General features: G+C 42.5%; 2 protein-coding genes across 2 annotated transcripts; both read right to left on the bottom strand.

The window, feature by feature from the left end:
- Positions 1-34,525: 34,525 nt before the first annotated feature.
- LOC140481752 (uncharacterized) lies at positions 34,526-61,035 on the bottom strand. The gene is made up of 6 exons (XM_072578288.1): positions 60,984-61,035; positions 60,574-60,704; positions 49,856-49,978; positions 46,297-46,767; positions 44,158-44,331; positions 34,526-34,586 (listed from the first exon to the last, which is right to left on the bottom strand). The coding sequence occupies exons 1-5, from the start codon at positions 61,033-61,035 to the stop codon at positions 44,197-44,199; spliced, it is 912 nt and encodes a 303-aa protein (XP_072434389.1). The 3' UTR covers positions 34,526-34,586; positions 44,158-44,196.
- A 17,618-nt stretch (positions 61,036-78,653) lies between these two features.
- Positions 78,654-100,305, bottom strand: LOC140481753 (uncharacterized). Its single transcript, XM_072578290.1, has 4 exons — positions 99,978-100,305; positions 85,785-85,915; positions 83,543-83,665; positions 78,654-78,961 (listed from the first exon to the last, which is right to left on the bottom strand). Exons 1-4 carry the CDS (start codon positions 100,303-100,305, stop codon positions 78,656-78,658), a joined length of 888 nt encoding a protein of 295 aa, XP_072434391.1. The 3' UTR covers positions 78,654-78,655.
- Between the last annotated feature and the right edge of the window lie 43,874 nt (positions 100,306-144,179).

The raw sequence follows: 144,179 nt of genomic DNA on the forward strand, positions 1-144,179 counted from the left end.
CTTATCTCCCATCACTAGGCTTCCTGCATCAGTTTGAAGTGGCCCAATGTCTACTTTTGCCTGTCGTTTGTTTCTTATGTACTGAAAGAAACTTTTACTATTATTTCTAATATTACTGGCTAGCCTACCTTCATATTTGATCCTCTCATTTCTTATTACACTCTTTGTTATCTTCTGTTTGCTTTTGTATCCTTCCCAATCTTCTGATTTCCCACTGTTCTTAGCCACTTTATAGGATCTCTCTTTTTCTTTAATACATTTCCTGACTTCCTTTGTCAGCCATGGCTGTCTAATCCCTCCCCGGTTAATCTTTCTTTTCTTGGGAATGAACCTCTGTACAGTGTCCTCAATTATACCTACAAACTCCTGCCATTTTTGCTCTACTGTCTTCCCGGTTAGCCTCTGCTTCCAGTCTATTTTAGTCAGTTCCTCTCTCATGCCCTCATAATTACCTTTATTCAACTGTAACACCATTACATCCGATTTTGCCTTTTCCCTTTCAAACTCCAGACTGAACTCTACCATATTATGGTCGCTACTTCCTAAGGGTTCCCTTACTTTAAGATCTTTTATAGAGTCTGATTCATTGCAAAGCACTAGGTCCAGAATAGCCTGCTCTCTTGTGGGCTCCATGACAAGCTGTTCCAAAAAGCCATCCTGTAAGCATTCCATGAATTCCCTTTCTTTAGATCCACTAGCAACATTATTTACCTAGTCCACCTGCATATTGAAGTCTCCCATGATCAATGTAACCTTGCCTTTCTGACATGCTTTCTCTATTTCCCGGTACATGTTGCGTCCCTGGTCCTGACCACTGTTAGGAGGTCTATACACAACTCCAATTATGTTTTTTTTGCCTTTGTGGTTCCTCAATTCCACCCACACAGACTTCACATCATCCGACGCTATGTCATTCAATACCATAGATTTAATTTTGCTCTTAACTAACAAGGCAACCCCACCCCCTCTGCCCACCTCTCTGTCTTTTCGATAAGTTGAAAAACCATGGAGGTTTAACTGCCAGTCCTGACCCCCCTGTAACCAAGTCTCTGTGATGCCTACTACATCATAATCATTCACTATTATCTGTGCCATTAGTTCATCGGCTTTGTTATGAATGCTACGAGCATTCAGGTAAAGTGCCTTAATGCTAAATTCCTTATCATTAGAGATGTTGGAAGTCATATGTCCTAAGTTATCCTTGCTTTTTTCTGCATTCTCAGTCTGCCTCAATTTTAAATCCGCCTGGAAACATGCTATCCTGCTGCTTATCTTTCCATTTACCTCCATACTCCCTGTCGCTTTCACTTTCCCTTCCCCCCAACTCAGAAGTTTAAAGTCCTACCGACCACCCTATTTATCCTCTTCGCTAGAACATTGGTACCTGATCGGTTCAGGTGGAGACCGTCCCAACGGTACAGACCCCCCCGTTCCAAAACTGATGCCAATGCCCCATGAAGCGGAATCCCTCTTTCCCACACCAATCCCTTAGCCACGTGTTTACTTGCCTAATTTTCTTGTCCCTATGCCAATTGGCACGTGGCTCGAGCAGTAATCCGGAGATTATGACCCTTGAGGACCTGTGCTTCAATTTCCTGCCTAGTGCTTCGTAATGCCCAAACAGGTCCTCCACCCTAGTCTTGCCTATGTTGTTGGTACCAACGTGGACCACAACAACTGGATCCTCCCCCTCCCGCTCCAATATCCTTTCAAGCCGGTCAGAGATGTCTCGCACCCTGGCACCGGGCAGGCAACACACCATGCGAGACTCCCGATCCGGCTTGCAAAGGATACTATCTGTCCCCCTAGTTATAGAATCCCCTATAACCACTACTTGTCTATTAGCTCCCCCCTCTTGAATGGCCTTCTGCACCATGGTGCCTTGGTCAGTTGGCTCATCCTGTCCAGAGCCCTTTTCCTCATCCGAACAGGGAGCAAGAATCTCGTACCTGTTGGACAAGGTCAAGGGCTGAGGCTCCTCCACTCCTGAACTCTGGTTCCCCCTACCTGCCTCACTTACAGTCACACTCTTTTGTGCCTGATCACTAGCTGAATGTGAATTACTTAATCTCCCAGGTGTGACTGCCTCCTGAAACAAAGCATCCAGGTAACTCTCCCCCTCCCGGATGTGCCGCAGCATTTGAAGCTCAGATTCCAGATCATCAACTCTGATCCGGAGTTCTTCCAGCAACCAACACTTGCTGCAGATGTGGTCACTGCCATTCACAATGGGATCAGCCAGCTCCCACATCATACAGCAACAGCACATCACCTGCCCAGCCATCTCTGCTTAGTTAGTTAATTACTTACTTTGTACAAGTATGAGTTAGAATACCTTCTGATACCTCTCTGCTATAGTTTTTTTTAACCTCAATAAGGACTTGATGTATACACACACAAAAAAAACGAAGTAAATTTTTAACTAGTCCCTGGTAAAGAAATAAAAATCCTTACCTTAAAAGAAAAAGCAGAGTAGTTAAGAAGGTTAGAGGAGGAGGGTGGGTGGGAGATACTACAGGTGTAGAATCTCGGGTTTAGCCGCCTTCCTGACTTATATACTCACTTTTCCTTCCCGGCTGCCCCTCTGCTTGCCGTCACTTCCTCTGCTGCTCCCGCTCTTTCTGTGGAGAGAGAGAGAAAAAAAAACACACCGCTGCCCGCTACAGGTAAGCAATTTTAAAACAAACTGTCTTACCTTTGCTGTAGTCTCCCGGGTTCGCTTTTACTTCGACGCTGCTCCCACTCAAATGACCGTTGGTGTCAAGGGGTGAGTATTTATACTCACTTTTCACATGGTATCCAAGGGCAGCTAGCCAATTGGGTATAAACTGGTATGAAATAGGAGACAAAGATTAGTGAAGGGTTTCTTTTTGGACTTGAGGCCTGTGACCAGTGGTATGCCACAAGGATCGGTGCTGGGTCCACTGCGTTTTGCTATTTATATAAATGATTTGGATAGGAGCCATGGTTAGTAAATTTGCAGATGACGCCAAAATAGATGACGTAATGGACTGTGAAGAAAGTATGGCTCAGAGGACAATGAGGCCTTGATCAGATGGGCTAATGGGCTAAGGAGTGGTAGGTGGAGTTCAATTTAGAGAAATGTAGATAATTGCATTTTGAGGCTAAGGCAAATCAGGGCAAGACTTATACAGTTAATGGTAGGGCTCTGGGACTATTGCCAAACAAAGAGACCTAGTGGTGCAGGTACATAGTTCCTTGAAAGTGGAGTCGCAGGTAGATAAGGTGGTTAAGAAGGCATTTGACACACTTGCCTTCATTAGTCAGATCATTGAGGAGAGGAGTTGTGACATCATGTTGCAGGACATTGGGGTCACTTTTGGAACACTGCACACAATTCTAGTCGCGCTTCTATAGGAAGGATGTTGTTAAGCTTGTGTAGAATAGATTTACAAAGGTGTTGCCAGGACTGGGGGATTTGAGTTATGTGGAGAGGTTGAATAGGCTGGGCTTTTCTGTCTGGAGTGTCAAAGGCTGATGGACAACCTTACAGAGGTTTATAAAATTATGCTGGACATGGATAAGGGAGTTTAAAAATGTGTTGCTGGAAAAGCGCAGCAGGTCAGGCAGCATCAAAAGAGAAGGAGAATCGACATTTTGGGCATAAGCCCTTCTTCAGGAATGAGGAGGGTGTGCCAAGCAGGCTAAGATAAAAGGTAGGGAGGAGGGACTTGGGGGAGGGGTGTTGGGAATGCGATTGGTGGAAGGAGGTTAAGGTGAGGGTGATAGGCCGGAGAGGGGGTGGGGGCGGAGAGGTCAGGAAGAAGATTGCAGGTCAAGAAGGCAGTGCTGAGTCTGAGGGCTGGGACTGAGAAAAGGTGGGGGGAGGGGAAATGAGGAAGCTGGAGAAATCCGCATTCATCCCCTGTGGCTGGAGGGTTCCTAGGCGGAAGATGAGTCACTTTTCATCCAGGCGTCGTGTTGCCATGGTCTGGCGATGGAGGAGGTCAAGGACCTGCATGTCCTTGGCGGAGTGGGAGGGGGAGTTAAAGTGTTCAGCCATGGGGCGGTTGGGTTGGTTGGTGCGGGTGTCCCAGAGGTGTTCTCTGAAATGTTCTGCAAGTAGGCGGCCTGTCTCCCCAATGTATAGGAGGTCACATCGGGTGCAGCGGATGCAGTAAATGATGTGTGTGGAGGTGCAGGTGAATTTGTGACTGATATGGAAGGATCCCTTGGGGCCTTGGAGGCGATTGCGGTGGAGAGCATCATCAACCACGTCTGAGGGGAAATTGCGGTCTTTGAAGACGTGGTTGACGATGCTCTCCACCGCAATCACCTCCAAGGCCCCAAGGAATCCTTCCATATCCTTCAAAAATTCACCTTCACCTCCACACACATCATTTACTGCATCTGCTGCATCCGATGTGACCTCCTATACATTGGGGAGACAGGCCGCCTACTTGCAGAACATTTCAGAGAACACCTCTGGGACACCCGCACCAACCAACCCAACCGCCCCGTGACTGAACACTTTAACTCCCCCTCCCACTCCGCCAAGGACATGCAGGTCCTTGGCCTCCTCCATCGCTAGACCACGGCAACACGACGCCTGGAGGAAGAGCAACTCATCTTCCGCCTAGGAACCCTCCAGCCACAGGGGATGAATGCGGATTTCTCCAGCTTCCTCATTTCCCCTCCCCCCACCTTTTCTCAGTCCCAGCCCTCAGACTCAGCACCGCCTTCTTGACCTGCAATCTTCTTCCTGACCTCTCCGCCCACACCCCCTCTCCGGCCTATCACCTTAAACTCCTTCCACTTATCGTATTCCCAACACCCCTTCCCCAAGTCCCTCCTCCCTACCTTTTATCTTAGCCTGCTTGGCACACCCTCCTCATTCCTGAAGAAGGGCTTATGCCCGAAACGTCAATTCTCCTTCTCTCCTTTGATGCTGCCTGACCTGCTGCGCTTTTCCAGCAACACATTTTTAGGCTCTGATCTCCAGCATCTGCAGTCCTCACTTTCTCCTAATGGATAAGGGAGTCCAAAACTAGGGGGTACAGGTTTACGGTGAGAGGGAAAAGATTTAAAAGGGACCTGAGGGGTAATGTTTTCACACAGAGGGTGGTATAGGGAAGTAGTAACTCCAAAGATGGCAGATAGATGGGTGACAGTGAGGGGGACTGGGAGGAAGCAGCCAGTGCAGGGACCCCCTGCGGTCGTTCCCCTCAAGAACAAGTATACCGTTTTGGATACTTGTGGGGGGGACGACTTACCAGGGGTAAGTGACGGGGCTCAGACCTCTGGCACAGAGCCTGTCCCCGTTACTCAGAAGGGAAGGGTGGAGAAGAGCAGAGCAATAATAATTGGGGACTCGATAGTTCGGGGCACAGATAGGCGGTTTTGTGGGAACGAGAGAGACTCACGTTTGGTATGTTGCCTCCCAGGTGCAAGGGTACGTGATGTCTCTGATCGTGTTTTCCGGGTCCTTAAGGGGGAAGGGGAGCAGCCTGAAGTCGTGGTCCATATTGGCACCAATGACATAGGTAGGAGGAGTGCTGAGGATGTTAGACAGGCTTTTAGGGAGCTAGGTTGGAAGCTCAGAGTTAGAACGAACAGAGTTGTTGTCTCTGGTTTGTTACCCGTGCCACGTGATAGAGAGTCGAGGAATAGGGAGAGAGAAGAGTTAAATACGTGGCTACAGGGATGGTGCAGGAGGGAGGGATTTCGGTACTTGGATAACTGGGGTTCTTTCTGGGGAAGGTGGGACCTCTATAAACAGGATGGTCTGCACCTGAACCTGAGGGGCACCAGTATCCTTGGGGGGAGGTTTGCTAGTGCTCTTGGGGGGGGTTTAAACTAACTCTGCAGGGGCATGGGAACCCAGACTGTAGCTTTAGGGTGCAGGACCTGGAGTGTAGGGAGGTTAGGAATATGGCATCAATCTTAAAGGAGGGTGCCTGTAAACAGAAGAGTGGCTTGAAGTGTGTATACTTTAATGCCAGAAGTATACGAAATAAGGTAGGTGAACTTGCAGCGTGGGTTGGTACCTGGGACTTCGATGTTGTGGCTATTACGGAGACATGGCTAGATCAGGGACAGGATTGGCTGTTGCAGGTTCCAGGGTTTAAATGTTTTAGTAGGGTCAGAGGTTGGGGTAAAAGAGGGGGGGGTGTGGCTTTGCTTGTCAAAGATAGTATTACAGCGGTGGAAAGGAAGGTGGACGAAGATGTGCCATCTGAGGTAGTTTGGGTTGAGGTTAGAAATAGGAGAGGTGAGGTCACCCTGTTAGGAGTCTTTTACAGGCCTCCTAATAGTCCTAGAATTGTTGAAGAAAGGATTGTGAAGATGATTCAGGAGAAGAGTGACAGTAATAGGGTGATTGTTATGGGAGACTTTAACTTTCCTGATATTGATTGGGAAAGCTATAGCTCAAGTTCGTTAGATGGGTCAGTGTTTGTGCAATGTGTGCAGGAGAGTTTCCTGACACAATATGTAGATAAGCCAACAAGAGGTGAGGCCATACTGGATTTGGTTCTGGGTAACGAACCAGGCCAGGTATTAGAACTAGAGGTAAGTGAGCACTTTGGGGACAGTGACCACAATTCGGTGATTTTTACACTCGTGATGGAGAGGGATAAGTGTGTACTACAGGGCAAGAGTTATAGCTGGGGGCAGGGAAAGTATGATGCGTTGAGGCATGACTTAGGATGTGTGGATTGGAAAAGTAGATTCCAAGGCAAGAGCGTAATTGATATGTGGAACTTGTTCAAGGAGCAACTATTGAGTGTCCTTGATAAGTACGTACCTATCAGGCAGGGAGGAAAGGGTCGTGTGAGGGAGCCGTGGTTTAATAAGGAATTGGAATCCCTTGTTAAATGGAAGAGGGCGGCCTTTGTAAAGATGAGGCGTGAAGATTCGATAGGGGCGATTGAGAGTTATAAGGTAGCCCGGAAGGACCTGAAGAGAGAGCTAAGAGCAGCAAGGAGGGGACATGAAAGGTCCTTAGTTGGTAGGATTAGGGAAAACCCTAAGGCTTTCTATAGGTATGTTAGGAATAAAAGAATGACAAGGGTAGGAATAGGTCCAATCAAGGATAGTAATGGGAAGTTGTGTGTGGAGGCTGAAGAGATTGGGGAGGCACTGAATGAATACTTTTCGTCAGTATTCACTCAGGAACAGGACATTGTTGTCGATATGAATACTGAGGCACGAATAAGTAGAATGGATGGCTTTGAGATATGTAGAGAAGAGGTGTTGGAAATTCTGGCAAGGGTGAAAATAGATAAGTCCCCTGGGCCTGATGGCATTTATCCTAGGATTCTCTGGGAAGCAAGGGAGGAGATTGCAGAGCCATTGGCCTTGATTTTTGTGTCCTCTTTGTCTACAGGAGTAGTGCCAGAGGACTGGAGGCTAGCAAACGTGGTTCCCTTGTTCAAGAAGGGGAGTAGGGATAATCCTAGTAACTATAGGCCAGTGAGTCTCACTTCTGTTGTGGGCAAAGTCTTAGAGAGAATTGTAAGGGATAGGATTTATGCACATCTGGATAAGAATAATGTGATCAAGGATAGTCAGCATGGTTTTGTGAAGGGCAGGTCGTGCCTCACAAACCTTATTGAATTCTTTGAGAAGGTGACTAAGGAGGTAGATGAGAGGAAAGCGGTAGATGTGGTATATATGGATTTTAGTAAGGCGTTTGATAAGGTCCCCCATGGTAGGCTACTGCAGAAAATACAGAGATATGGCATTGAGGGTGAGTTGGAGGTTTGGATTAGGAATTGGCTGGCTGGAAGAAGACAGAGGGTAGTAGTTGATGGCAAAGGTTCATCTTGGAGTGCCGTCACTAGCGGTGTTCCGCAAGGGTCTGTTTTGGGACCATTGCTGTTTGTCATTTTTATAAATGACCTGGAGGAAGGGTTAGAAGGTTGGGTGAGCAAGTTTGCGGATGATACGAAAGTCGGAGGAGTTGTAGACAGTGAGGAAGGATGTGGCATGTTACAGCGGGATATAGAGAAGCTGCAGAGCTGGGCAGAAAGGTGGCAAATGGAGTTCAATGTAGCTAAGTGTGAGGTGATTCACTTTGGTAAGAGTAATAAAAAGATGGGGTACTGGGCTAATGGTCGGATACTTGGTAGTGTGGAAGAGCAGAGGGATCTTGGTGTCCATGTACACAGATCTCTGAAAGTTGCCACCCAGGTAAATAGTGCAGTGAAGAAGGCATATGGCGTACTGGCTTTTATTGGTAGAGGAATTGAGTTCCGGAGTCCTGAGGTCATGCTGCAGTTGTATAAGACTCTGGTGCGGCCGCATCTGGAATATTGTGTGCAGTTTTGGTCGCCATACTATAGGAAGGATGTGGAGGCACTGGAACGGGTGCAGAGGAAGTTTACCAGGATGTTGCCTGGTATGGTAGGAAGATCCTATGAGGAAAGGCTGAGGCACTTGGGGTTGTTTTCATTGGAGAAAAGAAGGTTTAGGGGTGACTTGATAGAGGTGTACAAGATGATTAGGGGGTTAGATAGGGTTGACAGTGAGAACCTTTTTCCACATTTGGAGTCAGCTATTACAAGGGGGCATAGCTTTAAATTAAGGGGGGGTAGATATAGGACTGATGTTAGGGGTAGGTTCTTCACTCAGCGAGTCGTAAGTTCATGGAATGCCCTGCCAGTAGCAGTAGTGGACTCTCCCTCTTTATGGGTGTTTAAGCGGGCATTGGATAGGTATATGGAGGATAGTGGGTTAGTGTAGGTTATGTGGGCTTTGATCGGCGCAACATCGAGGGCCGAAGGGCCTGTACTGCGCTGTAATGTTCTATGTTCTATGTTCTATGTATGTGCACGGAGTGAGCTGCCAGAGGAAGTGATGGAGGCTGATACAATATAACATTTAAAAGGCATCTGGATGGGTATATGAATAGAAGGGATTACAGGGATATGGGCAAAAAGCTGGCAAATTAAACTAGGTCAGATTGGGATATTTGGTCAGTATGGATGAGTTGGATTGAAGGGTCTTATTTCCATGCTGTATGACTATGAATTAATCTTTGGACAGTGGGAGGAAACCAGAGTGCTCAGAGGAAACCCATGCAGACATGGGAAGAAAGTGCAATGCTCACATCCATGAATTAACTTTAAACAAATTCCAATGGATCATTTTGATTTGGGGACTGGAACCATTGATGAGCTACATACACTCAGCTGCATGACTTTTAAAATAATATTCTTCAGAGCACAACCTCAATCTTCTCATCTATCCTGAACTTTAGTCAACGTATGACCTTCCTGGTTCTGAAAAAGCCTGATGTGTTTGGCATCTACTTTAAGATTAGATTAGATTCCCTACAGTGTGGGAACAGGCCCTTCAGTCCAACCAGTCCACACCGACCCTCCGAAGAGCAACCCATCCATAGCCATTTCGCTCTGAATGATGCACCTAACACTATGGGCAATTTAGCATGGCCAATTCACCTGACCTGCACATCTTTAGATGGTGGGAGGAAACCAGAGCACCCAGAAGAAACCCACGCAGACAGGAGAAGAATGTGCAAACTCCACAGAGACAGTTGCCCAAGGCTGGAATCAAGCCTGGGACCCTGGTGCTGTGAGGCAGCAGTGCTAACCACTGAGCCACTGTGCCACCCAATATGTTGTATTGAAGTTCATTAGGGTTGTAAAGAGGCAGAGGAACTGATACCTAAACTCAATTGGCGGTCTTCCAGCTGATAATTTGATAAAATTTAATGATGAGTGTCACAGCTTACCTGGGAGTGTATGCTGATATCGAACCCCACTGTTCCCGGAGTCACTGTAAAAGTGAAAAGTTAATTAAACTACTAAAGTTCAGTTCAGAAGAAATACACTCCAAGTTTTGGCCATTAACAAGGAAATAACTACTTACTGTGATTTTCTTGACCAATAGGAAATAATAGGGAAAATGAATTTCTAATTTATGACTGTACAACTTAAATTTTACCTCTTTTAAATTCACACATATAAATAGATACACAAAGAGTAAGACACAATTACTATGAGTGGAGATAAACAAAAGGTCAGGGAACATTCTCTTGTATCACCAGTTCAAATCACAATGAACTGCATGGGTTGATTTTGCAATGGTGCCACTATTTTCACAGTGATGGCCAATCTTTAGTTCACTTGTATATTAATTTGACATGGAAGATTTCTTTTCAACTTGGGTTTTTGAATTATTTCTTTCAGCATCCCTGAATGTGGTTATCTTGCTTTTCTGACAGAAAATTAGAACAACTTTAGTGCGACAGAGGACAGAGAGATATTGATCCAAACAACTTTGGAGGTTTGCTTGCTTTTCTGTGTGCATTTCTGTCATAGACTGTGTGTGGTAGATTCAGCCTGAGGAACCAGGGGGTTGTTACTATGCTGAACCTTCTTGATCCCACAATAAATGTTGAAATTTCATCTGGCTCAATGTTCCCAAAAGAACAGGATTGTTCCATATGCATCAGCTAGCTTCATCCATTTCTTCCCGATGCCCATGACTCCCCTTTTAAAAAACAGTGCCTGTTTTTCTCATTTTTAGTCCACAGTCCAAAAGTAAAAATGATGCTTTCTCTTACATGAGGTTGAGGGCTGTACAGGCTTCCTGTTGTGTAGCAAGTACAGTTAATCATACAGTATTAGATCAATTCGTCAGTCTGGTGTTGTGACACTCATCACACCATTTCTTTCCAATATGTAGAAGTACTGAATTGAAGCAGAAAACAGGCAAAGAGAAAAGTGGAATTGAAGTGTCTTTCAACCTATTTACACAGACAAAATGAAAACCATTCTCTTCCTGTTTGCAGGAGCCCAGGTCGTTTTGTATTCTGACAAGTATTGAAATATGCTAAGGAAAAGTTTTTTTGCATTATTTATTGTTGAGATGATTAGATGTTAACCCAAAGGACTAATTATCCGAAATATTTTCATCTTTAAAACTCTGTGTTTTGATTTAGGGGAAATTTGTGGAAATGCAGCCTTCGCAGCCAGTGGTATGATTGAGGATGCTATAATTACAAAGTTGAATGAAGACTTTGCGATGAATACCCTCTTTGTGGGGTGTGCAGTAACAAATGTAAGTCACACCAAACAAAACTGACTCCATTTTCCTCATAATGAACATTGCCATTATGAATTTCTTCTGCTGACTGTGCAAATATTTTATTGTTGAGAGATTAAAAGAAGCCTCTGGCATTTTACATTATTGTTGTTTATGTTGGAAGATTTTGTTATATTCTATCAAAAACTAATATTGAATTGTATTTTCTGTGCATCTAAGTTACTTTCTGTTGTCATAATATTTCACAAATTGCTTTAATTGCCTTGCTCAAATGGCCGAGCAGTTTCAATGAAACAATTGGCTGAATTCTGTTCTTTCCCAATATTGACTGGAACCTCCTAAGTGCAGATGGTTATGATGGAGCCGTTTTTGTCAGGTGTGTTCAGGAGGGTTTCCTTACTCAGTATGTAGTCAGACAGATAAGGAGAGAGGCCATTTTGGATTTGGTGTTCTGCAACGAGCCAGGACAGGTGTCAGATCTCATGGTGGGAGAGCACTTCGGTGAAAGTGATCACAACTGCCTCACATTTAGCATAGCTTTGGAGAGTGAAAGGAACAGTTACTGAGGGAAGATATTTAATTGGGGAAAAGGAAATTATGACGCTATCAGACAGGAGTTGGGAAGTACAGACTGGGAATAATTGTTCAACAGAAAGGGCACAGCAGACATGTGGAGACTTTTTAAGGGGCAGTTGTTGCAAGTGATGCACAAATTTGTTCCTCTGAGACTAGTAAGAAGGAGTAAGATTAAGGAACCTTGGATGACGAGAACAGAGGAACGTTGCGGCAAAAGGAAGAAGGCAACTTATGTAAGGCGGAGGAAGCAAGGATCTAGCACAGCTTTAGAGGATTACAGGCTTGATAGAAAGGAGCTCAGAATTGGACTGAGGAGAGCCAGAAGGGGGCACGAAAAAGGCTGGGCAAGAGGATTAGGGAGAACACAAAGGCATTTTACTCGTATGTGAAGAATAAAAGAATGATCAGGGAGAAGGTAGGGCTGGTCAGGGATAGCGTAGGGAACATGTGCGTGGAGTCTGAGCAGATAGGGGAAGACCTAAATCAGTTTTTTACTTTGGTTTTCACCAAGGAAAGGGAACTTGTTGTAAATGAAAGCATAGAGGAGCTGGGATACAGTCTTAACCAGATCAAGATTGATGAAGTTGATGTGCTAGAAATATTGGAAAACATTAAGATTGATAAGTCTCCAGGGCCAGACCAGATTTATCCTAGGCTGCTCCAGGAAGTGAGAAAGGAGATTGCTAAGCCGCTGGTGAGGATATTTGCCTCCTCACTCTCTACAGGAGTCGTACCAGAGGATTGGAAGGAGGTGAATGTTGTTCCTCTTTTCAAGAAGGGTAATAGGGAAATCCCTGTCAATTACAGACCAGTCAGTCTTATGTCTGTCGTCAGCAAAGTTTTGGAAAGAATTCTGAGGGATTGGATTTATGACTATTTGGCAAAGCATAGTGTAATTAAAGGCAGTCAGCATGGCTTTGCGAGGGGCAGGCCATGCCTCACAAATCTTATTGAATTCTTTGAGGAGATGTCAAGACAGGTCAACGACAGTCGAGCAGTAGATATGATATATATGGACTTTAGCAAGGCATTTGATAGGGTTCCCCATGGTAGGCTCATTCATAAAGTCAGGAAGTATGGGACACAGGGAGATTTGGCTATCCGGATTCAGAACTGGCTGGCTGACAGAAGGCAGAGAGTGGTTGTAGATGGAAAGTATTCTGCCTGGACGTCAGTGTTGAGTTGGGTCCCGCAGAGGTCTGTTCTTGGGCCTCTGCTCTTTGTAGTTTTTATAAATGACTTGGATGAGGAGGTTGAGGCGTGGGTTAGTAAATTTGCAGATGATACAAAAGTTGGAGGGTTACTACAGGCTGCAGCGCAACATAGACAGGATGCAGAGCTGGGCTGAGAAATGGCAGATGGTGTTCAACCTGGATAAGTGCGAAGTGATGTATTTTGGAAGGTTGAACTCGAATGCTGAATATAGGATTAAAGACAGGATTCTTGGCAGTGTGGAGGAACAGAGGGATCTAGGTGTGCAAGTACATAGATCCCTCAAAGTTGCCACCCAAGTGGATAGGGTTGTTCAGAAAGCATATAGTACTTTGGCTTTCATTAATATGGGTATTGAGTTTAAGAGCTCAAGGTTTTGCTGCAGCTCTACAAGTCCCTGTTGAGACCACACTTGGAATGTTGTGTCCAGTTCTGGTTACACTACTATAGGAAAGATGCAGAGGCTTTGGAGACGGTGCAAAGAAGATTTACCAGGATGCTGCCTGGATTGGAGGGCTTGCCTAATGAAGAAAGGTTGAATAACTCAGACTTTTCTCTCTGGAGAGAAGGAGGAAGTGAGGAGACCTGATCAAGGTGTACAAAACATTGAGAGGAATAGGTAGAGTCAACAACCAGAGACTTTTCTCCAGGGCAGGATTGACTAGTACGAGAAGTCACAGTTTGAAGACGTTAGGAGGAAGGTATAAAGGAGACGTCAGAGGTAGGTTCTTTACGCAGAGAGTTGTGAATGCATGGAATGCGTTGCCAGCTGTGGTGGTGAAAGCAGAGATATTGGGGACATTTAAGTGACTGCTGGACATGCACAAGGATAGCAGTGAGTTGAGGGGTGCTTCGGTTAAGTTATTATACTTTACATTAGGACTAAATCTCGGCACAACATCATGGGCCAAAGGGCCTGTTCCGTGCTGTAATTTTCTATATTCTATGTTTTATGATATCTTCTGGTTTTAATGTAACAATTAGCCTTAATTGTGTTTTGTTAATATTGTAATGGGATATTCCTATGCAAACATCTGCTTAAATTAGTTGTGAATTTGCACTTTGACTCCAGAAAGCAGTAACAATAGGCTCTGGTCACAAGACAATACCGAACAGCAAATCCCAGTTTGTTCACATTGAATTCTTTCTGCCAGCACAACATTGGCAAAATACTGCAGATGTTGAAAATCTTGCATAAAGAGCAAAAGTGCTGGAGAAGTTGAGCAGGTCAGGTAGCATTTGGGGAGAAAGAAAAAGAAAGTTAATATTTTAGATCATGGACTGTTCTCTCCATTGTCCTCACCTTCTGACCCGCTTAATTATTTTTCAAACTTTCTTTTTGTTAATGTTATTTTAAAATTGAATTGTTTCTAATGAGGCAATTATCACATCCTCTCCTTTCAGCCTCCACTCAGAGACTGTACAGTTCTTATAATTAACAGCTGTAGCTTTCATTTCCTTTATGCATGTTTTCAATCCTTTTATCTCATAAACATACCTCATCGAAGTCCTGTTCAGTAAAAATCTGAGCATTTTGTTTAATTAATCTGTACTTGGGAATTATATTTTAGTTCTTAATTTTAATCAAATTATTATTTGAATCAAACAAAGGGTCAATTTAGTCTATCTGGTGCACAGCTAAAGAACATCATCATTATTAAATGAGCGTTGTTTTTATTGAATAAAGATATTCCTTGGGGAATAACCCTGTTGCCTATATTCCCTGATGACAACTCAACAAGACAACGACAAATATGTCATCATGACACTTATGTTAGCCAACCATGGTTTGTTCAGAAACCTAATATCTTCTTGTGCCATTAGGTTTAAAACATGCTTTTTATGTTGATGTTGAACAATGAAACTGCCCCAGTTAATACTTAAAAAGGGAATGGATCTGTAATCATTTCTGTCTAATCAGAAGCTCTCTATCATGGACCATGGATGTTACTGATGTTGTCTCCATTGTGTGTGTCTTTGCTTTCTTCTTTAAGAAAAGAGGCTAAAGACAAAACTTGCACTCTGTGATTGCACTCTGATTGCTTAACAGTTTCCTAAAAGCAAATGAAATCTTAAAGAACAATTCCTGTTGGGAAATTACGATGTTGTCCTACTTACAGCAGCTGTACAGCAAGTACATCTGCCACAAGGAGGCAAACTTTACTCTGGTAGCACACCCACGTTTTGATGCCCTGAATGGTGTTAAACAAGATTGCATTCAGGTATTACCAAGCTCTCAGCACTGATGATGTCAGGCGAAAGTGAGGACTGCAGATGCTGGAGATCAGAGTCAAGATTAGAGTGGTGCTGGAAAAGCACAGGAGGTCAGGCAGCATCCGAGGAGCAGGAAAATCAACGTTTCAGGCAGGAGCCCTTGTCACACTAATATTCCACATATAGTGAGAATTGAATTGTCTCACACCTGTAAACAGTTTGGTTTGACTATCAGTATCAGGAAGACAAATGTCATGGTTCAGGATGTTACCATACCACCATCTTTGTGCATTATCTGCCACTTGAATCTGAAACCAATGTCCAAATTGCAAAAGCTGTGGATGCTATGTCCAAGTTGGATAGGAGAATGTAGAAAAACAGTGACCTGAGAACATCAAACTGCCTGCATCCTCAGTGCATTCTTCTCCTGGATAACATAGGCTAAGCTGGAGAAAAAGTTGAACAGTTTTCACCTTTGCTGTCTCAGACAAATGCTGAGCATCTCTTAGCAGGACTAAATCACCTGCTCAAAGGTCACAAAAGGTATAATTCCATCAACTTCCAATTATTGCTAAGCCAAAGGTACCCGTGTTAGTTAAATGACATTCAACATATTGATAACGAGCATATACACAAAGACATTCTGTAAAGTGAACTGGCCACTGGATTGCAACTTCCTGGGCATTCATACCCCTGCTACAGGGTCACCTGCAAGCTAGATATACAACTAGAACACAATCACTGACAGCTTTATCTAGAGGTTAACTATTAGGAAAGGCACTGGAAGAAGTGACTAGAAATGGAAAGCTCAGTCGGCTGAGATTGGGGTTGGGGAAGGAAATAGAGGCCAGTGAGTATGCTTTATTATTTACTGATTAGCGTGTTGCAGGCAGAGCTAGTGTTTATTGCTTATCCTTCATTGCCGCTGAGAGGTTGATGGTGATCTGCCTTCTTGAACCACTTCAGTCCCATTTGATGTAGCTATATCCACAAAGCCAATAGAGAATAGAGAAGAAGTTCCAGGATTTCAGGCAACGACAGTGAAGGAACAGTGATATAATTCCAAGTCAGAATGGTGTGCAACTTGGATGGGAATTCTCAGGTAGAGATATTCCCATGTATCTGCTGCCCTCGCACTTCTAATGGTAGTAATTGTGAATTTGGAAAGTGGTGTCTAAGGAGCCTTCAGCAGTGCATCTTGGAGGGGCCGCACATAGCTGTTACTGGACACTGGTGGTGGAGGGACTCAGGGCTTACGAATGTGGTGCCACTCAAATGGCTGCTTTGTCTTGAACGGTGTCAGGATTCTTAATGTTTTTGGAGCTGCATTCATTTAGTGAAGTGAAGTCTGGAATTGTGTCTTGTCAATGGTTTTTGGTAATTGTGGGAGGTTATTGGAAATCTCCAGCATCACATTGATAATGCACAACGATGGTGGTATGGTAACATCGTGAACATGATATTTGTCTTCTTGATACTGATTGTCAAACCAAACTCTTTACAGGTGTGAGACAATCTGTTTCTCAGTATATGTGGAATGTTAGTGCAACACCATCAGTGCTTTGGGGAATTGGAAGGTGGGTTATTTGCTGCAGGATACCTAGCCTCTGCTGTTTTAAGAACAGTACTTTGTGATGAGCCCACTTTAGTTTCCAGTCACTGGTAACTCCCCAGGATGTTGCTAGTAGGACTGAGTGATGTTAATGTCATTGAACATCAAGGGGCAAAGCTTAGATTCTCTCTTGTTGGAGATGGTCATTGTGTGGTGGATGCATTACTTGCTACTTGTCAGTCTGAACCTGGATATCACCCGTGTTGTGTTGGGTTTGGGCATGGACAGTTCTGGTATCTGAGGAGTCACAAATGTTGCTGGATGTTTTGCAATCAACATCGAACATCCCTGCTTCTGAATTCATGAAAGAAGCAGCAGGAGATGGTTGTGCCAAGGAACATATACTTATCAGTTTTCCTCTGCAGTCAATGTAGCATTTATTGCCATGCCAGAGTAAGGTTCTTAAAATGGAGGGTTGCCAAAGGCTTACAAAGACTAAAATCTCTGTTAAAGATATTGATCTCATCAACATCTCTTGAGTGTGATGATATCGAATTTTGACAGATACCACAGCAACCAGTGATTCTTACTGTGCTCTTGGTGTTAGTTTATTTATATTGCCCTCAGATGCTACAACATTGACAACCATTCTCTGATTCCTGTGGTTTATGCTGGTTTCAGTGGGTGCCATTCTCATAGTGCAATGTTATGGTTTAGAAAACAAGGTGTACCACATTTTGTTCTGACTGAAGGTATCAATTTTATTGTGGTATTTTTAAATCTGTGATTTGTAGTGATCATATCATCTGACAACTTTTTTTTATGTTACATTTTCACCTTAGTCTTTGGGAAGAGCAACGTAAAGATTGCAACGCTATGTATGCCTTGAATACATGTTTTCCAAATGCATTCCTGTGGTGTTGTCATCAGAGGAAATCTAGCACTCATTATTCATCTCTAATTATCATTGTGAGTCACTTTCTTCATCAGTGCAGCCTGTGTGGCCGATGTACTCCCACAGCACTGTCAGAAGGAATTTGAGGATTTTAAACTAGCTAAGCGATCCCAAATTAAGCAGTCAGTCACATTTTTGAGGATCTGGTCTGGTAAGTGGGTAAGATTGGGCAAGTTAAATAAAATTGCCTATCCAAATCTCATTTATCCTTCAGATCGGTTTTGCAATAACCCAATTGTTTCACTGATTACTGATCCGAGATTTAGCCTTCCAGATTTACTTAATTCACTGAGTTTTAAATTCTTCCAGATGCTGCAGTGGGATTTGATCTCACATCCTCAGATCATAGAATTTATGTTCTGTTAGAGCAATTCCATGAGTTCCACTTCCCTGCCGTCTTACCGTAGACTTACAATGTTTGGAAAGTTATTGTTGTGGGGAAAATCACCAGCCTTGGAGTCAGAGTTGGGGTTCAATGGCAGAGTTTATTGTACAAGGAAATAGATTAGATTAGATTACTTACAGTGTGGAAACAGGCCCTTCGGCCCAACAAGTCCACACCGCCCTGCCGAAGCGTAACCCACCCCTACCCCTACCCCTACCCCTACCCCTACCCCCTACCCCTTACCTAACACTACGGGCAATTTAGCAATGGCCAATTCACCTGACCTGCACATCTTTTGGACTGTGGGAGGAAACCGGAGCACCCGAAGGAAACCCACGCAGACACGGGGAGAACGTGCAAACTCCACACAGTCAGTCACCTGAGGCGGGAATTGAACCCAGGTCTCTGGCGCTGTGAGGCAGCAGTGCTAACCACTGTGCCACCGTGCCGCCCACAATACCGGAGCTCCGGGGAGTGAAAGACACCAACAGCACAGTGGTCAGCTGCGAGTCTGCTCTCAACCTGGAGCACATGTCAAGATACTTTTATATGTTTTGTAATATAATAGGATGGGTTATTTTCTGTGTAACATATTTATTTATTGTAAATATTGCAGAATCACTAATAGTTTGGGTGCAGTCATTGTTAGTTCCAGCGTAGTCTTTGTTAATTTCAGCACGGTCATTGTCAGTTTCAGCACAGACAGTGTCAATTTCAGCGTCGGCGCAGAAGTCCATTGCTATGGTAATGGGCACTAATCGCTCTTCCTGAGAAGGATGATTACTGCAGCTATTATCACTCTGTATTGGGTCCATATCAAGCTGTTAGCATTTCTATCAAAGATGTTGGCTGGACCCAGACACCTCGGCGGAAGTGTACGTTACTCACGTGTATACTCTCCCCCACCCACCTTAAACTATTCAACTGATTGTGAGTGCATTGTGCTGACATTCTGGTGGTCCCAGGCAGTTTCTGTGTTTGCTCTGCTATCTGTCTCTATAGTCTGGTCCGGTGGCCATCTTATGTATCAAGTGGCCAACAGATGGCTCAGCGGCCATCTTGTGTCAGTGCGCCTAGTGTCACCCTGCCCCGTGCCATCTCCCACTTCACTCACCCTGTTTGTGGTCAAGGAGGCGATTTCGAAGATCTCCCGCAGACCACCCAATTTACATGTACAGATAGGTCACCTCTAGGAGCTCCTCCTCCTGAAGGGTATCATGGAGTGCCAATTTCGTTGGGGTTCTTCCATGGTGACACTCGCTGCTGGCACAGTTCTCGCCAGTAGCGCCTTACAGCAGAGTTTTAAACACCCGAGGCGCACACAGATTACCAGCATGAGTGCACTGAGGAGAAACATCCCGTGTGTCAAATATGGTCCCCAAGATTTACCTATCAACCAATTTAGCCAGCTGTCTGTAATTGTGGCTCCCTGTCAAAAATTATCGAGCTGAACTCGGGTATCCTTGATGGCTTCTGTAATGTTATAAGAGTCATCAATTACATGGATAATACAATTTTCACCTTTAATTGCACAAACTCCCCCTTTCTGTGCTAATTGATAATCCACCACGTAACGTATCTGCTGTGTGTAGACTCTGAGTTTAGCCAACCCTGTATTAATTGCTTCCGCAGCTTTTGAGGTATTATTGCCTAAGATTGCCAGGCCACATCCAAGGTAATTTCAATTTTTAGTGCTGATGACCTCTCCTGCGCCCCCTCAAAGATAGACATCCCAAGAATCCATATCCCAATGATGACCCCAGAGTGGTGGGGATTTGCCAGTCAGCCCAGAACACCTGGCTGATGGAGCAGGTCACTATCCTTCTCCAGACATGTCCCCCACTGGGGTATGGTACAGTAAGGGGTGCTGTGAACTGGTTTGCGAGGTCTGGAGTGTCTGTTGCGTAAGTCCCCAGAAATAGAAATCCCTTCACCGCTCGGTAACATACATTGTCTTGTCCTTCCGTCTGTCTGTCCACCCAGATCCCCTGGGTGTTCCCCTCAGCTGGTAAGTATCGAACAGGTATGTCCATGTGGCAGAGCTGACGTAAGTGCCATTGCACTGACCACATATGAATTGCCTGTCCACGGTCACATTCAAGCATGCCTGCTCGCTGCAGGTGCAGATAAACTGTCCCCTGGTGACCGTACATTGCTGATAAGTGCACAATGCCTGAATGCATGAGTCATTTTTTGGGAACCAGAGTATAAATGCATCCCCATTCCTGCCCTGTGAAACAGAGTGGGTAATTACTGGGTTAAAATGGGTCTTCCCTTCACTGGGCTGGGGGACCCAGCCACATGGGCCAGTGGTCCTGCCCAGCTGCACACATCTACCCTGGAAGTCCCCGTTTGTACTTCTCTATCTGCCCCTTACACGGCGCTCATGAGGTGTTTACTGTATACAGGTCACGAGTGGTCCACGCTGGGGTGGGCACTAATAGAGATTCTACTCATTGTGTCATTGGGTAGCAGACAGTTCAGTTCCCATGCAAGCTTAGGTGGGTTTTATAGAAGAGCTTATCTTCAAATCCTGACATGTTTCCAACAGTCATAACACTTAAATACAGTGAAATACATACAGGTATATACATTTTTACGTTAAGTAAGGTTATCAGTCAAAGTTTTTGTCAGGAGGTGCAGTCGTGCTTCTGTGTGGTTTGTTCTGTTGTGTTGTCAGTGCTCTCCCCAGGATGACCATCTTGTCCGCCGTTCCTGTCTGCACCTGGAGAATGGTCAATGACATTCGTTTGGCCACAGGAGTCTTTAAACAGTTTTAGTTGGGTCCAGTACTTCCATGTGCCTTTTTCTTTACTATCTATGTAGGCACAGGTGTCCCCACTTATTACCATGTCGTATGGCCCATTCCATTTTGGGGCAAAGCCTGGTTTGACAGGCAATGCTCACACCAGGACACGGCTTCCTGCTGCTCACACCTCAGGGAAGGTGGAGCCCTTTCTGCCTTGCCCTTTTTGTTCTGTTTATCAATTACAGATTTCCGCATCCCTTTCAATTGGATGTTTAATTCTATGACATATCGCTGAATTTTGTCTTTTATTGGACCCACATCGGTGCCATCTGTGATCATTGTCTCTGGCAATTGCATTGCTCGCCTGGTCATTAATTCATATGGTGTTAGCCCAGTTGCCTGATCCGCGGTGGCTTGTAATCTCGTTAGTGTGGCTGGCAGCACCTCAGCCCACGTTCTGCCTGAGGTTTGCATAGCCTTAGCTGAAGTATTTTTGAGTGTTCTATTAATTCATTCTACCATTCCTGAGCTCTGGGGGTGTTAGGGAATGTGAAATTTTGTCTAATGCCAAGTAATTAGCGGACAGTCTTCATGACCTTGCCTGAAAAATGCGTCCCTTGGTCGGAGTCGATCTGGAGGGGTATTCTCCCCACCTCGGGATTACCTGCTCAGCTAATATTCTGGCTATAGTGGTCACAGTGCAGCTTTTGGTTGGGAATGCCTCTACCCACCGGGTGAATCGGTCTATGATGACCAGGCAGTACGTTTTCCCACAGGAAGGTGGTAGTGACCCTGTAAAGTCTAACTGAAGGTGTTCCTAGGGTCCCCTAGGTCTGGGCTGGTGTCCCATCTTAATGTTTATGGGTCTCCCTGGGTTATGTTGTGCACAATCCATGCATCTGCAGCAGTACATGGTCACATCTTTTCCCATTTCCTTTCCACCACCACTCGCTCCCTAGGCTTGCTATCGTGGCCTCTCTACCTGTATGGGAGAGCCCATGGTGCAGTTCAAGCAATGTGTTCTGTATACAGGCTGGTGCTACCACCTTGTCTGCTCACCTCCAGACACCATCCTCCCCTTTGAATACCCCCTGGAGTTCCCTTTGCTCTCTTTCTTCCTGCGAGGTAACCTCCTATAGCTGCTGAATTTGGATAGCGGCTTTTGCTAAGTCAATAGTGGCTATTGCAGCTTCATCAATGGCTTCTCATTTTAGGGCTTTTGGAGCTGCTTGGTCTCCTTCCTGGTTTCCTTTGAATTTTAGCCAACCTGGGCTCTCTTTTTGTTGGCTCCTTTTGCTGGGCTTTTATTTTTATTACTGTGGCCTCTTTTGGCTGTCCACTGGCTCACAGTAGTGCCTGAATTCTTAATTAGTGTCTGATAGGGGTTCCCCCTATAGAACATAGAACATAGAACATAGAACAATACAGCACAGAACAGGCCCTTCGGCCCACGATGTTGTGCCGAACTTCTATCCTAGATTAAGCACCCATCCATGTACCTATCCAAATGCCGCTTAAAGGTCGCCAATGATTCTGACTCTACCACTCCCACGGGCAGCGCATTCCATGCCCCCACCACTCTCTGGGTAAAGAACCCACCCCTGACATCTCCCCTATACCTTCCACCCTTCACCTTAAATTTATGTCCCCTTGTAACATTCTGTTGTACCCGGGGAAAAAGTTTCTGACTGTCTACTCTATCTATTCCCCTGATTATCTTATAAACCTCTATCAAGTCACCCCTTATCCTTCGCCGTTCCAACGAGAAAAGGCCGAGAACTCTCAACCTATCCTCGTACGACCTACTCTCCATTCCAGGCAACATCCTGGTAAATCTTCTCTGCACCCTCTCCAAAGCTTCCACATCTTTCTTAAAGTGAGGCGACCAGAACTGCACACAGTACTCCAAATGTGGCCTAACCAAAGTCCTGTACAGCTGCAACATCACTTCACGACTCTTGAATTCAATCCCTCTGCTCATGAACGATAATACACCATAGGCCCTAAGGTGGTGAACCCTCATCTACCCATGCCACCATGGACTACACCAAAGGCATATTGACTGTCTGTATATATGTTCACCATTTTTCCATTTGCTAGTTCCAGTGCTTTGGTGAGTGCTACCAGTTCTGCTTCCTGTGTGGACTGACTTCCATCAATTCTCCCAGACATAACTGTTTCTAACTTATTATTTACCAGAGCCCATCCTGTTCGGGGCGATCCTGCTGCATATTTTCGTGATCTGTCTGCGAAGAGTGTCCCCTCAGCTGTGTCTAGGGGGGTATCCTTTACTCTCCCCCTATCTGTATCCCCATCTATATCCCCACAGTTGTGTGGTTCCCCGTGTATAGAATTCCCTCAGCTGGGTTCCTCCCGTATCCCTAACTATTACCACAGACCGACTTGGGGGTAAAACAACAGCCTCCCACTTTGCCCTACTCATATTGGAGATGGCCCTCAGTTTCCCTGTGTTTACCATCTCTCCTTGAGTGTGTTTAGTGTGGGGGATGACATTCCCTGTCATTACTATGGGCTTGCTGACCCTAAGCAGCACAGTCGAAGGCTGCTATGCACCTGGGCAACCCAGTGACTACTGGCCCTTCTGTATTTGAATAGTACCCTACAGGTCTTCTCCTGCTGTTGTGGTCTTGGGTGACCACTGCAGAGTAAAATCCTCCCTTGTTATTACAGTGGATGTGGAAATCCTTGTTGCAATCTGGCAGCCCTAGCCCAGGAGCTGATATGAGCCGAGCTTTAAGCTGACTGTATGCCTCCTCTGGTTCTGGCCCCCAGGTTACTGGTTCCAAGGTGGGCTTGCCTCCTTTAATTAATCTCTGAATCGGTTCAACCAATTTTGTGAACTCGGATATAAAGCTCCAACTGTAGTTGAATAGCCCCATGACGTTTCTGATTCCCCTGACAGTGGCAGGTCGTGGCATCTGTTGGATTGCCTTCCTATGATCGTTGGACATTTCTTTGAGTCCCTGGGATATGAAGTGTCCCAGGTATAAGACTTGTGTTTTGCCAATTTGTGCCTTTTTGGGACAAACTTTTAACCCTGCGGTTGCCAATTCCTGTAGTACTAGACATAAAGCTTCCTGGTGTCCTGACTCGGACTCTGTTGCAATTAGGATATCATCTACATTTTGGAGGGCAGTGCTACCCTCTGGCAAATCTATTCTCTTCAGAATGTCGCTCATCGCAATGTGAAAAATAATGGGGCTGTTGTGAAACCCTTGTAGCAGATGAATCCACATGTACTGCCTGTTCTTTACTGTAAAAGTGAATTTATTCTGAGACTCGGTGTGTAACGGGATAGACCAGAACCTGTTGGCTGTGCCTAAAACAGTAAAAATCTTGTGTTCGGTGGCCAAGCCATTTAAGATGGTGGAGGGGTCTGCCACAATAGGCTGCAATTTGGGTGTGACCTTGTTTAATCCTGTATAATCAATGCAGAGCCTGTACTCCCATCAGGCTTTATTACTGACCACATTGGGGAATAAATTGTACTTGTGGTTTCTTTCAGGATTCCCTGTCTCACTAGTCCTTTCCATGTTAACTAAACCTGTATCTAACTTTGTTTCTGCCCATGCTCCAGGGACAAAGGTGCAGATGGCTCCGAATCTCCTCTTTTCAAGGTTCCAGTCTCTATTGGTGACTGCAGCCACTTTAATCGTTTCAAGGTACCGTGTAAGTTTCCCAATCTCAGTCTTTTGACCACCCTGTCTGGGCCAAATCAATTTCCCTTTCGCACAATCAATTAGAACATTATATTCTCTCATGAGGTCATTGCCCATTATGGTGCCCTCATTATTTTGGCAAACGTAGAACTTCATGGGGATATTTATATTGTTTATTTCTATGAGGGTAATTTCGCTTAGGTAAGCTGGTGTTTTATCCCCTCCTACCCCGGTGAAGTGAATCATTTTATTTGTGTGGGGTAAGGGTAAGTTTGTGATGGATTCAGCTGCTCTTGTGTCTACTAGCATTTCACATTTCCTCCCTCCTATTACTGTGGGTACAAAACTTCTCCCTTCTCTCTTACCCTCATGAATGGGGGCAGCTGGTTGTCAGCTTTGCTGATCTCGGGACTCCCGTGGTTCCGTGGTGTTCCGGGTGGTGTTTGGGGGTGTCCCATGCTTTTCTCAGCACACCGCTTCTGTGTGTCCTATTCTGTTGCAATGGCTACAGTATTTTACATTATTCCCTGCTCATGGGGCCCTACATTCCCTAGCAAAGTGTCCCTGTCAGCCACAGTTATGGCAGAATGGTTTTATTCTATTCTTGCCTCCATTCCAGTAGGCTGCTTTGTCAGGTTTTGCCTTTATTGCAGGAGCTTCTACCTCCTGGACCCTGTTAACCCACTCAACTAGATCATCATAATCCTGGGACATTATTACTCCCATTTTCAGGATGGCTTGGTGGGCGCTCGAGAGCCCATCTCTAAAGGTTTGGATGAATGCCCAGATTTGCTTGATCTGAGCATTCCTGATAGACCCTAAATAATTGTTCCCCATATCAGAAGCTCCTTCCCATTTAAGCTGTTTAGTGGTCATGATTTTGCTCCAGTTCATGGGAGCGTTTTCCAACACACTCTGGATATTTTCTTTAAAATTGGCGAAGGGGACCTGCTGGGCATCTATCTTGGCTGTCAGGGCAATGGCACGTGTCCACCATCCTCTCCTAAAGTCTCAGGCTGCTGTGGCATTGGGTCTGCCAGCGACCTGCCTCCACTTGTCTGCTGGGCAAACTGCCTGGACCAGCTGGTGTATATCTATCACGTGTAGTTGGTGCCTTACCCATATACTATCCAACTCTTCTCAGAACCTGGTCTTTGTGGTCTGAGGCTGTAGTTTGCTCAGGGACGCCATAATTTGCTGCTTCTCCCCGAGGTGAAGGGTTTATAATTCGCTTTGAATTGTAAGTCTGTTCCTCCTCTAGTAACTGGCACTAAGTTATACTCTTGCACAGTTCGTTCAACAGAGGGAGCAGTTGGTTGCGGCTGGATAGTCTCGTAAGGACGAAGCGAATCCACGTCTGAATTTTTGTGCACCCTTCCCAGCTCCTTCTCCAACTCTTGTATACTCTCCTTCAGCTCTTTAACTTGTTCCTGATCCTTTCTCCACCTATTCGTAGAGGCAGTCACTTGTTCAATTCAGCCTGCTAATTGGTGCACTAACATTCCCACTATCTTTTTAGTTTTATTCCATTTCTGTTTATCTATCCACTCTTTCTGTTATGCTAATGTCTGGGATGGATCCCAACCACTTTTCTTCATTTGCTCTGTCAGCCCTTGTCTGTCTGCCTTGTGTTTCTCAACAAGGGAATCTGCAGTATCTCCCTGAAACCTTGATCTGCATTTAGCAGGTTGTGTACTCCCAGATACCACCAGCAGTAAAATGTTCCTAACCAGTGGGGACTCCTCTCTCCCCTGGCCAATAATCGTGTCCCAGCACCGTCCGTACAGCCATAGCATACTCCTAGCAAGGTGTGCTCTCTACTGATGGGTCTCCTCTATCCTGCCGGCCACCACTACTGACCCAACACCTCCTGATAGGTCCAGAAACCTACCTCCAACCTGGCGCGCTCTCTACCGAGGAGACTCTTTACCCTCCTGGCCACCACCACTGTTCAAGTTCTGTCATTCTGCTACAGACTGACAGGGTATCACGGTTACTCACAGGGTCCATGCTTCCCACCTTGGCAATGTGCGCTTCACTGAGGTTTGGCTCTTGGTCAGAGTGATCAGCTCCTCTTCCTTACCACATTGGAAATTACAAGTACAAACAGCACCCAGCTTTTAACTTAAACTCTAACTGGACTCTGCGTTGTTCGCCCCTACAGAGTCCAATGTTACCTGACTTTGCCACTTGTGCTTCACAGCTCCTAGTGCCCTTGGCGCCTCAATTCCCACTTCAAATCCCAACCATTGCATTGGTGGGGGTGGGGTCTGCCAGGTTAGGGCAGGGTTTTTGAGACAGGCACTACCTTGTCCTCTGGCCATTTCAGCACCAGCAGCAGGTTCTTACAACAGCTAATACAATTAACACTTATTCTCCACGGACATGCACTTAAATATTTTTATCTCAGTACTGTAGCAAGTTAGACATTACAATCGGTATAACTTTTAAACTGCGTCTTTGGCCTGGTCTGACTCTTCCTGTTTGCAGGTACAAATTGGTTCTTACCCTGCCCCCCCTCGCCCCTCTGCCCTGATCGTGGCCTTTGACCAGGGCACCAGTAATAAGAATCCTGCCGACTATGCCAATTGTTGTGGGGACAATCACCAGCCTCGGAGTCAGAGTCAGGGCTCAATGACAGAATTTATTGTACAAGGAAATACCGGAAAGACACCAACAGCACAGTGATCAGCTGCGAGTCCTCTCTCAACCTGGAGCACATATCAAGATACTTTTAACATTTTGTAATAGAATAGGATGGGTTATTGTCTTTGTAACATAATCTGTTTATTGTAAACACTGCAGAATCATTGATAGTTTGGGTGCAGTCATTCTTGTAGAGAGAGGAGGAAAACTTCTTCAAGGTAGGCTTTGTCAGTTCCAGCACAGACATTGTCAATTTCAGCCTCTGTGCAGAAGTCCATTACTGTGGTAATGGGTGCTAATCGCTCTTCCTGAGAAGGATGAGTACTACAGCCGTGGCTCTTATCACTCTGTATTGAGTCCGTATCAAGCTGTTAGCATTTCTATCAAAGGTGTTGGCTGGCCCCAGGCACTTCAGTGGGCTGTATACACTACTCATGTGTATTCTCTCCCCCACCCACCTTAAACTAACCAACAAGGTTGTGAGTGCATTGTGCTGGCACTCTGGTGGCCCCAGGAAGTATCTGTGTTTGCTCTGCTGTCTCTCTCTCCATAGTCTGGTCCGGTGGCCATTTTGTGTGTCAAGTGGCCAACGTATGGCTCAGCCGCCATCTTGTGTGTCTGTGTGCCGAGTGTCACTCTGCTCCATGCCATCTCCCTCTTCATTATCTACAGAGGAACCTCGATTATCCAAACAAGATGGACAGGCATTATTTCATTCAGATAATTGATGATTCAGATAATAGAGAAAGCCATAATGATCTAACGCTGTGCTCCAACGGAGAATTTGTTTCAATCTATAATTTTAATGAGTCTGCCATTGAAACAAACTAATATTTGTAGTCTGAAAATTACAGGTTAAAATGAGAAGAACAAACCCCTTTCTGTGAAATCCCAGCATTAAGCAAGGTCCCAAACAACTTCTAGGATCGCAAGACCATTTACACTGTCAGTTTCTGGGAAATCAGTCTCGTGATAGAAAGACGGAGGCCCCGCTATTTGGAATTGTATCCTTTATTTCATACTGCCCTTCTATTTCCTTCCTACCTAATTGTATCACTGCACCCCCATTTGGAATCTCAGTGACAATCAGTGCATGGAGGACCTTTACTCACGTTAGTGTCAGTGTACTTGAGACCTTTGCCCCAGTTAGAATCAACACTCATGTAACCTTCACTCCAATTACAATCAGTGCATGTGGGACTTTTAGCCCAGTTAGAATCAGTACATCTGGGACATTTAAACCAATTAGATAACTGGTGAAGCAAGCACTGATCCCTGCAACATCCCACTAGTTGCTGCCTTCCACTCATAAAGTGACTATTATTCCTATTCTTTGTTTATCTGCCAACCAGTTCTCTATCCATGTCAGGACACTACCCTCAGTCCCTGGTGCTCTAATTTCATATGCTAATCTCTTATGTGGAACCTTAACAAAAGTCTTTGGCAGTCCAATTAAACCATGTTCACAAGAGCCCCCTTATTAGCACTATTATTTACATCTGCGGGAAATTTGTCAAGCTTGATTTCCCTATCAGAAGCCCAGGCACAGTCAGCCCAATCTTGTCAGTGTTTTCCCTCTGGCCTTGGAGATCGGCATTTGAACCTCTCTTGATCAATGATCGCTTGCAATCCTGGCTTCTTGGAAAAACTTGCTGTGACATGCTATGGGATGGGACACCTGTGATAGGGTTAAGGTTAGAGTTAGGTTTGCATTCAATCTACACCAATTTGTGGAGCTAAAAGCATACTCCCCAGACATACTTCTTATGCTCTTATGATTTTACATTTTTGTATTTATTTTCTGATTTGTAGGTAATGATGATTCACCTTCACTCAAGAAAACCTTGAATTAGTTCTCCTTCAATTTTATCTTGGCATGAAGTGTGATAGCTGCATACTGAAAGAGAAATGATGTTATTTGTTATGACCGACCATGATGTGTTTAAAAAGAGGGGAGCTGATGCCTCCTCTTCACTTACCTGAAATATTTTTTAACTAGTCCAGCTCCTAATGGAATTCCTTTGAAGCAACCTTTATTAAGCACAACTCTATTCCTTTGTTTAGATTACAGATTTGGGAGAAGGTATAACCTTTATCAGTTTAGTCTTTGATGCCCAGCAAACTCTGTGTCTTAAAGATTCTGGTTTGGATCCAGCAAACTCTACACTGATCCCTATCCCAGATGCTGTGAGTATTACAACGTTAGCATTAATTACTCTGTTGTACTTAAACCTTATTAAACTGGAAACTTCAGTATGACAACACAATGACCCACCATGGAGCAGTTGAAATTTAGTGCTATGTTGATAGATGTTTCTCATTAGCCCACATACAGCATTTTCCTATGTCTAAGTCTTTGGAAAGCCATCCTGTCAACATGGAGTGATGTCTCCTCCAATATCTTCTCATTCAGTACAAGACGTTGGCTAACCAGTCTCATAATTTAACAGCAGTGGAGACAAGGGAGGTTGTGGTTTGGTAGATCTGGGTGCCAACTACATTTTTGAATGATGTTGCCTAAAAGGCAGCATACAGATGAGAGATAGGAGGGGACAAAGAATAGATACTTTGGGAATAATAGAGGTAATAGTGCAGGAGCTGGAAGAGAAATCATTGCAAGTGATTCTCTGATTATTATTAAACAATCAGATGAGAGCAGTCCCATCGAAATGAATGATGGTGCAGAGGCATTGGAAGTTGGATGGTCTGGTCAACTATGTCAAAGACAGCTGGCAGTTTGAGAAGGATGAGAAGAGTCAGTAACTGCCACATAGGAATGCATTCTTCATTCCCAAGTATACATCGTCTACCTGTCGTCCTTCAGTAACATTATGCATTCCTCAGTGATAAATTCAAACATGTTTGCTGATCACACCCAGTTCTAGATCACTATCATGTCTCACAACCTATAATTACCTCTGCTGTCAACCTACTAGACCAGCAGTTGAGCTCGGATGAGCTATCATTTCATTCAGTATCATTATAAGAGTAAGTAACAGAGACGAGCAGAATTCAGGCACGTGGTAATTTATTCAAGCATTACCATTTCAATGCAGGGAGAGGTTAAAGACCACATTGAATCTGGCCTCAAAGTGAGGGTTCAATTATCCCTTTAATCTTCAGCTCAGATTGGAAGAAAAGTCGATTGATGCTCTGATTTTAAAACAAATAAGCTTTCTTTTATACATTTTCTTGTTATTTTAACATGGCAGCATATACTCCCTCCCTCTCTATACTATTAGTAAATTAGTGCTGGATTGTCCAAATATGATTGGGTTTTTAGTACATTACTCTATATTATTAATTGCTTGTTGCTGTGATCTGATTGGGCTATTTTAGCATGTGAGAAGTTGAACTCTCTATGGTCACTTGTGAGCCTTATCCCTCAATTATGACATCTGTGTCTGTTATCTTGTACAAGGCTGTAACAAGGCCTTTTTGTGATTTCCTTTCATTCCCACTCTCTTAACCACTGTCCTTAATAAGAGATAGGGAGGATCCCTCCATTACTCATAATTAGTTTTTACACCTTTGTTTTGAATGTTTTGTTTACTGATTGATGTGTGTGTTAAATCTATAATTTATGGTGAAACTATATCAATGATTATCTTGAAGAATCTTAATTAATTAAATATTATAACTGATTGATTAGAAAAAAAACTTAAGTGAAGTGGTATTTAATGTTCTTATCTTCAGGAGAGCAAAGAAAGTTGCACATCCAAGATCACAGAAAGCTATTGTTTTCTGTGCTGAGCATGCAAATGTTTCCCACACTCTTTAATTTCTGTTAATCGTGTACTGCAAAACCTGTTGGGGCTTTTGTCGGCCATTTTATGCTGTTCTGTCATGAGTATCCCTAACAATCCCACCTAGTTTGGTGTCATCCAAAACTTACGATCCATGCCTCTGCAATTCATATCCAAATCACTTCTATAATTTACAAAAACCACTTGATCCAGTACTGATCCATGCGGCATATTGTTGGTTGCAGGCTTCCAGTCCAAACAATAACCCTCCATCACCACCCTCTGTCTCGTACCTTGCAGTCAATTTGTTTCCAAATGGCCAGCTCTCCCTGAATATCATGTGATCTAACCTTACTAACCAGTCTACCAATACTTGTCGAATGTTTTACTTACGTCCAGATAGAAATGTCTACTGCTATGCCTTCATCAATCTTCTTTGTCACCTCTTCAAAAAACTCAATCAAGTTAATGAGACACAATTTCCCAGCCACAAAACCATGTTGAATATCTTTAATAAATTCTTTCCCTTCCAAATGCATGTAAATCTTACAGTATCCCTCCAACAACTTACCCATCACTGACATAAGGCTCACTTGTCAACAGTTCCCTACAGTCTTTCTTAAATAATGTCACAATAGCCAATCTCCAATCTTCTGGCATCTTATCCCTGGTGTAGATGATACAAATACCACAGTAAGGAGTCCAGTAATCTCTTCCCTAGCTTCCCATAAAGTTCTGTGAAACAGCTGATTAGGTGTGAAGGTTAGTGTCCTCATAGTGTCCAGGGATGTGCAGGCTAAATGGGGTTAGCTTTGGTAGATGCAGGGTTACTGGAATAGGGTCTGGGTGGCATGCTCTTTGGATGCTCAATGTGGACTTGGTGGTAGAACGGCCTCTTTCCACACTGCAGGATTCTATGGATCTATTTATTTTCCATCCCTAATTACCCACAGGGTAGCTAAGTGTCAACCAAAAAAAAAGTATTATGAATATTATTGCGTTAACTGTCCGCTCTTTGACCTACAAATGTCTAATATATTGAAAAGAGTGGAAGGTATTGAATGTTATATGGACAACATTCTCTTCCACTGGTCCACTAAAGCTCAACATGAGAATGGAACACACAGGTTCTTGCATAGGCTACAGGATGCTGGCTTAATACTCAATGTCAAGTGTATGTTTTCCAAGTCCATTATCAAGTTCTTGGTGCATAATGGTAGATCCACAAAAATAGAAGCCATCAGCACCTTTCCACTAGCCAAAAATACTACAAAACTCTCATGGTTAATGGTAATGGTAAATCTTATGGGGACATTCTTACCTTACTTAACTCAGGTTAATGAACCTCTTTGATAACTTCTGAAGTATGATCAAATGTTGTGATGAAATGAATATAAACAGCATTCACTTGAATGCATTAAAGAATTGGAGAAAGTGAGGACTGCAGATGTGGAGATCAAAATCGAAAAGTGTGTCGCTGGAAAAGCACAGCAGGTCAGCTTCTAAGGAGCAGGATAATCGATGTTTTGGGGCATAAGCCCTTCATCAGGAATGGGCTGATGAAGGGCTTATGCCCGAAACGTTGATTTGCCTGTTCCTTGGAAGCTGCCTGACCTGCTGTGCTTTTTCAGTGCCATACTTTTCAACTCCTGATTAAAGAGTTGCTCTTTTTGTCTGAGGTCCTCTGACACTATGACCCAGATCCCCAAGTACAACAGTAGCAGATGCCTCATCCACAGGTCTGGGTGCGGTCTTATTTCAGATACAACGTGATGGGGTCAGATAGCTGGTCTACTATGCCTCTCTGATGCCATTTGGTGCCAGTGTCGCTAGGGCTCTTTCATGCCATATTCAATCAAATGCAGCTTGGATGTCCAGGCAGTCACTCTTACCTCGCCTCTGGAGTTCAATTCTTTCATCCATGTTCAACAAAGCTTGGAAAGAGGTCAGGAGCTGAGTGACCTGGGCATAACCCAAACTGAACATCAGTAAGCAACTTATGACTGTGAAAGTGCTACTTAGTGGGACTGTTGATGACACTTTCTAACATTTTGCTGATATTGAAATAGGAGGAGGTGGATGGGGTCATGGGTGTTCATGTTAGATATGACCTGCAAATTTAGACAGGATGCACCTAGACAAATTTACATTGTCAGATCGATGCCAATATGGCAGCTGTATTGTATCAGCCTGGCTGGTGGCCCAGGTAATTGTGCAACCAAAATCTTCAGTGCATTTGCCAAGACCCTAGCCTTTGTGTCTTTAGTCATTTCTTAATATAATATGCAGTATATCTAATTGCCTGAAACTGGTATCTGTGATGCTGGGATCCTCAGGAGACTGAGATGGATCATCCACTCAACATTTCAGGCTGAAGACTGTTGCAGTTGCCTCAACCTTGACTTTTGATGTGCTGGCTGCCCTGTTATTGAGAAAGGAGATTTTGTGGAGTACCCTCTTTCCAGTCGTTTTAGAGTTATATGGTCAGAGAGTTATACAGCACGGACACAGAACGTTTGGTCCAACTAGTCCATGCTGACCATAATCCCAAACTAGACTAGTTCCACCTGTCTGCTCTTGACCCATAATACACCAAACCTTTCTTATTCATGTATTATCCAAAACTACCCGCATCCATCACTTCCTCTGGAAGTTCATCCACTCATGAACCACCCTCAGTGTAAACAATTTGCCGCTCATATCTTTTTAAAATCTCTCACCCCTCACCTTAAAAATATGCCCCCTAGTGTTGAAATCCCCCATCCTAAAGGAAAAGACAGCTACCATTAACTGTACCCATACCTTTCATTATTTTATAAACTTCTATCAAATCACCTCTCCACTTCCTACACTGCAGTGAAAGAAGCCCCAGCCTGTCCAGCCTTTCTTTATAACCTAAAACTTCCATATTCAGCCACCTCCTGTTAAATCTCTTCTGAACCATTCACTGTTGGACTGCGACAGCATGAATGAGAATGACTTTTGATCCATTCATTATGGGATTGCTTTGTTCTATCTATCACATGTGCCAAGGTTGATCCCTCAGTTTCAATTGTAATAATGGAAGAAGAGCGGTGGTTATGCCAGACCAGGAGGTCACAGATGAACTACAACTCTGCTGCTTCTGATGTTCCATAGCACCTCATGAATGGCAATCTTGTGTTTCTAGATTGCCTCAAAATCTCCCCATTTATCACAGTGGCGATAATGCAGTACAGGTTGGAGGGTATTAAGTCACTGAATCTGTTCATATAGGTACACCACACATACTTCAGGGATGAATAAAATTGCAATGAGTAAATAGGCATTTCCATGCACTATAAATAGTTAATTTTATTTGAAAAAGGGAACCATTTATTTGAAAAACATATATGTCTGGTTCACCTTCATGTGGGTAAAATGATGCAATGTATCATATGATTCTGATTCAGTCTCATTTATTGTCAGGAAGCTACTAACTCAGATCATGTGTAATAGATTCTCTCATCACACCAACAGACCAGTACTCAGCCCTATATATGTGTGAAATGTTTTTTGTGTTGTGTTCTCAAATTGAAAGAGCCTCAGGGGCCCAAAAATTCAATATTCAATATCAATATCTACTATGCATTATATGGCAGTTAATTAACTGGTTCATTGCTGAGAAATGATAACGAGCAAGAATATATTGAATTATCATAAACTATTACAGTAATAGCAACTAAACAGTAAACTATTGATAATTAAAAATCCACAATGTTTTAAAATTAACTTTACAGTCAGATAACTTTTTTTTTCCTGTAGATCATTTTCTTTCACTGTGACATCTCTTTTCATTCTTTAGTATTCTTCCAAAATCTGCAAATTAATCAGGGAAATTAATTCAGTAAACATTCTCAATTGTTTCAGCTGAATATTAGTTAATCATTTCTAAAAGGTGTTTTTGGAGAGTCTTTTCAGTTCATGAAAAATCTCTCCAGTTAAAGGGAAATTTGATTTCCTTGCAGATACCTCCTTAGAAAGGGGCTAATGCTGGAAAGGATGCTTACTTCCTTCTCGATATGATGGCGCCAGTATCGAGTTAACAGATTAACTCTGGAAGCATCAACAGTCCTTTCTACAGTGACTAAGCACAGATACATGGAGTGTTTTAATTCACAGGAAGATACATGCATGAAAGGGAGCTAAAAGAAACTGAAAGGACTATTTTCATTTTCAGGTGTAAATAATTACCAGATCCTCTGACATGACCAAATATTCATGACACTTTATCACACTTGACAATTTTGACAGTTTACATGCGGGGAAGCGGTGTTGTAGTGGCAAGGTCACTAGACTGGTAATCCAAAGGCTCATCATCTGGGTTCAAATCCTATTACAACAATTGATAGAATTTAAGCTCAACTAAATTTGGCATAAAAATCTAGTCTCATAGTGACCATAAAACCATTGCCTTAAATATTCATTAGTGTCCTTTAGGGACAGATCTGCAGTCCTTGCCTTCTCCGGCCTACAAGACCCAGTAATAAGGTGCACAGCAATGTCACAGCAATACAAAATCTAAAAAGAATGAAACTAGTCACACCACTCAGTATCAACCTAGGCACTGGAACTAGTGAAGTCAGCCTTGTTGACCCTGCTTAGTAACATCAGGGGGTTTGTGCCAAACTTAGGAGAGCTGTCCCACAAATGACTCAGGTAATAGATTGACATAATCATACTGACCTAATCATACTACACAAGGTCCCAGTATGTGCTGTTCCACATACTGGAGGGATTTATGAAAGGTGGTAGAGCAGTGATACACAGTCAGGAGGGGGCTACTGTTGGGATCTTCATGATTGCCTCCCAACCCTATGAAGTGACATGTTCTCAGGTCAAGCATTCAATGAAATGTCCTGCTGATTACTACTGATTACACTTCCACACAGTTGATGCATTACTACTCCTCCATGTTGAACAACAAATGAATGAAGCACTGAGAGTAGCAAAGTCTCTGAATGTGCACTGATGGGGGATTTCAATGTCTATCATCAGAATAGGTTGTTAACGCCACTACTGGCCAAATTAGTTAATTGCTGCAGGACGAAACCCCTAGACTGGGTCTGCTGCAGATGATGAGGGAACCATCAAGACGGTTAAATTTACTTGACTTAATTGTTACCAATTTATCTGTTACAAATGTATCTGTCCATAACAGGATTTGGAATAATAACTGTCATATCAGTAATAATGGTCCAAAAATCAATCCTTTCTTATGAATTGATTAACTTCTTGGATCCACAACCTCCTGCCAGGATGTATTGGAGATAAATTTAGCCAGGTCCAGGAGCAGGCAACCTATTTGTGTTGTCAAATCTTTCTTGCATGGGGCTGTAGCTGCTGTCACAGAACTTGTTTAACCTGATCACAACCAAGTTTCATTTGAAGTTAACAACTGACTGAACTTGTCCCTCAGGCTGATTTGTGTGTTACAAATCTTCTTTGCTGTTTTGTTTCCAACACATTTTGAAGCTGCTGTTTTTACACCCTAGATTCTCCTAATTCAATCAAAGTTTTAAGCATTTGTTGGTCCAGTATATTTTCTCCTTTTTAACCTGCTCTAATAATGGGCTGGCCTCGCTATCATTCTATTTTTTTCCCTCTTGATTTCTTTTCCACTTGCTGCTTTCATGGATGTTTGTTCTCTTAATGTCCTGTTTAAGTTATTTCATTACTGGCACTTATTTCTGAAAAGACTGTATCATGAGTGGCTTTCAGCTCTTCAACCATCTGATGAATGAGCAGTGCTCCGAAAGCTAGTGCTTCAAAATAAACCTGTTGGACTATAACCTGGTGTTGTGTGATTTTTAATTAAGTCTGTGCAGACCTTCATTCCTAATTACTAAGCAAACCTTGCTTAATACTCTGCATCAAACCTGAATCCAGAAACTATACCTTTGAATGGTGTTCAAGTATTTTGAATTCTTTTAGGAATTCTGCTGTGTCCCAATTTAAATGAGGGAATATTATGGATATTTTTACAGTGTGTCTTTATCCTTGCATTATTTGCTGAGAGTTCAACTCATACCCTGATCAGAGGAGTTGAACTGATCTCTTGGGAGGAATTTTGCCGATTTGCCAGCATTGAAGTGTGATTTCATTCTTTAATGCTTCAACCAACAAAGGCATCAAAGGTTTATTCCATGCACTTTAGTGCAATGTAAGACTTGCAATCATCTGTTTCACTATAGAATAACTTACTTGCTCAGTGTTCGAATGCAGTATGTCTCATTAGCACAATGTTTTCCACCACTTGTTTTTCCAAACCATTATAACAAAAATTGTATCTTACTCAATAGCTAGGACCTTCATGTATTATTATATTTAAATTAGAAGGACACATTATAAGTTATGACATTACAGCAACCAACTGATATCTGTGTGGATTAGTGGTGCTGGAAGAGCATAGCAGCTCAGGCAGCATCCAAGTAGCTTCGAAATCGAAGTTTCGGGCAAAAGCCCTTCATCAGGAATAAAGGCAGTGAGCCTGAAGCGTGGAGAGATAAGCTAGAGGAGGGTGGGGGTGGGAAGAAAGTAGCATACAGTACAATGGGTGAGTGGGGGAGGGGATGTGGGTGATAGGTCAGGGAGGAGAGGGTGCAGTGGATAGGTGGAAAAGGAGATAGGCAGGTAGGACAAGTCCGGACAAGTCATGGGGACAGTTACTGAGCTGGAAGTTTAGAACTAGGGTGAGGTGGGGGAAGGGGAAATGAGGAAGCTGTTGAAGTCCACATTGATGCCCTGGGGTTGAAGTGTTCCGAGGCGGAAGATGAAGTGTTCTTCCTCCAGGCGTCTGGTGGTGAGGGAGCGGCGGTGAAGGAGGCCCAGGACCTCCATGTCCTCGGCAGAGTGGGAGGGAGAGTTGAAATGTTGGGCCACGGGGTGGTGTGGTTGATTGGTGCGGGTGTCCCGGAGATGTTCCCTAAAGCGCTCTGCTAGGAGGCGCCCAGTCTCCCCAATGTAGAGGAGACCACATCGGGAGCAACGGATACAATAAATGATATTAGTGGATGTGCAGGTAAAACTTTGATGGATGTGGAAGGCTCCTTTAGGGCCTTGGATAGAAGTGAGGGAGGAGGTGTGGGCACAGGTTTTACAGTTCCTGCGGTGGCAGGGGAAAGTGCCAGGATGGGAGGGTGGGTTGTTTGGGGGCGTGGACCTGACCAGGTAGTCACGGAGGGAACGGTTTTTGCGGAAGGCGGAAAGGGGTGGGGAGGGAAATATATCCCTGGTAGTGGGGTCTGTTTGGAGGTGGCGGAAATGTCGGCGGATGATTTGGTTTATGCGAAGGTTGGTAGGGTGGAAGGTGAGCACCGGGGCGTGTTACGGTTGGGGGGGGGGTCTAAGGGCGGAGGTGCGGGATGTAGACGAGATGCGTTGGAGGGCATCCATCTATGTGTGCAGCTTGTAAACCTCCAGCAGAATAACAGCTGAATAGAGTTTCAACATTGTATGCACACTGCATACGGAGCCCTTCAAGGCAAGATACATGTACAACAGTAACCACCACACAAGTCATGTGGATCTGGACATCTGTGACAAACTGTTGGCCATCATGCAGCAGAATTATAATCATCCACAATCTGTAACCTCAGGGGCTTGCATATTGTAATGGGAAATAAACATTTATTGTGAAATCTGTAAAAGAATACTTTGCAAAGTCTTGTAGGCAGACAGGAAAGCAAAGTCAGGGAAAAATGTAAAGTTAAACCAGACTCACAGTAGTCTCACAAGGACAGTAAACTATCATCTCAACAATCAAGGAATGAGAAAAACCACTCCATATGTGGAAAGGAGCTTGAATGTTCCAAGCTCCCAACCTTGAGATGTGATAAGGAAAAGCCAAGTATAGTATAAAGGGAGTATGTGAAAGTCATGAGGCGCCCCTTACATAAGGCATCTTGCCAATGTATTGGGTAGGCTCTGCAGAGTCCAAAATAAACTTTTTCTTTGCTCTTGCTAGCATTTGAGTTGAGTCAATTTAATTTCCACGATACATATCCCCAAACCTATTGTTAGCTGCAAGCTGGGCGAAAAACCTTAATTCAATGAGGAGTAAAGGAAGGTATGCCAGGAACAGTGCTGGCTGTAACTAAATGTAAAGTGTCAATAAAACCACAACCCAGGGCTACTTACATGCCAGACAATGGAAACAGCATGATGTTGACAGTGCTAAGTGATCAATTAGATAATAAATCAGATCGTTTTCACCGCAGTCCTGTCAGAGCCAGTAGTGAATGATGGTACGCAGGATGAGGACTTTCCAAAAATATCTCCATCTTAAATGGTGGGGGAGCCAGTCATATTAGTGCAAAATGCCGAACTGAAGTATGGGGAAAGATATAAAAAAGATCTAAGGGGCAACTTTTTCATGCAGAGGGTGGTACGTGTATAGAATGAGCTGCCAGAGGAAGTGGTGGAAGCTGGTACAATTGCAACATTTAAGTGGCATTTGGATGGGTATATGAACAGGAAGGGTTTGGAGGGATATGGGCCGAGTGCTGGCAGGTAGGACTAGATTGGGTTGGGATATCTGATCAGGAAGGATGGGTTGGACTGAAGGGTCTGTTTCCATGCTGTATATCTCTATGACTCTTTGACTCTAAGATGGTTGTGGTTGTTGGATGTCAATCATCTTGGTTTCCTGACATTGATCACATCTCATGAATAAAATATAAAAGCACTGGGTACCAATCAGACTAACGGTTGGCGAAATCATATTGTGCTTTGCTTAGACTGCCCTTTACGTGCTGTGTCCAGTTCTGGTCACAGTGAGATAAAGGAGAATAATTCTTTATTCTGTTCTTTGAGTTTCATTGTGTAATTTTGTGAATAATTTTTGTCTGTTTTAAAATCTAGTTGTCAACCCAGCTAACTTAATCTGGGTAATTTTCATTGTACCCTTACCCGAAATTGTAAAATTATGATCTGTACTGCCTGCTTAAGAATGGTTTAATTTGTCTGGCCTAGTCCATAACAGATTGGGGGCTTTTTGTGGGATTTTAAACAGTGAGTGGTAGGTGCTAGTGTCTTTATTTTGGGTATTGGTTTGGTTACGTGGACAAAGTTTGGGATAGAAATGGCTGTTTCAGTCAGCAGAGGTTTTCTGGAGGTGGATGTGGTGATTTTGGAAGTTTTGCAAAAAGACCAAGATGCAAGAATTAGCAGAGAAGCTGATTCTGTGAGGAAAGGAGAGATAATTACAGCAGTAGCTCAGCATTTAAACTTGCTGGAGAAACCATCAGAATCTATAGAGATGGCAAGAATTCAATTGCAAATGAAGCAGCTTGAGTTGGAGGAAAGAGATTAGGAAAGGGCAGCAGAAATGAAACAGCTTGAGTTACGATTAAACGCAGAAGAGAGGGAAAAAGAGAGCAGAGAAAGAAAAAGAGAGAGCTTTTGAGCTTCAAAACTGACACTTAAAAAGGAAAAACAGCTTAAAAGGCTGGAGATAAAGGCTGAGGGTAGGCTTAGTGAGGAAGAGAGTGAGGAGGAGCAAGTCCTTGATAGTCAGAAGCCTCGTGAGAAACTGTTGAAATATTTTCAAAGATTGCCTAAATTTGATGAGAAGGATGTCGAAGCCTTTTCATCTAATTTGAAAAGGTGGCTAAACAAATGCAGTGGCCAGTGGCAATGTAGGTTTTGTTGATCCAAACAAAACTTGTGGGTAGGGCTGGTGAGGTATTTGCATCACCATCAGATGAGGTAATTGGGGAGTATGTGGAGGTGAGAAAAGCCATTTTAAGTGCATATGAGCTTGTACCAGAAGTCTATAGACAACTTTGCAGGAATCAAAGGAGGGACCCTGGTCAAACCTATCCTGAGTTTGAAAGGATCAAACAGAGTAATTTCGATAGGTGGATAAGAGCTTTAAAAATTGAGCAAACCTATGATGCCTTTAGAAAGGTAATTCTTTGGAAGAATTCAAAATTCACTGCCTGAAGTAATGAGAACACATGTGGAAGAGCAGAGAGTTAAAACAGCAAGGTTAGCAGCTGAAGTGGCTGATGATTATGAACTGGTCCATAAAACTCGGTTTGGCTTCCAGAACCAATTTCAGTCCATGAGGGATAGAAACTGGGGCCAAGAAAAATCCTCACTTGGAAAGGGAAAGGTAGATCAGAGTGAAGATCATAAGGATAACTTATCACAGGGTGAAAAAGAAACCTTTAAGGGGGAACAAAGAATTAAAAAATTTCTGGTGTTTTCACTTTAATAAAGTGGGCCACATTAATTAACAGTGTTGGTGGGCTAGAAGAAAGCTAGATGTAGGGAAGCCAGACAAGCCTGGAAGTTTTGTTGGACTCGTATTAAAAAGCACCAGGTAAGTTAGACAATTGCGTCAAAGTGTACAAGATGATCAGAGGTCAGTTAAGGAGGAAGTGCCAGATCTGCTTAAAAAATATACATGCAAGGGTAAAGTTTATTCACATTGACCAGGAGTAGTAGGTAACGAGGTTACAGTATTAAGGGACACAGGATCCTCTCAATCTGCAATGCTGAAGGATGAGGAGATGTGTACTCCTGAGGGACTATTGCCAGAAAAGGTACTGGTAACAGGAATTCATGGTGAGACAAAAAGTGCTTAGTTGTGTAAAGTGAGGCTAGAGAGTCCAGAGAAGAGTGGAGAATTTGTGGTAGGGGTACTGGACAAACTCTCATGTGTTAGCTCCAGTAACAGGTGAGCCTTTAAAAGCAAGGTTTAGTGGACTATATTAAATTGAGAAGATTTGGAGTGAGGTAAACTACTTGATAAGGACTCCCAACAGGATGAAATCTCACAGAGTGTGTCATGTGAATATGCTCAAAAGATATTTTGATAAGGAAGGAAAGCAAGAGGAGAAGGTGTTAATGATTACAGCACAGAAAAAAGAATCAAGTTCAGACGATTCTGAATTAGACATTTCTCAAATCAAATTGGACAATGAGGAAGTTGTAAAAAATTGGTATATATTTTTGATTTACCTTCCACAAGAAAATCAAAATGACCTGAAAGAGTTATTACAATCACATGGGCGAGATGTGCAGAAATAAACTGGGAAGAACTAACCTAATTGTGCTTGATGTAGATAAAGGAGATGCTGGTCCACTTAAGCACCATCCTTGTAGGCATAACCCTCTAAAGTTGGCACAGGTTCAGAAGGGGATAGGGCACATGCTCCAAAATAGTATAATCAAAGTGAGTTACAATGACTGGAGCTCACCCATAGTAATGGTGCAAAAGCCAGATGGTACCCAACAGTTATGGGTGGACTATCGCGAAGTCAATGCCGTTACAAAGACTGATGCATATCCAATTCCACGGTGGGAGGACTGTGTTGAAAAAGTGGGACAATCAACTTACATTTCAAAGTTGGTCTTGGTCAGAGGCTACTGGCAAGTACCTCTGTCAGGGAGAACAAAGGCAATTTCGGCTTTTGTAATGCCAATTGGACTATATTAGTTCAAAGTCATGCCATTTGGTATGACAAACGCTCCAGCCACATTTCAGAGACTGACTAATAAGGTCATTGCTGGTTTATCCAACTGCATGGTGCATATTGATGACCTGGTGATTTTTAGTCACTCATGGAAGGAACGTTTACAGCATTTATCAGACTTGTTTGATCGACTTTGGAAGGCAGGCTTGGTGGTAAACCTAGCTAAAAGTGAATTTTCCAAAGTCCAAGTCACCCTCCTGGGCCATGTTACTGGGCTATGAGATGCTAGAATGAAAGTAATTGGGGAATATCCCACACCGTCGACGAGAAAAGCAGTTCTACAGTTCCTGGGATTGAACTGGATTTATCGAAAGTTTGTGCTGAACTTTAGCAGTGTAGCTGCTCCACTCACTGAATCGTTAAAAAAAGGCAAGATGTTTCAGTGGACAGCAGTCTGTCAAAAGGCATTTGATAGCTGAAAAACTGTGTTAACTACTACCCCAGTATTAGCCACACTGGATTACACAAAACCTTTCAAGGTGGCTATTAATGTCAGTGATGTGGGTGTTGGTGTGGTGCTCATGTAGGAGGATGAAGGGACAGAAAGACTCATCGGGTATTTTTCCAGGAAGTTGAACATTCAGCAACAGGAATATTCAACCGTGGAGAAAGAGACTCTTTTAAGGGGGAGGTGTCACAAAGCTAGTCCTTTTTTTTCTAAAAGTTGTTCCTTAGCTCAAGGAGACTCTGCCCTTGATTTTTTTCAGAGGGGTAATAAACAAGGCTAGGCTCTGATCAGTCTGGTTTGGTACAGAGATAAAAAGTATTTTGAGATGCCTTTTGTTTATATGCAAACAGATGAGACTTCGGGCCAAAGCGGCCATGTTTTAGAAGTGACCTGTATAATTAAAGGGGAGTGGTCAGCTCTCTAGCTGAGCTGAGCAGTTTAGTCCAGTCTTGAGCTGGTTGGAATTTCAACAGGGAGCTGTGTGGAAACTTCCTTTCACTTCACTTCAACTTAAGCATGTGTTCCATTTATATTGGGTTTTTCAGGGAGTTTGCTTATTGGGACTGTTGTGTGTATTCAGAACAGCATAATTAAGTCTAGTTGGATAGGCTGAGTTCTGTAGGGGTTCTTTATTATGTTCTTAGTGTTTCATTGTGTAATTTTGTGAACGAAGTTTTGTCTGTTTCAAAATCTAGTAGTCAACCTAGCGAAATTAATCCGGGTAATTTTCACCGTACACTTAATGAAACAAATTGCAAAGTTATAGTCTGAGCTTCCTGCTTAAGAACGTTTTGAGTGGTCTGACTTAGTCCATAACAAGGGGCATAACTGGACTGATTCCTGGATTGGTGGGATTTTCCTGTGATGACAGATTGAGGTGACTATATAGTCTGCAGTTCAGAAGATTGAGAAATGATTCTGTAGAGACCCACAAAATTATTAAAGGGTAGATACAGGAATGGTATTTCATCTGATTAGCAGGGTCTAGAATGAGGGAACATAATCTTAGACTGAAAGGCAAGCTAATTAGACTGAAAAGAAGCAGAATATCTTCGCTTTGAGAATGGTGGATCTGTTGAATCCTTTACCTGAAAAGGTGATGGAAGACTAGTCATTAAGTAAGTTCAAGGCAAAGATTAATAGATTTTTAGTTATTAATGACGACAAAAAATGTGGCGATAGAATGTGAATATTGCATTGAGGTAGATAATCAGCCAAGGTCTAAAATGGCAGAGTAGGCTCAATGGGCTGAATGGCCTATTCCTGCTCCTATGTTTCGTTAGTTCAATAGATTATAGAGAAAGCTGAATGAGGGAGAGCAAAATTGATTTGGAAACTGGATAGGCATATTGATTAGATGGGAACAAATAAGACCAACACAAACTGGTCATAATTTTATGCAATCCAGGACAAAGCAAAAATGAAATAAAAACAAAAGTAAGTCTCTGGTTATACTTACTAAATTTAGATTTTACTCTCTCCAGTTCTTCCAGCCTTTTCAGTATCTTCTGTGGTACCTGTGGCGATTCCATCTGTTACGCCTTCGTCTGCCCCAGCAACGCCTCCACCAATACCACCATCTCGAACCATATCTCTTCCTGCAATGTCTGCATCTTCGACCTCTGCCATATCTCTGACATAAGAAGTATCAGTTATATCTCCAATTCAGAGGATATAGAGGTCTTTGTGTAAATATTTCTTGAACAGAAAATCTTAAAAATCTGTTGCAATCAATCAATCAGGTCTTCTTTATGGTCAAACATATTAATTGCCCAGATTTTGACTTCAGTGACCTATGTCTGCATAGGCAAGTTTAAATCTCCCTCAGATAGCAATGTGCTAACTTAACTTCATAACACAGCTCCTTTCTTTAAAACCAAGTGATCAAAGGACAAAGTTTTCATTGCAGGATAAAGCTTTAAATGGGAGGTCAAAACAAGACAGTCTGTCCATGTAGGTGAACAAACAAGATCCCATGTTGTTATCCAAAGACAATGAAGCTCTCGTGGTCAAAGGTTGCTCAACTAGCACCATCAATAATTAGATGAATTGCTCTCCTTTCGTATTTGTTATTTGTGGGGCCTCATAAGCTGCTTGCTGTATTTGCTAAAAGGAATAGAGTGTATTGTTGGTTTAACCAATTGCATGTCATTGGGTTTGGGAAGATAATAAGTGGTGTCATTGCTGATCTGATCTTTGTGTTATCAACCACTTTCATACTGGAGTACATTCTGAGTCGGCTGAAAAACATGTATCAGTGTTGCCTGGACTTCTCATACACAGCAAGCAACTAATTTTTAAAATTTGTTCACTTGTGGGAATAGATAATGCTGGCTGGGCCAGGATACATTGCCAGTTCCGAGGAGCCCTTGAGAAGGTGTTGGTGAGCTGCTTCTTGAACCGCTGTATTAGATGGACAATGTGAAAACTCACAATGCTGTTGACTGAATCACAGAATGTTATCAATTAAAAAGGTAAATTGTGTATGTTACCACTATTACAAGAAGGTTGAAGCATAAAAGCAAGGGCGTCATTTGCAATTATCAGGGACTTTGGTGAAAGTACATCCAGAGAACTGCATATAGGTCTAGACTCCTTGCTGAAAGAAATGTTGGAATATCTGTGGGAGTGCAACAAGTATTCGTGAGATTGATTCCTGGAAAGGGTGGGCTATTTAATAAAGGGAGTTGAGTAAGATGAACTGATTCTTTCTGAAGTTTTGAAGAACACATGGTGATGCCACTGAGTTATATGAAGTTCCACTAGTATTTCAAAGATTAGCTTCCCCATTTGGAGAATCTAGAACATGTGGGTCAAAGATCAATGACAATAGGTTGTCCATTTAAGACAGTGAGAAAGAGAAATTTTTCACTCAGATTGTTGTGAATCTTTGGAAATCTTTCGCACAGAGACCAGGATCCCCATTTGCCTCATATTTAAAGCTATGATAGATTTGTGCCTAAGGAGATCAAGCATTACATTCACAAGCATCCACTCCCTCCAACACCACCGCTCAATAGCCGTATTTACTAGATGCACTGCAGAAATTCACCAAAGATCCTCAAACAGCATCTTCCAAACCCACAACCACTTCCATCTAAAAGGACAAGGGCAGCAGATACATGGGAACACCACTATCTTCAAGCTCCCCTCCAAAACACTCACCATCCTTACTTGGAAATATATCGCTGTTCCTTCACTGTCGCTGGGTCAATATCCTGGAATTCCCTCCCTAACGGTATTGTGGGTCAACCCAAAGCAGGTGGACTGCAGTGGTTAAAGACGCAACTAGGGACAGGCTATAGTGAGTACAAGCCAGATACTCCCACATTCTATAAATGAATTTTTTTAAATAAGGGCACAGTAAAGGGGTTGTGTAGAGAGTCAACCTTGATCTAGTTGAATGAAATGAATAAGATGCCAAATGACTCACCTCCCTCCAATGTCTTCTCTACTTATGCTAGACGGTTTCAAATAGAGGCTTTATCATAACAATTTAGCTCTAACATAAAATAAGACACCACTATTTCAAATCAGATTACAGGATGTCATAAACTAATACTTAGAGAAGTGAATTTTTCAAAGTTCTGCAATTTACCTTTGTATTGCATTCCTCTGATGATTCACTACTTTCCGATGACGATGATGGTGGTGATTTTGTTGTTGTTGTTGTTGTTGTTGTTGTGGTCAACGTTGGCCTTGATGTTGCTGTTGACGTTGGTGTTGGTGTTGATGTTGATGTTGAAGGTAGTGTCGGTGTTGATGTTGCTGTTGACGTTGGTGTTGGTGTTGATGTTGGCATCGATGTTGGTGTTGGTGTTGATGTTGATGGTGGTGTTGGTGTTGATGTTGGCATCGATGTTGGTGTTGGTGTTGATGTTGACGGTGGTGTTGGTGTTGATGTTGGGTTTGGGGTTGATGTTGGTGTTGGTGTCGACGTTGCGTTCGGTGTTGGTGTTGACGTTGCGTTCGGTGTTGGTGTTGTCATACTTGTGTTCATGCATTGTACCGTAACAACTGGACTTTCATTGCGTCTCACTTGAACCTGGCTGGTGCAAGTAGCAGTTTTCTACAAATATAACGACTGAGGTTATAATTCAATAACAGTGATAATGAGAGGAATATTGAACTAAAGATCACCCACCTGACTGAAGTATACTTTAAACAACAAGGGATTTTATTAACACAATGAATATTGGGCCAGATTTCCTGGGGAGTGACAGTCTCATGCAAGTTGTCACTCTCATTCTTCTTTTCAATGGAGGAATGGGTTTTTCGGAAGTGATCTGCTTAGGTCTCCCTCAGATATGTGGAGCCATTCTTCTACTCTGGCAGGTCTTTTGCCATGTTGAACTGCCAGAGGAAGGCAGACTGCATCCTCATTTCACAACAGTCAGTTGTTGTATTCTGAGAATCGAAGAGTCCACACAAACACTTTAACAGCTGCTGTCAGACAATAAGTGCATCATTAAGTATGATGTTCGGGTGCTGGGTGGATAGGATGCTAGGTAAATAGGGTGACCGATGGGGTCAAAGTTAAGTGACAGCTGGATAGTGCCCAATGTGTGCAGGATATCATGAGCAGGGGGTAAAGTGCCATGTGGGTACAGTGCCAGGGTTAAAGACAGCAAGCAGGGGAGATAAGTGTGAGGGTGAGCTGGTAAAATTCGGTCTGGCAGTGGAGTGGTGGATGGGGTGTGTGGATGTTGTGTCTCAGAATCACATCCAGTGGCAGTGGCAGGGGGTGGGGGTCAGATCCATTGGAGGGGCTTTGGGTCCTGATGAGGTCAGATGAGGTCCTGGGTGATGTTAATGGTCAGCAGGTGTAGTTAGGGGTATGTAAGGTAAGTATGCAGTCAGTAGGTGTAAGTCTCCAGTTTTAATGGAGATGTTCAGAAGGTTCTGCTGAGCAGAAAATTCAATTCCTCAGGCAATTCCTATGAGTGTCTGGCACTGTGAGGCAGCAGTGCTAACCATGGGGGCTCAGTGGTCAGCACTACTGCCTCACAGTGTCAGGGATCTGGGTTCAAATCCAGCCTCGGGTGACTGTCTGTATGGAGTTTGCACATTCTCCCTGTGTCTGTTTGGGTTTCCAACGGGTGCTCCGGTTTCCTCCCATATTCTAAAGATGTGCAGGTTAAGTGAATTGGCCGTGCTAAATTGCCCACAGTATTCAGGGATGGGTAGGTTAGGTGCATTAGTCAGAGGTAAATGCGGAATAATGGGAAAGGGGTTTGGATGGGCTACTCTTTGGATGGTCGGGGTGGACCTGTTGGGCTGAAGCGCCTGTTTCCACAGTGCAGAGATTCTATGGGATTGTGCTACAATCAGGATTCCACAGAGTCCACATGCATACCTCCTCTCTACACTGGAATAATGTCTATCTGGCCAGCAGAATATCTGTCCCACTGCACATTGGTATGGTACCATGGTATTGTTCAGTGTGGGAGACTGAATGGGTGATATTCCTTTTCAGCTCCCTGAATTTCACCTGCAGGTCCAGAATTTTTCATCATGCCCGACAGAAGGATTGCCCAAGGAAAATTAGGCTGGAGATGGGACTCCACTGCCTGCCATTTTCCCACTGCTAATACTTTAACAACATTGATATTCAGCGCTCTGATATCCAGCATTGCCAGAACAGTGCAAAGGGCAGTGCAAAGAATGAAAGGGTTGCCTATCTTAATGCAGATAATCGCAGAATCAATCTGACTGAATCAGATCAGCGAGGTTACTAAGACAACAGGGTTATAGGCAAATCCTGAAACTATTCAGAAAAGTATTTTTAAAGTATTTTATGAAGATTCCTTTTGCTACATTCTAACTCCTCCCTGACTGTCATGATATAGTCTATGTATCTCTTTGCTCAGGTACCACGGTGTTTGAATCCTTTCCTTGAACTGTTTCCTATGTATTGAATATATTATCAGGGAATGCTTTAATATTTGAGTCTGTGGAACCACACCCATTCTGTTTAAAAGCCTTTAATAATGGTAACCATCAGTCATAAACTTTGGTGTATAAGCCAAGACCTATTGCAGCTAAACAACAACTCGCTTTGCCTTCTGTCTAATACCCCCAGGCGTGACTCCACCTTTACTTAAAACCACTGTATTCAGACGTATCATTGACCTGCTTCTTTCTCCCAAGTCTCTTGATTCCCAATCCATGCAGAGTTCAGTTGTACTGCTTTCCAAAGATCTTCAAAAAGAATTATACCGGTCACCATTTTAATAGGAAGTCCCTCAGGTCTATTCTGGAGCAAGGTGTCCTGAGTTAACCAGACAGACCAACAGTGGATCAAAAAAGCCATGTCACAGATGGGACAGGCAATGGCCCTAGTGGTGCTACCACTAGACTAAAAATCCAGAGAGCCAGGTAATGCTGGACATGCTAGGAGCTACACAAGTAACTAATTTTAGATTATCAGCTGGGTGTACAGTGTACAGTGTGATGCTTTCACATGTACTAAAAGCTAATTACATTAATGCACTTTAATGGAGACAAATGAATTTGTACATATATTACAATTTCTTCAAAATATTGGTAATGGAGACAGCTAAATTCTGTTGCAATCCCACGGCATCGCACTGACCTATCAGAACTTAGCTGCCTTACCTAAGAATTAAGATTAAAAGGTAACTTCTTTCTGTGTCTCTATGCCAGTGATGGCCCACCAAATCAGCACCCTTTTCTCCCTTTGTTCAAGTACGTTTCTTGTGGCATAGTTATGAAGGTGCAATATAGATGAGGAAGAGACGGGAACTGAGGATGTGTTCTTAAGGCAAATATTCAGAAATGGCAAGCAATCCCATTACTGGCACTGGCACAACTATTAATGGATAAGCAAGAAAAGATTGATTGAGGGCAGTCCCTTTCAGCTGGATAATGGAGGAGGTTCATATTGCATCAAAATTAGAGCTGTAGTTTATTATACTATTGCCCTACTTTGTTCCATGTTAACAACAGAACCTTCCAAAGCTATCTCTGTAATGCTAACTCACAAGTGGATGCTTTATTACCTACTGATGTGTGGGGGTCAATGTGAATTATCAACCATTGCAGGACTAAATTTCATATGTTGCATGACAGGTCAATATGCCATTTTAAGGTTTAATTAGAACAAGGCAGTAAATGGCTAGCATTGTAATACTCACAGCATTCGGGGTAGGTAGCAGTGTACAATTTGCCGGATCCAATCCAGAATTTACAGCACATACAGTTTCCTGGACATCAATGACTATTTCAAAATCCGTTGCACCTTCTCCCAAATCAGTGGCCTAAGCAAAGGGACAGGGTTATATGAATGAAGTATGTTTCAGGTAACACTTACAAACAATGATATTGGGCTTGATTTTCCTGGCTCAACTGGTTCCAAAAGAAAGTATGCCGGCTAAAAGAAAAATGACTTTGACATGACATGCCATGCCCAGCAATATCACCCCTTCAATTTTGCCTTTCCTCAACTTTCATTATTCCAAAAGACAGTAAAAATCCTTTAGCCAACCCACACAAATTATGAGGCCAATTGAAAAAACAAACATGTATGCTTTAAAAAGTAAAGGGTACAATTCTAACCAGGTGAAGGAACAAAGGGACATGGATGCATATGTGCATTGGTGGCAGGACAGGATGAGAGAGTGGCAAACACAGAATACAGTAAGTCCAACTGTAACAATAAAGTTGGATGTCAATAACTAATATGATCTGGGTGATACTTTCTTCTCCAACAGTTACCCAGGCACAAGAATAGATCTACACCTAACGAAGTGTGTTTTAGCTCACACTTATAAATAATGATATTTTAGCAAATAATGTTTTTTTTCCTAAATCTTATTGTGCTCCTGGAAAATGACTTGGGACATTTTACTATGTTAAAGGAGCTATTCAAATTCCAAATTGTTGCATAGTGATCAGTTAGAAGAACGTCTTAAAAAATGATTGTAGAGAAGATGATATGAGTTATATGAGTCCTAAATTGAGTAGATTGATCCGTGGATGAATTACCAACATATTCATATGATCAATTTCATGAGTTGATTTTCCTGGTACTGAATTTTACAAAAATGCAGGAATGTAATGGTTATGTTCCTGGATTAGTAATCCAAATGTTTGGAAGATGGGGTTCCTCATCTCTGAAAATGATTAATTGCTGGAATCATACAGATGTACAGCACAGGAACAGACCTCTCAGTCCAACTCGCCCTTGCTGACTAGATATTCTAGGTTATTCTAGTGCCATTTGCCAGAATTTGGTCCATATCCTGCTAAACCCTTCCTATTTGTACACCCATTCAAACGCCTTTTAAATGTTGTAATTTTACCAGCTTCCACTTCTTCCTCTGGCAGCTCACTCCATACTCACACCACCCACTGGTAAATTCTGCTGCTTTTTTAAAATAACATAAAGAAATAAAATATGAATCTGCTAAAAAGTATGAATTAAATCAGAGACTCAGATGTACATTGAAGATGATTTCACTAAAACAAGTGAAATTTGTATCATCGATAGTCACAGGTGAGGTGCCGGAAGACTGGAGGTTGGCAAACATGGTGCCACTGTTTAAAAGGGTGGTAAGGACAAGCCAGGGAACTATAGGCCAGTGAGCCTGACCTCAGTGGTGGGCAAGTTGTTGGAGGGAATCCTGAGGGACAGGATGCACATGTATTTGGAAAGGCAATGACTGATTCGGGATAGTCAACATGGCTTTGTGCGTGGGAAATCATGTCTTGCAAACTTGATTGAGTCTTTTGATGAAGTAATAAAGAAGATTGATGAGGGCAGAGCAGTAGAAGTGATCTATATGGATTTCACAGCAACAAGTTAGGAATCACAAAATCTTAATTCAGCTTCGATGCAAAGCACTTACTATTTTCTTTAATTGTAAGAAGGCAGACTTTACACATGGGTCCCCTAAACCTGACTCATGAGAATTTGAGTTAACACCCAATCTTCAGAACAAATCAGACTCTAATCATTCCAAAGCGCACCTCACTATTTGCCAGAACAGCAGAAAATCTGGTCTACAGTAAACTTGAAGAGAAATTTTTCACTTGTGTTGTAAATACTTCTATTCCATTTTTCAAAAAGCAATCTAATTGTAACATGCAACATCCTGAGGGTGTTCAGTTGTGTGGGTATCATGAGGATGTTTTCCCTTCCAGGAAACACTGGAACTTGAGGACTCAATTTATAAATGAAGTATCATCTGTTGAGATGGGGATGAGGAAATTGTTTATTTTTTTTGCAGAGGGTTGTTAGTATATTGAGGACTCTTTCCCAACAAGTAATGAAAACAGGATCATTGAATATTTTTAAGCCTAAATTAAATAGAGTCTTGTTTAAGCAGGGAATCAATGGTTAAAGCTGGTAAACAGAAAAATCGAGTTGAGGCCATAATCAGATTAACCATGATCTTACAAATGATGAAGCTTGTTTGAGATCCCCAATATCCTGCTCATACTCCTGTTCATATATCCTCTGCCTATGGTTTGTTTCTTTTTAATGTTTACAGTCATCAAGCCATGCAAAACAATAGAGCATTTTACAGAACAATGATGCAATCGGACCACGATCATTGCACTCCACTCGGTTCATTTCATTCATAACCTTACCACTTATTAACTATGTGTCCTAACCTATCACAGGATGTTGCAATTTATTTTGGAAGGAATGGCATGCGTCAATTTCCAGTTTCGTAATTAATACACTCCAAACTCTAAATTCTTTTGGTAACTTTCCCAACTATCTATTATAATGTCAATGGAATAAAGAAGTGGTGAATTATCAAATTAAGTAAACAAATTCAGAGGTATGAAATGTTCTGGCTTCTGTTACCGGATTCTTTTAGGATGTAGCAAAAGCACAATGACAGATCATTCCCATCCTAATATCAAGCTCAGCAATATTCCAGAATCATGTTTACTGCTTTGAGACATAGAGTCATACAGTTACGCAGCACAGAAATAGATCCTCTGGTCTGACGCCTGCATGTTGATCAGTTATCCGAAATTCATCTAGTCCCATTTGCCAGCATTTGGCCCCTATTCCTCTAAACCCTTCCCATTCAGGAACCCATCCAGATGCCTTTTAAATGTTGTAACTAGCTGTCAGCTGTAAACTGAAATTTGCTCCCATTTTTACTCAGTCATTGACAGCATAACTTCAGCCACCCAGTTCCCATCTTCTGAAATTCTGTTCTTGAATTATGCCTCCTCCCCCCAATTCTTTTAAACTCCACCATTTAGTCAAGTTTTGTCGACCACTTCCAATTAGTCCTTTTCCATTCAGTAATGCATTTTCAACATGCATTTGTGAAGCTTCTTTGGATATTTTTTCTGCATTAAAGATATTGTTTTGTTTGTGAGTTATTCATCATGTGAAAAGATATAAAAGTGTAGACCAATATAGGAAAAGGCATTGACACAAATTAATACGAAGGAATGTGGTTGTGATTCTTGAAGGCTAACCAGCTAAGTCCCGGTGTAATGCAAGCTGTGTGATTTATATGTTATATTTTAATAGAACTTATTTTCGACTTTGAGCTTTGAACCAAAGACATGTGGCTTTTAATCTCCGTAAATGAAATGATTTAATGAGTAACTGTCAATATTGGAAGCATATTATTTTTAAGTGAGTGCGTGAGAGAGGAACTTCTTGGAATAGTAATGGGAAACTGGTTGCATTGGGAGAGTTTTGCAAGTGGGCAGAGTAAACGTTGAGAGGCATTAGCTTGCTTTTAATTAGATGGATCAGGAGATATTTTGGTTTGCTTGTTGAGGGAAAAACTGAAAGTTTGGATTTTTTGTTTCAATTTGTAGCAGACCTGGTTGAAGTGAGATGGAACTTGTTTGAAATCCAAACTCAAAAGAAAAAATATTAATATATCGAAATGACACACCTTACCTCATAACTTACATCAGAATTATCAGTTTATCAACACAATGTCCATATGTCTTACATTTAACAATTGATGTTCAAGCAATTAAAGCTAAATACTTGGAACACAATTTTCAATGTACTATACCCCTCTATTCTTAGTAAATGAGAGTCATCGTATGTTGTAAAAGCTTGTTTTCAGAAGTGAAAATAATAAGCTTAAACATAATATGATCATTCAACTTCACCAGTAACTCTACTACATATCCTATCTGTTGTCATAAATTAACAAAACACTCAAGTCATATGCAATGAAATAAAAGATTAGTTCACTGTCTGAAGAGAGCTCATTTCATAACATAAGCACTCAAATCATCTTGTTGCATGAGAAGGATACCTTCCAACAACAGGTATGATCCCTGTTTTATCCCAATCTTCAACTGAGATGTTAATATTGGAAAAATGGTCAATATTTACCAACAAGGTTTTCAAGAGCTTTGAAGAAGGGCAGGTTTCCTGTGATGATGTGTGAACTGTACTTACCAATGATCATTGATTCTTTTGGCTATGTCCCAGCAAATGGCTGGGTGGCAGTCATGATTGAATGGCAGCGCAGACTCAATGGGCCAAATGGCCTAATTGCACCGATAGCTTAGGGTCTCATGATCTAATGACACTGTCTTTAAAACTAATGCAACTGAAACAATTCAAGCCACAGAACTCACAACAATTTTTCATATTTTGCAAAGCAGTGAAATAGTTTCATGAGATGAGTATTTTTCATGATCCAACATGATCAGAACTTTTTGGAAATAGACATGCTATAAATGATAGATTCCATTGCTATGGGATGGATATGCTCTTTTTGAATCCATATTAATCCTAATTATAATGATTCCTCTCTCCACTCCTAGTCTTTATATACACCTTTCTAGATCTGCATGGTGTTCATTAAGGGCAGCCACTAAGTTGGAGTGTGAGAGATGCAGAGGTAGTGCTGCAGCTGGGGGCACAACATGATCGGGGGTTTCTGATGTTTTAAGACTAAGATGTACAAGCAGAAGTATACCATTCAGCCCATCAAGTCTACTCCATCATTCAATTAGATTATGGCTGATCTGTGACCCTCAACCCAAGCACTGATCCTTGAGGCACGCTGTGGATTACAGATTGCCATCCAGAAAATGCCCCACTTATCCCAACTCTCTTTCTCCTCTATTCATCCTCTATTCATGTCAATATACTACTCATGGACTCATCTTATTAAGTAGCGTACCGTGTGGTACCTCATCAAATGCCTTCTGAAAACCCAAACATATTATATCCATTGTTTCTCATTTATCTATCCAGCCTGTTACCTCCTCAAAGAATTCTTGTAAATTTGTCAGGCACGATGTCTCCTTCATGACATCATGCTGACTCTGCTTGAAAATATTATGTTTTTCTAAATGGTCTGCTATTACATCCTTAATAATAAATTAACATTTTCCCAGCAACAAATATTAAACTATCTGATATCCAGCTACCTGTTTTGCATCTCCTTCTCTTTATAAATAAAGGTGTTACCTTGGCAGTTGGCTAATCCTTTGGGATTTTTTCAGAATCTAAGGATTCTTGGAAGATCACTATTGATGCATTGAGTATTTGCTGTAGAAACTTTGTTGAATATGCGTGGATGCAATCCCATCAGATTCAGGGGACTTATCAGCCTTTAACCTCATTAGTTTTCCTGGCACTTTTTCTCTCATGACAGTTATTATATTTTTTTTGTGCCCCTTGAACTTTGGAAGACTACTAGTGTCTTCTGCTCTGAAGACTGAGGCAAAGTATTTACTCAACTTCTCTGCCATTTTCTAGTCCGCCATCATTATTTCCGGTTATAGTCCAACAGTTTTAATTGGAAGCACACTAGCTTTCGGAGCGACGCTCCTTCATCAGGTGATAGTGGAGGGCTCGATCATAATACAGAATTTGTAACAAAAATTTACAGTGTGATGTAACTGAAATTATACATTGAAAAACTGATTGTCTGTTAAGTCTTTCATCTGTTAGAATACAGTGATAGTTTCACTTCTTTCATGTGTAAATCACAAAACCTTTTTTTTAAAGTTGCATTCTCGGGTTAGCTGTTAACAATGGTGATAGCGAGACAATATGTTGAAAGTGTTGGCGCCCTGTGTTCTCTGTCTATGCCATGATGTTTAGATTGATCCTAATCTAAAAAGTGAGATAACAGAGTTTTACATAAATTCATGCAGTTTTTAAGCTCAGAGTTCTACATGAATGCATGCAGTTTTTGAGCAAAGTACAATGTAACTCTGCAACTACAAATCAAATGCATGTGGGTCTTTGACTGTGTGTGTGTATGTGTGTGTGTCTGTCTGTCTGTCTGGGGTGGGGGTTGTGAGTGTGAGAAAGTGTGTGTGTAGTGAGTGCAGAGTGTCTTAAGTCTGTGAGGGGGTGCATGTGTGAGTGTGGGAGTGTGTGTGTCTATAAGCGTGTGTGTGGGTGTCTGTGTGCGCATCTGTGTGTACCTGTGTCCATGTGTATGTGAGAGTGTGTGTGTGTGTAGGAGTATCTGTGTGTGTGTGTAGTGCAATGGTGATCACCTGTAATGTGACATGAACCCAAGTTCCCGGTTGATGCCCTCCCTATGGGTACCGAACTTAGCTATTAGCCTCTGCTCTGCCACCTTTCTCTGCTGCCTGTCCCGAACTCTACCTTGGAGGATGGTCACGTGAAGGTCCGAGGCTGAATGTCCTGGACCACTGAAGTGTTCCCCAACTGGGAGGGAACCCTCCTGTCTGTTGATTGTTGTACGGTGCCCATTCATCCATTCTCATAGCCTTTGCTCAGTTTCCCCAATGTACCATGCCTCAGGGCATCCTTGCCTGCAACGTATAAGATAGACAACGTTGGCTGAATCACATGAGTACCTGCCATGTACAAGGTGGGAGGTGTTCCCATGCGTAATAGTGGTATCTATGTCCACAGTCTGACATGTCTTGCAGCGTCCACCGTGACAGGGTTGTATGGAGTTGTCCTGAGAGCCGGGCAGTTTGCTACGAACAATGATCTGTTTGAGATTTGGTGGTTGTTTAAAAGCAAGTAGTAGAGGTGTGGGGAAGGTCTTGGTGAGGTGCTCATCCTCATTGGTAATGTGTTGCAGGTCACAAAGAACATGGCGTAATATTTCAGCTCCTGGGAAGTACTAAACAATGAAGGGTACCCTGTCAATTGCAGCATGTGTCTGTCTCCTGAGGAGGTCATTACGGTTCCTTGCTGTGGCACGTCAGAACTGGCGGTCGATGAGTTAAACATCGTACCCCGTTCTTGTGAGGGCATCCTTGAGTCCTTCCAGGTGTCCGTCACGTTCCTCCTCATCTGAGCAGATCCGGTGTATGCGTCGGACCTGTCCATAGGGAATGGCTGTTTTAATATGTTTTGGGTGGAAACTGGAGAAGTGTAGCATTGTGAGATTGCCTGTGGGTTTGCGGTAGAGTGTGGTGCTGAGGTGTCCATCCTTGATGGAGACGCATGTGTCCAAGAATAGACAGATAGTCGAGAGTAGTCCATGGTGAGTTTGATGGTGGGATGAAACTTGTTGATGTCACTGTGTAGTTTTATCAGTGACTACTCGCCAGGGGTCCAGAGGAAGAAAATATCGTCAATGTACCTGGTGTACAATGTTGGCTGTACAACTGACAGGGTACCCTTCATTGTTTAGTACTTCCAAGGAGCTGAAACATTACGCCATGTTCTTTGTGACCTGCAACACATTATCAATGAGGATGAGCACCTCACCAAGACCTTCCCCACACCTCCACTACTTGCCTTTAAACAACCGCCAAACCTCAAACAGATCATTGTTCATAGCAAACTGCCCGGCTCTCAAGACAACCCCATACAACCCTGTCACTATGGACGCTGCAAGACGTGTCAGATTGTGGACATAGATACCACTATTACGCATGGGAACACCTCCCACCTTGTACATGGCAGATACTCATGTGACTCAGCCAACGTTGTCTATCTTATACATTGCAGGCAAGGATGCCCGGAGGCATGGTACATTGGGGAAACCAAGCAAAGGCTACGACAACAGATGAATGGGCACCGTACAACAATCAACAGACAGGAGGGTTCCCTCCCAGTTGGGGAACACTTCAGTGGTCCAGGACATTCAGCCTCGGACCTTCGCGTGACTATCCTCCAAAGTGGACTTCAGGACAGGCACAGAGAAAAATGGCCGAGCAGAGGCTGATAGCTAAGTTCGGAACCCATAGGGAGGGCATCAACCGGGACCTTGGGTTCATGTCACATTACAGGTGATCACCATTGCACTACACACACACACAGATACACCTACACACACACACACACTCTCACATACACATGGACACAGGTACACACAGACGCGCACACAGACACCCACACAGACCCTTATAGACACACACACTCACTACACTCACACATGCACCCCCTCACAGACTTAAGACACTGCACTCACTATACACACACACTTTCTCACACTCACAACCCCCACCCCAGACAGACAGACAGACAGACACACACACACAGAGACAAAGACCCACGTGCACACATATATTTTGTGGGGTGAATTTGTACTTGCAGAGTTACATTGTACTTTGCTCAAAAACTGCATGCATTCATGTAGAACTCTGAGCTCAAAAACTGCATGAATTTATGTAAAACTCTGTTATCTCACTTTTTAGATTAGAATCAATCTAAACATCATGGCATAGACAGAGAATACAGGGGGCCAACACCTTCAACATATTGTCTAGCTTTCACCATTGTTAACAGCTAACCCGAGAATGCAACTTTAAAAAAAAGGTTTTGTGATTTACACATGAAAGAAGTGAAACTATCACTGTATTCTAACAGATGAAAGGCTTAACAGACAATCAATTTTTTAATGTATAATTTCAGTTACATCATACTGTAAATTTTTGCTATAAATTCTGTGTTACGATCGAGCCCTCCACTATCACCTGATGAAGGAGCGTCGCTCCGAAAGCTAGTGTGCTTCCAATTAAACTTGTTGGACTATAACCTGATGTTGTGTGATTTTTAACTTTGTACACCCCAGTCTAACACCGGCATCTCCAAATCATTATTATTTCCAGTCTTGTTCTCTCAGGGGCTTATGTTCATTTTGGTTTCTGTCTTCCTTTTAATATATTTAAAGATACTCTTGCTGTCTGTTTTCATATTATTTGCAAGTTGAGACTAAAAGTTTATATTCTTTCTCTTTATAATTTTCTTGGTCACCTTTTGTCAGATTTTAAAACTTTCCCAATCATTTGGCTTACCACTAATCCTTGCAACATTGTATGTTTTCTCATCAATTTGATGCTCCATGGTTATATTCTGGTTTATCGCCTTCTTCTTCATGAGCTGTGATATACTTTTGCTGTGAGCCATGAATTAGTTTCTTCAATGTCGGTGTTTTTCCTTGACCGGCCTTGCTTATAAATTCCTTTCCTGGTCTACTCCAGCCAACTCTGTGATCATTCCTTTGTAATTACCTTTATTAAAGCCTAGCACAGATGACTCGAAAGAAAGCTCCTCCCTCTCAAACTGTTTGTTAAATTCTATCGTGTTATGTACACTGTTTCCGAGGATATCTTTAACTTTGATATCTTTTATTAAATCTACCTCATTGTACATCATCACATCCCAAGGAGCCTGATCCCTTGTTGAATCCAGAACATAATATTCCAGGAAATCATCCCAAGTACAATCCATGAATTCTCTGTCAGTCTGATTTCATGAACATTAAAGTCACCCATCATTAATGTACTACCTTTGTGGAATCAAGATTAGAGTGGTGCTGGAAAAGCAAAGCAGGTCAGGCAGCATCTGAGGAGCAGGAAAATTGACGTTTTGAGTGAAAGTCCTTCATCAGGTCCTGATGAAGGGCTTTTGCCTAAAACGTCGATTTTTCTGCTCCTCAGATGCTGCCTGACCTGCTGTGCTTTTCCAGCACCACTCTAATCTTGACTCTAATCTCCGACATCTGCAGTATCCACTTTTGCTGACCTTTGTTGAATATTTAGTTACCAGCTACTTTGTACTCATGTCTCTGTAATATCTATAAGATCACACCCATTAACTTATATTTGTGCCGATAATTCATGTCTTTTGCTTTGAGGAGGAGCATTCAAGAAAAGAGCTATTAATTTTGTCTTTTTACCAATCTTTCCCCTTTTGACCTTTGTATGGCTGTTCTACTGCTGGTTTTCTATTTTTGTATCTTCTTTCTCTTCCTGTCTTCTTGGGTATCTTTACCCAAATACCTGCCCTGTTAATGCTGTCACATCCACATGCCTGCATTACCCCTCTCCAAAACCCCGCAGCCCTCTAAATATTTTAAAACCCTATCTGCAGTCCTAGTCTTTTGACTTTCCAGACCACAGGTCTCAGGATGGTTTGGATTCCATCCAATTGCAGTATTCAGGGCTTCCTTTCATTTGCGATACTTTATTCAGATTTTATTCAAATTTCATGTAGCATTTTGCTTTTGCTATGACGACAGAGAGGGATGGACTTGAACCAACTGAATATTTGCTTTTCAACATACCTAATGGCTAGAGCCTCCTATTGTCACCTCTAGAATCAAACTGCTATCTCATCGCAGGTAAGTAAATGTTTGCGCAGGGAAATCCCATTATGATGTTCACAAAGGAATTTCAAGATTACTGGTTCACATTGCAGCAATTAATAAAGAGGTGGTGTCAAGAGGAAATAATAGATTTGGACAAAAAGAAATACAATCATACATTTTCTTTTAATAAGATGTAGATCTAATCCAAATAATTCCAACCTAAAATGTTGTAATTTATTGTCTATCTCTTGACTGTGACCAAATTTCTCAATCTAAATTCATAGCACGTTTCATAAAATGTGTAAAGCTAATGTTCATTACGAGGAAAAAACTAAAAGAAATCAATTGGATTTGGTGACACTTACATTTAGTATTTGGCAGCTGACAATACGGAAGAGATTATTCATTGCAAACATCTGATTCACTTGTGTAATTGTAGCATTTACTGCCTCAGGTGTCTGTGAATTGGTCGACTGATCACATGGAATCCCAGAATCTAAAAGCAAAGGGAGTTAAAGATGAATATGTTTTTGAGTGCTAGTCTTTTGGTTTAACATCCAATGCTTACAACAACAATTTACACAGTAAAATCATTCCTTAATGTATTTCAATACTTGCCAGAATAGTAGAGGATCTGGGCTACAGCAAATATGATAAAAATGATTTTCATTTTGTCTGTTTGGATATGTTGATAGACACTTCAGTTCTGTTCTTCTGTCTTTGCCTGCTGCCTGTTTCTATTCAACATTTATATACATGAGGCAGAACAACTCACATTCTGCATCAGTGATGTAATCTGACCACAAGTAATGCACACCTTCACTCATTGCGTTTCCTTCAAATTCTTCCCACTTGTTAATTATGTGTTCAAAAGCGTCACTGGTGTCGCAATTTTTAATAAGCTGTGATGTGTGACAATTTCCAGTTTCGTAATCAAAACAATCTAAAGTTAAAAATCACACTACACCTGGATATAGTCCAACAGGTTTATTTGGAAGCACTCGCTTTCAGAGTGCTGCTCCTTCATCATGTGGTTGTGCAGGATAAGATCGTTAGACACAGAATTTATAGAAAAAGTTTACAGTGTGATGGAACTGAAATTATATATTGAAAAAGACCTGGGTTGTTTATTTAGTCCCTTATCCTTTAGAATGATCATTTTGCTTTCAGTTCATTCATTTGTAAATGAGCCTCACACAAGGACATCTCACACCTTCAATTCATTATCCAAAAATGTAACTTCAAAAAAGTTTTGGGATTTACATATGGAAGCACTGAAACCAACATGGTCATTCTGAAAGAAGAGAGACTTAACAAACAATCTATGTCTTTTTCAATATATAATTTCAGTTACATCACACTGTGAACTTTTGCTATAAATTCTGTGTTTTACGATCTTATACTCCACAACCACCTGATGAAGGAGCGGCACTCTGAAAGCTAGTGCTTCCAAATAAACCTGTTGGACTATCACCTGGTGTTGTGCAATTTTTAACTTTGTACATCCCAGTCCAACACCGGCATCTCCAAATCAAAATAATCTGAGTTCTACATAACTTGGTAACTTTAGAAATTATTTATGATGAACTTCAATAAAGTAAAGCAGTGATAAATTATCAAATTAAACAAGTAACTCATGAACACAAAACTTATTGGTCACTTTGAAGTTACTAGATGCCTCAATAGGTAGTCAGCCATTCAAGCACATCCAACCTCTCAATTAGCATCCCTTCTATTAACTTAATCATTTCCACTACAACTGATGCTTTGGCAACCTTCTCTTCCTTAGTTATTGCCAGCATAAAATACCCAGTAAGTATTTTGGACTGATCCTGCTATCTCAGCATATATAATTTCTTTGTCTATAATAGGCCTCACCTCTTCTCCGAATACTGAGTTATTAGGTAAATTTTAAGAGAAAACATTTACATTCCCTTTTATTAACTGCAGTTCTGTTTTCATATTCTGTGTTTGCTGGTCCTTTATTCCTCTTCACTTCCTGCCTCAATTTACTGATTTTGCCTAGTTCTTGCTTAAAGAATTCACCGAATATATCTCACGTACACTTCATTTGCGTCTGATCATACTCTCCACCTTGCTTGTCATCCCAAATAACTTGTCTTTCATAACTCTACCTTTTGCTCTTCTTACTTTGTGCCCAGCCCATTCTGAAAGCATCTCCTCCTTGAAGATCACTCATTGATCTGTTACTGCTTTCACTGTTGGACACTGGATAGATCCTCTCTTATCACATTACGATTGGCCCTTTCCAAGTTTAGAAATTCTATTTTACATTGCTCCTTGATCTTCCTTCTTGCTTGTCCAGCCTTATGATACAACAATCACTCTTATCTGAGTGTTCTGCCACAAACACTTGGTCATCTCACCTAACCTCATTCCCAATCACCAAATGCAGCAATGCCTTATGTTCATAAGAAATAGGGCAGAGGTTTCAAAACTGAAATTGCTTGAAAAGTTCAGCTGGTCTGGCAGCATCTATGGGGAGAAATCAGAATTAACTTCTCAGGTCCAGTGACCCTTCCTTAGGACACAGGGAATAGGTATGTCATTTGCCCCTCAAAACTGCTCGGCCATTCAATAAGATCAGATCTAATCTGCTTGTGTTTTGATTCTCACATTTTATTCAATCCTTGATAACATTTGATTCAATTGCCTGTCAAGAAACTATTTTTGTAGTTGGATGTGAACATGCTGATCAAGGAAGTGTTCATAAATACATTTTAGAAATTCCTTCCTCTCTATATCCTTTACTCTGACATAATACCTATGGATGATTAGGTAATTAGCACCATTCTATAGCTGTGATATCCCCATGATTTTGATCCTTTGCTTCTTGCTTCTTGCTTCACACCTCAAACTGAATGGATCTGCCTTTGCTCTGTCAAGGCCAGCCCCTCTTTCCAACACTATAGCTTCAGGACCTTTATTCCTTCTCTATCTGCCCTGAATTTTTGTCTAAAGGCTAGCTTCCAATTCTGAACTGTTTTTAATCCATGTCTCTCTATAACATACTCTGACATGGCTATTATACTTTTAGTTCACCATCCTTGTCCACCACACTCATGTTTTGCAATAATATCTCTACATCCTTGATTGTTGTTCTTCATCTGTTATTATCGATTATGTTCTTCATTTGTTGTTATCTACACTCTCTATTGTCCAACACTCACTATTCACCATATTTATCTTTTTTATTTCTATAAGCTATTGCCAGAATGTGCCAATTTTATTTGAACCCTCTATAACCACACCAGTGAACCTCCCAAAAGGAAGTGTTCCCACTGTGTTGAGCTGGAAGCCATCCTTTTGTTTCAGCATCTCCTGCCACATGCTTGGTCCGAATGGCCAAGTATCTGAAACCTTTCCTGTACCTGAAACCCTGCCTTGATCCTTCAGAGCTGCCAGTTCCATTCTCAATGACTCTTAATTCGCACATTTACCCTAAATCTGACCATTACTTCCAATACTTGCTGCCTTTTATAAAGGGCAAAGGGAAAGACTATTGTTGGAGAGCCACCATTTTATGTGTAGGTGATATCTTCATGTTTGTAAATTATATCATTAACACAGGGACTGCAGGAAGTACATAAGCTGCATTTGCACCAATGCAGATTTAAACTGAAAATTGATCCATAGCCACAGACAGTACTGGTATGAAGGCAAAGCAACTTTTAAAGCTGTGTTTTTAAAATAGTGAAATATTTTAAAACAGCAGACAAATCAGTTCCAGACAAGTCTTGAAACTAATGCAAGTACCTCAATAGATTATGAGCAATAATTGCCTTTTTGTTAAGGGGGAAAACAAGCAAGTGTCTGTGCTGTCTCAAACCTCACAAAAAATGAAAAGCCCCATCTCAGCCCAACCCATTATGAGTCCAACCTTGGACTCATAGTGAGTCGCGTGATTGAGTGAGCCATATTTGTGACCTGCGTTTAAAAGTAACAGCAGAGATTTCTTGAATTAACGAGAGAAATGCCAAAGAGATACTGTCTGTAAACTTATTGAAGTAACAATGAGACAAAAATACCTTGTAAGTGGGAGTGGAGCTCTCCTCCATGCTATTCCACCTGTATATTCACCAAACAGAAAATCCCTGGATAATTCAACTGTGATAAACTTTGTAGCTCATGAGCATCCTCTCTATTTACCAATGTGATGTCAGGTCTGTCATTTATATATTTTTTAATCATACATAAGACTTGGACATGACTGGATAAAGGGGCCTGCATTTATTGCCCAGCTCAAGACGTCCTTAAGAAGATGGTTGAACTGCTACCGTCTATGTGTTATAGGCAGACCCATCATCCCATCATGCCTTTTGAAAGGGAACTCAAGAATTTTGACCAAGCCACACTGAAGGAGCAGTGATACATTTCTAAGATTGGATCATGAGTGGCTGGAAGGGAAACTTACAATGGCCTGTGTTTCATGTCTCTGCTACCCTTGTCGTTTTGGGTGGTAGTGGTCACGGTCATTTCCTTGGGAGATGCTTTCTAAGGAGCATTGGTGAATTTCTGTCTTACATATAGATGGTGCACATCACTGCTACTGAGCATTGGTGGGGAGAGTGTGAATGTTGTGAATGTGGTGTAAGGCAAGCAGATGACTTTGATTTGAACGGTGTCATCATCTAGTGTCTTGTCAGAGCTGCACTCATCCAGGAATGTAAGGAGCGTTTTGTCACATTCCCATCATATGCCTTGTAAATGATGGACAGATTTTTTTAATGGAATCAGACGATGAGATACTTGCTGCATGATTCCCAGTATCTGTCCTGTTCTCATAGCCATGTTATTTATACAGCTAGCCCAGTTCATTTTCTGATCAATGACAAGCCCCAGAAAGTTGATAGGAGAGGGATCAGTGATAGGAATGCCATCGAAAGTCAAGGGGGTGATGGTTAGATTCTTTCTTGTTGGAGATGGTCATTTCCTGGAACTTTTCTGGCTTGATTGCTCCTTGCTACTCATTGGTAGAATCCTGAATATTAAATATGTTTTGCTGTATTTGGACATGGAATGTTTCAGTGTCTGAAGAGTTGTGAATGGTACTGAACATCGAGCAATCATCAGCAAACATCCCATTGCTGACCTTATCATGGCTGGAAGGTCATTCATTGATGAAAATGGTTGGACTGAGGACTCAACATCTCCTTTAGAGGTGTCCTGGAACTAAAATGACTGACCAACAACCACAGTCATCTTCCTTTTTGCTGAATATAGCACCAAATAGGAGACAGTTCTCACCCTGATTCCCATTGACTCTGGTTTTACTAGGGCTCTTTAATGCCACTCTCAGTCAAATACAGCCTTGATGTTAGGGTCAGATACTCTCACCTCACCTCATCAGCTCTTCAGGAATTCAGCTCTTTTGTTCATGTTTGAACCAAGGCTGTAATGTGATCAGGAGCTGAGTGGCCCTGGTGGTACACAAATTGTGCACCAATGAGTATGTTGTTGCGAAGCAAGAGCTGCTTGATTATACTATTGATGACATGTTCCAACACTTTACTTAATATAACGAGTAGACAGATGGTGATTGCCAGGGTTAGATTTGCCCTGTGTTTTGTGTACAAGGGCACAGCAGAGCAATTTTCCTCATTGTCGGGTTGATGCCAGTGTTATAGCTTACTGAAACAACTTGGCTAGGGCTGCAGCAAATTCTAAATTACACGTCATCAGTACTATTGCTGGAATGTTGTCAGGGCTCATTGCATTTGAAGCACCTCCAGTTTTTTTCTTGATACCATGGGGAGTACACAGAAGTGGCCGAAGGTTGGTGTCTGTTATCCTGGGAAGTTCTGAAGGAGACTGAGCTGGATCATCCACTTGGTACTTTTAACCAAAGATCTTTGCAACTGCTTCAGCTTTATCTTTTGCATTGATGTGCTTGGCTCCCCTGTGTTTAAAATGGTAACACTTGTGGAGCCTCCTCCTCCAGTGAGTGTTTTGTTATCCAGTACAACTCAGATCTGGGTGTGACAGGTCTGCAGAGCTCAAATCTCAGATCCATTGATTGTGGAGTTCCTTAGTTCTGTCTATCACTTGCTGCTTATGCTGCTGAGCACATATGTAGCCCTGTGTTGTAACTTCACCAGGCTGACCCTCATTTCAGATACGCCTAGTGGTGCTCCTGGCTTTGCCTCCTCCACTCTTCATTGAACTAAGCTTGATCCACTAGTGTGAAGGTAGTGGTAATAGAGTGGGGGACATGAAAAGCCATGAGGTTGCAGATAGCGTTGGAGTACAATTCTACTGCTGTTGATGTCCAGGTCTTGAGTTGGCAGATCTGTTCGAAGTCCACCCCATTTACCACAGTGATTGTGCCAACACAAAATGAGGGTCAGCATTCTCAATGTGAAGACAGGACTCTGTATCCATAAGAACTATGTGGTGGCTACTCTTACTTATACTGGTTATGGGCAAATGTATCCACAGTAGGCAGATTGGTAAAGATCACACCAAGCACATTTCCTCTGGTTGGGTCCTTTCCCACCTCCTATTGACCCATTCCAGTTGCAAAGTTCTTTCAGATTCAAGCAGCTCGGTCTATACTGGTGCTGTCAAGGCAACCCTGCTGCTGAATGATGTAGTCTCTGACTGAGTGTACATTGTGCATCCTTCCCAACCTTAATATTTCCTGCAAGTGGTATTCAACATGGAGGATGATGGATTCCCCGGCTGAGGGAGGCACGTCAGTGTGGGGTAATCAGCAGAAGATTTCTGTACTCAAAGTTGACCTGATGCCATGAGTATCATTCGGGCGGTTCAGAGCCAACATTGGTGACTCTGAGGGCATCTCCCTCCCAAGTATATACCACTGTGCCACCACCTCTGCTGGATCTTCTGTAAGAAAACTCAGCCCTTACAGAGTCATATAGTTCCAACAAAGGTGGAAAAAGTTTATACATCCCATCAAGTCTCTGTGAGAGACATTTAGTTAAGTTCTTCCCACAGTACTCTTATGTGATTCATGTTACCATTTGAAAATTAATATAAGCCCAGAAGCCAACAAAAACAACAGTAAAATAACAGCATAGGAACCTTTCGCTTAAAAGTCCATGTATTGTAGATCAACACATAATTTGTTAGTTAACATGAAAATCTGTGGTTTCAATGTAATTTGTAAAATGTTATTGGTCAGAAATATCAACAGGGAAGTGGTCGGAGATCCACAATAGGACCACACAGAAATTCCTACAAAGTCACTCAATCGAAATTAGAGTCAGAGATTTCAGATGGTTCCAACTCTCTCAAGCTTAATATTAGGAATTATGAGAGGATTAAAGCCTGTTCTCCCTCCTGTGTAATTATTACACTGAATCATGGTATCACCGCCCTTAATCTGACAGCCCACTCTCACAAAGCTAACTCCTACAACATGACTTACTCACGACCCGACTCTGCCTGATCTACTAGAACCCCTTTACCCAGACATAACATAACTCAACATCCCATCCCCAACCCAATCAGACACAACAGCACCCCACTCCAATCCATAATCCCCCATCTGACTGGATTCAACAAGATTCCACAGCCACACCAACTCCTGGCTCTAGCCTGACCACTCATCCACTTACCTGACTCCCTACCCCTCACCTATACGTTACCCCTCATCTCCCTGACACCTTACACCCCTCTCCCCAACACCCACCGGCTGCCCTCCTCCCTCACCCACCTAGGACCCAACATCCCTTCCGACTCACCCCACCCACGTAACTCTCTAACCCAATTCTTTCCTTCTCTCAATAACATTCAAAGGGGCTGCAGCACTTTTAACTCACAGCATGATGCACTCACTGCTGAGGAAGGCAGTATGGTTTCCATGCCGATTCCCTCCACTCCTGTGTGCACAGATTCCTGGATTCACCTACATTGTTTTGGAAGAGAAGATTCCTGTCCAGGAAATTTGTGGAGAGAATTCATCTGAAAGCAAGTATCAGGATCAGGATCACAAATAAGGGGTCAGGCCCTTATTTCACCTATTTATGTTTATTCCAGCCAAGCTCTCCACATTCCTCAATGACAGAACACTGAGGGAGACCCATTTCCTCCTGCTCATTGAATCCAGGATAGCCATGTATGACCCCCTACTACACATTTCCCCATATAACACAGAAGGGAAAAATGGTAATGTTTGGAAATGAATGTATTGTTCATTCTAATTATACAAGATGAATCAGAACACCGGTGCATGATTAGAACATCAAACGTAGGATGGTACAGCACAGGAACAGGCCCTCTGGTCCACAATGTTGAGCCAAAAATGACGAACATTGTTTTAACTTTTAATGGCTGTCAATACAGAAATCAGTCTGAAATATCTCAGGTTATGGGTTTATCACACATACTCTGTCCCTGTTGCTGCCTTTTCCTTCTCATTAAGTTAATCTCTTCAATTCTTTACGTACTGTCACACCTCTATGTTGACACCTTGTACTGTTAGAGTCGAAGTGTAGTGCTGGAAAAGTATAGAAGGTCATGCTACAGTCAAGGAGCAGGATTGTCAATGTTTCTCAGCCCACTTCCCCCAAACATTCCTGATGAAGAGCTTTGGCCCAAAACATCACCACTCCTGCTCTTCGGATGCTGCCTAACCTGCTATGCTTTTCCAGTGCCACACATTTCGGCTCTGACTCTCCAGCATCTGCAGCCCTCACATTCTCCACCTTGTACCGTTAGGTTGAACATACCTAACAGGGTTCTTTAAGACCTGATCGAAATTAATGGAAGAAGACACGCACACTTTAATATGAAGCAAATTCATGATCGTGTTCTACTTTTGACATATACATACAAGTGAATCTCCCACTGCCTGTCGATCCATTGGGCAGTTTGGACACGGTGGCAATCAGACCTCCATCTTAGAATCTGTGGCACTGATCTCGTGAACCCCAGCCTGAAGATGAAATAAACAAAACATTGATGGGGACAGCTCCTGATATGAATACCATCTTGGAATTGATAAATCAGGCCTGTTTCTCATGCGCTTACCCACTTTATTTCAACTGTTCATTGTCATGTCCAATTAATCATGTTTATGTCAGAATGATAGCTGTTAATGTGAGTCCTTTCCTGGGACAACCTTCCCCATCACACCCCTAGCTCTATCTTTCTTAGTGCAAGCACAAGGCTTCTAATTCAGGGCCTGCAGCTATCATAAAATATTTATGAAGCTTCCTCACCCACCCGTCAGATCTAACTCTTTTCTCTCCTGTAGTTCAGAGTCAGACAGAGAGAAGAGGAGGACAAAGCCAGGGACTCGTGTTGCCTGCGTCTCGGTGCCAGTGCAGGGTACAATTACAGGGAACTTGTGAGCTCATCTGCTGTTTGTGTGAACAGCAATGTCCTCATGATCTCCTAATGAACTTAGAAAATCGATCAGCAGCTGGAAACTGTGGCAACTCAACACATGATGGACGACATTCCACTCAATTTTATAGACTTGTAGTCCATTGTTACTGCTCCAGGATTCATGTGAGATCTCTCAGAAAACTAACCAACTAGAGAACCTTGAGTCTCTAATACTTTTACTGAACTGCAAGAGCTTCTGAGACACAAAATTGGACAACAATATTTTGTTTATTCTTTGTGTTTACATTGATATATTGTACAAACCACTTTGCTAGATTTACTCCACATACCAGACTCTGCTGAGTAGTGACAATATCTTGAGTATTAATGTAAGAAGCTATATTATGAATTCTAATAATTAAGTAGCAAGATAGCTCTCATTAAATGCTTTAAAATTAAGCAATTAAAGCCGATTGGAATTTTCTTCCTGTTCATCAGTTCCTCTTGCCTTTACATCTCCATCCATTCTTCTTAAAAGCCTGTAAATTAATAAGCAATGTTAATTGAATGACAGTTTCCAAACGCTTCATGGGGATATTACATTCCCAATTATTGAAAAGGCTTTTAGTGAAATGTTTTCAATCAGTGTATGAGCTTAAAAATCTCTTCTCAATAATGGAAAAGCGATTGTCTTGGATAGACATGGAACTGACACAGGAAAGGTTCCATGTTTCCCTCGAGGTGGTTATGGTCGCACTATGGAATTAGGTGATTAGTTCTCAAAATGTTTGCTTTTTCTGCAGTAAATAAGCACATTTTATGCAACACCTTAATTTTGTTCCCACATAATTGAGTGTGGAAAATAAGTTAAAAAGAGATTATTTCATTCTTAAGGATTTTTTGAAGTTCCCCAATATGAGCTGGTGACACTTCATCACACTTGGTGGCCCCAATATTTTCACGGTTGGGGGGGGGAGTGTGCTCACTGAATTAAAGCTGTTGCTGACATGATGGGCCATGTCCTCCTGTGTTGTCAACGTCTGTGAGTATATAAAACCTGGCAATGTTATGGGAGCAGAGTTCCTGCCAAATTAAATTGCAGGAACCTGTTATAATTTTTTAAAAAATCAATGCCCTGTGTGGCAGCTAATCAGGCTCCAACTGTTGGCTTTGGAATCAGGAAAACACCCCAACAGTCAAGAGTTTGAAGGAGAGGAAGGAAGGATTCTGGGTAATCCAAGATGGAGGACAGGAAAAATTTCTGGCTGTAACAGGCTGCTCCTCTTTGACGTATTTTAGGTGTTGGACGTGATTTTCTCAAATTCCAGGAGCAGCAATTGCTTTTTTATCTGCTGTTGCATTGCTTTGGAACGTTGGAGAAAAGAAGTCAATACAACAGCACTTTTAAAAGGGAGAGGAACAGACAAAGGCAGCACATGGTCAGTCAGTGCAGGAGAGAGAGAGAGAGAAAGAAATCCACAGTGCTCCCTGACACAGCAGTGAATCTGCGTAGTTTCTGCCTTTGCTGTTAGAATTAATGTATTGTTGGACATTGGAGTACGTCTGCGAAAATGAACAAATAGTGAAATTCACAGCTGATCTTGGAGGAACTTGTTTGGGAGAGGTCACAGCACAGAATCAAATAAGTGAATATTTTTAAATGTGCCCTTGCTGTAAGTCTGCAGTAGTGAGTAGAGAGGTTTCATTCTTGATTATATTTTTTACTGAGATATATCTCATGATTAAGCTTTAAAATATAAGCCATAAGTATTAAGTTAGCCTGGAGCAGTGTTTTCTAGAAAAATAAGACTGTGCTATTTTCTGGGTCTGTAGATTGGAAGAAAAAAAAATGTCCTTTAGTAGAGTGATATGCTCTTCTTGTCAGATGTGGGAGATTAGGGAGAGTTTATGGGTTACTGAGGATTATATCAGCAATAAATGATGTTGTTTGCAAATCCTATCAGATCGAATGGATTGGTTGGAGAGACAGTTAGAGGCACTGAGGAAGTTGCAAGAGCAAGGAGGTGTGATGGATGGCAGTTATAGGAAGGGAGAAAAGTTGTAGATACAGTCACATAGATGGGTTTACTCCAGAAAAGGTAAGAGAGGTAGGTAGGTAGTGTAGGAGTCTTATGTAGCTATCCCAATTCCAAACAAGGATGCCATTTTGGAAAATGGAGGGGCTGATGGATTCTCAGGGGAATGTAGCACGAACAGCCAAGTTTCTGGTATCGAGATTGGCTCTCTTGGTACGTCGGGTTCCAAGAGATCAATTGTGTTCGTGGACTCCCTAGTCCAAGGCACAGACAGATGTTTTTGTGGCCAGCAGCGAAAAATCAGAATGGTGTGTTGCCTCCATGGTGCCAGGATCAAGGATGTTTCAGAGAAGGTGCAGAATGTTCTCAAAGGGGGAGAGGGACCAACAGGAGGTCATTGTACAAGTTGGAACCAATGACATAGAAAGGAAAAAGGATGAGATTCTGAAGAGAGAATACAGAAAGTTAGGCAGCAATATAAAAAGGAAGTCCTTGAAAGTAATAACATCTGGATAATTCCTGTTGCTTTGAGCTAGTGAGGGTAGGAATGGAACGATAGAGCAGATGAATTTATGGCTGAGGAGCTGGTGTATGGAAGAAAGGTTCACATTTTTGGATCATTGGAATCTCTTCTGGGGTAGAAGTGACCTGTACAAGATGGACGGATTGCATCTGAATTGGAAAGAGACTAAGATACTGACAGGAACATTTGCTCGAGCTACTTGGGAGGTTTTAAACTAGTAAGGTGAGGGGGTGTGACCCAGGGAGATAGTGAGGAAAGAGGTCAATCTGAGACTGATACCATTGACAAAAGAAGCAAATCAAACAGCCAGGGCAGGCAGGAACAATGCAGAGAACAAGGTAGGACTGATAAATTAAGCTGCATTTATTTCAATGCAAGAGACCTAACAGGGAAGGCAATGAACTCAGGGCATTGTTAGGAACATGGGACTGGGATGTTATAGCAATTAAAGTGGCTCAGGGATGGACAGGACTGGCTGCTTAATGTTCCAGGATACAACTGCTACAGGAAGGATAGAAAGGGAGGTAAGAGAGGAGGGGGAGTGACAATTTTGATAAAGAATACCATTACAGCTCTACTGTGGAAGGATATTCCTGGAAATACATCCAGGGAAGTTATTTGGGTGGAACTGAGAAATAAGAAAGGGATGATCTCCTTATTGGGATTGTATATAGACCCCATAGTAATCAACAGGAAATTGAAAAACAAATTTGTAAGGAGATCTCCATTATCTGTAAGAATAATAGGCTGGTTATGGTAGGGAATTTTAACTTTCCAAACATAGAATGGGACTGCCATAGTGTTAAAGTTTTAGATGGAGAGGAATTTGTTAAGTGTGTACAAGAAAATTTTCTGATTCAGGATGTAGATGTACCAACTAGAGAAGGTGCAAAACTTGATCTACTCTTGGGAAATAAGGCAGGGCAGGTGATTGAAAAGTCAATGGGGCCAATGAGCATAATTCTATTAGTTTTTAAATAGTGATGGAAAAGGATAGTTCTAAATTGGAGGAAGGCTAATTTTGATGGATGGCTGGAAAATGGGAAGCCTTCAGAAATGAGATGACGAGAGTCCAAAGAAAGTATATTCATGTTAGGGTGAAAGGAAAGGCGTAGGCAATGCTGGATGACTAAAGAAATTGCGAGTTTGGTTCAGAAGAAGAAGGAAGCATATGTCAGGTATAGACAGGATACATCAAGTGAATCCTTAGAAGAGTATAAAGGCAGAGGGATTATACTTAAGATGGAAATCAGGAGGACAAAACGGGTAACTAGGGAGAGAATATGGCCCCTCAAATATCAGCAAGGTGACCTTTGTGTGGAGCTGGAGGAGATGGGGGAGATACAAAACGAGTACTTTGCATCAGTGTTTACTGTGGAAAAGGACGTGGACGATATAGAAAGTAGGGAGATAGATAGCGACATCTTGAACAATGTCCCTAGTACAGAGACAGAGGTGTTGGATGTCTTGAAATGCATAAAAGTGGATAAATCCCCAGGACCTGATCAGGGGTATCCTCGAACTCTGTGGGAAGCTAGTGAAGTGATTGCTGTGCCCCTTGCTGAGATATTTATATCATCAATAATCACAGGTGAGGTGCCAGCTCCTTGGCTAATCACAGCTCCTTGGCTAATGTGGTGCCTTTATTTAAGAAAGGTGGTAAGGACAAACCAGGGAACTATAGACCAGTACACTGATGTCAGTGGTGGGCAAGTTGTTGGAGGGAATCCTGAGGGTCAGGATGTACATGTATTTGGAAAGGCAAGGACTGATTCGGGATAGTCAACATGTCTTTGTGCATGGGAAATCATGTCTCACAAACTTGATTGAGTGTTTTGAAGAAGTAACAAAGAGGATTGATGAGGGCAGAGCAGTTAATGTGATCTATATGGACTTCAGTAACATTTTATGCAAGGTTTGTGAAGGTTTGTAGCTCAGGTTGAGGTTTAGGGTGTAGGTTTGCTCACTGAGCTGAAGGTTTGATATCCAGACGTTTCATTACCTGGCTAGGTAACATCATCAGTGGTGATGTACAAGTGAAGCAAAGCTGTTGTCTCCTGCTTTCTATTTATATGTTTGTCCTGGATGGGATTGCTGGGGTTTGTGGTGAGGTGATTTCCTGTTCGTTTTCTGAGGGATTGATAGATGGTATCTAGATCTATGTGTTTGTATATGGCATTGTGGTTGGAATGCCAGGTCTCTAGGAATTCTCTGGCATGTCTTTCTTAGCCTGTCCCAGGATAGATGTGTTGTCCCAGACGAAATGGTGGGTTTTTTTCCTCAGGGTGTAGGGCTTTGAGGGAGAGAGGGTCATGTCTTTTTGTGGCTAGCTGGTGTTCGTGTATCCTGGTGGCTAACTTTCTTCCTGTTTGTCCTATATAGTGTTTCTGGCAGTCCTTGCATGGAATTTTGTAGATGTCTACAAAATTCTATGCAAGGACTGCCAAAAACACTATGTAAGACAAACAGGAAGAAAGTTAGCCTCAGGATATACGAACACCAGCTAGCCACAAAAAGACATGACCCTCTCTCCCTCATAGCCCTACACACGGAGGGAAAAAGTCCACCATTTTGACTGGGACAACACATCTATCCTGGGACAGGCTAAGCAAAGACATGCCAGAGAATTCCTAGAGGCCTGGCACTCCAACCACAATGCCATAAGCAAACACATAGATCTAGATACCATCTATCAATCCCTCAGAAAACGAACAGGAAATGACCTCACCACAAACCCCAGCAATCCCATCCAGGACAAACATATAAATAGAAAGCAGGAGACAACAGCTTCACTTCACTTGGAGGTCGCCACTGATGATGTTATCTCGCCAGGTAATGAAACATCTGGATAGTAAACCTACAGTTCAGTGAGCAAACCTACACCCTAAACTTCAGTAACATGTTTGACAAGGTTCCCCATGGGAGTCTGGTTAGCAAAATTATACCTCATGGAATACAGGGAGCACGAGCCATTTGGATACAGAGCTGGCTCAAAAGTAGAGGATAGAGGGTGATGGTGGAGGGTTGTTTTTCAGACTGGAGGGCTGTGACCAGTGGAGTGCCACAAGGATTGGTGCTGGGTCCTTGGAGTGCAGGTTCATAGCTCCTTGAAATTGGAGTCACAGCTAGGTAGAATAATGAAGAAGGCTTTTTGTATGCTTTCCTTTATTGGACAGAGTATTGAGTATCCTAATTTGGTAGGTCATGTTGCGGCTGTACAGGACATTGGTTAGGCCAATTTTATAGTATTGTGTGCAATTCTGGTTTCTTCCTATCGGAAGGATGTTGTGAAACTTGAAAACGTTCAGAAAAGGTTTAGAAGGATGTTGCCAGGGTTGGAGGATTTGAGCTATAGGGAGAGGTTGAATAGACTGGGGCTGTTTTCCCTGGACCGTCGGAGATTGAGGAGTGACCTTTTAGAGGTTTACAAAATCATGAGGGGCATGGATAGGATAAATAGACAAAGTTTTTTTTTTCCCTGGGGTAGGGGAGTCTAAAACTAGAGAGCATAGGTTTGGGGTGAGAAGGGAAAGACATTAAAGAGACAAAAGGGGCAACTTTTTCGCACAGAGTGTGGTACATGTGTGGGATGAGCTGCCAGAGGAAATATCGGAGGCTAGGTCAATTGCAATATTGAAAAGGCATCTGGATGGGTATCTTAATAAGAAAGGTTGGAGGGATATGGGCTAGGTGCTGACAGGTGGGACTAGATTGGGTTGGGATACCTGGTCGGCATGGCCGGGTTGGACCGAAGGTTCTGTTTCCATGCTGTACAATCTCTATGACTCTGTGACTGACTTCTGGGGAGAAAAGGGTGACCAAGGAGGATCCACAGGTTTGGGCATTGGTGTGGGGGAGGTGGAGGAGGTGGGGAAGTGTACACGTGGTCTGATTATGAGAAGATGATAGATCCACTGGATGGAGCACTCCTGCCCCACTGCTCCACAGTACCAATACTGTTAGCTGCTGGGTCCAACTGTTTCAAGAGTCCCAGGGTACCTGATCAGCTAGTGTTACATTTAAAGGGCTACCCAATTCTCAGGGATGGAATCTCATTGAAATGTGACAGTGATATATCTGCTCACCAGAGGCACAAACCTGCTGCCATTTAAAATGGAAACAGCCAGCAGATTTGGAGTTTGGATCTGCACAAAGATCAGCAACCTGTTATGGACTTCTCATATACAGTGAACATCTAATTTTGAAAATTTTTTCACTTGTGGGACATAGCTCACGTTGACTGGGCCAGGATACATTGCCTATCCCTAGTTGCCCTTAAGAACTTTGGGGTTAACTGCCATCTTGAACCGCTGTATTACATGGACAATGTGCAAACTCACAATGCTGTTGGGAGTGAATTCCAGGAATTTGACCTGTAAGCTCCCCTCCAAGCCACTCAGCACTCTGACTTGAAAATATATCGCTGTTCCTTCAGTGTCAATAGTTCAACACACTGGCAGTCCCTCCCTAAATGCATTGTGGGTCTGCCTACAGCACATGGACTGCAGCAGTTCAAGAAGACAGCTCCCACCCTTTCTCAAGAACAATTAAGCCTGGGCAATACATGCTGGTCCAGCCAGTGAGTGAATTACGAAAAAATATTTGGTGGTAAGTTTATAAAAAGGGAGACCTTAGTGCTTGCTTTAAAAAACAGCTATGTTCATGCTCAGATGTCCTTGGAAAGGTGTATGCAATGCAATATTCTCCGCAAGGCTGTTAGAGGGAGGTGTGCACAGCAGGGCTTTGGTGTATTCGCTCCCCTGCCTACTCCATTATGATTTAGTACTCTCCCTTTGTTTTCCACACACATTTTTGTTTGTTTCCTTATTCAGTTATTGCTCCTGGTTGGTATTAGTTTGCTATTAATTAGTTAGTGTGCTTTGTTAGTGGGTTTTTCAAAATAGCCAAAAGAATCTGACTTCTTTAGTTGGGTGATTTGATGGTAGGTTATAACATTAGGAATCCTCTCAAGATGGGGTTGGCTTCTAGAAAGGGAAAGGGAAAGGGAAAAGTGGAAGCTGATGTTTCTGTTTGAAGTATAGATTTATAATTATACTCTCTGAGTCTGTCTGTTTGTCTAATTCAACACATTGACATCGGTATACAAAACATCCTTATTCATGTTGGACCTGAGGCCATGAAACCTCATGGGGTTTGGAGTCAACTTTAGACCCATCAGAAATCAATGCAAATTCAAGAAATGTGCATGAGTTTCACATTTACACAGAGGCGGAGCTACATCATGGAGAAGCACAAAATTACCTACTTTGTTTGGAAGAATGGAAAGCAGGCTTTCTTTTTCATATAAAAGAAGATGAAGTGTTGTGATTCAGAGGGTGAAGAGTATATTTGAATAAGAATCACAGAAAGCTGTCAATTAAGAAGACAAATTGTGTATGTTACCACGATTACAAGAAGGTTGAAACATAAAAGCAAGGGAGTCCTTTGTAATTATCAAGGTGAAAGTACATCCAGCGAACTGTATATAGGTCTAGACTCCTTACTGAAAGAAATGTTACATTGGAATGTTTTTGGGACAAGTATTTACTAGATTGATTCCTGGAAGGGGTGTGCGGAGAATAAAGGGGATGAGTAAGATGAACTGATGCTCTCTGAAGTTTTGGAGAACACATGCCAATGTCACTGAGTTATATAAATTTCCTCTAGGATTTCAAAGATTGGCTTGCCCATTTGGAGAATCCAGAACATGTGGGTCAAAGATCGATGCCAATAGGTTGTCCATTTAAGACAGTGAGAAGGAGAAATTTTTCACTCAGACTGTTGTGAATCTTTGGAAATCTATCTCACAGAGACCTGGATTCTCATTTGACAATATATTTAAAGCTATGATAGAATTTTGGCTATTAAGGAGATCAAGAGGCATGCTTGATTGGCATTACATTCACAAGCATCCACTCCCTCCAACGCCACTGCTCAGTCGCAGTATTTACAAGATGCACTGCAGAAATTCACCAAAGATCCTCAAACAGCACCTTCTGAACCCACAACCACTTCAATCTAGAAGGACAAGGGCAGTTGTTACACGGGAGCACCACCACCTTCAAGCTCCCCTCCAAGACACTCACCATCCTGACTTGGAAGTATATCACTGTTCCTTCATTGTCGCTGGGTCAATATCCTGGAATTCCCTCTATAATGGCATTGTGGGTCAACCCAAAGCAGGTGGATTGCTGAGGTTCAAGAGGCAGTTCGGCACCGCATATCAAGGGCAACTAGAGACGGGCTATAGTGAGTACAAGCCAGTGACACCTACATTCTATAAATGAATTTTTTTAAATAAGGGTATAGTAAATGGTTTGAGTAGATGGTCAACCATAATCTAGTTGAATGGCAGAACATGAATAAGAGGCCAAATGACTCAACTCGCTCCAACTTCTTCTGTGCTTATGCTAGACGGTTTCAAATAGATGCTTTATCATAACAATTTAGCTCTAACACAAAATAAGACACCACTATTTCAAATCAGATTGCAGGATGTTATAAACCAATACTTAGAGAAGTGAATTTTTCAAAGTTCTGCAATTTACTTTTTTATTGTGTTCCTCTGATGATTCACTGCTTTTCTGATGATGATGACGACGACGATTTTATTGTTGTTGTTGTTGTTGTTGTAGTAGTTGTTACAGTTGTTGTTGTTGTAGTTGTTGTAGTTGTATTTGTTGTTGTTGTAGTGGTCAACGTTGGCCTTGATGTTGATGTTGAGTTAATTGTTGATGTTGACGTTGGTGTTGGTATTGATGTTGAGTTTGAGCTTGATGTTGGGGTTGATGTTGTCATGCTCATGTTCATGCATTGTACCATAACAATTGGACTTATATTACGTCTCACTTGAACCTGGCTGGTGCAAGTAGCACTTTTCTGCAAATATAATGACTGAGGTTATAATTCAGTAGCAGTAATAATGAGAGGCATATTGAACTAAAGGTCACACACCTGCATGAAATATACTGTAAACATCAAGGGATTTTATTAACACAGTGAATATTGGGCCATATTTCCTGGGGAGTGACAGTCTCATGCAGATTTTCACTCTCGTCACTCTTTTTAATGGAAGGATGGGCTGCTGGGAAGTGATCTGCTTAGGTCTCCCTCAGATATGTGGAGCCATTCTTCCATTTGGGCAGGTCTTTTGCCATGTTGAACTGCCAGAGGAAGGCAGACTGCATCCCCACTTCACAACAGTCAGTTGCTGTATTCTGAGAATTCAATTGTCCACACAAACACTCTAACAGCTGCTGTCAGACAATAAATGCATCATCAAGTATGATATTAGGGTGCTGGGTGGATAGGATGCCAGATGGTCAGGGGGCATGGTGCCAGGTAAATAGGGTGACCGATGAGGTCAGAGTTGAGTGCCAGCTGGATAGTGTCCAATGTTTGTAGGGTATCATGAGCAGGGGGTAAAGTGTCATGTGGGTATGGTGCCAGGGTTCAAGACAGCAAGCAGGGGAGATAAGCGGTGAGGGTGAGCTGGTGAAATTCGGTCTGGCAGTGGAGTGGTGGGTGGGCTGTGTGAATGTTGTGTCTCAGAATCACATCCAGTGGCAGTGGCAAGGGGTGGGGGTCAGATCCATCGAAGGGGCTTTGGGTCCCGAGGACTGTCAGATGAGGTCCTGGGTGATGTTAATGGTCGGCGGGTGTAGTTAGGGGTATGTAAGGTAAGTATGCAGTCAGTAGGTGTAAGTCTCCAGTTTTAATGGAGATGGTCAGAAGGTTCTGCCAAGCAGAAAATTCAATTCCTCAGGCAATTCCTATGAGTGTCTGGCACTGTGAGGCAGCAGTGCTAACCACGGGGGCTCAGTGATCAGCACTATTGCCTCACAGTGTCAGGGATCTGGATTCAAATCCAGCCTCGGGCGACTGTCTGTGTGGAGTTTGCACGTTCTCCCTGTGTCTGCATGGGTTTCCTCCCACAATCTAATGATGTGCAAGTTAGCTAAATTGGCCATGCTAAATGCCCATAGTGTTCAGGGATGTGTTGGTGAGGTGCATTAGTCAGGGGTAAATGTAGAGTAATAAAGTAAGGGGTTTGAATGGGTCAGAGGGTCGGTGTGGACTTGTGTAGACCAAAGGGCCTGTTTCTACACTGCAGAGATTCTATGGGTGCGTGCTAAAATCAGGATTCCACAGGGTCCACATGCATACCTCCTTTTTACACTGGAATAATGTCTATCTGGCCAGCAGAATATCTGTCCCACTGCATATTGATTTGGTACTGTGATATTGTTCAGTGTAGGAGATTGCTTGCATGATGTTCCTTTTCAGCTCCCTGAATTTCACTGCCAGGTCTTGGATTTTTCATCACAACCGACAGAAGGATTGCCCAAGGAAAATTAGGCTGGAGGTGGGACTTCATTACCTGCCATTTTCCCACTGCTAATACTTTAACAGCATTGATATTCAGCGCTCTGATAGCCAGCATTGCCAGAACAGTGCAAAGGGCTGTGCAAAGGGCAGTGCAAAGAATGAAAAGGTTGCCTATCTTAATGCAGCTAATTGCAGAATCAATCTGACTGGATCAGATCAGCGAGATTACTGAGACAACAGGGTTATAGGCAAATCCTGAAACTTTCAGAAAAAGTTTCTAAGGTTTATATAAAGATTCCTTTGCTACATTCTAACTCTTGCCTGAATATCAGTCTAGAGTCTGTGTATCTCTATCTTGTCATACCACAGTGCTTGAATCCTTTCTTTTAAATGTTTCTTACTTTTTGAACATATTGTCAGAGAATGCTTTAATATCTGACTCCATAAAACAGCACCCATTCTGCTTAAAAACTTGTGATAATGGTAACCATCATTCATCATATTTGGTGTACAAACCTTGAGGCTAAACACCAACTCTCTCCTACCTCTTTCTAATTGCCCTTGGAATGTGACTCCACCTTTACCTAAAACCACTGTATTCAGACGTATCATCGGCCTGTTCCTTTCTTCCAAGTCTCATGTTTCCCAATCCATGCACAGTTCAGTTGTACTGCTTTCCAAAGATCCTCAAAAAGAATTGTGCTGGTCTTTTTCGTCATAGGCAGTCCCTAAGGTCTGAGAATTATTTATTTTTACCATTCCAGGGTGATAGAGTCCTGAGTTTACTAGCCAGCCCAACACTGGATCTACAAATCATACCACAAGTGGGGAAGGTGATGGCCTTGTGACATTGTCACTTTTATGAATCCAGAGAGCCAGATAATGTTTGACCTGGGTTTGAATCCTGCTATAGCAGTTGAATAGAATTTGAATCCAATAAAAATCTGGAATAAAGAGCTGTCTAATGATGAACATGAAATTATTGCTAATTGATGGAAGAACACATCTGGTTCACTAATGTGCCTTCAGGAAGGAAACAGGGCCGACATGTGACTCTAGAGCCACAGCAATGTGGTTGGCTCTTAATTACCCTTGTGCATTTAGGTATGGGCAGTAAATGCTGGCCTAGCCAGCAATGCCCAAACTTGAGAAAAACAACTTAATGCATGAAGAGCTGGGTGGGATGCTTGAGGGTTTTTGCATCATCTATTTGGTGTTTGAGTTTGGGTCTATCTGGATCTCTTGGAGATGCTCAAGGTGTTTGGCACATTTGTAAATAATTCTTCTCCAGTTTGTATAGTCTGGGGCAAGAGATTTGCATGGGTCAGTGAGGAATTGCGTCTTCTCTGGGTGATTGAGAGGATACGCTTGACACATTTACTCTGCCTTCTTGCTAACTAATTGTGCTGATCGGATTTAACGTACAGGGCTTATGTTGGAAGTGTTTCGCCAGGAAATGTTGACAATTTGTGGTTGCTGGGTAGGGGGCAGGGAATGGAACAGAAACTGAAAAGGTTCAGTCCACACAATTTAGCTCAGGGATTGCCATTCTCATAACACAATTATGGCAGAAACGGCCAAATCAAGTTCTGCGTGATGTGAAGAGTATATATGTTTTTGCCATGACGATTGTTGTCAATCAGCTAAACAGAATGTCAATCAGACACTGGATGCTGGGGATGTTCACCTAATGGAGGATCCTGATATTGGAGCTCTTGAGTGAGGCTGATGTGATGAGAACTTGTAGTTCTCATATTCCCTTTGAGGAAACAATGGATGCCAGCTCATTGTGACCAGGCCATGTTCATAGAATTTTATTAGGAGAAGGAGCAAGGATCCATTGATGTTTGCTTTCCCCATACCTTCATTGCCAATTACTCCTTTCCAAATGTTTGTTTTAGCTCCTAATGCAGACATTGAAATTACAAAGGAGTAACAGCTTGTCTGCCTCTTGGGTACAGGACAATCACTGATCAATGCTAAAGTAGAATACCACTTTGGCTCAATCAGGAGCTGCGGCATGTACTCTGATCATAATGGTGCACTGCTTCTAGGTTAGGGAGAGCCAAACAACCATGTAGCATTCATTAGCCCAAAGGAGGGCGAACGCTGATGGTTACATATCTGACCCATTCACTCAATGAATCAAACTTCATTCATTAGCCCTAAAGGAGGGCTGACTGTGTTGCTGACGTGTCTGACTTGTCATTACCCAGTTTATCTTTCTCCCTGTTTTTGAAGAAGGCTGTATCACTTAGAATGCTCCAGCCCTTCAGATACCATCACTGTGGTCAGAAATCAATTTCTGTCCTTCTTACAGTTACTGAAAATGAGGAAATAGTTAATCACCATTAATTACTGCCAGCCTTTCTAGTATTTCCCCTTTATCAATCTTACCCAGCATACTGAAACCCCCTTTGTTTGATGTAGCCTTAAAGATTTTCCTTTTTTGGTGAACAATGATGCAAAGCATTTATTTAATATCTCAATCCTGGCTTTCTGTCTCCCACAAAACAATAGCATTTTGGTCACAACTTTGAATTTCCTTTATGCAGACCCTAGTCTCATCTTGTATTGTCTCTTTGCCTCTTGTATTTCCTTTTTCACTTCTCCATTGCACTTTTAATATTGATCCTAATTTTACTTGTACTGTCAAAGTGATATCTCTTCTATGCACCATTTTGTTTCAAGGCAAACAACATGTCTCAATGGCCGCATGCAATAGACAAAATCAAGCAGTCCACTTTTGCAAGTCTAAAGGTGACTATTCAGGAATGGGAAGGAATAGCCTTAACACAACTATTAAGGGATACGCAGGAAAAGATCAATTGACGGCAGTCCCATTCAGCTGGATAATGGAGAAGGTCCATATTGCATCAAAATTAGAGCTGTAGTTTATTATACTATTGCACGATCACTGATCATACTTTGTTCCATGTTAACAACTGAACCTTCCAAAGCTATCTCTATAATGCTAACTCACAGTGGATGCTTTATTACCTACTGCTATGTGGGGGTCAATATGAATTATCAACCAATGCAGGACTAAATTTCAAATGTTGCATGGTAGGTCAATATGGTTTATGATTTAATTAGAACAGAGCAGAAAATGGCTAACATGGTAATACTCACAGCATCTTGGGTAGGTAGCAGTGTACAATTTGCTGGATCCAATCCAGAATTTACAGCACATACAGTTTCCTGGACATCAATGACTATTTCAAAATCCGTTGCACCTTCTCCCAAGTCAGTGGCCTAAGCAAAGGGACAGGGTTATATGAATGAAGTATGTTTCAGGTAACACTTACAAACAATGATACAGGGCTTGGTTTTCCTGGCTCAAAAGGAAGTGTGCTGGCTAAAAGAAAAATGACTTTGACATGACATGCCATGCCCAGAAATATCACCCCTCCAAGTTTGCCTTTCCTCAACTTTCATTATTGCAAAAGACAGTAAAAATCCTTGATCCACCCAACACAAATTATGATGCCAATTAAAAAAATACTTTAGGCCATAAAAAGTAAAGTGTACAATTCTAAACGGTTGAAGGAACAAAGGGACATGGATGCATCTGTGGCCATAGTGGCAGGATAGGATCAGAGAATGGCACACAAAGAATACAGTAAGTCCGTACTGTTACAGTAAAGTTGGATGTCAACAAGCAATATGGTCTGAGTGATACATTTTTCTCTAACAGTTACCCAGGCAAAATAATAGATTTACACCTAATGAAGTGTGTTTCAGCTCACACCGATAAATAATAATGTGACAATAAACAGTGTTGGTTTTGTGTATCATTTGTGTTCTTAGAAAATGACTTTAACATTTTATGATGTTAAAAGAGCTCTTCAAACTCAAAATTGTTGCATAGTGGTCAGTTAGTAGAACATCTTAAAAAATGATTGTAGAGAAGGTGATATGAATTATCTGAGTCCAAAATTGAGTAGATTGATTCATTGGTGAATTAATAACATATTCATATGATCAATTTCATGAGTTAATTTTCTTGGTACAAAATTTTGCAGAGCTACGGCAATGTAATGGTTATGTTCCTGGACTAGTAATCCAAAAGTTTGGGAGTTGGGATTCCTCAGCTCTCAAAATGATTAACTGCTAGAGTCATACAGATGTATAGCATAGGAACAGACCCTTCAGTCCAATCCATCCTTACCGATCCAAAATAGCTTGCTCCCTGGTTGAATGCAGAACATAGTGTTCCAGGAAATCATCCCAAACACCATGCATGAATTCTCAGTCAGTCTGATTTCATGAAGATTAAAGTCATCCGCGACTAATGTACTACCTTTGTTGAATCAAGACTAGAATGGTGCTGGAAAAGTACAGCAGGTCTGGCTGCATCCGAGGAGCAGGAAAATCAATGTTTCTGGCAAAAGTCCAGCACCACTCTAATCTTGACTCTAATCTCCAGCATCTGCAGTACCCACTTCTGCTGACCTTTGTTGAATATTTAGTTTCCAGCTACTTTGTACTCATGTCTCTGTAATGTCTATAAGATCACATCCATTAACCTATATTAATGCTGATAATTCATGCCTTTTGCTTTGAATACCATGAGCATTCAAGAAAAGAGCCATTAATTTTGTTTTTTTTTACCATTTTTACCCCTTTTGACCCTATGTATGGCTGTTCTACTCGTGCTTTTCTGTTTTGTATCTTCCTTCTCTACCTGACCACTTGGGTATCATTACCCAAATACCTGCCCTGTTAATGCTGTCACATCTATTTGCTTCATATGTCCGCATTTCCACTCTCCAAAACCCCCCAGCCCCTCTAATTATTTAAAAACCCTGTCTGCATTCCTAGTTTTTTTTTACTTTCCAGGACACAGATCTCAGGATAGTTCAGTTTCTGATCCAATTGCAATATTCAGGGCTTCCCTTTGTTTGCAATATTCAAATTTCATGCAGCATTTTGCCGTGCTAGTGGAGAGAGATGGACTTGAACCAACTGAATATTAGCTTTTAAACAGTACCTAATGGCTAGAGCCTCCTATTGTCACCTCTAGAATCAAACTGCAATCTCATCGCAGGTAAGTAAATGTTTGCGCAGGGAAATCCTGTTATGGTGTTCACAAAGGAATTTCAAGATTATTTGTTCACATTGAAGCAATTAATAAAGAGTGGTGACAAGAGGAAACAATAGAGTTGGACAAAAAAAAGCAATCATACTTTTTTTTCAATAAGATGTAGGTCTAATCCAAACAATTCCAACCCAAAATGCTAAAATTTAATGTTAATCTCTTGGCTGTGACCAAATTTCTCAAAATTCATAGCATATTCCATAAAATGTGTAAATCTAATGTTCATTAACAGAAAAATGCTAAAAGGATTCAATTGAATTTGGTGACACTTACATGTAGTACTTGGCAGCTGACAATACGGAGAAGGTTATTCATTGCAAACATCTGATTCACTTTTGCAATTGTAGCATTTACTGCCTTGGGTGTCTGGGAGCTGGTCGACTGATCACATGGAGTCCCAGAATCTAAAAGCAAAGGGTGTTAAAGATGAATACATTTGTGACTGTTAGCATACAACAACAATTTACACAGCAAAATCACTCCTCAATATATTTCAATACTTGCCAGAATAGTAGAGGATCTGGGCTACAGCAAATATGATAAAAATGATTTTCATTTTGTCTGTTTGGATATGTTGATAGACACTTCAGTTCTGTTCTTCTGTCTTTGCCTGCTGCCTGTTTCTATTCAACATTTATATACATCAGGCAGAACAACTCACATTCTGCATCAGTGATGTAATCTGACCACAAGTAATGCACAACTTCACTCATTGCGTTTCCTTCAAATTCTTTCCACTTGTTAACTATGTGTTCAAAAGCTTCACTGGGTGTTCCAGTTTTTCATTAGTAGTGATGTGTGTCAATTTCCAGTCTCATAATCAAGACAATCCAAGCTCTACATAACTTGGTACCTTGAGAAATTATTTATGATGAACCTCAGTGGAGTAAAGAAGTGATAAATTATCGAATTAAACAAGTAACTCAAACATGAAACTTACTGGTCACTTAGAAGTTACTGGATGCCTCAATAGGTAGCCAGCCTTTCGAGCACATCCAACCTCTCAATTAGCATCCCTTCTATTAACTTAATCATTTCCACTACAACTGATACTTTAGCAACCTTCTCTTCCTTAGTTATTGCCAGCATAAAATACCCAGTAAGTATTCTGGACTGATCCTGCTATCTCAGCATATATTGTTTCTTTGTCTCTCATAGGCCTCACCTCTTTGCCAAATATCTCGTTATTAGATACATTTGAGGAGAAGACATTTATGTTCCCTTTTTTAACTACAATTCTGTTTTCATATTCTCTGTTTGCTGGTCCTATTTTCCACTTCATTTTAATCTCAACTTATTGATTTTGCCTGGTTCTTGCTTGAAGAATTCACCGAATATACATCATGTACACTTTGTTTCCATTTGATCATATTCTTCACCTTGCTTGTCATCCAAAATAACTTGTCTTTAGGTCCACTACCTTTTCCTCTGCTTACTTTGTGCCTAGCCTGTAATGAAAGCAACTCCTCCTTGATGATCACCCATTGTTCTGTTACTGCTTTCGCTGTTTGACACTGGATAGATCCTCTCTTATCCTATTAAGATTGGCCTTCCCCGTGAATTTGATCCTTTGCTTCTTGCTTCAGGGCTCTAACTGAATGGATCTTGCCTTTGCTCTGTCAAAGCCAGCCCCTCTTCCAACACTATAGCTGCAGGACCTTTATTCCATCTCTATCTGTCCTGAATTTTTGTCTAAATGCTAACTTCAAATTCTGAACTGTTTTTAATCCATGTCTCACTGTAACATACTCCCACATGACTATTATGCTTTAGTTCACCAACCATGTCCACCACACTCTGTGCATTTACATGCATGCATTGCAATAATACCATTACATCCTCAATTGTTGTTCTTTATCTGTTATTATCGACTTTATTCCTCATCTGTTGTTATCTACACCCTCTCTTGTATTGTCCAACACTCACTATTCACCATATTTATCTTTTGTATTTCTATATGTTATTGCCAGAATGTGCCAATTTTAATTGCATCCTCTATAACCACACCAGTGAACCTCCCAAAAGGAAGTGTTCCCACTGTGTTGAGCTGGAAGCCATCTTTTTGTTTCAGCATCTCCTGCCACATATTTGGTCCCAATGGCCAAGTATCTGAAACCTTTCCTGTTCCTCAAATCCTGCATTGATCCTTCAGAGCTTGCCAATTCAATTCCCATTGACTCTTAATTCTCAAATTAACCTTAAATCTGACCATGGACTTCCAAAACTTACTGTCTCTCCTCTAATGGGGAAGGGGCAAGACTATCGTTGGGGAACCAACATTTTATATGTAGGTGGTATATTCATGTATATGAATTATATCATTAATATGGGGACTGCAGAAAGTACATATGCTGCATTTGCACCAATGCAGATTTAAGCTGAACAATTGATCCAGAGTCACAGCCAGTACAGGTATGAATGCAAATTTTAAAACTGTGTTTGAAAATAGAGAAATATATTAAAACAGCAGACAAGAAATTGACTTTCGCAATATCAGTTCCAGACAAGTCCTGAAACTAATGCACGTACTCAATAGATTATGAACAATAATTACCTTTTAGTTAAGGGGGAAAACAAGCAAATGTCCGTGCTGTCTCAAACCTCTCAAAAACTGAAAATTCACATCTCAGCCCAACCCATTATGAGTCCAATCAGGATTGTCAATGTTTCTCAGCAACTTCCCCCAAACATTCCTGATGAAGAGCTTACACCCAAAACATCACCACTCCTGCTCTTCAGATGCTGCCTGACCTGCTGTGCTTTTCCAGTGCCACACATTTCGGCTCTGAGTCTCCAGCATCTACAGACCCCATATTCTCCACCTTGTACCGTTAGGTTGAATGTACCTAACAAGGTTATTTAAGACCTGATCAAAATTAATGGAGGAAGGCACACACACTTTAACATGAAGCAAATTCATGATCGTGTTCTACTTTTGACAAGTGAATCTCCCATTGCCTGTCGATCCATTGGGCACTTTGGACACAGTGGCAATCAGACCTCCATCTTAGAATCTGTGGCACTGATCTCATGAACCCCAGCCTGAAGGTGAAATAAACAAAATATTGATGGGGACAGCTCCTGATATCAATACCATCTTGGAATTGATAAATCAGGCCTGTTTCTCATGCGCTTACCCACTTTATTTCAATTGTTCATTGTTATGTCCAATTAACCATGTTTATAAAGTCATAGAGTCATAGAGATGTACAACATGGAAACAGACCCTTCGGTCCAACCTGTCCATGTCGACTAGATATCCCAACCCAATCTAGTCCTATCTGCCAGCGCCTGGCCCATATCCCTCCAAACCCTTCCTATTCATATACCCATCAAATGCCTCTTAAATGTTGCAATTGTACCAGCCTCCACCACTTTCTCTGGCAGCTCATTCCATACTCCTACCACCTTCTGTGTGAAAAAGTTGCCCCTTAGGTCACTTTTATATCTTTCCCCTCTCACCCTAAACCTATGCCCTCTAGTTCCGGAATCCCCAACCCCAGGGAAAAGACTTTGCCTATTTATCCTATCCATGCCCCTCATAATTTTGTAAACCTCTATAAGGTCACCCCTCAGCCTCCGACGCTCCAGGGAAAACAGCCCCAGCCTGTTTAACCTCTCCCTGTAGCTTAGATCCTCCAACCCTGGCAACATCCTTGTAGGTCTTTTCTGAACCCTTTCAAGTGTCACAACATCTTTCCGATAGAAAGGAAACCAGAATTGCACGCAATATTCCAACAGTGGCCTAACCAATGTCCTATACAGCTGCAACATGACCTCCCAACTCCTGTACTCAATACTCTTACCAATAAAGGAAAGCATACCAAATGCCTTCTTCACTAAACTATCTACCTGTGACTCCACTTTCAAGGAGCTACAAACCTGCACTCCAAGGTCTCTTTGTTCAGCAACACTCCCTAGGACCTTACCATTAAGTGTATAAGTCCTGCTAAGATTTGCTTTCCCAAAATGCAGCACCTCACATTTATCTGAATTAAACTCCATCTGCCACTTCTCAGCCCATTGGCCCATCTGGTCAAGATCCTGTTGTAATCTGAGGTCACCCTCTTTGCTGTCCACTACACCTCCAATTTTGGTGTCATCTGCAAACTTACTAACTGTTCCTCTTATGCTCGCATCCAATTCATTTATGTCAGAATGATAGCTGTTAATGTGAGCCCTTTCCTGGGAGAACCTTCCCCATCACACCCCCAGCTCTACCTTTCTGAGTGCAAGCACAAGGCTTCTAACTCAGGGCCTGCAGCTATCATAAAATATTTATGACACTTCCTCACCCACCCGTCAGATCTAACTCTTTTCTCTCCTGTACTTCAGAGTGAGACAGAGAGAAGAGAAGGACAAAGCCAGGGACTCGTGTTGCCTGGGTCTCAGGGTACAATTACAGGGAGCTTGTGAGCTCATCTGCTGTTTGTGTGAACATCATGAACAAGGAACATATCAGGAGCTGGAAACTGTGGCAACTCAACACATGATGGAAGACATTCCACTCAATTTTATAGACTTGTTACCCATTGTGACCGCTCAAAGATCCATGTGAGATCTCTCAGAAAACCAACCAACAAGAGAACCTTGAGTCTCATTTACTGAACTGCAAGAGCTTCTGAGACACAAAATTGGACAACAATATTTTGTTTATTCTTTGTGTTTACATTGATATGTTGTATGACTCATTTTGTTAAATTTACTCCACATACCAGACATTGCTGAGCAGTGACAATGTAAGAAGCTAAATTATGAATTACTAATAATTAAGTAGCAAGCCACTTCTCATTAAATGCTTTAAAATTAAGCAGTTAAAGTCGATTGGAATTTTCTTCCTGTTCATCAGTTCCTCTTGCCTTTACACCTCCATCCATTCTTCTTAAAACTCTGTAAATTAATAAGCAATGTTAGTTGAATGACAGTTTCCAAAAGCTTCATGGGGATATTAGATTCCCACTTATTGAAAAGGCTTTTAGTGAAACGTTTTCAATCAGTGTATGAGCTGAAAAATCTCTTCTCAATAAAGAAAAAGTGACTGTCTTGAATAGACATGGAACTGACACAGGAAAGGTTCCATGTTTCCCTCGAGGTAGTTATGGTCGCACTATGGAATTAGGTGTTTAGTTCTCAAAACATTTGCTCTTTCTGCAGTAAATAAGTACAGTTTACAGAACACCTTACAGAACTGAGTGAGACAAAGAAGTTAAAAAGAGATTATTTCATTCTTAAGGATTTTTTGAAGTTCCCCAATATGAGCTGGTGACACTTCATCACACTCGGTGGCCCCAATATTTTTAGGGATGGGAGGGGAGTGTGCTCACCAAGTTAAAGCTGTTGCGGACGCAATAGGCCAAATGGCCTCTTGTGTTGTCAACATCTGTGAATATATAAAACCTGGGAATGTTGTGGGAGCAGAGATACTGCCAAATTTAATTGCAGGAACTCGTTATCATTTTTTCAAAATTAATGCCCTGCGTGGCAGCCAATCAGGCTCTGAGTTTGACCAGTTGGCCAAGGAAGTAGGGAAACACCCCAACAGTCAAGAGTTATAAGGAGAGGGAGGGCTGATGTGTGGGGAGAAAAGAGTGACCAAGAGGGACCCACAGGTTTGGGCATTGAGGAAGGCGGGGAGGTGTGACTGTGGTCTGATAATGAGAGGATGAAAGATCCACTGGGTGGAGCGTTCCTGCCCCACTGCTCCACTGTATCAATACTGTTAGCTGCTGGGTCCAACTGTTTCAAGAGGAGCAAGGAGCTTGATCAGCTAGTGTTACATTTAAAGGGCTACCCAATTCTCAGGGATAGAATCTCATTGAAAGGTGACAGTGATATATCTGCTCACCAGAGGCACAAACCTGCTGCCATTTAAAATGGAGACACCCATGGGGTTTGCATCTACATGAGGATCAGTCACCTGTCAGATTGTTGCAGCCCATATTCTGTGGCAGAGAATAGCATTTTAATGATAGGTTAGCTTGGATTTTTCAACCTGAAAAGTGACCTTACAGAGATACAGGAGATCATAAATAGTACAGAAAATAACAAGTGCATTTTTTTTTCTGAATATAAACCTATTACATTTGACCAAACCAATATTTAAATACGGTTTCAATAACAGACTGGATATGGATATATGAAAAGAATTCCTGGTATCCGCTGCCCCTTGGGATGTTACAAAGTGCTTTACAGTGCTTTGAACTGTGTAACATGTGAAATGCAGTGCCAATGTGGTCATAGCAAGCTCATACTGACAAGAAATTGACTACAACTTTACTAATATGTTGATTGACAAATAGGTATTAGTCAGAATTTTGGAATTAACTCTCCTACCACTATTATGCAGGCTGAATCAAGCTCACTATACTTCCCAAACCCATGAAGTTTACCATTCTAAGACAAGGGCAGCAGATGTATGGAAACACCACCTGTAACAAGTTCCCCTCCAAGCCACTCACCATCCTGACTTGGAAGTATATCACCATGCCGTGATGTCACTGGATCAAAATCCAAGAATTCCCTCCCTAATGGCATTGTGGCTTTATCTATAGTACATGGACAGTGGTGGTTTGAGAAGATTGCTCACCAGCGTATTCTCATGGGCAACTAAGGCCAGGCAACAAATTCTGGCCCAGCCAATGACAGCAACATAACGTGAGTAAATGAATCAAAGGATAACACTCAATGAAAAGGTAATGGTGCGTGGGAATATGGATTATGGTATGGCTCATGTAGATGATAAACATGTGCATGTTGTAATTTTACATAATTCTGCGACACAAAAATTACGCAGAAGAATGGACAACTTATTCTTCAAAGAATCACTAGTTTCAATTACTGTGTCTGCATTTTGCCATGCTTTCAGCCTTTTGATCTACGGGTGTTCCTGCACTGCTTGTGTTTTCCCTAAAGAAAAATGCATTTCCTTTAGGCCAGAGAAAGTATAAATGTTTTAATATATGCATTTCTTATTCCCACCCCCTTCAGGTCTTAAGTATGGTGAAATCTGTGAATTGCCCCGTGTTAGATTTCTGCGTCCTGTCCTAGATGTTTAAGTCTTGCCTGGACAGCAGTGTGCCAATTAGTCTGTCGTACAGTTCCCTTTTTGTGAACCCCACTTGAAGAACTGAACATCCATTAAACCTAATGTCTCAAAATACGTCTGAGACTCATTTTTGTTAATACATCAAGTTATGTGTAAACTGCAGCAAACAGACTGCAATGTAGGCATTCATTTTGAGACTAGACAGTACTTCCCACATGTTGGAAAACTGGAAACAGTGATGGCCAAAGAAACATTTGGTCCAACAACATAGATCATTAACATATCATGAACAGATGCAGAAAATATTCAGGAGAAGGCCTTTATATCTTGAAGACTACAATAGAAGAGGGAGGAATTCCTATTCAAGCTATAAGAAGGCCTGATGAGCCCATGCCTTTAGTATTGTGTTCAATTCTGGATACAACACCTTGGGAAGGATATGTTCGTTTCAGAGGAAGAGCAGGATGAGTTCACCAGAATTATATCTGAGCTCCAAGGGGAAAATTACAAGGAGAGATTATGTAAACTAGGGTTGTGTTTCCCAGAGTTTCAAAGGATTGAATCAAAAATTCCCAGCTCCCTCTTGGGAGAAGAATTACTTTTAATCCTCTTTAACCTTGCTAACTTTTCCTTGAATTTCTCATTGTAGATTATTCAATCAGGGTTAACAGAGTTTTTCAATCCATTTTATCCAGAAACTGCATTATTTTACTTACTTCATCAGGCCATCACTATTTTGAACATTTGGTCAGAGCTGTAAAGGTACAGTGGTGTCTTCTAAGAGGGCTAAGGGGAGGGAGCAGAAACAGGGTCATCCTAGGACAATGAACAATGGATGTCAGAGGGCAGTTGTAGATTAGCTAGTAGATGTGTGAGGATATCGAAACAAAGACAACCGTGACATACAGCACATCTCCGGATGGATACACACAGCAGTGACAGCAATGAGGTCTCCCTCGCATCACATAACCCCCACCACCTCTGTTCCAAAGAAAATAGCTTGAACCTTTCCAATCTTACCCCATAATAAATCCCCCAGTCCAAGCAACACCTTCACAAATCAACAGCAATATTCCCTGACGATAGAACACTTGTTTTCAGGAGACCCCATGGTACAGGCTCATTGTGAGTTAAATTTAATAACACAGGGAGCATTGGTAGCACAGGTCACAACAGATTTGAGAAGAATGTCATAGATCATAGAGAAAAGGGTATGTCGCAATGTGCATATTAAATTAGTTGTGTGACAGGACTCAGACAGTAAATGTTAATGGATATTTTTTAGGCTGGACGCAAGTTTGTAGTGGAGTTACCCAGGGGTTGGATTTGGGACCCTTGATTTTCCTGATGTATACTAAGGATCTATATCTTGGTATCCAGAGGGCAATTTCAAAGTTTGCAGATGACACAAAACGTGGAAGAATTGTAAAATGTGAGGAGAGCAGTGTGGACCTCCAGAAGGACATTGACAAGTTGGTGGAGTGGGTAGGGAGGGAGCAGATGAGTTCCAACACAGAGAAGTGTAAGGTGATGCATTTTTATTGGAAGAACATTGAAATACAATACAAATGAAGGGCTTAAACATCATGAGTAGGCTGGGTAGACTAGATAGAGAAAAACAGTGGGCGGCATGGTGGCACAGTGGTTAGCACTGCTGCCTCACAGCGTCAGAGACCCGGGTTCAATTCCCGCCTCAGGCGATTCTCTGTGTGGAGTTTGCACATTCTCCCCGTGTCTACGTGGGTTTCCTCCCACAGTCCAAAAAATGTGCAGGTCAGGTGAATTGGCCATGCTAAATTGCCCCTAGTATTAAGTAAGGAGTAGATGTAGGGGTATGGGTGGGTTGCGCTTCGGCGGGGCGGTGTGGACTTGTTGGGCCGAAGGGCCTGTTTCCACACTGTAGTAATCTAATCTAAAAAACATAAATAGAACAAATGGACATTCAATGTGATTTAAAGTGAATATTAAGAGGTTTGAAATGATCTGCAAATGAATCCACAGTGAAGTGAGGAAAAGAATGTTTCAGATAAGGAATGCCCTGTCTGGAAGTGTGATGGACACAGGTCCAATTGAGGCTTTAATGAGGGGATTGGATGATTATTTGGATAGCAATAATGTGCAAGGCTTGGGAATAAAGCAGGAGATTGGCTCCCTGATGATACTCATTTGATAAGCAAGCATGATGGTCTGAATGGACCCGTCTGTACTGTAATACTTTCTTTATAGAATCCCCATTGAGTCCACTTTGACCTTCTGAAGAACATCCTACCCAGACCTAGCCCCCTACCCTATTCCTGTAATTCTGTGATTAGTACAGTCAAGCAAAACTCATTTTACAATTGCAATGCTGTGAATGAGTTTGGATGCAGTTGGTTTGTCGCTTGACATTTTGTTATCTGTAGGAACAACATCTGTGTGAGTTTGTGGTCAACTATGAAAGTGGTGAACTCAAAAGCATTGAGATTAAAGTATGCAATGGTTTTCTGCCTGATGATATTTCAGCATCCTTCCAACATCATCTCACTTGACTATGAAAAGCAAGATGAGAAAACTGCGGTAACTGCAGTATGGTTCCATTTGTCCCTGAGGATTGACCAGCGTGGATTATTATTCCCTGAGGAGAAAGTGAAATCTGCAGATGCTGGAGATTAGCGTTGAGAGTGTGTTGCTGGGAAAGCACAGCAGGTCAGGCAGCATCCAAGGAGCTTCCGATGAAGGGCTCTGGCCAGAAACGTTGATTTCTCTGCTCCTCAGATGCTGCCTGACCTGCTGTGCTTTTCCAGCAACACACTCTCAAACAGGAATCTCAGAGTCTGGCATGCCCACTCTTTGAGGTACACCTCCATCCCACTGACCCCTCACCCACCTCTGTTGTCCCTTCCCCATCTCCACTAATTCAAGCTGAGGGTGAGGAAGCCAAGCAGGGCTTCTTTGAAATGAGAGCTTCTTGGGAGTGAGGCTGATCGTAGGAGAGACTCTAAATCCTCCCGAACTACAGTCAGGACTGCACAAGCATTGCCACTTCCTGAAGAAATCCTCAACTCTTTCCAGCAGTGGGGATTCCAAAGGACTGTGAAACCCAACTGCAAAGGGTAGAATCTATCGGGCAGTTTAACTACAGGGCTTGCTGAATCACTAGAGTATTATTGACATGCCTCTGCTAAACCGAGAAGTGATTGGGTTTAATGTGTGTGATATCTTTCAATTGTAACATCTATCCTAACGATAACGCTCTCATTTTCTGTGTGATAAATTTCAGTCTAAATTATCTTCCATGCATCAATTTTAATGAAGGTTATTGGTAATGTCAGCATTTGTTGCCCATCCCCAACTATCCTGAATGTGGTAGTGCTAATCAATCTTCTTGAACTAATATAGTTTGTGCTATAAGTAGGTGCATTAAGGGAAGAATGTGGAAAATGTTTCCCCAGTACAGGATACATTTAAGTATTTTCTAATCAAAATCCCTCTGCATATTGGGTGCAGGCACTTCCAGGATTGAATAATTATTGATAGTTGCATCATAAATACCTGAGGCAAATAATTAAACTTTTTGATAAATTGCCTTTCAAATAGTAACTAAATTTTCTTGATGACTTTACCTGTTAGAATGTTTGACCTGATGTTTAGCTGAGACACCAAGAAAGATTTATCTTATTCTTCTTTTAGTTGCGGGATTCTCAAGTTTAACAAGAAAGCTGGAAAAGGAAGGCAAAACCAAACACAAACCAGAAATGGAATTTCTACAATGCATCAGTTAAATTCCCAATATTGCTTTAATACAACAAGGAAGTAGCTTGTTTCTCAACAGCTAACATTTCCTGACTATACCTTAACATACGGGTGTGAAATCTTCATTATTTCTTTGGTCAAGGTGTTACTTCTCTCCCATTAATTCTTCACCTATGAATTGTTGAGTTGTCATGAACATCAGCCCTGAAGCTATTCAGATCTGGCATGGGTTACTGTGGGTCTCTAATGAAAGTTTTCAAAGCTGCGAGGCATAGGAGTCCTGTCCAATTGGTCACAAATGATCTCTGGCCTTGAAATGGGCCAACAGACCACCATCTCCCTCTTCCCCTGACCTCCCAAGTGGGGGAGTTCATGAACAGCAAATCCTTCCACTACAACCCAGGTGCATGTGCTGCAGATTTTGGTCATACTGGATAAGATACCCCAGCAGACTTGGAGGGCTGGAACAATTTATCAGGAAGTAGCGATGGAGTGGAGGCAGGAGCTGACAGCTCTGCAGAACTTGCCTTCTACAGAACTCCTTGTAGACCAGGAAGAGAAGAAGTGCTTTGTCCATGCGTTCAGGAATAGGCTCTTTGTCAGGAATTCCTGGTGGGGGGGGGCACTTGTGCTCCAAGCATTGGCTCTCCTGCTTGTCGGATGCTGCCTGGCTAGCTGTGGTTATCTAGCACCACACTTTTTGATTATGTCTTTCCTATAACAGGGTGACCAGAACTGTATATAGTAATCCAAGTGCGACCTCACCAACAACTTGTACAGCTGTAACATGCTGTCCCAACTCCCATACTCAGTGCCGCAACCAATGGGGACGGTATGTTAGATGCTTTCTTTGCCACCCTGTCTACCTGTGACACTGCTTTCGGGGAGCTGTGTGCTTGTACTCTGGGGTCCCTCTGTTCTGCAGCACTCCTCAGGACCATACCATTTGTTGTGTAGGTCCAGCCTTGGTTTGACTTTCCAGGGTGCAGCTCCTCATATTTGTTTGAGTTTGCCAAACCTCGGCCCACTTCCCCAACTGATCAAGATCCCTCTGTAATATTTGATGGTCTTTCTCCCTGTCAATGAGTCCTCCTAATTTTGTGTCATCCGCAGACTTGCTAATCATGCCTTGCACATTCACATCCAGATCATTTATGTCCCTGTGGCACACAGGGCTACCAGTCCAGGAAGTGGTATTGAGCTAATTTTGAATCCAATTGGTTGGCTCTCCCTGGATCCCATGTGACCTGGCCTTCATGACTAGCCTGCTGTGTGGGACCTTGTCAAAGGCCTTACTAAAGTCCATACAGACACCATCCACTGTCCTGCCCTCATCTATCCCCTTGGTCACCTCTTCAAAAAACTCTAAAAGATTTGTCAGACATGACTTCCTGTACACGGATCCATGCTAACCTTCTCTAGTTGGACCTTGACTATCCAGGTGTCAGTTGATCCTGTCCCTCAGTATCTTCTCCAGTGCTTGCGTACTGCTGATTTTGGGTTCGCTGACTTGTAGTTCCATGACTTATCTTTGCTACCTTTCTTAGGCAGTGGAACAACATTGGCTACTTTCCAGTGTTCTGGAGCTTTTCTAGTGGCAGAGATGAGGCAGAAACCTCTGCAGGGGCCACTTAAGTTTCTTCCCTGGACTCCCACAATGTCCGGGAATGAACTTGGTTAGGGCCAGGGGATTTATCCACCTTCATGTGCTTTAAGGCTGCAAGCACTTCCTCTCGGTTAATGTGTATGTGGTCTAAAACATCCCGACCCGCTTCCCTTATTTCCTTACCATTCATGATTCTCTCCTCAGTAAACACTGATTAAAAGTATTGAGTAAAAATCTCCTGTCTCCTGTGGCTCCTGCCGATCTTTAGGGGGACTTATTCTCTTCCTAGCTACACTTTTACTCTTAATACAGCAATAGAACCTCTTGGAATTATCTTTAATCTTACCTGCCAGATCCATCTCATGCCCTCTTTTGGCTCTTCTGGTTTCTCCCTACACTTTTTGTAGTCATCTGGGGATTCGCTTGAGTCTGGCAGCTTGGGCCCAGTGTGTGCCTTCATCTTTTTCCTGACTGGACTCTTGGTGTTCAGCAGAGGGTTGGGGCAGATTTGGGGGGCGGTCTCAGTTGTCTGTGGGAGTGGCAGGGTGGTTGTGGTGGGGGATTTTAGCTTTCTGGGTTTCTGGGCATGCACTGGGACTGCCGTGATGTCAGGGCTTGGATGGACAGGGGTTTGTTGGGTGTGCGCTGGAAGATTTTCTGGTTCAGTGTATGGAAGTGCCTACTGAAGGGGATGCAGGGCTTGGTGTACTCTTGGAAGGTAGGGCAGGGTGGGAGGGTGGAGTGTCGGTGGGGCCGGTGACCATAATTCTACTGTTTTTAAGGGGGTGATAGAAAAGGATAGACAGGATCTAGAGATTGGAGTGCTGAGTTGGAGGAGGGCCAATTTTGGTGATGTTGGGCAGGAACTTTCGGGAGTTGATTGGTGACAGCGGATGTTCACAGGTGAAGGGGTGACTGCATCATGGGAAGCCTTCAAAAATGAGATAACAAGAATCCAGAGACAGTATGTTACTATTACAATGAAGCGCAAAGCTGGTAGGTGTTGGGAATGCCTATTGATGAGAGAAATTGAGGTTTTGGTCAAAAATAAGAAGGAAGCATATGTCAGATGTAGACAGCAGAGGAGTATAAAAGCAGTAATAGTACACTTAAGAGGGAAATCAGAAGGGCAAAAAGGGGACATAAGATAGCTTTGGCAAATAGGGTTAAAGAGAATCTAAAGAGATTCTACAAATACATTTAGTGACAAATGGGTAACTAGGGAGAGAATAGGGCCGGTCAAAGATCCTATGTGTGGAATCGCAGAGGATGGGGGAGCTACTAAGCGATTATTTTGTATCAGTGTTTACTATGGAGAAGGATAAAGAGGATATAGAATGTGGGGAAATAAATAGCAACATCTTGAAAAATGTTGATATTACAGAGAAGGTTGGAAGTTAGAGTTTAGAAGTTGAAGGGAGATCTATTATAAACGAATAAGAATGCATGGCTTAGAAAGGATGGAGGCTGGGATGTTGTTTCCATTAGGCTGGGAGACTAGCACCCATGAGCACAGCTTTAGACTTAGAGGAGGTCAATTTAGAATGGAAATGAGGAGACATTTCTTCATCCAGAGAGCGGTGGGCCTGTGGAATTCATTGCCACGGATTGCAGTGGAGGCTGGGATGTTAAATGTCTTCAAGGCAGAGATTGGTAAATTTTTGATCTTGCAAGGAATTAAGGGCTACGGGGAGAGTACAGGTAGGAGTCATTTAAATGCTCATCAGCCATGATTAGAGTGGACTCGATGGGCCGAATGGCCTGACTTCCATGCCTATGTCTTATGGTCTTAGGAGGTGGTTCTAGACATTTTAAAACATCTTGCGTTCATCCCCGCCAATGGCTTTTAGGGGCTCTTGCGTGGTAACATTGGGGTTGGCCTTCTGCCAGTTTGGAACTTTGGCTTTTGGATCTTGTCTATCCTTTTCCATTGCTATTTTGGGAATGGTGGGGTTGTGGTCACTGGTCCCACTGGTGCACCAGTCACCTGACCTGCATTTTCTTCTCAGGAGTCGGTCGGGTTTTTGCGCCTTCTGTGGTGAGTGCACCCATGTGCTGAATTGGAGGGTTTTCTTCTACACACTTGGCAGGTTCCTCTCCATCCAGGCCTTGGCACTGTGGCGGTTCAACTCTGTGTTTGGAAGGTTGAGGTCCCCTGCCATGACCACCCTGTTGTTCTTGCAGATGGCCGGGACCTCCTTGCAGATTTGTTTCTTGGTTTCCCGCTGACTGTTGGGACTCTGGTTGGGGCAACCATTGGGCTTGAGTTGTTGGGCTCGGTTGGATCCCTGGATAACTGTGGAGGGTGCGGGAGCACACTTAGGAGGAGGAGGGAATATCAGAAGGACCATGGGAGGGTATGAGATGGATAGCATGGAAGTGGATGAGTTCATCAGGAACTGCACGGTCATACCCTGGAATTCTGTGGGTGGCTGGGAGTTGACCTTTGGGCTTTTTGCCGAGATATTTGTATTAACGATGGCCACAGATGAGATGCCAGCAGACTGAAGGTCAGCCAACTTGGTGCTACTGTTTGGGGAAGGTATTGGGAAGAGCCGGGGAGCTATAAACCGGTGGGCCTGACATCGGTGGTGGGCAAGTTGTTGGGGAAGATCCTGAGGGACAGGATTTACATGAATTTGGAGAGGCAGGGACTGATTGAGGATGGTCAACATGGCTTTGTTTGTGGGAAGTCGTATCTCACTGATTTGATTGGGTTTTTTGAGGAGGTGCTGTTGAGGATTGATGAGAGCTGAGGGCAAAAATAGGCAAAAATGAACATTGGGCCACTGGAAAGTAATGCTGGAGAAGGAGTAATGTGGAGCAAAGAAATGACCGAGGAACTGAATGAGTACTTTGTGTCAGTCTTCACAATGGAGGACACGAATAATATCCCAAAAATTCAAGAGATTTAGGGGTCAGGGATGAGTATGGTGGTCATCACCAAGGAGAAGGTGCTAGATAAACTGAAAGGTCTGAAAGTGGATAAATCATCTGAACCAGATGGGCTACATCCTAGAGTTCTGAAGGAGAAAGCAGAAGAGATAGTGGAGGCTTTAGTAGTGATCTTTCAGGTATTACTGGAATCAGAGAGGGTCCCAGAGGACTGGAAAATCACTAATGTAGCCTACCTGTTTAAGAAGGGAGCAAGGCAAAATTATAGACCGATTAGCCTGACCTCATTCGTTGGTAAGATTTTGAAGACCATTGAAGTATTCAGGTAGAGATTTCTGAATACTTGGAAGGCCACATCCTCTGTCCATTCTCTGCTGAGTCTAAAACATTATGGCCAAGCACCTATCTCCTCACAAACTGCAGTTGAAAACCTCTGCAGGTCTGAGTTTGTTACTCCTAGTGTTACAATTTAGCATTAACTCTAGCTCATCCTGATTATTTTAAGCGAGTTTACTGTGCAAGCTAACTGCTGACCTCCACTGTGTTAACAAAGTACCAGCAAAACAATTCTGTCTTAGAATTTTATTTTCATTCTTCCAACTGTAGCTCTTTTCAAAAGCATCAGCCAAAAGTTAATACTTCAGAATGAAGAATGACCCTTTCATTGTACTTTTATCTAATTTCCCATTCTTGCAATAATGGAAATATGATTTAGTGATAGCTGCTCTGTCTCAGTGCTAGTCTCTCCTGGTAAAAAGTGATGTGTACAAAAGGTTTGGGTTGCATCTGAACTGGAGGGGGAGGAATATCCTGTTGGGAAAATTTGCTGGAGCTGTTTGGGAGGGTTTAAAGTAGTGTGGCATGGGGGTGGGACTCAAAGCAGTAGTGAGACAAGAGAGAAGGTTGAGGCTGGTACAAACATCAAAGGGAGCAAGTTAAACAGACAAGGCAGGAAATAAGATTGCATTTATAAAAATGCAAGAGGCCTGACAAGTAAGGCATATAAACTCAGGGCACAGATCGGAACATGAGAATGGGATATCCTAGCTATCAGAGAAATATGCCTATTGAGGGACAGGAGTGAACGGTGGCTCAGTGGTTAGCACTTTGCTTCACAGCATCAGAGACCCGGGTTCAATTCCAGCCTTGGGTGACTGTCTGTGTGAAATTTGCACATTCTCTTCGTGTCTGCGTGGGTTTCCTCTCGGTGTTCTGGTTTCCTCCCACAATCAAAAAGATGTGCGGTTGGGTGAACTGGACATGCTAAATTGCCCATAGTGTTCAGTTTTATGAAGATTAGGTGCATTAGTCAGGGGTAAATATAGAGTATAGGAATGCATCTGGGTGGGTTACTCTTCAGAGGGTTGGTGTGGCCTTGTTGGGCTGAAGCGCCTGTTTCTATGGGATTCTATGATTCTATGGCTGGCAGCTAATGTAGTGGGATACAGATGCAACAGAAAGGATGGCAAGGGAGGAGAGGTGTGGTAGTTTTGATTAGGGAAAACAGTACTGAGAGTAGATATTCCTAATGAAACGTCCAGTGAAGCTGTATGTGTGGAACTGAGAAATAAGAAAGAGGTAATGAATTTGATGGGATTATTCTATAGGCCTCACAGTAGTCAGCAGGAACTTGAAAGGCAAATATGTAGAGAGATTGCAGATAGCTGTAAGATTAATAGGGTTCTTAGAGTAGGGATTTTCCAAACATAGACTGGGACTCCCATAATGTTAAGGCTTGGATGGGGACGAATTTGTTTAGTGTGCTCAAGAAAACTTTCTTGATCAATATATACATGGCCCTACTAGAGAAGGGCAAACCGCACCTATCTCTTGGGAAAAAGGCAGGTGAGGTGACTCGAGGGGGAGCACTTTAGGACTAGTGACCATAATTTGACTAGTCTTACATTGCTATGGAAAAGCTAAAACTGGTCCACAAGTTAAAGTTCTAAACTTGGAAAGGGACAATTTTATTGGTATTAGACTGAGAACTTCCAAAAGATGATTGGGGTAGGTTGTTTGTAGATAAAGGGACATCTGACAAGTGGGAGGCTTTCAAAACTGAGATAACAAGAGTTCAGGGACAGCATGTTCCTGTTAGTTTGAATGACCAAAGCTGGCAGAAGGAAGGAACACTGGATGACTATAGATATTGAGGATCTGGTCAAGAGGTGGAGGCATTTGTTAGATATAGACAGCTGGGATCCAGTCAATCCCTTAAAGAGTATAGGAGTACACTTATGATGGAAATCAAGAAGGCCAAAAAAAAAGAGCATGAGATAGCTTATGCAGATAAGGTAAAGTAAAATCCAAAGTAAAGGCAAAAGAGTAACTAGGGAGAGAATAGGGCCCCTTAAAGATCAACAAGCCGGTCTATGTGTAGTACCACAGGAGATGGATGAGATCCGAAATGATTATTTTGTGTCAGTGTTTGTCGTGGAGAAAGACATGGAAGCTGGGAAACTCGGAAAGTAAATAGTGATGTCTCGATAAGAGTCCGCATTACTGAAGAGGAGGTGCTGGAGGTCTTGAAACACAAAGTTAAAAATCACAGAACACCAGGTTATAGGCCAACAGGTTTATTTGGAAGCACTAGCTTTCAGAGCGCTGCTCCTTCATCAGGTCATTGTGCGCATAATACTCTAAATAAACCTGTTGGACTACAACCTGGTGTTGTGTGATTTTTAACTTGGTACACCCCAGCCCAACACCGGCACTTCCACACCACTGAAACACATAAAGCTAGATAAATTCATGGGACCAGGTCAAGTGTATTCAAGCTAGGGAGGAAATCATAGGTTTCCTGACAGAGATGTTTTTATCACTGCCAGCGTTGGTGAGGCACCAAAAGCTGGAGAGTAGCTAATGTTGTGGATTGTTATGAAGGAAAGGCTGCAAGGAAAAGCTTACAAGCTACCAGGAAGTAATGGTGAGCCTAATGTCAATGTTGGGTAAGTTGTTGGAGGAGATTTTGAGAGACAGGATCCACTTGCATTTGGAAAGGCAAGGATTGATTAGAGATAGTCAGCATTGTTTTTGCGTGGGACATAATGGCGCACAAATTTGATTGAATTTTTCAAAGAAGTGACCAAGAAGATAGACGAAGGCAGAGCAGGAAACCTGTCTTCATGGATTTTAGCAAAGCCTTAGACAAGGTTCTGCGTGGTAGACTAGGTGTTAGTAAGGTTAGATCACATGGGATCCAGGTAGAGCTAGACAATTGGATGCAAAATTGGCTTGATGGTAGTGTGGTGGTAGAGGGTTGTTGTTCAGACTGGAGGCTTGTGACTAGTGGTGTGCTGCAAGGATTGGTGCTGGGTCCACTGTTATTCATCATTTATATGAGTGATTTTGATGACAATATAGGAGGCATTGTTAGTATGTTTATGGATGACACCAAAATTGGTGATATAGTGGACAGTGAAGAAGGTTATCCAAGAGTACTTGGTAATCTTGACCAACTGGGCCAGTGGGCTGAAGAGTGGCAGATGAAATTTAATTCCAATGAATGTGAGGTGTTGTATTTTAGTAAGGGAGCAAGGGCTGGACTGACACAATTTAATGTCAAGATTGTAGTGGTGCTGGAAAAGCACGACTCTAACCTTGACTCTAATCTCCAGCATCTGTAGTCCTCACTTTCACCTTCTGACATAATGTAATGATAGTCCCCGGGGAATTAGATTACTTACAGTGTGGAAACAGGCCCTTCGGCCCAACAAGTCCACACCATCCCGCTGAAGCGCAACCCACCCATACCCCTACCCCTACCCCTTACCTAACACTACGGGCAATTTAGCATGGCCAATTCACCTGACCTGCACATCTTTGGACTGTGGGAGGAAACCGGAGCACCCGGAGGAAACCCACGCAAACACGGGGAGAACATGCAAACTCCACACAGTCAGTCGCCTGAGGCGGGAATTGAACCCAGGTCTCTGGCACTGTGAGGCAGCAGTGCTAACCACTGTACCACCGTGCTGCCCAAATGTTGTCTAACAGAGGAATCTAGGGGTGCATGTGCATTGTTCCTTGAAAGTGGCATCACAGCTAAACAGGGTGGTGAAGAAAGCATTTGGCATACTTGACTTCATTGGTCACAGTATGGAGTACAGGAGTTGGGGTATCATTTTATGGCTGTACGTGACCTTGTTAAGGCCACATTTGGAGTACTGCGTACAATTCTGGTCACCTTGTGATGGGAATGATGTTATGAAACTGGAAAGGGTGCAACAAAGATTTACAAGGATGTTACCACTGCTGGAAGGTTTGAGTTATAAGGAGAGGCTGAATAGGCTGCGCCTATTTTTCCTGGAGTATAAGAGGGTGATGGTAGACCTGATAGAGTTTTATAAAATTAAGAGGGGCATAGATAAGGTGAATAGCCAAGATCTTCTCCCCAGGGTAGAAGTGGCAGAACGAGAGGGCATAGGTTCAGGGTAAGAGGGGCAAGTTTTAAAAGGAAGTTGAGGGTCAGCTTTTTCATATAGAGGTTGGTGAGTATATGGAATGAGGTGCCAAGGAAATAGTAGAGGTGAGTACAATTATAACATTCAAGAGACATTTGGGCAGATTCATGAATAAGAAAGGTTTAGAGAGACGTGGGCCAAATGGGACGAGTTCAGTATAGGAAACCATAAGACCATAAGACATAGGAGCAGGCAAATTGGACCATTCAGCCCATTGAGTCTTACCTGCCAGTCAATCATGGCTGATAATTTTCTCAACACTATTTTCACGCTTTCTTCCCAAACTCTTCATGCCCTTGACAATCAAGAACATACCTATTTCAGTCTGAAATACTGTACACTCAATGATCTGGCCTCCACAGCCTTCTGTGGCAATGAATTCCATAGATTCACCACTCTCTGGCTGAAGAAATGTCTCCTTATCTCCACTCTAAAAGGTCATCCCTTTACTCTAAGGCTGTGACCTCAGGTTCTAATCTCCCCTAACAATGGAAACATCCTCCCAACATTCACTCTCTCAAATGTTCCTCATACGTTAAGCATTTCATTCCTGGGACCAATCTCGTGAACCTCCTCGGAGCACACTTCAGGGCATAAACATCCTTCCTAAGATATGGGGCCCAAAACTGCATACAATACTCAAAATGTGGTCTGACCAGAGCCTTATAGAGCCTCAGAGGTACATCCCTGCTTTTATGTTCAGGTCCTCGCAAAATAAATGCCAATATTGCATTTGCTTTTCTAACTATTGCAAGTTTACCTTGAGAGAATCCTGGACTAAAACTCCCAAGTCTCTTTACACTTCAGACTTCTTAATTTTTCTCCCCATTTAGAAAACAGCCCATGCCTCTATTCTTATTACTAAAGTGCATGACCTCACACTTTCCCACGTTGTACTCCATCTGCAACCTCTTTGCCCACTCTCCTAAGACCTGGTCAGCATGAACGAGTTGGGCCAAAGGGCCTGTTTCCATGCTGTATGACTCTATGACTCCAGTGTTGTGTAATCATTGATGAAATATTTATTGCAATCAGTGTGTGATCTGCAAATTAGCCATCATCACGCAGAAGCAAATGTTTAACGCTGTGGAATCCCTGGAATTCTTGAGCATGTTAATATGTCATGTTGTGGTTGTACAGGACATTGGTTAGGCCACTTTTGGAATATTGTGTGCAATTCTGGCCTCCGAAGAATGTTGTGAAAACTCGAAAGTATTCAGAAAAGATTTACAAGGATAATGCCAGGGTTGGAGAGTTTAAACTATACGGAGAGGCTGAACAGGCTGGGGCTGTTTTCCCTGGAGCATTAGAGGCTGAGGGGTTACCTTATAGAGATTTATAAAATCATGATGGGCATGGATAGGGTAAATAGACAAGGTCTTTTCCCTGGGGTGAGGGAGTCCAGAATTAGAGGGCATAGATTTAGGGCGTGAGGGGAAAGATATAAAACTGACCTAAGGAGCAATCTTTTCACACAGAGGGTGCTGCACGTATGGAATGAGCTGTCAGAGGAAGTGGTGGAGACTGGTACAATTACAGCGTTTAAAAGGCATCTAGATGGATATATGAATAGGAAGGTTATAGAGGGATATTGGCCGGGTGCTGGCAATTGGGGCTAGATTAGTTTAGGATATCTGGTTGGCACGGACGAGTTGGACCAGTGGATCTGTTTCTGTCGTGTACATCTCTGTGACTCCATGACTTTAAGTGGAAGATTTAACCTTGAGAATTTAATTTTTAAATGCCCAGCCAGGTCTGTAATCTACTAGCCAGTTTCACTCCTCATAATACTCCGAATCTGATCTCACCAATGCCCTGTACAGTTACAGTAAAAGTTACCTACTTTGACATTCCATTCCCTTTGCAATAAAAACCAATAACATTCCATTGTCCCACCGAATGACTTGCTGCTCGAGTGTATGTTAACTGATGTGAATCATGTACCAGAACATCCAGAACCCTCTGTACAAGCAGTTTCTAATCCCTTCATTTGAATTGGATGGTGCTTTTCTATTCTTCCTACCAAATTGGCAAAGTTCACATTTACCCACTTCATCTTCCATCTGCCAAACCTTTTGTCCACTTCCTAAATCTATCAGTAGAGCTTTACAGATTCACTGCCTCCTCTCGACAAGTTACCTTCTTGTCTATCTCATTGTCATTGACAAATTTGCCTCCCATTCATTCAATGCCCTCATCCAAATCATTGATAAAGATTATAAATAGTTGAAACTGAAACACTGAATCCCCATGGAGTTCCACTCGCGATATCTTGCCAATTTGAGAAATTTATCTCTTTATCCTATTTAATCCCTCTTATCCCCAGTCTCTACTTCCTATTATGCAATTAATCCTTGATCTGTGCTAATATTTTTACCCCTTACACAATGTACTCTTACCTTATGAAGCAATGTTGTAATACTAGGGGGCATTCATTGAAGGTAAGAGAGGGGGAAAATTCAAAGGAGATGTAAGGAGCAAGGTTTTCACACAGAGAGTGGTCAGATTCTGGAACACACTGCCAGGGATGGTGATGACGGCTGATATGATGGGAGTATTTCAGGGACTTTTAGATAAGCTCATGAATATGCAAGGAATGGAGGGATATGGATCAAGGACAGACAGAGGGATTAGTTTAATTTGGCATCATGTTCGACACAACATCGTGAGCCAAAGGGCCTGTCCCTGCGCTGTACTGTTCTATGTTCTAAGTGGCACCTTATCAAATGCCTTCTGAACAACCAAGTCAGATAAAAGATTAGATTTCTTATTATTTGCTACCAGGGATTCCCAAAATGAATCTAGTGGATCTACCCAATTTGAATTGCACTGTATTATACATTACATTCTATATTCTTCTGTACTAAGTCATATTTCGCATTCAATGAACTCCTTAGATTAACTAAATAGTTTGGTTTGCCCCGTGGTTCTAAGTTTTGTTTGAGCCATAAAGATCTGAAGATTTAATTGGCGAGGATACATTTTCGTCGAGTATGTTATTAGAATTCTGTCAAACACTGAAAAGCTATTCCAAAAGTCAGAGCAAGCTTTCTATGGTCAATATTGCCATCTAGTGGCAAAACATGGTATGGAGCAAGTTCTTATCTGTTTGGAAACACAGCACACTGTGTTGGAGATTATTCAGTTTTGAACCCTGAACAAACCCCCTAGCATTTTACTCTGATTTCATGAGCACTGCAGGAGAGAGCTGGTTAATATTTTGTCCGCAATTTTTTCTTCCATTACATGTATCACCGAGATCTTGCGCAGAAACAATGTGCCTGCGTGTGTGGAAGTCAATGCATTAGCACACTGTGGGCAGACCCTCCCAGTGCTGCCACACAGTTTAAAGGGAATGTTAGCTCTGGCATGCCTCAATCCATTCCCCACAAGTGATTTAGGGGCCTGCTTCACTCTGAAAATTTGAAGGCAGCTGATTACCAGAAGGAAGAAGCGGTAATTAGCATGGCTGCCTCACAGCATCAGGGACTCCAATTTGATTCCAGCCTTGGGCAATTGTTTGTGTGGAGTTTGCATGTTGTCCCCATGTCTGCATGGGTGCTCTGGTTTCCTCCCACAGTTCAAAGGTATGCAGGTTAAGCGGATTGGCCATGTTGGCTGTGGATTAGAGGTGCTGGAAGAGCACAGCAGTTCAGGCAGCATCCAACGAGCAGCAAAATCGATGTTTCGGACAAAAGCCCTTCATCAGGAATAAAGGCAGTGAGCCTGAAGCGTGGAGAGATAAGCTAGAGGAGGGTGGGGGTGGGGAGAGAGTAGCATAGAGTACAATGGGTGAGTGGGGGAGGAGATGAAGGTGATAGGTCAAGGAGGAGAGGGTGGAGTGGATAGGTGGAAAAGAAGATAGGCAGGTCGGACAAGTCCGGACAAGTCAAGGGGACAGTGCTGAGCTGGAAGTTTGAAACTAGGATGAGGTAGGGGAAGGGGAAATGAGGAAGCTGTTGAAGTCCACATTGATGCCCTGGGGTTGAAGTGTTCCGAGGCGGAAGATGAGGCATTCTTCCTCCAGGCGTCTGGTGGTGAGGGAGCGGCGGTGAAGGAGGCCCAGGACCTCCATGTCCTCGGCAGAGTGGGAGGGGGAGTTGAAATGTTGGGCCACGGGGCGGTTTGGTTGATTGGTGCGGGTGTCTCGGAGATGTTCCCTAAAGCGCTCTGCTTTAGGATTAGAGCAGAGGGATTGGAGGGCTGCTCGTTGTCTAATCCCAACCTCACCATCAAGCCAGCGGATAAAGGGGGCGCAGTGGTAGTCTGGCGCACTGACCTCTACACCGCTGAAGCCAAACGCCAACTCGAGGACACCTCTTCCTACTGCTCCCTTGACCATGACCCCACCCCCCATCACCAAACCATCATCTCCCAGACCATACAGAACCTCATCACCTCAGGAGATCTCCCACCCACAGCTTCCAACCTCATAGTCCAGGAACCCCGCACTGCCCGGTTCTACCTCCTTCCCAAGATCCACAAGCCTGACCACCCTGGCCGACCCATTGTCTCAGCATGCTCCTGCCCCACTGAACTCATCTCTACCTACCTTGACACTGTCCTATCCCCCCTTGTCCAGGAACTCCCCACATACGTTCGAGACACCACCCACGCCCTCCACCTTCTCCAAGACTTCCGTTTCCCCGGCCCCCAACGCCTCATCTTCACCATGGATATGCAATCACTCTACACCTCCATTCGCCATGACCAGGGCCTCCAAGCCCTCCGTTTTTTCCTCTCCAGACGTCCCCAACAGTACCCTTCCACTGACACTCTCATTCATTTGGCCGAACTGGTCCTCACCCTTAACAATTTCTCCTTTGAATCCTCCCACTTCCTCCAGACCAAAGGTGTAGCCATGGGCACACGTATGGGCCCCAGCTATGCCTGTCTCTTTGTTGGCTATGTAGAACAGTTGATCTTCCATAATTACACCGGCACCATTCCCCACCTCTTCCTCCGCTACATTGATGACTGCATTGGCGCCACCTCGTGCTCCCGCAAGGAGGTTGAGCAATTCATCAACTTCACCAACACATTCCACCCTGACCTTAAATTTACCTAGACCATCTCTGACACCTTGCTCCCCTTCCTGGACTTCTCCATCTCCATTAGTGACGACCGACTTGACACTGTCATTTTTTACAAACCCACCGACTCCCATAGCTACCTGGATTACACCTCTACCCACCCTATCTCTTGCAAAAATGCCATTCCGTATTCCCAATTTCTCCGCCTCCGCCGTATCTGCTCCCAGGAGGACCAGTTCCACCATAGAACATACCAGATGGCCTCCTTCTTTAGAGACCGCAATTTCCCTTCCCACGTGGTTAAAGATGCCCTCCAACGCATCTCGTCCACATCCCGCACCTCCGCCCTCAGACCCCACCCCTCCAACTGTAACAAGGACAGAACGCCCCTGGTGCTCACCTTCCACCCTACAAACCTTCGCATCAACCAAATAATCCCCCAACATTTCCGCCACCTCCAAAAAGACCCCACCACCAGGGATATATTTCCCTCCCCACCCCTTTCCGTCTTCCGCAAAGACCATTCCCTCCGTGACTTCCTGGTCAGGTCCACACCCCCCTATGACCCACCCTCCCATTCTGGCACTTTCCCCTGCCACCGCAGGAACTGTAGAACCTGTGCCCACACCTCCTCCCTCACCTCTATCCAAGGCCCTAAAGGAGCCTTCCACATCCATCAAAGTTTTACCTGCACATCCACTAATATCATTTACTGTATCCGTTGCTCCCGATGTGGTCTCCTCTATATTGGGGAGACTGGGCGCCTCCTAGCAGAGCGCTTTAGGGAACATCTCCGAGACACCCGCACCAATCAACCAAACCGCCCCCTGGCCCAACATTTCAACTCCCCCTCCCACTCTGCCGAGGACATGGAGGTCCTGGGCCTCCTTCACCGCCGCTCCCTCACCACCAGATGCCTGGAGGAAGAACGCCTCATCTTCCGCCTCGGAACACTTCAACCCCAGGGCATCAATGTGGACTTCAACAGCTTCCTCATTTCCCCTTCCCCCATCTCATCCTAGTTTCAAACTTCCAGCTCAGCACTGTCCCCTTGACTTGTCCGGACTTGTCCGACCTACCTATCTTCTTTTCCACCTAACCACTCCACCCTCTCCTCCTTGACCTATCACCTTCATCTCCTCCCCCACTCACCCATTGTACTCTATGCTACTCTCTCCCCACCCCCACCCTCCTCTAGCTTATCTCTCCACGCTTCAGGCTCACTGCCTTTATTCCTGATGAAGGGCTTTTGTCCGAAACGTCGATTTCGCTGCTCGTTGGATGCTGCCTGAACTACTGTGCTCTTCCAGCACCAGTAATCCAGTATTTGATTTTCAGCATCTGCAGTCATTGTTTTTACCATGTTGGCTGTGGGTCTGGGTGGGATGCCCTTCAGAGGATTGGTGTAGACTCAATGGGCCAAATGGTCTCTCCCTGCACTGTAAGGATTAGATAAATATTAAAATATGCAAATTATAAACACTGATTAATTGCTTCAAAATAGAACTCCAGCAATCCCAGTGGATTTGTTTCCAAGTGTTGCTGTTATTTCTTACTGGTCTGCCCCTCTTGCACAAGAAGTAGAGCAAGCCTTTTGGTATCATCCATATAGCACTCGCAGAGGTTGAGAGTTAAAACCAGCCAATGGAAGTTTTCTGGGAGACTATATTCTAGCAGGTTGGTCACTGACACAGTCACTGAAAATATTCACCAAAGACTTGCTAATATTATTTTAAACAAAGAAGGAGCATCAAAATTTATTACACAGAAATGGAAAGAAAATAATTGTATTAAATAATACTAGAGCTCTTTGGAACATTTCTTTTTCAAATACCAGAAATAAACTCAACCATTTTACAGCCCCCCCAATAACCTTGCAAATACTTAAACCTCAGAGAGGGGTCACCCCATTTCTATTTTAAAGTTTCCTGTTCAGCTTTACCTATAAAGCTGGCAAACCTCTGCTTTTTCTTAATGCTAGCTTTGTTAGTGAACATCTTTTCACTAGATCATTTAAAAAAAAACTGATAACACAACTCAGGTCTTCCTTAACAAATTCCTTACAATCATGCATTCAACAACCTGAAAAGATATCTTACTGGAGGATACTTTAATATCTTCTGTTCCTTGAAGCTAATCAGGACTTCTTTTCAGCCCAAACTTTTTTTGGAGTCTTTTTTAAAATGTTAATTTTTAAATTTTATTTTGAATTTTTAAATTTGTGTTTTTTCTAAATTGTACCACTGCTTTCAACAGGCCTTCTCTTTCTCGCTGTTCGGCTTGTCCCTGAAATAAGCTTAACTATTCACTAGTTCTCTCTTTCTAAAGAAGAAGCTTGTTTCTGTCTCTGTCTCACTGTGTAATAGAGCACTTTGCAGAAATTGCCAGGATCCATATGCAATTGACATACTCTCCTGTGATGAATGAGTGCAGACCTTACAGTTGAAAAGAAAACTCTTAAGAGAGGAAATGTAAATCCTCATTCAACATTGCAGAAAGAGTATCCATGAACACTTCTCCACATGTGCACTGATGAGATCCCTTGGAATCTCATATGTTTCAAGACCTCTCACTCATCTGAATTTCAGTGAGTACATATCCAATCTACTCAACTTCTTCTCATAAGACAATACTACTCTAACTAGAATTAACCTTGTAAAGCCCTCTCTGGACTGTCTCTAATGCCATGGGAATATGTTCTTACAGAACCAGCATATCCAGGGAAAGATGAACAGTTTCTTTTGTGCTGAAAGCATGCTACAGTTGTATGATCTTATTTGCAATTGCATTGTTCTAACATTCGGACATGTGATGATCTGGTAGAACAGAGAGTATGGAGTATTAGAGCGAGCAGATAGGACAGATAACGAACGCCTGGAAAGAGTTCAACAGTGAACTTCAGTTCGGAGGATAGATTGAAGAGGGAGAGAGAGAGAAGAAGGCTGAGAGGAGATTTGATGAGCTGCAGTAGATAGAGAGACGTTATGCTTGCTCATGAACGAAAAAAAAAACATGAGAGTATAGACTTAAAGTCCTGTGCAAATGAAACAAGAGTGATGAGAGCAAAACATTTTCACACAGCAAGGAGTTAGTTAGGTAGGTTGGACTGCCTAGAATAGTGGTGGAGGCAGGGTTCATTTGAAGCAACCACAAGGGCATTGGATGGTTATTTGGACAGAAATGGTGTCCAGGGATATGAGAAAAAGGCATATGATTGGCTCTATTTAATAGGACAAGTGCAGGCACGATGGGCTGAAAAGCCTCCTTCTATGTTATGATAATTTGTAATTCTGTACAAAACATGTACTTGTGCACACAGCATGGGACTGTTGGGAATAAAGCGCCCCTTGAGAGGGTGGTAGTTGGACAATAACCCATTATATTAGTCAACTGTGGAAAAAGGGAGAAGTGTAAGACAAAGATCCGTCAAAATTCTTAAATCTGTAATAAGTACATCAAGGTTCCTCACAGGAACAGAAAAGCCTCATGTCTCAGATTGTTCTAAGTATATTACTACAGTTTCAGAGTTATGAGGAACTTGTGAAATATGGCATGATTATCATATTCATGGTGTCTTCTGCTGCTTTGACCTTTTACTCCTTGGATCTTTTACATTTAACAAATTGAAATTGTTATTATTACATTTCAGTAAAGTCATGCAGATGTTCAAGAGCAGACTTATCAAGATGGTTGTGGAATTAAAGGTCTAATTTGTATGGAACAAAGCAGTTAACACGTCAGACTGTTGAACAGTTTTATTGTTTACAGCGTTGCATACAGTTTGTGTTCATCATTTCTCATACTGTTTTGCAGAACTTAAAGGGTCTCAGAAATACAAAATTCAATATTCTATTTATTATGCAACCTCACATTCATGTGGAGTATAGCATATGATTTAATTAATTGGCACACTGATGATCAGTGATCAAACAATGCAAATCATATAATGAACTACAGACAGTAATCTACTTCTAATTAAACCTGAAACAATGTTTTAAAATTGAACATTTTACTCCATTATCTTAGATAAAGAGTTTGTGTGGTCCCAGACCAAAAACGTTGGGATAAAACCCTGATAAGTTTACTTCTAGCTGTGCATGTTTAGGCTCAGATGCACTATAGCTCCAGGAAGAACTCCATGCAGAACACTCTTCCTACCAATTATTTTCCTTTGCTCTGATGTTTCCTTCCATGCATCAGTTTTTATTCGTAAATTTGTAAATTAATAAGTACATTTAATGCGGTGAGAATTTCCAATAGTTCCAGCTGAATATTGGATAAACAATTTTTAAGGAGGTTTTTGGTTTTATTTTTCAGTGAATATCTCTCCTCAGATAAACTCAGGGGACTTTCTTGTAGCTACCTGTGTACAAAAGGGCTAATGCTGGAAATTATGTGTCTGTTCCTAGTGTTAGTGATGGTAACAGTATTGTTTAGTTCTTGAGAAGAAGGGAATTGTGGGAGGAATGATGAGCACAAGAGGCAGTGGTCAGGGAGGAGAGAGAGAAGCTAGTGAAAAAGGTGGTCTGGGCAGAGAAAGGAAGTAGTCAAGTGTGAGGGGGACATGTGGGAGGTGAAAGAGTTACGGGACAACATGGAGAGTAAGGAAGGAGGAAGGAGGAAGGGTGACGTGAGGGCCCGAGCACAGAAGAGAGGAGGAAGGACAGAGAATAGAGTTGAAGGGAGAATGAGTGAAGGATAGAGAAAAAGGGGAACTAGAGGACAAGGGAACCTGGGGAGAGGAGAGGGAATGAAGGCAAGGAGCACAGCAAGGGGGCAACAATGGGGAAAAGAGGAAATAATGATAGGGCAACAACAGATACCTAATTCAAGGAAAGCATAGAGTGTGCTACTAAATGTTCCTGGATACAAGATTTTCAGGAAAGATAGAGAAAGGAACAAAAATGTGTTGGTGACATTAATTATACAACAATTCACATTTCAACCGCCATGTTTTTACATTATCACTTACCATTCCCCTTATCTCCAGTGGCGTGTTCCAGATGCTGTTAGTTTTGAAAAAGTCAGGTGCCAGACTGGAACATGGCAGGATAGATTATATTTTGTTTTGTTTTTGTTTTCGGAAAGTGGGTCTGTCACTGAAACATAGGCACCCGAAACTGCAGATTTTGTTTTACAAGAAAACATAAGTTTATTAACAAAAGGCATGAAGATAAAATAGAATAAACCAAACAAATTTGGCTTTAGTAAACACACACAGTAAAACTATAAGGTAAAAACAATGACTGCAGATGCTGAAAATCAAATACTGGATTAGTGGTGCTGGAAGAGCACAGCAGTTCAGGCAGCATCCAACGAGCAGCGAAATCAACGTTTCGGGCAAAAGCCCTTCAGTAAAACTGTAAGCCTGGTAATCGCAAATCAGGGTTTTATCCCAACGTTTTTGGTCTGGGACAACACAAACTCTTTATCTAAGATAATCTATGTTCCTTTCTTCTGAGGAGCATTGGTCTATGTGCTACTTTCATCAAAAAATTTCATAAAACTGCCTAAAAAAAGTGCAGTAAGACTGAAAAGAATTTTGTTTTTCTAAGCTACGGGTGTTTCCCTCAAACCAAGGGTTCTACAAAATTTGACGCTCCATTGTTTACTCTGCTGGGTCACAAAACAATCTAAAATAAACAAAATCTATTAATGGTGCACAAATACCTCAAATAAACTGTTTTTATGGAAATCACCACGGCGACATGAATTCTTCTAAGTTAATTATTAATTTCAGAACAAATCCCATGTCTCTGATAAACCCAATATCCAAAAACCCAAACATGCCACAATGAATCACACAGTTTTTGTTGCATCTGTATCATGAAATCTTCTTATAATTTAATCTCCCTGTTCTTCACCCTATCACAAACCTTCCACACATGGTCTTTCCCCTTATATTTTCTCAAAATGTGATCAAGAAGCATCTTCAATCTGAAAGACAGTACGTGCACAAATTAATTAAGGTCACAGGGCAAGTTTAGAAAGTGGGTAATGAAGTAAACAGGATCCTGCGCTTGGTTAATAGACGTGATTTTGAGATGCTAGTGTTGGGCTGGGCTGGACATAGTTAAAAATCATACAACACCAGGTTATAGTCCAACAAGTTTATTTGGAAGCACTAGCTTTTGGAGCACTGCTCCTTCATCAGGTGGTTGGAGGCAGCTCCTTGAAAGCTTGTGCTTCCAAATAAACCTGTTGGACTATAACCTGGTGTTGTGTGATTTTTAACTTCGTAAATAAAGGCATGGTAATTGAATGTAATTGAAGCAAACATGATCCTGCACACTCTTGGAGATCTGGTGGAAAACCAAAATCACTTTTTCATGTGAGGTCTATTGCTATTTCCACACAAACAGATGCTTTCCTGGGGAGTGTCTACATTCCTACATTTTCAGGTCTGTAGCTGTTGGAAATTTGCTCCTTAAGAGCAGACAGCAATCCGACATCCACAGTGTACTCTGGATGGGAGACTTAAATGTCCATAAACAAGAATGGCTCATTTGCACTACAATTGATGGGGCTGGCTGAGTCCTAAAGGACATATCTGCTAGGCTAGGTCTTGAGCAGGATGCTGAGGGAACCTACAAGAGGCAAAACCCTGTTGGATCTTACCCTCACCAAGCCAAATATTGCAAGTATATCCATCATGACAATATCTGGGATTGGCCAATGTATAATCAGTAGGAAGACCAAGTTTCATCTTCATATTGAGGACACCGTTGCTCATGTTGAATGGCTTGACCGAAATGGGAAGGAATTTGAACAGTATTGTGCATCTATGAGCTACTTTGTGTAATCAGTAGTGTTGTACACAACCACAAACTATAACCTCACGGCCTTGTGTATACCTCACTCTACCATTATCATCAAACTAGAGACAATCCTTGGTTAAATGAACAGTGCAGGAAAACACTCCAAAAGAAACACCATGCATATTTAAAATTAAGTGTTAATTCATGAAGCTACAACACAGGACTACTTTATATCTCATCCTCAATGATGGGGAAGCCAAAGTCATCAGTGCAAATGTTAGGAGTTGAAACGTTTGAACCATCTTCAGCCAGAAATACTAAATGCATGTTCCTGTCAGACCCTTCCTGAGCAGACAATATAATGGGCACAAAGGATTAGGTTACTCCCCACGATGGGATAAATGCCAGAAAGACCAGTTCTAATTTTATGTGATACAAGGATAAAGTATAAGTGAAGCATGACAATAATCTCTGCTGATACTTACTAAGTCTTTATCCTACTCTCTCCAGTTCTTTTGGCCTTCCGAGTTGTAGGTGTGGTTCCTCCTGTGTATGATAACCATATGTTCCTCTCTTGTGCCTGTTATGATTCCATCCCCTCTGTCTTCTTCTGCCCCAGTGATATCTCCACCAATGCCTCTAGTATCACCGCCTCCTGCAATTTCTGTATCTTCGACTTCTGCCGTATCTCTAAAAAGGAATGATATTTTCTCATTATCTATCTGGAATATAATATCTGGAAATAGTGGAAATAATTTCCACTAGCTGGAAATATAATATCTCTGTTTTGAGAAAGTAAGGAGTCTGAAAACAAGAAACTATAGGCCAGCTAAACTAATGCATTCCAGAGTCCATTATTAAAGAGACAGGAGCAGGACATTTAGAAAATCATAATACAGTTTTGGCAGAGTCAGTGTGGTTTTGTTGAATGGAAATGGTGTTTGACAAATTTCTAACAGCTCTTTGAATATGTAACAAGCAAGATGGTTATGTAGGAATCAGGCAATGTCGTATAATTTGATTTCCAAAATGGCATGTGATAAGAAGCCACAGAATGGGTAATTGAACAAAACAAGAAATAATGGTGTTGATGGTGATATATTAACAAGAATAGAGAACTGGCTATCAAGCAGCAACCAGACACGTTGTAAACTGGATTGGCAATCAGTAATTACTGGAGGGCCACAGTTATCAGTGCTGGGCTGTCAACTATTTATGATCCAAATTCATGACTTGGTAGGAGGAACTGAAGATGTTGTAGACAAATTTGCAAACTGTACAAAGAAACATAGGAAAGAAAGTTTGTAGAGTATACAAAGAGTCAGCAAAGCAATATAGACAGGTTAATTATATTTTCAGAAACAGAAGGTTGGTATTTAACAAGAGAAACCTTAAGGATGTTTTGTTCTCTTTATTTAAGCAGGGATGTCATTGTATTGGAAACAGTTCAGAAGAGGTTCCTGAGCGGAATTATGAGGAAATTATGTTTTAGGAGGCAAGATTGAGCAGGTTGGAGTGAACAGTTGGAATTTTGAAGAATTGAGAGGAGTCTTGACATAATAGACATTCAGAGGATAACACAATACAGAGAAACCTCGATTATCCCAATACCAATTATCCAAAAATTGGATTCTCCGAAGGAAATCTCGAGGTCCTGATAGAAACATTACATCAAGGATGTGTTTCCAGCAGTGATCGCGTCTTTTGTTTATAGTGATTAAACAGGCACCATCTCCAAATGACTGACTTCTCGCCCTCTCTCTCTTCCCACACTTCCTCTGGAGTTTTACAGAGGGGTGTACCCTAACACCCGCACCCCCCTTCCCCAGATAATCACTCCAATATTGTCCTGTGCAGGGAAAAGGTGCAACCTGTCAAAAAGGTGCAGTAAAGCGTTGTGTGCGTGTGTGTGCGTGTGTATGTGTATGTGTGTGTGCGTGTGCTTGTGTGTTATTTGGAGACTTACCCCACAAAGGCAGCAGCAGCAGTCTTGTTGTTGGTGTCCAGTCTGGCTGCCCCAGAGAGGGGGTGGAGGTAGTCCGCACCGGGGTGCTGTGGAGAGAGGGCAGTATCAGATGCGGTTTTGGGTCAGTGTTGGGTTGGGGAGCGGTGTTGGGAGCATGGGGTGGTGTTGTGCAGGGTGGGGGCCTTGTTGCATGGGGTTGATGGCGGTGTTGGGGCGGAGGGGCGGTGTTGGATGGGGAGGGGGGCAGTATTGGACGGGTCGGGGTCGGGGAGGTGTTGGACGGGGTGGGGGTGTTGTTTGACGGAGCGGGGGCGTTGTTAGGGCGGGGACAGGGTTTGGGTCGGGGGCGTTGTTAGGGCGGGGACAGGGTTTGGGTCAGGGGCGGTGTTTGGCAGGATGGGGGCTGTGTTGGTGTCAGGGGGCGGTGTTGGATGGGGTTGGGTGCAGGGTTGGGGGGGGCGGGGGCTCGCGTGCTGTGTGCTGCTGCAGTCTCCTGAACGGGAAGCAGTCTTTAAAAACTCAGAGCCCCAGATGAAAAGCATTTAATCAATTAATTGAATAATCGATTATCCGAACGAAATAGTGCCTGCCCATTTCATTCAAATAATCGAGGTTCCCCTGTAATTGGATTACCAATGAGAGGACTCCTAAGGGAGTTAAAGATGAAATGCACATAAGAGCTGAGGAAGAAATTCTTCTCTTGAAGTTTAATGGAGGATTGTTCATTGAATAGATTCAAGGCTGATTTAGACAGAGTTTTGTTTCTCATGGGGTAACGGGTCATGGGGACAGACAAGAAAGGGGATTAGAGGTCACAGTCAGAAATAATTTTTAATGAGTAGTAGAGCACACTCAGTGGGCTGAATGGCCTACACTACCCCTATTTTTACGTTTGTATATCTTCAGGCCACACAAACTAATGTTTTTTTTAATACAGAGATTTCGAGAATAAAATCCATCTTGATTAACCAGGCAGGGCTGAATTGTGGACAAACCTATTAATTGGCCAGTTTTAGATTTCAATGTCCATTGCTGCACACAAACACATTTTAATTTACTTTCTTCATTGGAGCCTTAGGATTAGCCCCATTGCAGGAACAAAGTACATAATGTAGATTCAGTGTGGTACTGAGGGATTGCTGCTTGGTAAATGGAGCAAATTGTCAAAAAAGTACTGGTCATGTAGGTGAACAGAGAAGATGGTCAACAGCCACTCCTTCAACCAGCATCACCAAAACCAGATTATTTTGCTCATTTATTTATTTTGTGGGATCTCACTGTGAGGAGGTTGTTTCTTTGGTTAAAGGAGGATTGTATACTATAGGTTTGATCAGTCACAGACATCAGGTATGGGAAGATGCCAAGTGCTATCATCAGTGATCCGTTTATTGTGCTACCTGTCAGTTTTCATACAGTCATGAAATCATAGAGATGTACAGCATGGAAACAGACCCTTTGGTCCAACTCATCCATGCCGACCAGGTATCATATAAGAACCCATCCTGAATCTCTCTGAGGCAACACTACCAATGCCTCTTGATGTTTCCTAAGGGCCTCTTATATGTAAGTGAGCAGCTACTTGCAAAATTGTCTATTTTCTGCCTACAATAATGGGCTGTATGTTATGCAATAAATATGCAGATAGAGGGAGAGAGTAAAATATCCTACCAGAGGGTGTTTGATTAGTTTGGGAACCTGATTCAGTTTCGCAAGCACTAAACAAATGGTTATTCAGGAAATCCTCTCATGTTTTGAGAAGGAGCTATTAAAATTTAAATTTCCAAGATGCAAATTGAACTGATTTATTGCAACTTTCGGAATTTTTGAAGTCACGCACAGGCAACACAGCTGAACAGAGTCTCAGCAAAGGTAGCAAGGGAGTAGAATTACCATGAGTTACTTCAATCTCATTGCAACAATTGGTTTGGGCAACGATGTAGTTATATTTGAGACCCGTGTCAAGGAGTCATTCTTTCTGTCAGGTAGCTGCCTGAAGGAGGGATAGAAAGGGACATCAACTGCAGAATATTTCAATGTGCAATTATCATGGCAGTGCTGAAGTGGAAAAGTCATTTCCTTCTGCCCATCCCTCTTCATCCAGGATGACAATTTGAGGTATCCTGCCTGGAACTGTAATAACATGGGAGACCTTATGTGGGCTCCTATTATAATACTACTGCCCTCTCAGCTGGACATGTCAGATCCAATAGCTTAAAGATGATGAGGAGATCTCCACAGAACACTGGCCATTTCTGATTTGTAAATGAACATCACAAAAGCATATTAATGGATATTATAGATGTTTGTGGTATCTCACTGTGTGCAAACCTGTTGCAATGTTTCCTATGTGAATATGGTCACTACTTTCTAACAGCATTCATTGGCTGCAAAACACTTAGAGATGTCCAGTAGCTGTGAAAGATACTTTATGAATTCAGTCCTTTTGTGATATTAAAGATAAAATTAATATACATCTGTGCACTATGTGAATCAAAGGTTGTGGGTATTGGTGGCACCCAAGAAAAAGATCAGTCATATCATGTTCAACGTTCCAGCAAGAAGGCCCATATGACCCACTCCTGATTTGAAGCACTGAGTTCTCATGAGCAACAAGTGATGTCATCAGAATTTACGTAGAAGTACCACACCAAATATTCAGAAGTTATCTTTTGAACTGAAAATCAGCAATTGTACCACAATTTTCACACATATATTCAGGGCTTTGCAAGTCATTACTACCTTTAACAATGAATTCCGAAAAACTTCCTGGGATTTTCCTTTGTACAGCATTCCTCTGAAGATTCATTGCTTTCTGATGATGATTCACTGCTTTCTGATGATGAGCACAGCGGGGCTTTGGTTGATTTGGTTGGTGTTGATGTGGTTGTTGGAGTTGATGATGTTGGTGTCAATGGTGTTGATGCTGCATTTGGAGTTGATGTTTGGATTGGCATTGTTACAGTTGTGTTCTTGCACTGTAGTTCAACAAATAGACTCTGACCACGTTCAAATCTAACCACGGCTGAGCAGGTAGCAGTTTTCTACAAATGTAAAATCTCAGGTTATAAGTCAGGAATAGTGAGTGGACATTAACAATGGAATTTCAAACCAATTGCCCTCACCTGCATGTCGAGATAGTAAAATCATCAAGGAGTTTTATTAACATAGGATATTGTTTTGTCATCAGATTCAATGTTGCACTGTACATTAAGGTGATATAGTGACTGTTCTGCATTGAGGGAGAGTTTTCAATCTGCTCAGTGTGAGAGCCTGAATCCGTGTTACCCCTTCTCAGCTCACTGATTTTCACTACTACCTCTGGGATGTTTCACCAGGAATGGCAGATGACTGCTGAAAGATAATTTGTAGATCATACATGGAACTGCTGCCTACCATGTTCCCATTGTTAACACATTGACAATTTGGGTGTCAAGAATGCTGTTGTGTTCCAATAGCCAGTATTAAGTGTAGAACAGTACAGAACAGGAACAGGCCCCTCAGGTTTCAAATGAGGCATTGATGTAATTTCCAATAAGCCAGTGTTGGTCACCAGGCTTGATTGTGATGGAGGATTGGAGCACAAATATAATTCTATTGCTTCTCACTGTGACTCTGTTCTAAAAGAGGCCTTGCACTGAGTGCTGATGACAACTATTCATTTCAGGCAGATGGAAATCAGTCTCTTTAGATGGAAATCAGTCTCCACTGAGTGAATAGGACATTAAAATCCCTTGAAATCAGAAGTATGGCCATTGCCTACATGCTCAGTTTACGATCAGTGGTCAATGGAAGAGAAGAAAAAGGATAAAGGCCAGTTTTAAATTACTTAGGGCTGCAGCTGCTCAGGATCTTCAGTCTCTGGAATCCCTAACCCTTGACCTACCTTGCAATGTTTCTTGCTTTAAGAAGCTGTATCCCATTCTCCAGAGATCAAACTAGCGAGATATCGTAGGCCAAGTGTTTGACTCGCTCTACATGCCTGGCTGTATCACAATTGTCCTTACACAGCTCTGGTCACCTAACTCCTCCCTTACTCAGTGTTAGATTGCATCTATACTGGTTGGCAAACTTTGATAGTGTAAAGCTATATATGTGGAAGCATCTGCAAGATGGCGTGGTAGAAAAATATGAAGGCAGAGACATGGGGGTAGGGACATTCAGCCATTCCTACAGGGAAAGGTATGGGTGGGGGGGATTAGTAACATTAGGGCCACGGGTGGAATTAGAAGCAGGTGATATTTTAGTTCATCCTTGGGTAGTAGTCAATCATGGGTTGTCATTTTTAATATCTAACGAGAGTGGAAGGCTCAGGTTTAACCTGGCTTGGACCCATTTCTTGGAAATGCCTACAGCTTCACAGAGGAATAAGATAACTTCACGGATCCCACATCGACAAATCTCTTTCCCACTCCCAGTAGGTTTGGGGAGACCAAGAATGTCAATGGTTAATAAATGGAACTTAGTCAGAGGTGGATCGCAGATGGTGATTACAGAGCGTGGTGGAAATCAGAAAATCATTAAGCTTTGAGGATAGAAAAACCGACAACAGATAATTATTACAGAAAGAGAGTTTACGAGAGAGATGATACCCAGGAATTATTACTGTGGGAGAGAGAGAGAAACTGACAACAGTTAATTATTAGAGAATGAGAGTGAGATTGATACTGAGTAATTATTAGAGAGAAAGAGAGACAAAGCGAGAGAGAGAGGGAGAGAGAGAGTGAGCAAGATGGATACAAGGGCCCAGAGTTTTGCTTTGTTACAGAGCCTATCCATTGCTAAAATCATGGGAGTTTCTGAAAATCGTAAAACCCGCAATTGCCTCACCACACAGCACTTCCATTTTTGGGAGGGCTGAAACAGAGGTTGGGCACATTTTTAGCATATCTTTTGTTAGAGGCAGCTATCCATTTAATTCATCAGCTGCAGCTTTGATAACCTTGGGGTATGAAACTCAACGCATGCAACCTAGTTCTGGTAAGAGCAAATCTGAACTCTGACCATTTCATAAGTATCCCTTTGTTAAGGTAAGGTACCCCTTTGGACATAGTCGTAGACATCTTTGGTGATGATATTAGTTCGTTGGATTCATGCAAAGTACACCTGAATGTGTATTACAAGTGAACCAACTCACTATCAAGCTCATTGGAACTCTGAACACAACTCTAGATCAGAGTGGTGCTGGAAAAGCACAGCAGGTCAGGCAGCATCCAAGGAGCAGGAAAATCGACGTTTCGGGCAAAAGCCCTTCAACAGGCTTTTTACCTAGTTGATCTTAACACAAACTGTCACCATAAACAGTCAAATGTATGAAAAGCACTTGTCCAAAGGATCATTCAGAGACCTTACAAAGGGAACTGGCAAATGTATCAAGATGATCTTCAAGACAGAACTGTCAACTTTTCAGTGTTATATATCCTGTCAATTAAATATTTGAAAAAAATAACTTGCTAAAATGATTTCTTCCCCTCTCATTCCATCTGTTGAATTTGTCTTAGGACTTTCATTACTTAATCAGTGCTGTGTGTCTGATTTCACAATGTCCATTGTCACAGTGGGGTGACTGAAGTTTCACAGCTGATTGATAGCTACAGGTGGTTATAAACTCTCTGAAATGGAATTATGAATGCAATTCAGTGCGCGTTATTATAAGGGATTCAGCACGCGAATGAATATTTGTTGGTATAAAGCAATGTTAAGATAGTAAGGACTTTCTTTTTAATACAGCAAAATCTGTAATCTAAAGTTAGAGCCCAATTTTATCTAACTTCTGCATGGGTCTGATGTCTGCCCATGATAGACACTGGTTGTATTGACATGATGTGTAATAGCAAAGCATAGTGGATGGGAGGGGCTGGCTTTGTTATGAGTTGGCATAAAGTTGAAATAGGGGATATAAAAGGTCATGTTGAAGGAATGGAGGGGCATAGGTTGGTCTTCAGTATGTGACGAGCCATGGGAGTAGCAAGAATGGTCTGGGATGGCTTGAAGGTAATGAAGAGTAATGGGTGGGTAGAAAGACAAAGGTTTGCATGAGGGTATGTGGGTCCAAGGAAATTGGGTAGATGATATGGTTGGCATAAAGTGTATGAGGGACAATTGGGGTGGCATCAAAGTTTGGTATGGGACAAATGGAGGGCCATGGGGCTGGGTAGAGTCATAAGGTGGCATGGTTTGACATGAATGGAGTTTATGTTATGAGGGACAATATAGATTATTTGTTTTTTTTTATTAAACTTCACTGCAGGACCAGTACTCCAGATCTTTCACCCAGCCCACCAGCACACCTCCACTCTTATTCGAGAGTCACCTGGTCCACCTCCCAGGGACACATGCACCTAGAACAAAAAGCCAACTTTCCCAGCCATTAATTCCCAAGTCAGATTTATGGAACCAGATATCCTGACTCTGTGCTCCCAGGTTGGGAGGAAATATCCTGATCCAGATGTTTATTATAGGGAGGGAGAGGACTGACAACTAATATTCACTACATAGGGAGAGAGACTGATATCAGGTTATAATTACAGAAAGAGAGAGGGATAATGTGTGACTTAGAAAGAGATAGATAGAGAGAGAGAGAAACATTGGTACTGGGTATTCATTATATAGGGAGAGGAGTTGTCAACAGGTAAGTATTATAATTATTAGCTTTGGATTATTACAGGCAGAGAGAGAGCGACTGACACCAGGAAATTATTGCAGAAAGAAACAGAGAGAGAGAGAGAGAGAAACAGAGAGAGAGAGAGAGAGAGAAACAGAGAGAGAGAGAGAGAGAAACAGAGAGAGAGAGAGAGAGAAACAGAGAGAGAGAGAGAGAGAAACAGAGAGAGAGAGAGAGAGAAACAGAGAGAGAGAGAGAGAGAAACAGAGAGAGAGAGAGAGAGAAACAGAGAGAGAGAGAGAGAGAAACAGAGAGAGAGAGAGAGAGAGAAACAGAGAGAGAGAGAGAGAGAAACAGAGAGAGAGAGAGAGAGAAACAGAGAGAGAGAGAGAGAGAAACAGAGTGAGAGAGAGAGAGAAACAGAGAGAGAGAGAGAGAGAAACAGAGAGAGAGAGAGAGAGAAACAGAGAGAGAGAGAGAGACTGACACGAGATAATCATTACAGAGTGAGACACTGATGCCAATTGTAACAGAGAGAAAAAAAGAAAGTGAGTGTAAAAGAGATTAGCACGAGGTAATTATTGCAAAGAGAAAGACAGACAGCCCCTCTTTGATTGACACCGACTGAAAATATTCATTCAGCATCATGGTTTTTGATTCCATCATTGTATCTCTACTTCAGTTTCTACTAAGCTTGACTTCTTTCCCAGACAATCTTTTCACTGTTTATATGACTACAAGAAGTCTTTTAGATTCGCATTTCTGTTAGCTGTTCATCTAGTCTTGCATTGCTTTCTTGCCCCTATGATTCCCTTTATCACTTCACCCTGATATTCAGCCTGATCCTCACTTTTATCATCAATATGATATCTTTTCTATGTATCCTTTTACTGTTTCATCCTCCACTCTAATCCCAAAATCTGTTTCCACCTTGACCTCCCTTACACCAGACACTGAAACCTTCTGCAATTCACTGAGTAGCCGTCTCCCAGAAATTTTATCCATAATCATTGTAAACCTCCTGACAGTATGATCACTGTTCCTGAGATGCCCCAAAACACTACTTTCATTCCACAATATTAAGTCCAGCAATGCCTCACTTGTCAAGAAATTGTATAAATCTCCCATTTATCAGCATCCCAACTTTAATAACGCTTAGCAACTTCTTTATAAATCTGTTCCTCCTCTTCCTCCCCACCAACTCGTACATTTGCTCCTTTCCATTTTCTGAATTCCCAGTCAAATGTATTTTGCGTTTGACCCTGAAGGACATCGATGCGTCCAAACTTCCTTAATCAAAACTGCCATCATCCTCCTGTTATGATTTCCAGGAATATTTTGTTCCCAGGAAAATTGAGGATCAGTTCCCCCTTTTATTGAGCCAAGTCTCAGTTATCAACACTACATCTTGGTTGCACATCACTACTTATACCTATACTCTTCAATCTTATGAATCACATCATCTGCATTGACGCAGGTTTACTTCAAGTTCGGCCTCACTGTACTTTCTATTTCATCTAATTCTGTCTTATCTCAACTCCAATGCCTCTGCACCGTCATCCATTTCAATGGGACTGCTCTCCTCTGATTGTTTGATAACAGCCAGAGAATCACTTCTCTTCCAGCTCCTGCACCATTACCTCTATTCTTTGTCCCCTCCTATTTCTCATCTGTGCACTGCCCTTCAGGCAACACCATTCAAATGTGCAGTTTTGATTTTTCACAAGTTCACTGATGGCACCCAGATCCACCTGACCACAACCTCCCTTGTCTCCAATGCTGTTAAATTATGAGATTGGTTATCCAACGTCTCGTATTGGATGAGAAGATGTTTGGAGGAGACATTGTTCCATGTTGACAGCATGGCTTTCCAAAGCTCTCTCTATAAAACTTAGACATAAGAAAATGCTTCATCAGTATCTGCTGTATGTGGGCCAATGAGAAACATCAATCAACAGAGCACTAAATTTCAACTGCTCCAGTGTAATAAGGTTTAAGTACAACAGAGCAGCTAACGTTAACATTGTAAAACTCACAGCATCCGGGATAGGGATCAGTATACAGTTTGCTGGATCCAAACCAGAATCTTTAAGATGCAGAGTTTGCTGGACATCAAAGTTAAGACTGATAAAGGTTATACCTTCTCCCAAATCTGTAATCTAAACAAAGGAATAGAGTTGTGCTTAATAAAGGTTGCTTCAAAGGAATTCCAATAGGAGCTGGACTAGTTAAAAAATATTTCAGGTAAGTGAAGAGGAGGCATCAGCTCCCCTCTTTTTAACCATGTCATGGTCGGTCATAACAAATAATTTAGGGTGTAGGTTTGCTCGCTGAACTGTAGGTTTGATATCCAGACGTTTCATTACCTGGCTAGGTAACATCATCAGTGGCAACCTCCAAGTGAAGCAAAGCTGTTGTCTCCTGCTTTCTATTTATATGTTTGTCCTGGATGGGGTTCCTGGGGTTTGTGGTGATGTCATTTCCTGTTTGTTTTCTGAGGGGTTGATAGATGGTATCTAGATCTATGTGTTTGTTCATGGTTTTGTGGTTGGCCAGGCCTCTAGGAATTCTCTGGCATGTCTTTGCTTAGCCTGTCCCAGGATAGATGTGTTGTCACAGTCGAAATGGGACAACCCTCTCTCCCTCGTAGCCCTACACATGGAGGAAAAAAAAATCACCATTTCTTGAGTGAAAGAGAGTGAATCATCATTATTTATTGATCAGAAAATAAATAAGATCATAAGAACATAAGAAGTATGTCTGGGGAGTATACTCTTAGCTCCACAAATTGGTGTAGATTGAATATAACCCTAACTCTAACCTTAACCCTATCACAGGTGTCCCATCCCATAGCATGTCACAGCAAGTTTTTCCAAGAAGCCAGGATTGCAAGCAATCATTGATCAAAGAGAGGATCAACTACAGAACTCCAAGGTCAGAGGGAAAATGCTGACAGGGTTGGACAGTCTCTATATGGGTTTCTAAAAGGGAAATCAAGCTTGACAAATTTCCTGCAGATGTGAATAAGTAAGTTGATAAGGGGGAACCCGTGGATGTGGTTTAAATGGACTGTCAACAGATTTTCGGTAAGGTCCTATATAAGAGATTAGTATGTGAAATTAGAGTGCATGGGATTGAGGGTAGTGTCCTGACATGGATAGAGAACTGGTTGGCAGATAAACAAAGAGTAGGCATAATGGTCACTCTATGAGTGGCAGGCAGCAACTAGTGAGATATTGCAGGGACTCGTGCTTGTACTGATCCACACTGTAAAAAACCACCCTGCTACACTGGGTCCGAAGCAGACCCTCTGCAAAAATACACTAAACTGCAACCTACCTGCTCCACAGGGTCCTAGAAAGGATCCTGGAAGCAGTCACAATCCACTCCACCAGACCACCAGACCACTCAAATGTAAGAAACCTGCGTGGAAGCAGGGTAAGCATGCTGGCCTGCTCGTAAGACTGAGACTACGTGGTTTCAAGCCCCCCCTTCCTAGTTTACTCCTGGCAATTGTACAATTTCTGGAGAACGAGATGGACGAACTCAGATCACGGCTCGGCTTCCAGCATGAACTGCGGGACTGCTACGCACTCTGCTTCACAGAAACCTGGCTCAACCCATCCATTCTCGACTGCGCACTTCAGGCTGACAGTTTTTCTATCCATCATAAGGAGCATACAGCATCCTTGGGTAAGACAAAGGTTGGGGGGGTTTGCTTTTTAATCAACAACTTGTAGTGCATGGACATTGGAATCCTGGGCTGCCATTGCTCCCCAAACCTTGAATTTCTCACCATCAAATGCCACTCCTTCTATCTACCAAGAGAATTTCCTGCTGCTATATTAACTACTGTGTACATACCGCCAAGAGCAAAGGTTGAGGAAGCTCTGGATGTGCTGTACTCCCCCACTAACACCCTGGAGACGGAACACCCTGAGGCCCTGTTTATTGTAACTGGTGACTTCAATCAAACCAATCTAAGGAAGATGTTGACCAAGTACCACCAGAATATTACCTGCCCCACCAGGGGCCCGAACATTTTAGACCACTGCTCCACCACTGTGAAGGATGGCTACCGCACCAATCCCCGCCCTCACTTCAGGAACTCCAACCACAATGCCGTGCTTCTTCTGCCGAAGGTAATCCAAGATGGAGGACGGGAAAAATTTCTGGCTATAAGAGCTGCTCCTTTTTTTGAGGTATTTTAGGTGTTGGAGGTGATTTCCTCAAATTCCAGGAGCAGCAATTACTGTTTTATATGCTGTTGCATTGTTTTGGAACTTTGGAAAAACAAAGTCAAAAGAACAGCAGTTTAAAAGGGAGAAGGACAGACAAGGGATGCACATGGTAAGGACAGTGCAGGAGAGAGAGAGAGAGATAGAGAGAATCTGCACAGTTACCGCCTTTGCTGTGTGAATTCATGTATCGCTGGACAGCAGAGTGCATCTGGGAAAATTAAGAAACAGTGAAATTCACAACTAATCTTGGAGGAACTGTTGGGCGAAGTTCACAGCACAGAATCTGATAAGTTAATCGCTGTTTTAAGTCTGTCCAATAGAAAGGCTGCAGTAGTGAGTACAGTGGATTCTTTCTTGATTATATGTTTTTGGAGATAAGTCTCTTGATTAAACTTGAAATATAAGCCATAACTATTAATTTAACCTGGGGCAGTGTTTGTAGAGGAATAAGACGGTGTTATTTTCTGAGTCTGTAGATTGTGAAGGAGCAAAAATGGCCTTTGCAGTGATATGTGCTTCTTGTCAGATGTGGGAGTTTAAAGAGAGTTTAAGGGTTACTGCGGATTATATCTGTCATTAATGCTGTTGGATGCAAATCTTATCAGATCGAGTGGATCGGTTGGAGAGACAGATAGAAGCGATGAAGAATTTGCAACAGCAATAGTATGTGATGGATGGCAGTTATAGAAAGGGGGGAAAGTCACATGGATGGGTTAACTCCAGGAAGGGTAAGAGAGGTAGGCAGCTAGTGCAGGAGTCTTTTGTGGATATACCCATTTCAAACAAAGGTATGCTGTTTTGGAAAATGTAGGGAGTGATGGATTCTCAGGGGAACGTAGCACAAACAGCCAAGTTTCTGGTATTGAGACTAGCTCTAATGCAACGAGGGGTACGTCAGCTTCCAAGAGATCAATTGTTTTAGGGGATTCTGTAGTTCGAGGTACAGACAGACGTTTCTGTGGCCAGCAGAGAAAAAGCAGAATGGTGTGTTGTTTCCCTGGTGCCAGGATCAAGGATGTCTCACAGAGGGTGCAGCATGTTCTCATGAGGGAGAGAGGCCAGCAGGAGGTCATTATCCACACTGGAACCAACGACATTGGAAGGGAAAAGGTTGAGAATCTGAAGGGAGATTACAGAGAGTTAGGTAGAATTTTAAAAAGGAAGCCCTCAAGGGTAGTAATATCTGGATTACTTCCAGTTCTACGAGCTAGTGAGGGCAGGAATAGGAGGATAGAGCAGATGAATGCATGGCTGAGGAGCTGGTGTATGGGAGAAAGATTCACATTTTTGGATCATTGGAATCTCTTCTGGGGTAGAAGTGATCTATACAAGAAGGACAGATTGCACTTAAATTGGAAGGGGACTAATGTACTGGCAGGGAAACTTGCTAGAACTGCTTGAGAGGATTTAAACTAGTAAGGTGGGGGTGGGGTGGGGGGGCGGGGTGGTGGGACCCAGGGAGATAGTGAGGAAAGAGATCCAATCTGAGACGGGTACAGCTGAGAACAGAAGTGAGTCAAACGTCAGGGCAGGCAGGGACAAGGTAGGACTAATAAATTAAACTGCATTTATTTCAATGCAAGGGGCCTAACAGGGAAGGCAGATGAACTCAGGGCATGGTTAGGAACATGGGACTGGGATATCACAGCAATTATGGAAACATGGCTCAGGGATGGGCAGGACTGGCAGCTTAATGTTCCAGGATACAAATGCTACAGGAAGGATAGAAAGGGAGGCAAAAGAGGAGGGGGAGTGGCATTTTTGATAAGGGATAGCATTACAGCTGTGCTAAGGGAGGATATTCCCGGAAATACATCCAGGGAAGTTATTTGGGTGGAACTGAGACATAAGAAAGGGATGATCACCTTATTGAGATTGCATTATAGACCCCCCAATGGAAGAGGGAAATTGAGAAACAAACTTGTAAGGAGATCCCAGCTATCTGTAAGAATAATAGGGTGGTTATGGTAGGGGATTTTAACTTTCCAAACATCAACTGGGACTGCCATAGTGTTAAAGGTTTAGAGGAGAGGAATTTCTTAAGTGTGTACAAGACAATTTTCTGATTCAGTATGTGGATGTACCTACTAGAGAAGGGGCAAAACTTGACCTACTCTTGGGAAATAAGGCAGGGCAGGTGACTGAGGTGCCAGTGACCATAATTCTATTAGTTTTAAAATAGTGATGGAAAAGGATAGACCAGATCTAAAAGTTGAAGTTCTAAATTGGAGAAAGGCCAGTTTTGACGGTATTAGGCAAGAACTTTCAAAAGCTGATTGGAGGCAGATGTTCGCAGGTAAAGGGATGGCTGGAAAAAGGGAAGCCTTCAGAAATGAGATAACAAGAATCCAGAGAAAGTATATTCCTGTCAGGGTGAGAGGGAAGGCTGATAACTATAGGGAATGCTGGATGACTAAAGAAATTGAGGGTTTGGTTAAGAAAAAGAAGGAAGCATATGTCAGGTATAGACAGGATAGATCGAGTGAATCCTTAGAAGAGTATAAAGAAAGCAGGAGTATACTAAAGAGGGAAATCAGGAGGGCAAAACGGGGACATGAGATAGCTTTGGCAAATAGAATTAAGGAGAATCCAAAGGGGTTTTACAAATATATTAGGGACAAAAGGGTAACTAGGGAGAGAATAGGGCCCGGACATCAGCCCTTCTTCAGGCTGATGCCCGAAACGTCGATTCTCCTGTTCCTTGGATGCTGCCTGACCCTCTGTGCTTTTCCAGCAACACATTTTCAGCTCTGACCTCCAGCATCTGCAGTCCTCACTTTCTCCTCAGAGAATAGGGCCCCTCAAGGATCAGCAAGGCGGCCTTTGTCTGGAGCCACAGAAAATGGGGGAGATACTAAATGAATATTTTGCATCAGTATTTACTGTGGAAAAGGATATGGAAGATATAGACTATAGGGAAATAGATGGTGACATCTAGCAAAATGTCCAGATGACAGAGGAGGAAGTGCTGGATGTCTTGAAACGGTTAAAGGTGGATAAATCCCCAGGACCTGATCAGGTGTACCCGAGAACTCTGTGGGAAGCTAGAGAAGTGATTGCTGGGCCTCTTGCTGAGATATTTGTATCATCGATATTCACAGGTGAGGTGCCAGAAGACTGGAGGTTGGCAAACGTGGTGACACTGTTTAAGAAAGGCGATAAAGACAAGCCAGGGAACTATAGGCCAGTGAGCCTGACCTCGGTGGTGGGCAAGTTATTGGAGGGAATCCTGAGGGACAGGATGTACATGTATTTGGAAAGGCAAGGACTGATTAGGGATAGTCAACATGGCTTTGTGCGTGGGAAATCATGTCTCACAAACTTGATTGAGTTTTTTGATGAAGTAACAAAGACGATTGATGAGAGCAGAGTGGTAGATATGATCTATGGACTTCAGTAAGGCGTTAGACAAGGTTCCCCATGGGAGACTGATTAGCAAGGTTAGCTCTCATGGAATACAGGGAGAACTAGCCAATTGGATACAGAACTGACTCAAAGGTAGAAGACAGAGGGTGGTGGTGGTGGAGGGTTGTTTTTCAGACTGGAGGCCTGGGACCAGTGGAGTGCCACAAGGATCGGTACTGGGCCCTCTACTTTTTGTCATTTTCATAAATGATTTGGATGCGAGCATAAGAGGTACAGTTAGTAAGTTTGCAGAAGACACCAAAATTGGAGGTGTAGTGGATAGCGTAGATGGTTACCTGAGATTACAACAGGATCTTGACCATATGGGCCAATGGGCTGAGAAGTGGCAGATGGAGTTTAATTAAGATAAGTGTGAGGTGCTGCATTTTGGGAAAGCAAATCTTAGCAGGACTTATACACTTAATGGTAAGGTCCTAGGGAGTGTTGCTGAACAAAGACACCTTGGAGTGCAGGTTCATAGCTCCTTGAAAGTGGAGTCGCAGGTAGATAGGATAGTGAAGAAGGCGTTTGGTATGCTTTCCTTTATTGGTCAGAGTATTGAGTACAGGAGTTGGGAGGTCATGTTGTGGCTGTTCAGAACATTGGTTCGGCCACTGTTGGAATATTGTATGCAATTCTGGTCTCCTTCCTATCGGAAAGATGTTGTGAAACTTGAAAGGGTTCAGAAAAGATTTACAAGGATGTTGCCAGGGTTGGAGGATTTGAGCTACAGAGAGAAGCTGAACAGCCTGGGGCTGTTTTCCCTGGAGCGTCGGAGGCAGAGGGGTGACCTTATAGAGGTTTACAAGATTATGAGGGACATAGATAGGATAAATAGACAAAGTCTTTTCCCTGAGGTTGGGGAGTCCAGAACTAGAGGGCATAGGTTTAGGGTGAGAGGGGAAAGATATAAAAGAGCCCTAAGGGGCGACTTTTTCACGCAGAGGGTGCTACGTGTGTGGAATGAGCTGCCAGAGGATGTGGTTGAGGCTGGTACAATTGCAACATTTAAAAGGCATTTGGATGGGTATATGAATAGGAAGGGTTTGGAGGGATATGGGCCGGGTGCTGGCAGGTGGGACTAGATTGGGTTGGGATATCTGGTCCTGGATTAGTGGTGCTGGAAGAGCACAGCAGTTCAGGCAGCATCCAAGTAGCTTCGAAATCGACGTTTCGGGCAAAAGCCCTTCATCAGGAATCTCAATTTCGAAGCTACTTGGATGCTGCCTGAACTGCTGTGCTCTTCCAGCACCACTAATGCAGAATCTGGTTTCCAGCATCTGCAGTCATTGTTTTTACCTCTGGGATATCTGGTCGGCATGGACGGGTTGGACCGAAAGGTCTGTTTCCATGCTTTACATCTCTATGACTCTATTACTCTATGACTTACAGGCAAAAGCTCAAGCAGGAGACCCCATCATGGATACAGGTCCAGTGCAGGTCGAAGGAGGCAGAGGATCAACTGCGGTGCTGTCTGGAATCAGCTGATTTAGAAAATGTTCAAACAGTCCATAGGTACCTTGGATGAGTACACCACCACCCTCACAGACTTTATCAGCAAGTGTGTGGAGGACTGCATACCGAGGCAGTCAGTTCGGGTGTTCCCCAACAGGAAATCTTAAATGAATCAGGACATACAGAACCTGCTAAAAACCAGGCGTGAGGCCTTCAGATTAGGAGACCCACTGAAATATAAGGAATCCAAGTATGACCTTCACAGAGTCATTAAGGCAGCCAAGGACCAATACCGATCCAAACTAGACACCCAGCGACTATGGCAAGGATTGAATGACATCACAGGCTCTAAAAAGAGACGGTGCAAGATAGCAGACAATGCCTTCTATGGCAGAGAAGTAACACCTGTTCTGACAAGTCCTGATGAACTTATCCCAACAGTCACTGCATCGGAGGTCAGATCAGTTTTCCTTCGTGTGAATCCAAGGAAAGCAATGGGACCAGACGGAGTACCAGGCCGTGCACTCAGAGCAAGCGTAGATCAACTGGCAGAGGTCTTCTTGGACATCTTCAACCTCTCTCTGCAGCAGGCCACTGTCCCTGCCTGTTTCAACAGGGCCAACATCATCCCTGTGCCTAAGAAGGGTCATGCAGCATGTCTCAATGACTACCACCCAGTGGCCTTAACGTTAGTGGTTATGAATTACTTTGAAAGGCTGGTCATGGCTTTAATCAACTCCAGCCTCCCCACTACTCTTGACCCACTCCAATTCGTCTATCAAATCAACAGATCCATGTCAGATGCCATTTCACTTGCACTTCACTCCTCCCTAGAACATCTTGACACCAAGAACAGCTATGTAAGAATCCTACTCATTGACTACAACACTACAACAGCCTTTAACACTACTATCCCCTCGAGACTGATCACTAAACTTAGTAATCTTGGACTAAGCCCCACTTTCTGCAACTGGATCCTCAGTTTCCTTACCCACAGGCCACAATCAGTGAAGATTGGGAACAATCATCCTCACTAACACTCAACACTGGAGTCCCCCAGGGGTGCATACTCAGCCCCCTGCTGTACTCACTGTATACCTATGCATGCATCGCCAAGTACCAGACTAATGCCATTTACAAGTTTGCTGATGACACCACCATAGTTGGTTGGATCTCAGATGGTGACGAAACAGACTACAGACAGGAGGTGGCAGACCTGAAAAAATGGTGCACTGAGAACAACCTAGCTCTGAATGCCGGCAAAACCAAGGAACTCATTATTGACTTTCGGCAGGATGTTACTCATGCTCTGCTACACATTAACACCACAGAAGTGGAACAAGAGGAGAGTGTCACACTCCTGGGAGTGGTCATCCACAACAAGCTTTCTTGGACTCATCATGTGGAAGCACCGATTACAAAGGCCCAACAACATCTCTTCTTCCTCAGGCAGCTGAGGAAATTTGGCATGACGGCAAATACCCATGCCAACTTTTATAGGTGCGCCATCAATAGCATTCTGTCTGGATGCAACACTACCTGGTATGGCAACTGTACCATTCAAGATCGGAGATGATTACAGAGAGTGGTGAACCTGGACAATCACAAAGACCAACCTCCCATCTATCGAATGCATCCACCAGGCCTGCTGTCAAGGACAGGTCACCAGCATTCTCAAAGATCCATCCCACCCTAGCAATGTTTTTCTACAACCTCTACCATCGGGGAGAAGGTACAGAAGCCTGAACACATGCACCAGTCGGTTTCAAAACTGTTGTTAGAATACTGAGTGGACTCACAAACTCTTAATATTCACCTGGACCTGTGTTTTGTTTTTGCCACTGTTTACCTGTTACTTACAATCTATGCTACTTAACTCTGAGATCTGCCTGTATTGCTCACAAGACAAAGCATTTCACTGTGCCTCGGTACATGTGATAATAAATTCAGTTCAACTCAATTCAATTCAATTCAATTGTACTCCAGTTATCTAATTGGTTTAAATGTCCCAGATGTACTGATTCTAACTGGGCTAAAGGTCCCACTTGCACTGATTGTAATTGGAGTGAAAGTTCCATGAGTTTTGATTCTAACTGGGGCAAAGGTCTCAAGTACACTGACACTAACTGGAGTAAGGGACCTCTATGCACTGATTGTCACTGAGATTCCAAATGAGGGTGCAGTGATACAATTAGGTAGGTAGAAAACAGAAGGGCAGTATGAAATAAAGGATACAATTCCAAATGGAGTACACTAGAGCAGATGGCCATGCATTGGATCTGGTGCTTGGTAATGAACCAGACCAGGTGCTTGATTTAGTTGTACACCAGAGCAGAGGACCACGTATTCCACAAATCATTAAACCCATCAATTCAGCTGTGGTAGTGAATACAAACAGAAGGAAGCTATGATGATCCTATATAATTAGCATGGGTTTGGTCTCAATTAGGCATTTTTCCAATTCTGGGCACTATACCTTAGGAAAAATATGAAGGCATGGGAAAGACTGCAGGAACAATTCACCAGAATGGTCCTGAGAGAGGTGAGGAACTACAGTTATCGGGATTGATTAAAGAAGCGGGGACTGTTCGCCTCAGGAAAGAAATGGCCAAGAGGAGATTTGTTTAAGGCTTAAACACAACCATGGAAGGGCAGAGGAGATAGAGAAAAATGCATCCCACAGCTGGGGGCAGGATCAAGATCCAGAGGGCACTAATCTAAGATGACTGACAAATTATGCAAAACCAACATGAAGAAAACCTTTTTATAACAACTGGTTAGAATCTGCAATGCACTGCCTAAGAATGTGGAGGAGGCAGATTCAATTGTGGTTTTCAAGAGAGAATTAGATAACTTTCCAAACATGGAAACATTGTAGGGCTATGGTAAGAGGGCACGGCCGTGGAACTAGGGGAATTGCTCGAACAGAGAGTCTGCACATATGACAACATGTAACCAAAAATACTATGATCTGAGGATGTGAGATCAAATCCCACTGCAGCATCTGAATTAATTTAAAACTCAGTGAATTAAATAAATCTGGAAGGTTAAATCTAGGATCAGTAAATCAGTGAAACAACTGGGTTATTGCAAAAATCCATCTAAATGACTAAGGCAATTTACCCGACATGCCCAATCTTATCCACTTACCAGAGCAGATCCTCAAAAGTGTGATTGACTGTTTAATTTGGAATGACCTAGCTAATTTAAAATCCTCAAATTCCTTCTGAAAGCCCTGTGGGAGTACATTGGCCACAAAGGCTGCACCAATAAAGAAAGTGACTCACTATGTTAATTAATGATGTACAATGAAGGAGCAAATTACTGCAGATGCTGGAATCTGCACCGAAAACAACAAATTCTGGAGATCACAGCGGATCAGGCAGGATCCATATCGCTGGCCCCTTCACACTTCATGGCAGTTCAGATACAAAACATCTAGCACTATTCATCACTCCTCAGATACTGAAACTGTCCATGCCCAAACCCAGCAAGACTTGGGAAACATTCAGGTTTGGACTGACAATTGGCAAGTAAAGCTTGTACCACACAGGTGCCAGGCAATAACCATCTCTGACAAGAAAGACTATCATCCCTTGATGCTCAATGGCATCAACATCACTCAATCCCCTACTATCACCATCCTGGGTTTTACCACTGACCAGAAACTCAAGTGGGCTAATCGTAAAAATAATGTGGTTAAAAGAGCAGGCCAAAGGCTAGGAATCCTGCAGCAAATAATTCACCACCCAACTCCCCAAAACCTTTCCACCACCTACAAAGCATAATTCCAGAGTGTGATGGAATGCTGCCCACTTCCTTAGATGAATACAATTCCAAAAACACTCAAGAAGCCTGATACATTCGTGAGCCCTGAGTCCCTCCACCACCAGTGTCCAATAGCAGCTGTGTGTGCCCCCTTCAAGATGCACTGCTGAAGCCTCCTTAGACTGCACTTTCCAAACCTTCAATTACTACCACTAGAAGGGTGAGGTGAGCAGATACATGGGAATATATCTACCTGACAGTTCCTGTCTAAGTCACACACCATCCTGACTTGGAATTATATCACTGTTGCTTCAGTGTCACTGCATCAAATCCTGGAACTCCTTCTCTATTGGATTTGTGGATATAGTTACATCAAATGGATGAAAAGATTTAAAAAGGCAAATCACCACCAGCCTCTCAAAGGCAATGAAGGATAGGCAACAAACACTGGCTCTGCCTGCAACACCCAAATCAGTGAATAATAAAGAAAATTCACTGGACTCTATTTTCTATGGCTGTCCTTCTCAGCCGACTGAGCTTTCAATTTCTACTCACCTCTTCCAGTACCTTTCCAAACAGTCAACCTCTAGATAAAGCTGTCAGTGATTGTGTTCTAGTTGTGTATCTAGCTTGCAGGTGACCCTGTAGCAGGGGTATGAATGCCCAGGAAGTTGCAATCTAGTGGCCAGTTCACTTTGCAGAATGTATTTGTGTATATGTTCATTTTCAATATGTTGAATGTCATTTAACTAACACGGGTACCTTTGGCTTAGCAATAATTGGAAGTTGATGGAATTATACCTTTTGTGACCTTTGAGCAGGTGATTGGGTCCTGCTAAGAGATGCTCAGCATTTGTCTGAGACAGCAAAGGTGAAAACTGTTCAACATTTTCTCCAGCTTAGCCTATGTTATCCAGGAGAAGAATGCACTGAAGATGCAGGCAGTTTGGTGTTCTCAGGTCACTGTTTTTCTACATTCTCCTATCCAACTTGGACATAGCATCCACAGCTTTTGCAATTTGGGCATTGGTTTCAGATTCAAGTGGCAGATTGTTGGTAATTGTGGGAGTCTAGCTGTGTAAGGTTATTGGAAATCTCCAGCATCACATTGATAATGCACAAAGATAGTCAAACCAAACTCTTTACAGGTGTGAGACAATCTGTTTCTCACAGTATGTGAAATGTTAGTGTGGCATCATCAGTGCTGAGAGCTTGGTAATACCTGAATGCAATCTTGTTTAACACCATTCAGGGCATCAAAATGTGGGTGTGCTACCAGAGTAAAGTTTGCCTCCTTGTGGCAGATGTACTTGCTGTACAGCTGCTGTGAGTAGGACAACATCATAATTTCCCAACAGGAATTGCTCTTTAAGATTTCATTTGCTGTTAGGAAACTGTTAAGCAATCAGAGTGCAACCACAGAGTGCAAGTTTTGTCTTTAGCCTCTTTTCTTAAAGAAGAAAGCAAAGACACACACAATGGCGACAACGTCTGGCGCATCCATGGTCCATGATAGAGAGCTCCAGTTTGGACAGAAATGATTACACACCCACCCCTTTTTAAATGTTAACTGGGGCAGTTTCATTATTCAACCTCAACATAAAAAGCATGTTTTAAACATAATGGCACAAGAAGACATTAGGTTTCTGAACAAACCATGGTTGGCTAACATAAGTATCATGATGACATATTTGTCGTTGTCCTGTTGAGTTGTCATCAGGGAATATAGGCAACAGGGTTATTCCCCAAGGAATATCTTTATTCAATAAAAACAATGCTCATTTAGTAGTGATGATGTTCTTCATCCATACGCCAATTTATTGATAGACTAAATGACCCTTTGTTTGATTCAAATAAAAATTTAACTAAAATTAAGAGCTAAAATGCAATTCCCAAGTACAGATTAATTAAATAAAAGGCTCAAATAGTTACTGAATTGGATTTCAATGAAGTATATTTTTGAGGTAAAAGGAATGAAAATGTTTCTCCCTAATGCATAAAAGAAATGAAAGCTCCAATTATTAATACAGTCTCTGAGTGGAGGCTGAAAGTACGGATGTGGATGAGACAATTGTCTTGCCAGAAAGAGTTAAATGTAAAAATAACATTAGCAAAGGGAAAGTTTGAAAATAAAAGTAAGTGGACAAGAAGATGAGGACAATGGAGAGAATGGTCCTTGATCTAAAATATTAATTTTGTTTTTCTCTCTGTCCAAATGCTACCTGACCTGCTCAGTTTCAGTACTTTTGTCTTTACACCAGATTTTCAACATCTGCAGTATTTTGCCATTGTTGTGCTGGCAGAAAGAATTCAATGTGAACAAATTGGGATTTGCTGTTCAGTAGTGTCTTGTGACCAGAGCCTGTTATTACTGCCTTCTGGAGTCAAACTGCAGGTTCACAGCTAATTTAAACAGGTGTTTGCACAGGAATATCCCATTATAATATTAACAAAACACACTTAAGGCTAATTGTTACATTAAAACCATAAAAAATAGGAACAGAATTAGAGAAATTGATCCATTGAAACTACTCTGCCATTCAATCATGGCAATTAAAGCAATATGTGAAATATGATGACAACAGAAAGTAACTTAGATGCACAGAAAATACAATCAGATATTAATTTTTGATAAAATATAATAAAATCTTCCATCATAAACAACAATTATGTCAAATGCCATAGGACATTTCTTTATCTCTTGACAGTAATATAGTTGTGCAGTCAACAGAAGGAATTCACCATGGTAATTCTTATTATGAGGAAAAAGACCGAAAAGGAGTCAGTTTTGTTGGTGTAGCTTACATTTGTTACTGCACACCTCACAGTAGCAAAAATCCATCGCAAAGTCTTCATTAAACTTTGTAATTGTAGCAACTTCGATTATACCAACGGCTGCAAAGGTAATATTTCCACATATTTCCCCTAAATCAAAACACACCGGATTTTAAGGATGAAAATATTTTGGATAATTAGCCTTTGAGTTAACATCTAATCATCTCAACAACAAATAATGCAAAAAAACCCCTGTTCGTTAGCATATCTCAACACTTGCCAGAAAAGTCGAAAATCTGGGCTGCTGCAAACAGGAAGAGAATGGTTTTCATTTTGTCTGTGTAAATAGGTTGAAAGGCACTTCAATTCCACTTTTCTCTCTGCCTGTTGTCTGCTTCGATTCAGTATTTCTATATATTGCAAAGAAATAGTGCACATTACAAAACAATGATGCAACTAGACCATAATCACTGCAATAATTCTGATCCTTCCAATTCCTTTAAAGTCTAACCACTTGGGAATTATACATCCAGTAGCTTCACACAGCGTGCTGCAATGTGTTTTGCATAGAGTGATGTATGTCAATTTCCAGTGTCATAAAATAAACCAGGCTACAATATTGATTACTTTGCCAATTATTTATGGTGAATGTCAGTGTGTAAAGAGGTGGTGAATTGTCACATTAAATAAATGGGCTGAGAGATATGAAGCTTGATACATGTCACCGTGACCTGATTATTCAGTATGAAGCAATATCATTAATCTATCTCTAATTCCCGTCCTGGTGTCAAACTCAGCATCAGTCCAAACAGAAGCTGTTAGTCAGCTCTAAACAACAATTCTCTTGCACCTTTTTTCAGTCATTGCCGGCAGTAACCTCAGCCACCCCATTCCTATCCTCTGGAACTCTATCCCTGAATTGTCATGTCTGTTCACTTCCCTCTACATCATCAAGCCCCACTAATTAACAATGTTTCACTGACCACTTACAACATATCATTTTCAGCTCAACGTTAGTTCCTGTCAAGCATCTGTGAAGCTCATTTAGTCACTTTTTGTTTACATTGGAGGCGTCATAGCTATGTGAGTTATATTGATATCATCATAGGAACTTAGTTTAGACCAATATAGGAAAGATACATTGGCCTGAATTTGACACTTTGGTACTTGGAGAAAATGGGAGCTGAAAGCATTATTCAGGCAAGTGAGAAGATAGTTTCAATATGGTGATAAGCAAAGTAAACATTCTTCAATCCATTCCTCAACATTAGTGCCTATATGTTGTCTGTAGAGTCAGTTCACACAGAAGGAAACCATACTGACTCTCTTTAGAGCATTCAATGCTGCCCCATTCTCAGACTCTATCCTAGTGAGTCTACCAGCTTATTATCTATCAAGTGCTTATCAAATTTCCTTTCAAAATTATTGATTATCCCTGCTTCCACTGCCCTTCTGGACAGTGAATCCTGGATAATTAAGATCTTCTATGTGGCAAAAACTTTCCTCACATCCACCTTCTCAACTGTATCTCTCACCAAAAGCCTTAAAGCTATCACTGTATGACCAGTCTTTTTTTGGCTAATTTAAATTAATTATCCTGAAATGTACCAGAAAGAGCCTTGCATTAAGAGCCTTTCTTGAGTAACGATACCATGATTGCCACTTTTCAATCCTCTGACATCTCTCTGACAGCTGAAACATGCTGTTTCAAAGCTGGGTAAATATCTTGAACAAGGTTACAATGGTGGTGAGGAGATAGTCATCGTTGTTCTTAGTGCAATGAATGCAGAAACTGATGCTACCGAGGACATGAGCAAGTAACTGCAAATTTGATACAGCTTCTGGTTTATAGAAAATAATGACCTTTGAGCTAAAGGGTGCCTTGGGATTGACAGGCTTTGGGGTAAATCTGCTAAACCTAAATTTTGAATAATTGTGAGTTATGTAGAGTTTTTAGGAGCATTGTTCATCTCCCAAGATTTCTTACCATGCCGTACAAAACTCACCTTATTAACCACCTACCCCACCTTCTGTCATTCTTCACATCCAATTTCATCCCCAAATTATCATGCGCTGTTGCCAGAACAACTCACCTCTCAGCAAATATTCACCAAATGACCAGATCCCTTGAGCCTGTGCCATCTTTGAAAGGTTACTGTGCACCTGGCAAAGTGTTGGCAATCCAGCAACATAATGCCACGAAAACCATAAAGCCATGCAAACCATGGCACGTAGGCTATCTGACAATCCTCACACGTACAACCCCATTTTCCCACCCTTGACACTGTTTCACCAGCAGACCAGTCTGTAGCTACAATTTATCTGAACACCCTGTGAGTCATTGCTACTCTGTTTCCAATGTCCTTAGCTCATGTTTTCTTCAGTAGATGAACATTATTTCTCAGAAACCATTCAGACAATTCCTAACACGAACTTTTATTTACTCTCAGCAAATGTGAACACAAACTAAACAGAGGCTGCAGGTTGCCTTGACAATGCAAACCAAGTACTAGCAGGATGACTATTCTATCGTCCATGATGGTCTGCTGCACCCAGCTCTTATCGACTGGAACTGGGTGTTATTCAGCTCCCACCTGACTTGTAGCACCTGGCACAGCAAAGCTCTGTCACAGAGAAGGAGAGCTTCCTCCCCACAATGTCCTCACTCTCCTCAGAAAAAGACTATTACTCTTTCCTAGTTCTTCAGTATCCTCACTGCCTGTTCCAATTTGCAGAGCACAGCATACCAGGGTAATAGAACATAGAACATAGAACAATACAGCACAGAACAGGCCCTTCGGCCCACGATGTTGTGCCGAACTTCTAACCTAGATTAAGCACCCATCCATGTACCTATCCAAATGCCGCTTAAAGGTCACCAATGATTCTGACTCTACCACTCCCACAGGCAGCGCATTCCATGCC

Source organism: Chiloscyllium punctatum, chromosome 10, assembly GCF_047496795.1.
Source record: "Chiloscyllium punctatum isolate Juve2018m chromosome 10, sChiPun1.3, whole genome shotgun sequence".
In the NCBI taxonomy this organism is placed as follows: domain Eukaryota; kingdom Metazoa; phylum Chordata; class Chondrichthyes; order Orectolobiformes; family Hemiscylliidae; genus Chiloscyllium; species Chiloscyllium punctatum.

Excerpts from the sequence above, each read along its gene's own strand:
- LOC140481752 (XM_072578288.1), bottom strand. The coding sequence starts at position 61,035 with ATGAGTGAAGGTGTGCATTACTTGTGGTCAGATTACATCACTGATGCA. Across the intron at positions 60,705-60,983 it reads TTACATCACTGATGCAGAAT|ATTCTGGGATTCCATGTGAT; the intron begins GTGAGTTGTTCT and ends CTTTGCTTTTAG. Across the intron at positions 49,979-60,573 it reads TCAGCTGCCAAATACTAAAT|GCCACTGATTTGGGAGAAGG; the intron begins GTAAGTGTCACC and ends CCCTTTGCTTAG.
- LOC140481753 (XM_072578290.1), bottom strand. The coding sequence starts at position 100,305 with ATGACCGTGCAGTTCCTGATGAACTCATCCACTTCCATGCTATCCATC. Across the intron at positions 85,916-99,977 it reads GATGGAGAGGAACCTGCCAA|ATTCTGGGACTCCATGTGAT; the intron begins GTGTGTAGAAGA and ends CTTTGCTTTTAG. Across the intron at positions 83,666-85,784 it reads TCAGCTGCCAAGTACTACAT|GCCACTGACTTGGGAGAAGG; the intron begins GTAAGTGTCACC and ends CCCTTTGCTTAG.